General features: G+C 39.2%; 5 protein-coding genes and 1 long non-coding RNA gene across 7 annotated transcripts; 3 read left to right on the top strand and 3 right to left on the bottom strand.

Moving 5' to 3' along the window:
• Nucleotides 1-26,786: 26,786 nt before the first annotated feature.
• On the bottom strand, nucleotides 26,787-29,517 carry LOC149006907 (U-box domain-containing protein 40-like). The gene has a single exon (XM_089167387.1). It carries the CDS (start codon nucleotides 29,286-29,288, stop codon nucleotides 27,687-27,689), a length of 1,602 nt encoding a protein of 533 aa, XP_089023513.1. The 5' UTR covers nucleotides 29,289-29,517; the 3' UTR covers nucleotides 26,787-27,686.
• A 3,413-nt stretch (nucleotides 29,518-32,930) lies between these two features.
• PMZ (zinc finger (AN1-like) family protein) lies at nucleotides 32,931-33,853 on the top strand. Its single transcript, XM_089166710.1, has 2 exons — nucleotides 32,931-33,101; nucleotides 33,217-33,853. The coding sequence occupies exons 1-2, from the start codon at nucleotides 32,997-32,999 to the stop codon at nucleotides 33,670-33,672; spliced, it is 561 nt and encodes a 186-aa protein (XP_089022836.1). The 5' UTR covers nucleotides 32,931-32,996; the 3' UTR covers nucleotides 33,673-33,853.
• Nucleotides 33,854-34,660: 807 nt separating this feature from the next.
• On the bottom strand, nucleotides 34,661-49,951 carry LOC149006905 (uncharacterized). The gene is made up of 7 exons (XM_089165066.1): nucleotides 49,509-49,951; nucleotides 49,179-49,321; nucleotides 48,991-49,040; nucleotides 48,340-48,875; nucleotides 39,498-39,578; nucleotides 38,065-38,127; nucleotides 34,661-35,466 (listed from the first exon to the last, which is right to left on the bottom strand). The coding sequence occupies exons 1-7, from the start codon at nucleotides 49,551-49,553 to the stop codon at nucleotides 35,410-35,412; spliced, it is 975 nt and encodes a 324-aa protein (XP_089021192.1). The 5' UTR covers nucleotides 49,554-49,951; the 3' UTR covers nucleotides 34,661-35,409.
• Nucleotides 49,952-67,196: 17,245 nt separating this feature from the next.
• On the bottom strand, nucleotides 67,197-91,453 carry LOC149006904 (CRM-domain containing factor CFM2, chloroplastic-like). Of its 2 annotated transcripts, XM_089167378.1 has the most exons (12): nucleotides 90,601-91,453; nucleotides 89,665-90,196; nucleotides 89,453-89,583; nucleotides 82,455-82,790; nucleotides 81,957-82,113; nucleotides 81,191-81,483; nucleotides 79,670-79,729; nucleotides 72,293-72,511; nucleotides 71,972-72,206; nucleotides 68,706-68,836; nucleotides 68,383-68,618; nucleotides 67,197-68,265 (listed from the first exon to the last, which is right to left on the bottom strand). In XM_089167378.1, exons 1-11 carry the CDS (start codon nucleotides 91,270-91,272, stop codon nucleotides 68,412-68,414), a joined length of 2,973 nt encoding a protein of 990 aa, XP_089023504.1. In that variant the 5' UTR covers nucleotides 91,273-91,453; the 3' UTR covers nucleotides 67,197-68,265; nucleotides 68,383-68,411. The 2 variants fall into 2 exon arrangements, with proteins under 2 accessions (XP_089023504.1, XP_089023503.1); XM_089167377.1 differs by having other exon boundaries at nucleotides 67,197-68,618.
• A 2,094-nt stretch (nucleotides 91,454-93,547) lies between these two features.
• On the top strand, nucleotides 93,548-102,762 carry LOC149006903 (uncharacterized). The gene is made up of 3 exons (XR_016175138.1): nucleotides 93,548-93,892; nucleotides 99,374-99,583; nucleotides 99,681-102,762. It is a non-coding gene; the product is annotated as an uncharacterized LOC149006903 (long non-coding RNA).
• Nucleotides 102,763-103,738: 976 nt separating this feature from the next.
• LOC149006902 (uncharacterized) lies at nucleotides 103,739-142,939 on the top strand. The gene is made up of 6 exons (XM_089166306.1): nucleotides 103,739-103,827; nucleotides 106,090-107,425; nucleotides 130,618-130,887; nucleotides 131,690-131,845; nucleotides 140,442-140,846; nucleotides 140,944-142,939. The coding sequence occupies exons 1-5, from the start codon at nucleotides 103,820-103,822 to the stop codon at nucleotides 140,559-140,561; spliced, it is 1,890 nt and encodes a 629-aa protein (XP_089022432.1). The 5' UTR covers nucleotides 103,739-103,819; the 3' UTR covers nucleotides 140,562-140,846; nucleotides 140,944-142,939.
• Nucleotides 142,940-144,179: the final 1,240 nt, after the last annotated feature.

Below are 144,179 nucleotides of genomic sequence, written 5' to 3'. Positions count from 1 at the left end.
TGGTGAAGACCGGAATATCGATCAGAATTTCCGTGAAGGAGACCGAGGACTTAGGAGGATCGATGATCAACCGAGGCGAGACGATCGGTTCGACGGACCGCAAGAGAGTACAACTGATTCAAACACAAGGTTGGATACGGGGGTAAGAACTCACTCACCCACTGTCGGAAGAACCGTTCGTGATGATCGAAGCGATTCGCGACGAGAGGAATGCTCGGGAAGGACGGGTTGTTCGTGATGATCGAGTAGCACGGGATGATCGTGTTAATCGAGGTCGTGATCATATTCTTGAAGATCACCCGACCCAGATTGGTCGGGGAATTGGCCAACATCAATGAGAAATTAGGGCGGTTGGCTAAGGGAAGAATAACGAGGATATTTACTCGGTCATTCGGAAGACTCCCTTTGCCAAGCCAATTGCGGGATATCGGTTTCCCCGTAACTTCCGTTTGCCTACCTTTTCAACATTCGATGGCTCCGGAGATCCAACAGCTCACATCGGCTATTACCAACGGACCATGGCGGTTTCGGGTAATTCGATGAAATTTTATGCGGGGTTTTTGGTTCATCACTTACCGGAGCAGCACAAAAGTGGTTTTCGAACCTCCCCTCCGGAAGGATCGTAAACTTTGACCAATTGGCGCGCCAATTCATAGGGCGATTCAGAGTGGAATACGAGTCAAGAAAACGGAAGAAACCTTGTTTCTTGTCAAACAAGGAAAGAGCGAATCAATCGAGAGAGTTTACGAAAAGATTCAACAAAGTGACGATGGAGATAGAAAATTTGGATGAACAAGTAGCCAAAACTGCTCTATTCACGGGACTCACTAATCGGAAACTCCTGGAGTTATTACTACGGGATATGCCTGCGACTTATCTTTGAGTTGGTACGAGAGATGCCGGAGCGGGCTGAAGTCATGGAGATTCTAGATGCGCGCCAAGGAGATAATAAAGTCTCCAATAAGGAACAGAAGGCTCTGACGAAGACGAAGCCAAAGAAAAATGTTCGTGATCGGGTTGGAAAATCTCGGCCTTGGCGCCAAAGGTCCCCCGGTAAAAGTGAGTACACTCCATTGAATGCTCCTCGGGCTGATATTTTAAATATCCTCAAAAGAAAAAATATTTTAAAGTGGCCGCCTAAAATTCTTTTGAAACCCGGAGAAGCGGCGGGATCGAGAAAAGTATTGCCGATTCCACAAGGACTATGGTCATTATACTAATGACTCGTCATCATCGAAGCGAGATATTGAGAGATTAATATCTCGGGGACATCTGTCCAATTTTCGTTAGCGAGAAGAAGGGAGGAGCCACGTGAGCCACGTGCGGCTGCTCCGAAAAGGGATCGTTCGGTTAGTTCGGAACGATCAAGGAGAGCCCCGAAATCTAAGAAGGGCAAGGAGGTGATTGAAGCTACTCGGTCACCAATCCTTACCATCTTCGGGGGACCAGAGCCCGAATCACTCCGAGGTCTGAAAACAAAATCCAAATTTGTTGGAACCGGAGAGACGCGAAGCGGAAGAAGGCTGAATGGTGAAGATTCTATCACCTTTAACGAGGAAGTCGAAAGAGATGTTTGTTTACCTCGTGATGATGCTATAGTCATCAAGGTAGAGATTGCACGACGGGAAGTGCATAGAGTTTTGATTGATACGGGGTCTGCAGTGACCTAATTTCCTACGAAGTGTATCAAAAATTGAAGGTGGATCGGGACTTGATGAAACCTTCATCCACACATCTATATGGTTTTGCGGGGTCATCTGCGGTGGCGGAAGGATCGGTCCGAGTTGGATTTATCCATTGGAAGTTTTCCTAAGGAAACAACTGTCCGAATCAATTTTTTGGTGGTTCGGGAACTGCCGGCTTATAATATGATCCTCGGGCGACCATCTTTATCCAAGATAGGTGCTATTGTTTCGACAAAGCACTGAAGATAAAATTCCCGACTGATATGGGAATTGGTCAAGTCTCCTCGACCGAGAAGATCTCTCGGCGGTGTTATGTTGCCTATTTAAAAGACAAGGAGGGCCCGAGGAAGGTAACTGCCCTCCCCATAGAAGTTCGAGATGATCGGGAAGAGACAGAGATGCAAAGACCCGAACCAGTGGAGAAGCTGGAACAAATCCAGCTGTGTACCGAGGATGAGAAAAAGATTACTTATATCGGGTCTGAACAGCTGGAAGAATTTAAAGATGAGTTGAAGTTTTTTCTTCAACGAGAATAAAGATGTATTTGCATGGTCTGCAGAGGACATGCCGGAATCGATCGGGCCATTGCGAGCACAAACTACGGATAGACCCTAAGGCGAAACCAGTGATACAGAAAAGAAGAAATTTCTCCATTGAAAAGTATGAAGCCGTTCGAAGCGAAGTTGAAAAACTTAAGAATTCTGGTTTCATAGAACCAATTGAGTGCCCAACTTGGTTGGCCAACGTGGTAATGGTAAAAAAGGCGAATGGGAAGTGGAGGATGTGTACGGACTACACGAGATCTTAACAAAGCTTGCCCAAAAGATTGCTACCCGTTGCCTCGGATTGACCTCTTGATAGATGCGGCTTGCAGGATATGAAACTTTAAGTTTCATGGATGCCTACTCGGGGTATAATCGGATCCTTATGAATAAGGAGGATGAGAAGTATACGGCTTTCATGACTGATCGTGAGAGCTATTATTACAAGGTCATGCCTTTTGGCACGAAGAATGCGGGAGCAACATATCGAGAGGGCCGTCAACAAGATTTTCAAAGAGCTGATAGGAAAGAATGTTGAAGCTTATGTTGACGACATGCTAGTGAAAAGCTTTACAAAAGCAAATCATATTGCAGATTTGACTGAGGTATTCTCAGTACTGCGGAAACATCAAATGAAGCTAAACCCGAGAAAAATGTGCCTTTGGAGTCTCCTCGGGCAAATTTTTGGGCTTCATGGTATCACGAGAGGGGAATTGAGGCTAATCCTGCCAAAATACAAGCTCGATTGATATGGAGGCTCCCAAAACTGTTCGGGATGTACGAGTGTTTAACGGGGAGAGTTCTTTGCTTTAAATCGATTCATCTCCAAGTCCGGAGAAAAATGTTTGCCTTTCTTGAAGGCACTTAAAGACCTCGAAGGGCGATAAGGAAGCAAAGTGGACTGAAGAGTGCCGAGAAAGCTTTCGAGGAATTAAAAGAAGCACTTGGACAACCACCGATCCTGTCCGGACCCGAGAAGGGGGAAATATTACAGCTATATCTAGCGACGTCCCTTTCGGCGGTCGGTGCGGTACTTGTTCGTGAAAAAAGATAAAAAACGGTGGCCGATTTACTATGTAAGCCACGTGTTGCTAGATGCGGAGACAAGATATTCACAGATTGAGAAGCGAGGCTCTGGCTCTCATGATGGCCGCCGGGAAGCTAAGGCCATATTTTCGGGCTCATCCAATTGAGGTATTTACAACTTTTCCTCTTAGTAAAGTTCTTAACAAACCTGATTTGTCCGGAAGGATGGTGTCCTGGTCGGTTGAACTCGGCGAGTTCCAAGTAAGTTTTAAGCCCGAAGCTGCAATCAAGGCTCGGGCATTGGCCGACTTTGTAGTAGAAACTACTTGCACCGGTGGAACCCACCATTGAGGATCCCATTATACCAACCACTTGGGAGGTATATGTGGATGGTTCGAGTAATAAAGATGGAGCAGGAGCTGGAATTCTATTAAAAAGTCCAGCAGGATTTATTATTCGATATGCTTTGAGATTCGCATTTGACGCAAGTAATAACGAAGCGAGAATATGAGGCTACGATAGCGGGACTTCGGTTGTCAAAAGCATTATCTATTGCAGATGTTACTATTTATAGTGACTCTCAACTTATAGTCAACCAAGTCCGGGGGAGTATGGTATTAAAGAACCACGCTTGCGGAAATATCAAGAGATAGTGCGGGCATTTCAAAACCAATTTCGAATTTGAAGATATCTCGGATTTCGAGGAATGAAAATTCGGTGGCGAGATGAGCTATCCCGACTAGCCAATGCCAAGGAAAAGAATCTAGACCCTTCGGTCTACATTGAAGAGATAACTTTTCCAAGTTATCATGAGAAAAAATTTCTTATATTGAAGCGAAACGTTGCTTTGGATGGATCCAATAATCGAGTATCTAAGGGATGACAAATTACCCGAGGATCCGGTAGAGGCAAGGTTGATCAAGATTCGATCAGCTAGATTTGTCATTCGAGAATGGGAGACTATACAAAAGATCTTATGCTGGACCCCTTATGAGATGTATAGGCCCCGAAGGAGCAAAATCAGCTTTGGTGAGGTTCATGAAGGAATTTGTGGAGCTCACATGGGTGGACGAGCCCCGGCTCACAAAATTCGAGACTTGGGTTATATTGGCCTAAGGTCCAAGAGGCTGCTATGGAATACGTTTGTCGATGTGGTAACTGTCAAATTCATGCTACAGATGTCGAAGCGCCCGGCGGAAACTATGACTTCAATTCTAAATCCCATTCCCTTTGCAATGTGGGGAATTGATATCATGGGCAAATTCACCAAGGCATCGGCGGACGGGAATATCCGATAGTAGCAATTGATTACTTCACAAAATGGGTAGAAGCCGATTGCACTGCGGCAATTCTTGAGAAAAAAAAGTGGAGAAATTTGTGCTTGAATCAATCATATATCGCTTTGGGATTCCAAAGATTATTATCACGACCATGGTACTCGGTTCGATTGTCCACAATTTGAGCAATTACGTGGAACATATATGATCGAGCATCGTATGTCCTCGGTGGCATACCCCCAAAGCAATGGACAGGTAGAGGTTACTAACCGAACGCTCTTCGGAAGGAATAAAGAGAAGACTCGAAGCTGACAAAGCTTCTTGGGTCGAAGAACTTCATAATGTATTGTGGGCTTATAGAACTACGGTTCGAACACCCACAGGAGAAACTCCATTCAGGTTGGCATATGGATCCGAAGCATTGGCACCAGTGGAGATAATGGCGGGGACATTACGGGATCGTGAGTTTGAGGAAAAAGCAAATGAACAAGGGCTGCTTGATAGTCTTGATTTGTTGGACGAAGTTCGGGCAAAGGCAATAGCACGAACTCAACATTATCAAAGAAGGATAGAGTCTCATTATAATACTCGAGTGAAGAATCGTCGGTACTTAGCCGGAGATTTGGTGTTGAGAAACACCCTAGCTTCCGACCCGCGTCACCAAAGAAAATTAGACCCTTCTGGGAAGGACCTTATATGGTTGTGAAACCGGTCGGTTCAGGAGCTTACAGGCTGAAGAACATCAACACCCAGAAAGAGTTGGATCGTTCGTGGAATGCTAGGCATCTCAAAAAGTTTTATCCTTGAGGATGATTTCAATTTTGTTCGCGATGTAATCATTTTCAACCCAATCAATGCAATTTTTGTCTTTCAACAAACTATCTTTTGATTGGGGGGCATCATACACCACATTCAAGAACAAGATCCAACTATAAGGCATCGGATGAAAATTCGTGTGGGTCCTCCAACACTTATGGAAATTTTTGGACTTTCTTAAGTCGAGGCATCGGATGAAAATCCGAGTGAGTTCCTTTTGCAAGGCGTCGGTTTAAAACCCGAGTAAGTTCCTTCAAGACTTATTGAATTTTTGAATTATCCTTAAGTAAAGGCATTGGTTTAAAACCCGAGTGAGTTCCTTCTCAGACTTATTGTATTTCTCCGGAAATCCTTAAGTAAAGGCATCGGTTTAAAACCCGAGTGAGTTCCTTCTCAGACTTATTGTATTTCTCTAGAAATCCTTAAGTAAAGGCATCGGTTTAAAACCCGAGTGAGTTCCTTCTCAGACTTACTGTATTTCTCCCGAAATCCTTAAGTAAAGGCATTGTTTCAAACAACTAAGACCTAATGCAACAGCGATTCAAGTGGCTAGCAAAGTTCAAGATAAAGTTAATTTCTTATTTCTTCAAAAGATCCAAAGAGGCCGGTATCAAAACAATTACAAGAGCTGGATACAATCTTCGGTCAAAAAAGAAAGTCATCATAGGTGACTGTCGAGAAGTTATACAAGATCAACGCGACTTTGCTAGAATAAACATATGAGTCAACCATTAGTGGGGATTCAAGGAAAAGAAGAGAAGAAATGAGGATTACAAAAATATTTCGGTATGCATAAAATCCTCCGCAATTTCATACTCTTTGTCCAGGAGAAGCATGGTCCTCGACCAAACTCGCATTCGGGACAAGCTCGTCATAATTGACTTCTTCCAGGGGAGAATAAACAAGAGAATCTTCCGAGATAATGCATAATATCCGGATCGGAAGGTGGAGGATCAATCTTATCCTTGGTCCAGTCGGGAGGAGGAATACCCGGTCGGTAAATACTTCGGGATGGCAAACAAGACCTTGTAGGGAGTCGTATCAAAATGAGGATCCTTCCTTAATATTGATTCCCATACTTCGTTCTCACCATCCCGATGCGCTGCAAGTTATAAGCATTCAGCATATCAACAAAAGGCTTATTGTGCAAATACTTGAAGACGCAGAGCTCTGCGAACATCGATTGGAAGGGATTCGGGCAAAGGAACGACAGCTTGCCTTTCAAGTAACGTTTCAGATCCTTTGCTCCGACTTTCCAACTGTTCGCTCCGATCACCGGATCTTCTCCCTGGCATCATCCAAGTCCGACCGAAGACGACCAATCATCGAATTTTTTTCTCCCGCCACCTCCCAAGCTAGATTCCGAAGGCGAGCAATCTCAACATCTTTAGCTTCGGAGATTTCCCGAAGCCTAGAAACTTCATTGCTCAATCTCTCGAGCCTAGTAATTGCTTCCACTTGGTTGTGGAAGTTACCAAGAAGACTCCTGCAAACAACTTCCGAGTTAACGAGGAGCAGAAAAGTAATTTTTCAGAATCAAAGGATAATAAAGAAAGACTTACATCACCAGTGACTTCGTAAAGACTTCATCTGGAAGTTTGGAAAGAACTGCGCTCTCAGAAGTCATTCGAGCAGCAAGTACACCATTCCAACGCTCTGTCAAACTCGTTTGACACTAATTCAGGCGAAGGATGAGAAGGATGAGCTACACCAAGAGAAGGATGAGCTGCATCACTTGTCACCCGACGGCGCTTCCTAGTGGCAAAATCCTCCAACTCGGAAGGAGAGGAGGAGGATGCCAAACAAACACTGGAGTTGGAAATAGGAGCAGCACCTGCTGGGACCACACCTTCATCATTTGCCAACATAGTTGCCTCAGATGCCCGAAGAGTCTCTTTCGGGGGTGCACCAGATCTCACCAGCGGGGCGTCGGCAGCACCATCGGCAACGGAGTGATCAAGATCTTCCTGGGAAAGACGAGCGATCACTTCGGGCAAAGGAGGCGCAGGGACGACATCAATAGAAACTGTGGGAATCTGACTTGAAGATTCACCGACGCAGCGATCGCCTTACGCTTGGAGGATTCACTAGCTGAAACCACCGCACTGCCCCAACCACCACCGACGGAACGATTTTCTTGCAAGATTTTGCTCGATAAAGTTCGGGTTGATCTTGGGAGCCACTATGCAAACAAACAAGCCGTATCGATGCAGAAATAAACGACAACAACAAGAGGGAAAACCCTAGTTTTTTATTACTTCCAACAAACCCAAATAACTAAACCCCAAGTATAACTACGTGCGGTTTACTCGGGGGGGAAGTGGGGAAAGAGATGAGTAATCAAGAAACTCACTTGTTCGAGAAGTTGATAGAGCTATTGTTGGAGTACGAGGAATATAGAAGCAAGCCGAAGGACGAAAGGTCGCTTTAACACTTTAGCAAATCTAACTTGCGAGAAGACAAGATAGATGGAGAGTACCCACGAAGGCTTTAAATAGCCTCAGGTATTAAAACGACGGTTGAAGGCTAAGGACAACCGACGACCTAAATCAAAATGACGCTTCGAAATCCATGAGAAAGCAAAATCAACGGTCGGAGGGATGCCACATGGAAACATGTGGAAGCGAGCACCGATGCGAGAGATACCTCCAATCGTCGCACCGCCATTAAAATAATGGATGTATTTCCGATTCATTGGAAACAGTGAATGGTATACAAAAGCAAGAAAACGTTTGAATTTCACAGAAGGGAAAGGTGCGGACTTTGCAATAAATGAAGTAGTGGAGAAGATTAATGCATCTTCCCAAAACGCATCTTCACAATATTTCTACAAGATTATTATTCGGCGAGGAATGTAAAGTTAAGTGATGAGTTTTATCATTAATACTTTGATATTCAAGGCAAGATTTCGGCGAGGAGACGGGGAAATATAAAGGCCAACATGAGAAAGAAATGTCTATTCATTAAATAGAGGGTAAATCTGTACAAAAAGATAACTCCCTAAGCCTTTTCTTCATTGTTGCCCGAGGGACCCTGGTCGGGAGGACTTTTCTCAGGATCATGAGAAGAGCCTTCCTCAAGAATGGCATCGGCTGAGTCCTCTACAGCAGCAACTTGAGACTCGGCTTGTGATTTCTCCTCTGGAAGTGCCGGCTCGTCGACCCGGGTATGCCTCATATTGAGGGTCAGCTGGAAAAGGATCATCTTCTTCCTGAGCCCAGTCCGGGAGATCCATACCAACTTTCCCGAAGACCTCTTTGTGGCACACCTCACGAAAAGGAGCAGTGTCGAAGGCAAGGATTGATCCGAGGATTCGCTCCCAAACGTCGTTCTGCCCCAAGCGATAAGCTTGAAGGTTGTAGATACCTAGCAGCTTGGAGAAAGGTACGCTGTTCAGGTATTTCCGAACACACTCCTTCCGAAGCTCTGGCTTTATATGCTCGGGCTTGCTAGGGATCGCCAACTTCGGATGTTCTTCGAGCTCCCTACTTTTGAATTCAAGCCTCGTCACCAAACAACGTGGCAGCTGCTTTTTGCTTCCTCGGCCTCGCGCTCGGCAGCAGCGGCACGAATCTTCGACGCTTCGAGGGCCTCCTTGAGGGAGATCACTTCTTCCTCATGCTTTTCTGCAGCTCCACGGCAGGTGCGGTCGGCTGGTCTATTTCAGAATTGGCTTTCGCCAAATTCTCTTCACGGAGTTTGCAGACAAGGAGCTGGTGCGACCAACCCGGCTCAATGCTTCCATGTGTTGATAAAAGCTCAACACAACATTCCCGGGAAGGCGGAAAATATCGAAGAAGTCATAAGGAATTATGAAAAAATAACTAAGCAAGAAGACCGGTACCTTGTAGATTGACTAACAAGGGAGGTGTCATCCGGGGCTTCAAATTCTCGGCGATCGAAGGAGCAAGGGGGAGGCTCCATTCCCGGCTCCGGGACCCGGCCCGTCGGCCCGGGTCCAGGGGGTGAAGACCTCCTCACCATCCGTTGAAGCTTTGGATTTTTTATTAGAGGGAGCATCAATTGTGTCATGCCTCCTCTTGGTTCGGGCGGAGGAAGAGACATTAGACCTCTCCACCATCGGTTTCTTCCCTTTACCCGAAGCATCAGCCACGGACCTGATATTCCTGATACCCCTATAAGAGGGGTCGGGAGAGGGAATAGAAGCCTCTTGATCTACAGTCAAGGCTCTGGGCGATCGTTGCTCGGCTGTCACAACGGCCCTAGCGGCCTTCACCCGCAGGCTTTCAGGGTTCATTCTTGGAGGCACTGCAAAGAAGAAGGACAAGAGTCAGAATTAAAAACATACCACTTCAGTCAAATTAAAGGATGGTGGTTAGAAGCTCACAATGAGCCAAGCCCCAAGATCTTGAAGGATGGAGTTATACTCCACTTCAAGTCCATGTATCTCTTGATACCACGGAATGGATTTGATCTTCCTGATGGCCGCCTCGTCTTCTTTGGATAAGGGAAGGCCTCGATTATTCTCGGAAGAAGAAGTACACCTCCTCCAGGTGGTTAGGAAGTTAAGATCTAATGGAGGCGCTCAACAAAAAAAGTATCGTTCGCGCCATCTTTTGTGGTTAGAAGGGCAAGTTCCTTTGACAAGGATGCTGCCCCTCCAATCAAGTTCAGCCTTATTGCGTTTGGATAGAAAAACCCATCCGGGAGGATGGGAGATAGAAAGAACATGAAAATGTACAAAGAGAGAAAGAGATGGCGTAATGCCAAGTTCAAAACACAAACCCAAGAAGCCGACGATAAGACGCCAGCTATTGGGGAGGAGCATTCCGGGACAAATGTTCCAATGATTCGAAACTGCGGAGAACAAAGGATTAAAAAAGGGAAAGCGAACCCCGCTTTCCGGTGCATCTATATACAGAGAAAATTCACCCGAAATGGATGAATCAACCCTCTCATCAGGGTGGGGAGCCCTAACCTGATATGAGGAAGGAAAATCAAAATCTTGGACAGCTGAAAGAAGGGTTTCCTCATCGTAAATGGAGGGAACAGAGCCAAGTCCACCATCGGACCCGGAAGTTTGAGGCTGCCTAGAAGACTCGACAATCTTGGAAGATCCAGACTCGAGAAGGACAGGAGAAGTTTCGGTTTTTCTTTCAAAACCTTTTTGAGAAACTTCAGCGAACTCGCGCCAGAGGATAGTTAGGGTTTTGTTATCACTATCCGACTGTTCGGGAGCAGGAGAAGCAAAAGCCTCACTGCTATTACCAACACTGGGTACCAGAGAAGCCCTATCGTCCGCCATTACTTGTTTCAGTAAACTACAAAAAATAAAAAGACCAGTAAACTTACTGATTCAGTGAGGCGGAAGCTTGAGAGCGGGAAGGCGCGAAAGCGGACAACAAAGGTTCAAATTCCAGACGGGAAGAATGAAACCTACGAAGACAACGAACCGCTTTTAAAACTCCCGCACGAGTGTTCGGGAATCGAACGATCGAGATTGATTCAAAATCAGCGATCAAGATTGAAAGACGTTTTGAAAGTTTGAACTCACGAATCCGAAATAAGGCGTTCGGAAACCGTCGCTTGGATGACGTGAGCCACGACAGATCAACTGCAAGGAGATATGTGGCCTTACACTCACAACGCTCGAGGAAAAGTGACCACCGCATTAAATGTGATATGACATTTAATGAAGCACGCAGAGATTATCACCTGACGACGAACCCGATTTAAAAACCAAGCCCTCGGGATCGACCGAACGCTTGTGCGGGGGGCTCGTGATATGGAGAGATTATGATCGACCGGGTTCATACCTGGTCCGACCTTCGACCCCGATCGAGACGTAGAGAACCGACTCGCTCCCGAGCGAACCGGATCCAGAAGATGGCTTGCTGAAGAAGAAAGCTTATTCGGCTGCAAGCGTGCCCTAATCCTACTTATGGATTAGGGTAATCACCCTAATGATGGCGGACTCGAATTGACGGCTGCGGATAATCATTATCGAAGGGATAATCATCGCATAACCTAAAGGTTATCTCAGGAGTCCTCTACTAGCCCAAACTAGTAGAAGTCTATTGCTCAACGGATCTAACTGATAAGATCCAACTACTACCCGAAGAAGGCTCAAGTGCATCCAACGAAGGAGATTCGAAGGTACACTCTATATAAACCTCACTACCATACAAGGTGAGGGGGAGATCGAAAAAAAGAGTACTATCTGAGACTCAGGTTCAGATACATACTGATAGACCTAAACTATCAGCGATCTGCTATCTAGATCACCTTTCCCAGTTCTTCATTCCTTAAGCTCTGCGCTTCTAGCAAAGCCGTTTGTGATTGAGTTCATCAACTGACTTAGCCATCGGAGGTGGACTCCCGACCCCAGCGGTCGGGCCACATCTGACGCTTTCGTTTTGCAGACATCACGAGGAGATCTAAGGGCTGAGCAGATTTGGGACGCATCACACCTCATACCCCAAAAGAAGAAAAAAAAATATACAGAGACTATTCTATGACTCCTACTAGGAATTGGGAGCTAGGAGAACCCCCACTTCCCAGATGAACAGCCCTACTGCAATAATAACCCAATTTCCATGACAATTTTATCATATAGGATTTTCATCATAGAAAGGTGTTGGTAATACTCAAAGTATATCAATTCAATTAATTGTCAAGGGAAAGATCCTTACCTAGATTCGCTTTCCCTTTTATGAAGTATTCGCAACGAAAGTAAATCTGGATCCACGTTCTCATTCCACCACCAAAGCTCTACCGGGGTGATTCCACAATCACTAGGAAAGGGAAGTATTTCCACAGCCCAAATGCCGTGTGGAAAGAAGATGGAAGAGTGATTTAAAGCAAAGGAAGGAAACCTCCAATGGGTTTCTCCTTCCTGCGTTTCTTGGAGAGAGGGAGAGAGAGATGGGAGCCGCCGTTTTCAGGAAAAACTCTCGTACGAATGAATCACTTACTCAATTATGCGGTGGTTACCAAAATATATAACCCTATTTTGTAACCGCCCTAATAGTGAGTTTCCAATATTGCCCTTGGGCATCTAATTTATTAATTATATTAATAAATTCCAACATCTCCCACTTGCACAAGGGCAAGTGTTAATCTCTCAATGTGTCCCAGACACACATGTATATACACACATGCATATCCCAGATATACACATTCAATCTCTCTGCTATGTATCCCAGATACATAAACCTCTTGTGTCCCAGACACACATGTATATTCCAGATATACATATATATTGATCTCTTCGCTATGTATCCCAGATACATAGATCACCTGTGCCCTTGGCAAAATGGGTTGTGCAACCGATGATATACCTGCACGCGTGAGCCTCAAACTAGAAACCTTCCCAGAAGGCCAGAATGGCACATCACTCAAAGAAACATATCAAATAAGTATTAGTATACATAAGTGTCCTAGGTTTATTCAAACTCACCAGACTAAAGGTATCTTGATCCCTTTAAGAGATCACCTTCTTGTCCTTAAAATGTTCACTACTGTAACACATACAGTTGGCGCCAGCAAACACTTTTTAGGGTGCAGTTGAATCAAACCTTTCCCTTCGCCCCGAGCACCATCACTACACTTAGGATTGACTCCTTTCCCGGTAGTGCCCCTTTAGGTCGAATCTATCATGACCATAGGTAACACCTCAAAGTAGCCACATCAACCCTTCGTTTCATGATGTCGTCGAAAGTCACTAAGAACACTAACGGACCATAAAGTCCAGGACTCACACAATGAGAGGAGCAGGGATCCATCCTCTCATTTCCAATGATCGTTAAGCACACATAGTATGATATATGTGCTATGGTGGAGCATTCTATATACAATAGAACATATGTCCATCTCAACACCAAACAGGTCTTAGTCTAGTCGCAACCTCTTGCACCTAACCCGAGTTTCTTTATTGTCACCACCCTAGCGCCACATAAAGTACTCGCACCTGGCTCCTATAAGCAACATGAATAGTGGGAACATTCATGTCGATTCTCTTCACAATAAAGAAACTCATCTTGATTCCAAATCAAGGCGACATCATGATTATGCATTGACCTACACAAAGTCATTCACAATCCGACTCATCTCTGCTCGCCTCCTAGGCGCCAGAGGCGAATGCTCGTGTGAGTGAGCCATTCTTTTGCCTACTGACATATTTTGTTTTATGCTAGAAGTAACACAATCACACAGAAAGTGAATAAAATAAATGCTGGAATGAACTCATATTACTCGATAATAAGAAAGTCTCAGTACAAAAGTAAGTCACAATTTACGCAAGCCCAAGGATTTTACATGAGAAATAGAAACATCCTTGGCTATAGGTTTGGTAAGAGGGTCAGCTACCATCTGACTAGTAGATATGTGCTTAAGTACAACTTTCTTCCTTGATATAATGCCTCTAATAAAGTGATATCTCAACTGTATATGTTTGGTCTTCCCATGATACTTGGGGTCCTTGACATAGCTAAGAGCTGCCGTACTATCACAGTAGACAAGGCCAGCCTCTTTGGATGTCATCACAATCCCAGTATGTCGAAGGAATCTCCTCAACCAAACAGCCTCTTGAACCGCAGCTGAGCATACCACATACTTTGCTTCCATGGTCGAAAGAGATATACAAGCCTACTTCTTGCTACACCACGAAATGGCCTTCCATTCAGCAAGAAAGCATATCCAGAGGTTGATTTGCTCTCATCGATGTCTCCAGCCCAGTCGGCATCGCTATAGCCAACTAACCGCAAATCCGATCCTTAGTAACATAACATGTAGTTACTCGTTCCTCTGAGATATTTCAATATCCTCTTGACTGCTTTCTAGTGCTCTATGCCTGGGTTTGATTGGTACCGACTAACCAAACCCACTGCATAACAAATATCCGGCCTAGTACACATCATAGCCTACATAAGGCTACCCACTGCACTGGAATATGGAACTTTTTCCATCTTGGTTTTCTCCTATGGAGTCTTAGGACCTATATCAAGGCTCAAATGCAAACCCTTCTCCACTGGAGTATCAATTGGTTTGCAGTTGTGCATTTGGTATCTTGTCAAGACATTGTCAATATAGGTCTCCTAAGATAAACCCAGTAATCTCTTTTGCCTATTTCTGACAATCTTGACACCAAGCACATAGCTTGCTTCACCCATGTCCTTTATATCAAATACGGAGGACAACCATTTCTTAATGGTTTCCAATAGCTCCTTGCTATTGCTAGCCATAGGTATGTCATCTACGTAAAGTGTCAGAATGACATAATTACCATCAGATCTCTTAGTGTAAACACAGTGGTCTTCCTCAAACATGGAAAAACCATTTTCCATCATAACTTGGTGGAAGCGCACATTCCACTGTCTAGATGCTTGCTTTAAGCCATATATGGACTTTTTAAGCTTGCACACTTTGCGCTCAAGTATTAGCTTCAAAGCCTTGAGGTAGATCCATATAGATCTCTTCCTCAAGTTCTCCATTGAGAAAAGCAATTTTTACATCCATCTAATAAAGCTCCAAGTCCAACTGAGCAACAATGGCTAGTATAAGGCGGATTGAGGCAAACCTAACCACAGGGGAAAAAGTTTCCTCATAATCAACGCCCTCTCGTTGGGTGTAGCCCTTAGCTACTAAACGAGCCTTAAATCTCTCAATGGATCCATTCGCCTTTCTCTTGATCTTGAGAACCCACTTGTTCCCAATTGCCTTTCGGCCTAACGGCAAGTCAACCAAGTCCCAGACATCATTAACTTTCATCGACTCCAACTCTTCCTCTATTGCTTTCAACCATTCCTTTGAGCTTGACCCCGCAAGAGCTTCCTGCACGCTATTTGGTTCATGCTCATCGACTGAAGTCATCTCACAGTCGATCTCTTCAGGATTTACCATGTAGGCTTCATCCTCTATGTCGAAACGTCAACGAGGAACTAGCCCGCGCCCACTACGGCGCAAGTGCATGTCAGATTGCTCACCCTCTGAGGTAGCTATCACATTTGCACTCCCACTCCAACTATGATCTTCTGGATGAACCCCAGGTTCATTATCCAGAATCTGAATCCCTGGAGTGACAAGACCACTATCTTGTATCTCAAAGAATTCCAATGATTCTTTGTTAACTCCTGAAAGTGATGGAAAACCATTCTCCAATAATGTTGCATCCCTAGACTCAAGTTCCGTTCTCCTCTCACTCTCATCTAGTCCAATGAAGACATGGCCCTTTGAGGGTTCAGAATATCTCACAAAGATACACTTTCTTCCTCTGGGTCCAAGCTTTCCATATTGGTGAGAAGTAGAGTGAACATATGCTGCACATCCCCATGCGCGCAAGTAACTCAAATCTAGCTTCCTTCCGGTCCACAACTTATATGGTGTGGAAGGAACCGATTTGGTTGGAACTCTGTTGAGGATATAGGCCGCAATCAGCAAAGCATCTTCCCAATAAGAGATGGGTAGATTTGCTTGTGCCATCATGGATCTCACCATGTCTAGCAAGGTTCTATTCCTTCTCTTAGCAACCCCATTTTGATGTGGAGTCCCTATAATAGTAAGTTGTCGAGATATCCTCTTTTCATCACACAACCCTTTGAACATATCGGAGAGATACCCTTTACCTCTATCCGTTCTAAGAGTTTTAATCTTTTTATCTAACTGATTCTCAACTAAGCTCATGAATTTCTTAAAACATCCTAGAGCTTCTGACTTATGAGAAATTAGATAAATGTGACCATACCGTGTATAGTCATCTATGAATGTGATGAAATAAGCCTGTCCTTTTCTAGTATGCACATTCATGGGTCCACACATATCTAAATGGATAAGTTCTAAAGGAAGAGAGGCTCTCAAAGCCTTTTCAAATGGTTTTCTAGTTGCTTTTCTTGCTAAACATGACTCACAGGTTGGCAAATCAGATAGTGAACCTTGGCCTAAAAGACTTTATCTTGCCAACCTGTTCATCCTATCTAAGCCAATATGTCCTAGTCTAGCATGCCACAAATTAGAATCAATACACACGTATTTTGGCAAACAAAAGCACTACTAAAATTAAATGAATAATCAATTGTATCCAATACAATGAAACCATTTTGAAGAAAACCATAACCATAAACTGTATCACCTAGATACAAAACCAAAGAATTGTTTTCAAATACAACTCTAAAACCATGTCTCATAAACCACTTTTGTTTATGTTCCCACCTCTGTTACTTTGCATAGACCGCTGAGGTTGAGCTCTCTCCTTTTTGCGCTCGAAGCCTGCACCCTTACTAGTGCTTGCTTCAACAGCAAGTACTTCAGTGTGAGGAGCATCGGCCAACATCCGATCCTCCTATAGCTCAAGGTGCTTGGCAGCTTGATCAAAAGTGTTGACATCATCAGTATGAGTCAAGAAGATCTTCATATGCTCCCAAGTCTTCGGCAGTGACCTGATAACTGCAGAGACTTGCTCCTCATCAGTCTTTTGGCACCCACATGCGCTCAACTCACTAATCATGTTAGACATGATGGTTATATGTTGCCTCATGGTGTGACCCTGGCGCATTTTATAACCATCAAAGGTGAGTCCGAGCTGGCGACCTCTTGTGGTGGAAGTCCCTCCGTACTGGAACTTCACAGCCTCCCATAAAGACTTTGCAGTCCTATGCTTCTCAAACCGAAGCATTAAGTCATCCCTTATGGAGCTTAGGATACTAATCCTAGCTACCCGCTCCTTCCTCTTCCAAGCATTGTAAAGCTCAAGGTCCCTGCAATACTGTGCAGTTGTACCTTCCTCAGGTGGGGACATGGTCTAGTTTATGGTTTCCAGCATGTTCTGTTCTTTTAGGAGATACTGCACATTTCGGTGCCAGAGGTCATAATTCCTCTCATTCAGTTTATCTCCTTTCACGAAGTCAGCAACAATGCTCTTGGTAGCAGTCATTTTTCCTAGAGACATATACTAGGATGAGTTCAACTATTCTAGCATAAAACACAACACAAGCAACAACAAATCACATAAGCATAGTCAACCTATGGGGTAAGCATTTAAACCAAAAGAGATGCTAACAAACATTCAATCAAATTCTTATGCAAACCCACATAGACTTATACACTAGTTTCATTCTGTGCAAGAAACATGATTGATAGACCCATAATTAAAAACAATTTTAATAAAATAAAACATGCAATCATGTTAATGCTATGAGGTGGTTCACACAGAACACTTCTACCTCATTAGCTCCCACTAAGCCCCATTAGGCCCTCAATACTCAAACATCACATAGATTGTGAGCCATTGATGTTAAAAAAAAAAAAAAAAAAAAAAAAAAAAAAAAAAAAAAAACCAAACCCACCCCCCCCCCCCCCCGCCCCCCCCCCGGTTTTTTTTCCCCCCCCCAGCCCCGTTGAAAGTATATCAATTCAATTTGTTGAAATACAATGTTTGGCAGAATGGCTTATTGATCCATGATCTCAAGCCCTCTATTTATAATTAAGTGGAAAGTAGACTATTACAAGGAATAGAAGTTTACATGAATGCAAACTCTAATTTAACTCCTATACAAACTCTTATTAGACTCCTAATAGAATCCAACACTCCCCCTCAAGTTGAGGCATAGATATTAGTCATGCCCAACTTGCCTACAATAGGAAGGAAATCTTTTTCTTTCAAACCCTTAGTAAAAACATCTGCTACTTGGTCTCCAGATCTTACAAAAGGCATGCAGATAAGCCCTTGTTCCAACTTTCCTTTGGCAAAAAACTCATCAATTTCAATGTGCTTAGTTCGATCATGTTGCACTGGATTATTAGCAATACTAATAGCAAACTTGTTGTCACAATATAACATCATAGGGTTTGGAACTTGGACTCCAATATCTTGCAGCAAGCCTTTTAACCATAGTAGCTCACAAACTCCACGAACCATAGCTCTATATTCAGCTTCGGTACTAGATAAAGCTACCACATTCTGTTTCTTACTTCTCCAAGTAACTAGATTACCTCCAACAAAGGTACAGTAACCTGAAATTGACTTCCTGTCTGGAGATCCAGCCCGATCTGCATCGGTGTATGCTTCTACTTTTAGATTATCGGTGGGTGATAGAAGTATTCCTTTTCCAGGAGTTCCCTTCAAATACAGGTAGTATTCGCGAGTAACGACCTTCATATGAGCTAAATATGGATCATGCATGAATTGGCTCACTATCCCTACAAAGCATAAGCGATGTACCGGCCTGGTGTGGGACAAGTAAATAAGCTTCCCTACCAGCCTTTGGTATCTTCCTTTGTCCACTGGTTCTCCCTCTTTTTCTTTAAGTTTAGCTCCAGCTTCAATAGGGGTATCAACTGGTTTACACCCCAACATTCCCACTTCTGATAATAGATCTAGGACATACTTTCTTTGGGATAGGAATATACCTTTATTTGATCGAGCCACCTCAATCCCTAAGAAATACTGTAACTTCCCTAGATCTTTAATTTCAAACTCTTTGCCAAGAAAGTCTTTTAACTTTTGAATTTCTTCACCATCATTCCCTGTGATGACAATATCGTCTACATAAACAATGAGAAGTGTGATGTTAGTACCTGACTTCTTGACAAATAGTGTATGATCAGCATTGCTTTGCTTGTACCCAATAGAAGTCATTGCCTTCTAAAGGCGTCCAAACCAGCATCTAGGAGACTGTTTTAACCCATATATTGACCTCTTCAACCGACAGACTTTCCCCTGCAGATTGTCATCGGAAAAACCATGTGGGATTTCCATATAGACCTCTTCTGCTAACTCCCCATGTAAGAAGGCATTCTTTACGTCTAGTTGGTGCAAGTTCCAGTGTTTGTTCACAGCTACAGACAACAGAACTCTGACAGTATTTAGTTTCGCAACAGGGGCAAAGGTCTCCTGATAATCAATCCCATAGGTCTGGGTAAACCCCTTTGCAACTAGTCTAGCTTTCAACTTGTTGATTGATCCATCCATATTTTGTTTAACCACAAATACCCATTTGCAGCCCACTGGTTTTTTTCCTGGAGGAAGTGTAATCAGCTCCCAAGTGTCATTTTTCTTCATTGCCTGCATTTCCTCTACCATAGCTTCCTTCCATTTCTTATCAAGATAGGCTTCCCCGCCAACTTTTAGGAACAGATACGATGATGAGAGAGATATAAAAGCATGGTAGGAGTCGGACAAAGAGTTATAAGAAACATATTTAGCTATGGGATGTTGAGTACAAGATCCGACCCCTTTTCTAACAAGCAATAGGAAGATTGGAAGAAGATACCTCAGTAGAATCTGATTCTGGAGCAGGAGACTGAAGTGGTAACGTATCACCTTTCTCCACTTGCTTTAGCCGGTTGTATTTCTTCCTCTGATAAGTCTTCACCTCCTTATTCTGGTCAATTTGGTTTTGAAAGACCCCAACAGTGTGTCTCACAGGAGTGGTCTCCCCCTGGCTAGGTTCTTCACATGGTTCAGAAAACGAAGGGGGTGGATTAGAGTCCTCAATTATACTGGCCGAAGTCTCCCCCTGGTCAGGAAACTCTTCTGGGACTCTAAAGTTGTGTTGGTCTATGATAGGAAGATCTAGAGTCGGAAAGAACACCTCTCCTCTAGGACTCTCCCCCTGGAGAGGTGTATAGTAAGGGCAAAACTCATGAAAAATTACATCCATGGATACAATGGTTTTCCTAGAGGGAGGATGATAACATTTGTACCCTTTTTGAGTAGCGAGAATCACCCCAAAAATATGCAACGTAAGCCGCCGGGAGCCGCCTTACTCCTGGTGGGCTGATTATTCGGCATAGCACACGCATCCAAAAACCTTTGGGGGAATAACAAAAGAAGAGGCTCCCCGAAGAATCTCATTAGGACATTTAAAACCAAGTATCCTACTGGGCATCCTATTCGAAAGGTAAGAAGCGATGAGTATAGCATCACTCCAAGATCGGTCGGTACATTCATAGCAATCATAATGGAACGGGCTATCTCTAAGAGATGCCGATTCTTCCTTTCGGCCACCCCATTTTGGGCAGCCGTATCAACGCAACTGGTCTGATGTATTATGCCAGAGTCAGAGAGATATCTTTGAAATTCACCATCAATATACTCGGTGCCATTGTCACTGCGAAGGATCTTTACAGTGGCATTGAACTGAGTTTTAATCATATTATGAAAATCACGAAAACATCGGAAAACCTCATTTTTTTGTTTTAAAAGATAAATCCATGTAGAACGAGAGTGGCAATCAATAAAAGTAACAAAGTACCTATGGCCAGTAATAGATACACGTCGGCAGGGACCCCACACATCAGTATGAATTAGCATAAAAGGAATAGGTCTTCATATGAAGAGAAGGTAAATAAGTAGAACGAGTCTGCTTTGCAAAAATGCGGAGCTTCACAAAAAAAATTATCCTCATTATAAGAAGAAACCAAATCAGGAAATATTTTCTTAAGAGTTCCTAGAGGGGGGTGACCTAGCCTACGGTGCCACTGATGAAGGTCTAATTTTACCGAATGGACTGGATTAGAAGATGTAGTCAAAGCAGACGCAGATTCTCCAATCGGCTCAAGCAAATAAAGTCCATTGTCTAGTTTACCACGTCCAATCTCCTTCCCTGTGACCAGATCCTGAAGGACACAATAAGATGGGAAAAAGTCACTTTACAATTCAAGTCATGTGTAAGACTACTGATAGAGAGCAAGTTACTAGAGAAAGAGGGAACATGTAAAACTTTAGACAAAGAAAGTGATGGAGAATGCTGAATGGTTCCTTTTCCAGCAATAGAAGAATATGAGCCATCAGCGATTCGAACTTTATCCTTTCCAGAAGTTGGAGAATATTGTAAGAAAGAAGAGGATAAACCTGTCATATGATCTGTGGCTCCTGTATCAATGATCCAAGGAGTAGAAACGGAAGAAGCTTGAAAGCTTGTAAAAGTTTTACCTGATATAGCAAGGTAAGAGTTGGTATGGGTAGTAGAGGAAGCAGTGGTCGAGGTTGTACCGTCAATAGTTGTCATGTTGACAAAATTATCTGCAGTTCTTCAGTCTTCAACCTTTTGAAGTAACTGAAATGTCGCAGAATGCAATAGCCAAACAACCCAAACAGATCTACCTCTTTTATGACAAATATGTCCTTGAAAAAACGGAATTTGCAAATAAATCTCAGAACTTATACAAATTTACATATAAGTCCCTGTAAAGCAAATTTACCAAAATAACTCAAAACTTGAATTCAAAACTTAAATTCAAAAACTTGAATTCCCCTGTAAAGCAAATTTACCAAAATAACCCTCAAAACTTGAATTCAAAACTTAAATTCAAAAATTGAATTCAAAAACTTGAATTCAAAAATCAAATTCAAACCATAACAAATCCGTTATGGTCTTTCACAGGCTTAAGGAGAACAGCCCCAGTCGAAGAACCGTAATAGCAGAACCCCAATCGAAGGTTTCAGATGACTAACCAAGCTTCAGAATCGCAGGCTTCAGATGAAGAATCAGACAGAAAAAATTGCAGGAGCTGAAGCCGAAGTTGTTGCAGAAGCAGCAGAAGTTGCTGATTTCTTCTTCTCTTCTTCTCTTCTTCTTTTTTCTTTTTTTTTTTTTCTGTTTCAGTTGGCGACCAAGATGGTACTGAAAAACTGCCTAGAACTGAAGATTGGCGATGGGTTTGAAAAAATCAAAAGAAGAAGAAGGTAGGTCGCTTCCCAAATCGAATTTAGGCTCTGATACCATGTTGAAATACAATGTTTGGCAGAATGGCTTATTGATCCATCATCTCAAGCCCTCTATTTATAATTAAGTGGAAAGTAGACTATTACAAGGAATAGAAGTTTACATGAATGCAAACTCTAATTTAACTCCTATACAAACTCTTATTAGACTCCTAATAGAATCCAACACAATTAATTGACAAGGGAAAGATCCTTACCTGGATTCGCTTTCCCTTTTATAAAGTATTCGCAGCGGAAGTAAATCTGGATCCACATTCTCATTCCACCACCAAAGCTCTATCGGGGTGATTCTACAATCACTAGGAAAGGGAAGTATTTCCACAACCCAAATGCCGTGTGGAAAGAAGATGGAAGAGTGGTCTAAAGCAAAGGAAGGAAACCTCCAATGGGTTTCCCCTTCCTGTGTTTCTTGGAGAAAGGGAGAGAGAGATGGGAGCCGCCGTTTTCTAGAAAAACTCTCGTACGAATGAATCACTTACTCAATTATGCGGTGGTTACCAAAATATATAATACCAAAATATATAACCCTATTTTGTAACCGCTCTAATAGTGAGTTTCCAATATTGCCCTTAGGCATCTAATTTATTAATTATATTAATAAATTCCAACAAAAGGTACCCAGATGAAATTCCTATTCCTTAAGGCTGCATTTGTTTGCTGGAATAAAGGTGGGGTAGGAAAATTCTTGAAAATTTTTTTTCTTACTTTTCCTTTAAATCCTAAAAGTGTAGTTTGTTTAGTTGCTTGGGGTGGGAAAGTTAGAGACAAGTTTCCTTAATTTATGAAAACTTGTTTGGTGAGGTGGCAAACCAATTTTCCCACTCCAAGCATTTTCAAAACCCCACAAAATGTGTGGGACTTTGTGGAAATGTGGAAAAGTAAAAAGTGAGACCCACAATTAACACTTTTCCACAAAATTCCTTCATTTCCTTTCCTTCTCCCTCACCCCACAACACATGGGGCCCATATGTTTTTTTTTCCCACCCCACCTTTGCAAACAAACGTAGTCTAAAGGACCGTTTGTTTGCTGGAATAAAGGTGGGGGGAAAATTTGGAAAGCAAATTTTTCCATAAAATCCCAAAGTGTGGCTAGTGTGCTTCACTGGGGTGAAAAAGTTGGCAGACAAGTTTTCTTAAATTATGGAATATTATCTACTAAGGTGGCATGCTAACTTTCTAACCCCATGCCTTTTCAAAATCCACAATATAGGTGATTTGTGAAAAAAGTGTGAAAAACAGCAAAGTGGGACCCATATTTAACATTTTCCCACAAAATGTCTTTCTTTCCTTTCCTTCTCCCCCACCCCATTACAAATGGAGCCCACATTTTTATTTTTTTGTTTGGTAATTGTATTACTAATTGCAATACAATTGAAAATTGAAGATCCTTAGCTAATCTGGAGTACTTGATGTTGTAATCGAATGAACCACCAACGAAAGGGGTTGAATCACACCTTGAGTGCTAACTTTAAGATAATTGATGCACCATATTACCAAGGGTTCTTCGCACCACCACCTCCATGATAAGTCAACCTCCAACTAGAAGATGAGGTAGTTTTTCTAGTCTCTTCAAGAGGCCAAAAGGTACAACACAACACTAAGACAAACTCAAAAAAAAAAAAAAAATTTTTGGACGAATAAATAATTATATTAAAGGAAACAACAGAAACAAGGAACAAGGCCTTCAAGAAGGAGACCGAAACGAAGAACTAAGACCCCAGGAGACAACAATAAGCATGTTCCTTGGGGTATCATCAACCGAGGGATGGGAAATAACTAACAATCTAGATGAAACATCAAAATAGATGGCATTTCAAATCCTATCTATAGAGCGAGATTTGGAAGTCTATCTCCGAAGGTTGCCCTCCCACCAAAGGTGATGAATGGATGCACAGTAAACTAGCTTACCGATCCGATCACAGATAAAAGTACCTGAAAAGATTCTCAGAATCCAAGACCAATCACGGGTAAATCCGAAAGAACACCTTGAACGGGGCCAAATGGAAGCTAAGGCTATTCTCCAGATAGATCTAGAGAAAGGGCAAGAAAAGAATAGGTGCTCTAGGTCCTCCAAACCATTCCAACAGATGATGCAGTTGGGGTTTGTAGGGATGTGGCAGCTCATAAGGAAGGATTGGGTAGGGAGGGCATGGTTAACGGCCCTCCAAAGGGTAAGGGAATTACGAGGAATGAAGCCTTTGAACCAAACCAATGGGGGCTAGGGGGTTTTGGGTTGTGGGCTCTAAGGATATTCCAGATTGAGGATGTGGAGAAGGTTTTAGTGGGGGAGGGAAGCCAAATGGGAATGTCACTAGTGGAGAAAGAGAGAGAGGGGAGAGTTTCCTAAACCTGTGTGAGAATGGGGAGAGGGGCGGGATTCCAAGATCCATTTGTGATGAAAGCGGACAAGGGGGTGAATTTGGGGATGCGGGAGTTGTAGACAGCACGGGGGCCAAAGTGGTTAAAGAGAATGCCCATCAGATGCCATGGGTCAAGTCAAAAGGAAGTGGAAGAGCCAGAGGAGAAAAACTTTGTAAAATAATAAACGCCCAATAATGCAAGTGTGATGAGTCTATCAATTGCACCCATATCCAAGGAAGGAGTTGAGTTTATATAGGCTCAAACCACACCTTACACCCTTTGAGATTCTCAAGGTAATGAATTAGGTCATTGAATTGTAATGCTTTATCTCTGTCACAAAGGGAAGAATCAATTCCCTACTAATGGAGAGTCAATGGTCTTGTCCCTTCTACACTAACGGAAAATAAATCACCTTGACCCAAACTCCCCACTAAATGGAGAATCAATTCTTATATTCACCTCTTTTGCATGAATTGGATTTAATTCATCCAATAGCCTTAACCCCAACGATGGTAATGGCCATGAATGGTCATGAAGGTGTAATAAGAATTTATGAAGGCCTTCCCTGTGACCTACCTTGGTCTTCCCCTCATCCCTGGTAGGCTCACCCGCCACCACTACTCCCCCATGCTCGACCATATAAGGAAAAAGCTCCAACTCTGGAAAGGCAAACTTTTGTCCTTTGCGGGTCGAGTCATACTTATTCAATCTATCCTCCAATCTTTTAACTGTACTGGAGTGGCATTTTCTCCATCCCCAAATCCGTTATTCAGTCCATAGAATCCCTTTTCTGTGCCTTCCTTTGGAAAGGCCATGAATCCTCTCGATTCCTCCATCCCATCCCTTGGGACTCTGTTTGTCGTCCCAAAGCCGAGGGAGGTCTTGGGATCCGCCGAATCCTTGATGTCAATATTGCTTGTCTTTTGAAGCTCATTTGGAAGATTGTTTCTAAACATGACTCGATTTGGGTTTCGTGGGTCTACTCTTTTCTTCTCAAGCAAGACTCCTTTTGGACGGTTTCTTGTCCCCCTAAACCGTCCTGGGTTTGGAGGAAAACCCTTCTCCTCCGTCCTCGAGCTCTCTCTGCTATCTCCACCCAAATCTCTCTTGGATCTTCAATTCTCTATTGGCTTGACCCCTGGCATCCGTTGGGCATTCTCTACTCCCTTTTTGGCCCCCGCGTTGTCTACGAGACTCGCATCCCCAAGACTACCACCCTTGATGTCTTCATCTCCAATGGTTCGTGGTCCCCGCTCCCCCACCCTAGTCTCTCTCAGGTTTGGAGTGCCCTTCTCCCTATTCTCAACCAGCCGCATGACCTCACTATTTGGGCCCCTTCTCCCACCAAATCCTTCACCACAGCCTCCGCTTGGAACCTTCTTCGATCCCATCACCCCCATGTTCCTTGGTCCCGGTTGGTTTGGTTTAAAGGTCACATTCCCCACCATACTCTCACAATTTGGAGGGCCCTCAATCTTGCCCTCCCTACCCAATCATTCCTCATTAGCCGCCATATACTCGCCAACCCTAACTATTCCCTTTGTTGGAAGGCCTCTGAGGACATTGAGCACCTTTTTTTCTCTTGCCCCCTTTCCCGATCTCTTTGGGACAGAGCCCTTGCCTCCATTTGGCCTCGTTCGGGACGATCTCATGGTTTTGCTAAGTATTGGTCTTGGATCTTGAGAAACTTTGCTGGACACTCTATTTGTGATTGCCTTGGCAAGCTAGTCTTCGGTGCCACCATCCACCATCTTTGGTGAGAGCGTAACCTTTGAAGATGGAACTCCAAATCTCGATCTCTTGATATGATTTGGAGTGCCATCTACTTTGATGTTTTCTCTAGATTGCTATCTATTCCCCATCCCCCTATTGCAGACTCCCCAAGAAATAGGTTAATTGTTAGTTTCTGGGGTCTCCACTCATCTTTTATTTCCCCTACTTAAGCTCTTTGAGCTATCTTTGTTGTGTCTCTGTATTGCTTGTTGGTTTAATATTATTATTTATTCATCCAAAAAAAAAATTTATGAAGGTGCAATAAGAATTTAAGGTCAATAGCTTGAATTTGAGTAAATTCCACCCTACAAGTATGTACACTTCATCACCATAATCATGGCCTTTAAGATTCCCACATCCATTACAATTGATATTCATTACTACCTCACACCCTATGATCAATGTCATGAAGAGCCTCATAATCCAGGTTATGAAGGGCCTTCTTTACTCAAGGGTGCGTCATTATCATCCTTAACTCATGGGTCCCACACACTAACAAAACAATAAAATAAAAGAAATGCAAAAACTAATTTTGAAACTTAATATAAAATAGATTTTAATAAAAATCTAACATTTTTTCCACCCCTTTTTTCCCACCCCACCTTTGCAAACAAACAGTGCCTAAAGTAAAATATGCATTTATGAATATCGAATTTGAGAATCTAATTTACAGAATTGATGTTAGTCGTTCGCACTAAAGGGCACTGGAAGATCAAAAACAGAGCTCCTAATCATGTTGATAACACAAGCATTCACATTCTTTGTTAAACAGCACTGAAGTTTGAAAAGTTTCATCCATATGTACCCCATTGAGCAGAGACATAAGACTGAAGAACAAGAGAACCATTGATATCTGAATGAAAAGAGACCAGCAGAAGTCGAAGAAATATAATTACCATTCTTAAGAATATTAATCCAAGCATAGTTTTCCATTCTTCTAGAGCAGGGCCCTTGGTAAGCTCTTAATGCAGGAAGCTTTCGTCCCAGATAACCACCTCATTCTGTGATTACCCTCTGTACATTTTGATTCAGAAGCATTAACCTTCAAGGTAAGAACAAAAAAACTCCCAGAAATGTTAGAAAAAACCCAGTAAAATAAAGCAGTCTACATTACAAAATGAATGAATATGTGAGCATTTAAGAGTGTCACATACAGCTGAAGAGAAGGCCATACCTTCCCAGGTGGGGAAAGCGCATCTAAGTCTATTAATTAACATTTTCTTTTCTTGTTAACATACATTGAAAATTAATGCTACTCGATCGCAACTGGTTCCTAATTTTTCTCAGTTCCAAACAAGAAGAAAAAATGATTTAATCATTTGATTTAATTAGAAAAGCAAAAACTAAGAAATCTTTTTTTCCAAAAAAAAACTATGAATTGACATTCTTCACAAATCACAAACACCAGTAAGTACCAATAAGTACACAAAAATAGGAAAATAATCTAGTTACATATCGAAATCCAAACGTGTAGGAATACCATAAGAGCCAAAACCCATTTCCCTTGTGACGCGTGATTAGGGGATCAAACTGAAAACGTAAACTCAGACGAGTTGGCAAACGATCGACGACGAGTCCGACTCAGTTTCTCCAAGTCTAACTCACCCTCCCAGTCCACTTCCTCGTCGTCTTCGTCTTCGTCTCCTGCTCTACTTCTGAGTTTCTCTAGTATCCTTTTAGCCTTCTCTTTAGCTCGTTCGCTTCCTCTCACTTCCACATCTCTCAACACCTCCACTGCTCTAGCCTCCTTCGCCAACCCTTTAAATCTCAAACTCCCTTGACTCAACGAATACAACGCTGCAACGCAGTTCTCCCTAGTTGATTCTGAGTTCAACTCGTTCTTCCTCAACATACCCACGAAGCACTCCACTGCATTCGCATCGAGCAATGCAATGCGCCCTTCCCCACAAGCCGCTAAGTTGCAGAGTATTAGCAAACACCTGCTTGCTAAGTCCCCTTCCTTCGCCATGGCTAGCAGTGTCGGCACAGAACCAAGCTTCACAATCTTTGAACGATTGCTCTGAACCAGCGAGAGATGGTACAGAGCAAGTGCCGAGTCATGCCGAGCCCGCTCGCTCTCCGACCGTAGCATACGTAGCAGCGGCGGCAACGCACCTAATACGCCTATCGCCATCTTGTTCTCGTCTTCTAAGGCAAGGCTGAAAAGGGCACCTGCCGCGTGTTCTTGCCCTTCAGAGAACCCACCTTTCAACACATCGATCAGAGGTGGAACGATTCCAGCTCTTACGATCTTCACCTTGTTGATTTTCTCCAACGATAGATTCACTAACGCTGCCACCAAATTTATCTGGATTGAGGAGTAGCGTGTGTTCATGAGAGATTTTAGAACAGAAAGCAGCCGGCGAGTACAGAGCGAAACCCTCATATCTTCGTTGGTTCGGGTGAGCTTTCTCAGTGAGATCACAGCTTCCTCCTGCTCGAACACCTGTAAACTCTTGAGCTTGACAAGGATCTCCTCCTCTTCGGGCGACATTGGGTTCAGAGTCTCATCTACAACATTGTCGAGCGATGACGAGGAAGATGAGTAACAAGAGGGCCGAGTTGAAAATGGCAGAGGCGTGCCGGGAATCGTCGTACTCACTGATTCCTCGGAGCTGGTATAGAAGTGGGTCGGTCTCCGATTTAAATCCGTCGTTGCGTATGATAATTTCATCGGAGGCTTCTCGGTTACTCCTTTGAGCAGCTCTTCATTTTCTTTCTCTTCTTCTTGCTCTGTTTTGTCTTGGGTGGGACATTTCTCTTCCTGGGGAGGAATTAACGCAAGAACAAGCTTCTCCACAGAGCTGAGCTCTGGAGGTGACGGCTGTTCAACGCCATTGGCACTACACCAGTTGAGAATGGTCAATTTAATGGCAACATTTGGGATTACAGTAGAGAAATCGGGTTTTGAGCCACAGGGGAGTACCGGAGAAAAATCCAAGCTTTTACAAACCTGAACGCAGATGCGCTCAAGAGTATGACCAGAAGCAACAATAACTGGATCCGCCATTAATGACCCAGAAATCGGACAGACAAATTCGTTAGGGGGTTGTTTCCTTTCCAGTTTCGAAGCAGTGGGCGAAGAACGGTGGAAGGAGATCTTCCACCTGTGCTTGCCACTACCCATCTCAGGAACTATAACTAAAGTCTTGTATACTCTTGGAGATTCTCAGAATGGATGAGTTTCTGGTGTTGTTCTTCATGGAATCCATAAAATGTAACTCCCACCTTAACCAGGACGCGTTATTCTGGAACGGGTTCTTAGTTCCCGTGATTACAAATTTGCAGAGACTGCAATAGCAGAAGAAGAAGCACAGGTTTGCAATTCTGGTTCGTGAGACTTTTTCTTAGTTCCAGTATTACCCTTCATATGCTACAATAATAACGAAGATGACCTCAGAAAGCTGCTTATTATTCAAGCACCATCATGCAGGGGTAAGTGGCGTTCTGTCTTTTGTGGAGCCCACACAGACACAGCTCAGGTATAGGCCTTGGGACTTGGGAGTAGGTACCTGTGTCTGGATTTAGGTCAGATTCGTAAGAGCATTTATCTAGTGCCGGTATTACCCTTCGTATTCAACAATAATAACGAAGATGACCTTGGAAAACTGTGTATTACGGATCGCGCACGGCGCACCATCATGCAGGTATACTGGGCCTAGTGGCATTCTGTTTTTTGTGGGGCCCAGACAGTTCAGGTATGGGCCTGGGCCTTGGACCCAGGGAGTAGGTATTTCGTGCCTGTGTCCGGATTTAGGTTTAAATTCTAATAATATAATAAAATGTTTTTCTGAGATTCATCTAGTCACTAGTTAGGAGATATCAAAAATCTAAATATTTCAAATCTATGGAGTCATGATTCATAAATTAATTGTTTAGTTAACGTGAATATGTGGAATGAAAACTTTAGAGAGCTCTTCGTTTTCGTTTGAACGTTGAAGTTCAGAGAGTTCTATCGAGTTTAGTTCTTTTATAGTCGGGATGAAATCTCTGGCTTTCACCACATACCTATAAATCTACATGTTGATACGGAATCTCGCTCGTCCTTCCCTGTCATGAACCTGCAAGATACGAGCTATACCTTGGGGGGTCGAAGTACGTCTCCGACGAACAAGTCAGTACCAATAATATGATCTCAACTACTCAATGGAGAACTTAAGTAATTGATCACACAAAGTATGAATACCTACCTCGTAGTGTTTACCTGAGGTGTTTATATAGAGTATGGTAATGGAGTTATATTCGGAATATGACTCTAATGAGAGTTACCATAGGAGAGTAACTCTTTGGGAGAGTTCTTTTACCTAACTGGAACTCCTCTATGGTTGTTAGTCGGTAGGACTCTAACCTTATGAGGTTTCTCATCCTGTTAGGTGAATGCCGTTGGTCGGTCCTACCATGAGCCGATTGGTCGAACTTTATTAAGTATTGAACCTGGTCGGATCGTGCAACTGCCGGTTCAGACTAGGGGATATAGAATGACCATTTTAGTCATTAACACTACAAATTCATATTTTTAGTGTAAAAAGATAAATCTCTAAATTTCATGAATCTAAGGATTTTCACCAACTAAACGGGTATAAATCTTGAATTCATGAATCCATAGATTTGAAATGAATCCAAATCTCTGGATTCATGTAACCAAAAAGACCCTTATATGCCTAATTGGGAAGGTGGTGGTTGAAATGTAGTGTAAATTGTTTGGCTGAACAATTTAAAAAATTTTACCATTAAATTGAATAGGATTCAATCTGGATCCTACAGTTTAGATTTAATGGTAGGATTTATTTACACAGACTGTTCAGCTATATTTATGCCTAATTAATATAGGCAGAGCCGCCCCTAGTCTCAATGGAATTTGAGCTCTAAACTCCTAGGTCTTTTGCCAACAACCACCTCTCTCTTCTTAAAAAAAAAAACACAACCACCTCTCAAAATTGATGTATTTGTAATTTGGTTCACGTTCCTTTGAGGCTAAGTGTTGAACCATTGATGTTATTTTATCCATTCTTGTTTTCTTTCTGGAAAGTTATTCGGTTTCTAACCAATCATAGTTGCCCATCCACATGGTCTTCCCTTTTTCTGATGTATATGATCTGTTTCCCATGCTGGAGGATATGGAAATGATTACTTAGTCATCTTAGGATTCTCTATGATGTCGATAGCAACTTGTGAGTTGTGATTCTTATTTTTTCTATGAGAAAAATAAATTATTAATTATTAATTAGATGTACAAAGGTCAGCCATATACACATTTTTTTTCATAGTTTACCTAAAAAATTTTGTTTTTCAAATGGTAGGTGCTTTAAAAAGGGGAAAACCTAGTATTTCCTATTCAAAATCTCTATAAAAAAATAGGTTAGTAAACTGCTTTCTTAAAATACATAGCAAAGAGAATATTTATGTGGGGTATCGTTTTCCTTACCAAAAAAACATATGACCATCCAATAAATTTAGGTGATTTAGAGAGTAGATTGAAGCAACCAAAGAAAGAAAAAAAGTGATCATTTAACAGTTGATATTGACTTTGTATTCTCCTTATATCCAAAACAATCTGGTTAAATGAACATAGGATTAATGTTATTTCTATAGGAATGTTTGAGGAAGATTAAATGCTATTTGAATAGGAATCAGTCTTCATTTCACACAAAGACGATCAAATTATTGACATGCATGATTAGTCTCAATCCAGCAATACATAATGACCATCCAATAAATTTAGAGTGATTTAGAGAGATAGATGTGCTAACCAACCATTGCCGACCATGAATAAAAAAAAGTGATCATTTAACAGTTGGTATTGACTTTGTATTCTCCTTATATTCCAAAACAATCTGGTTTAATGAATCATAGGATTAAATGTTATTTCTAATTTGGGTTTTTAAAAAAATGTGATCTTTTTAAATAAAATTTCTTTTTGAGTGTTAAGTTAAAAGTTAGATTGGCCTCTTCTTTATTTTCATTTTTTGGCCAAAATTTTGGAGGATAACTCACTCATAAATACTAACAAGATGAAACTCTCCTCCTATACATGTGAAGGAGGAAGAGTGTTAAAGGAGTTTTCCACCCTCACAAGTGAGATCCCAACTCTGGTTTGATTCTAGATGCAGTTCTCTATCCACGCTTCGGGTCATGGTTTCTATATATGAAATTTTCTTTATGCATCCAAATTTTTTTGCTGTTCCGGAGGTGTAGAAGTCATTTGATAAGACAAATTTTTAAAATTATTATTTTTATTATTATTTGGGAGAGGGGAGCCCAGTCAGGAGATGATCCGAATTCAAATTTTCAGCACCTCGACTCAATCCAACGGATGTAATGGTATTACTTAAATGAGGACTAGCTTTTTCATCATGGAAGTTTTACTGCATTTGGGTTTTAAAAAAATGTGATCTTTTTACTAGAAGCCCATTTATTCAAGCACAGGCCCAAGGCCTCTAATTCAGGCCTTAAAACTTCAGGCCCAACTTGCAATATAGTGGGCCAAGGTCCACTTGTGAATGGCCAATGCTTTTACAAACCGTTGGATTGGAATTACTAAATTTAATCTCTACATATCACCGTCAAGCGAGAAGGTTCCAGATGTTATCTGATCCAAATCCAACAGCTAACGCGTTTTCAGTTTCGTTAGGTCTTGAGTCTCTTGACACACAAGAAACAGAAACCTATAAAAACCAGAGTAGCCCTCGCGAGAATCGTCAAGCAACACCGAAAGAAGATTTTATCAATTTCTTTCTACACAACACCGGGGGGGGTTTTTTCTTTTCTTTCTTCTCAAGGTTCTCAAATTTCAACTTCTACCTCGATATCCACTGCGATTCATATAATCCTCATCATGGCTGGAGGAACAGAAGCGTTTCCAGATTTGGGAAAACACTGCCAACATGCAGAGTGTCATCAACTCGATTTCCTCCCCTTCAAGTGTGACGGATGTGGAAAGGTAGGTAATTCAACTTCAAAGTTGAAACTCATACAATAGATTGATTCGTTTCTGAATCATCTCTTTGAAATTCTATAGTTAATTTGCTACTGGGACATGAATTGTGTGTATACAGGTATTCTGTTTGGAGCACAGATCGTTCAAGTCACACGAATGTCCGAAATCTGATGAAAAGAGCAGGAAAGTTGTGGTGTGCGAGAATTGCTCTGTTTCGATAGAGACGACGGGAAGCAACGAGGAAGATGAGAAGATGGTCTTGGAGAGACACGAGAGGTCTGGAGACTGCGACCCATCAAAGAAGAAGAAACCTAAATGCCCTGTAAAACGATGCAAGGAGATACTGACCTTCTCCAACACGAATTCCTGTAAAATTTGCCAGCAAAAGGTGTGTCTCAGGCATCGATTCCCCACCGACCATGTTTGTAGAAAGGGGGTTCCTGCGGCTGCCGCTCCTGGCACTGGTTACAAGTTCTTAGTAGCCATGGCTGCTAGAAAGGTTGCCAACTGTGGGACAAGCTCTGGTTCGTCTAGTGCTGCTTCTGCTTCTTCTCCCTCTGTAAAAGCCTACTAGGGTGCAATTGGATGAATTAAACCATGTATATCTTTGATTTATTTTCAATATCTGTGCTTGGATTTGGTTTTTGTTGGAAATTCTTAGTTCAATATCGATTAGCCTAGAAAGATACATACGTGAGGAAGGATCTTGAAAGTAAAGGGTGAGAGGAAGCTGATCACATCTTTGCACTTGGGGTCAAGGTTTAAAGTATCCCACTATACTCGCGGATACGTATCCATATTTGACCCAACCGATATGATACATCTCGATACGTCTCTCCATTGAATTACACTAAAACACATTAGTTAGAGCGATACAATACACAATATAGGACGATACGTCTCTTAAAATCATCTAACCGATACGATACTCGATACCGATACTTTAAACCTTGCTTGGGGCAATACTGTTAACTCGGTTGTACCCAAAATCTTCTAGTTGTAATATTCAGTTTTCTATGGTAGAAATTTGTAACATTTGTAACCAATTCGTAGGGCAAGAGGCCTAAAATACTAAGGGGGCGTTTGGTTCTGCAATTCCCTTGAATCAGATTCTAGGGAATCATGACTCCAATAAAATAAATTGTTTGGTTCACACGTTGAGTCGGAATTTAGATTCTTCAAGAATCACCAAGAATCCACAATTTACACTAAAAAACTGAATCTACTGAGGTGGTTTCCAAACAGACTCACATAATTCAACCCAAATATAAATATGGATGATTCCCATAGAATCACCATTATCGTGAAAGATTCAGACATATTCACTTTCCAGAATCAGGGTAACCAAACAATTTTTTTTTACAAATATGATTCTACAGAACCTAATTCCACAGACTCATGATTCCCTATAGAAGCGTATTCCAAGGAATTGCGGAACCAAACGCCCCCTAAGGGTTCGTGGCTTGGATCAGATGGTGTTTGACAAAATAAGTCGTTCTATCATTCTTTTTTTTTTTTTTTTTTTTGGGTAAACAGTCGTTCTATCATTCTTATTTCTTAGGAAAGGCATAGATTCAAAATTAAAAATGGGTGCAAACTCGTTACTCGTTCTGTCATTATTCAAAACAAAAGGCAGCGGTAAAATTGAAGACAGGAGAAAACATTTAATGCAAATTTCTTTCACAGACAACTTTAAATTCCACCAATGGTTGTGGTGGCCTAGCAGTCCCAAACATTAAAAGGGACGTCAGCAGGTTGTTATATCATGGATATACAAACTCCAGGATGTCAACCATGTCCTTTTTGGCACTACTAAAACCTGTGATTTCTTGAGAAGCGAATTTATTATGCAGTTTAGACGGCAAAGCAGAAGAGGATATGTTGTTGATGAAAGGAAAACAAATGAGGCAACCATATCTACAACTCTGTTACAAAGCTACAAATTCTAAAGTCATCCCAGAAAGCAACTAGAATCTAAAATCTAATTTCTTTTCAATCTAAGTTTCAAAGCAAAGAGGGAAAAACTTAGTGCAACAAGGTACAACAACACTGCTGATTGTACACCTTCACATAAATTTGCTTCACAAAATTCTCATCAGATCAATTAGAATGAACTCGTGACTCTTTAGCTCTTTAGGCCTGCCAGAGCTGGGAGGGTTCAATGCTTTGTTCCTCGGTTGACTCATTGGCACCCCCATCAATCATTAGTCTGAAGAAAAGTTGATGTTTAGTTACCTATACTGATAGGGAAGGCTCTTACACTGGTCACCGATCATAGAAAGAATGTAGGTTACATCTGATGTTTTACTAGTCAAGGCTGTCGTTTGGAAGGAGGCATGACAGCGAGAAGAATCTTCTTTCTTGGACCCTGCAATAACAACAATCCTAAGGTAACAACTGTAGGAAGACTGGATACAAATTTATCTAATGGAAGTTACTGTCAAATACTAGAGGCCAGTAACATATTTTTTTCCTGAATACTTGCAAAGAAGCATAAGTTAATCAAACATTGCCACCACCGAGTTGATTAATGAAAGAAGAAATGAATACCAATGGGTTACTCATGCTCCACTTTATTTTTAGGGGGAGGGGGAGGGGTAGGGTTTCAGGTTTGGAATCTCCCAAGCCAAACTGACTGCCGCGGTGAAACTGTTTCATCAACAGGGACCCACGTGGACAGAATGCGAGTGCATGGGAATGTATTCCCCACACTGCCTCATGGAGTGTTTACCAACCAAAAACATGAAGTAATACACGGGTGGTTCAAGCCATAAACTGCATCCCATCATTTTATTCATCATACATTTATACTATGAAAGAAAACGGGTGGCATGAGAAACTTTGGTTGCGGGGGTGGGGGGAGTGTGTTCAAACTATGACTGGCATCCATCATTTTGTTTATCATACTAAGGAAATGGGTGGTAAAAACCATCTATAGCATCCACAATTTAGCTTATCATACTTCTCCTTCCACCACCTTCCTCCCGTCCGCAACCTACATCCTCATCGGTGAAAACCTAAAAAGGAAGGGGGAGCTGCTGTTTTGCATGGAACTATCTTAAAGAAAGGTGAATCGGCAAAAAGTTTGTACTCTGCCTTTACACAAGATCATGAGTGAAAAAGATTACCCTGGTCATGATCTGAATGGCTCAACATGATGAAATACTGACTTATTACAGCCTACTGTGGCATAAATTCCAACAAGGAGCAAGCTTCTCTTGGTTCATCAATGATCAGATTTCTGCCCCAATATACCATTCCCAAGCTTCAAGGGAAACTTTCATTTATTTCAACTATTACGAACCAGTAGAAATAAAATACAATATTATGATCTTCAAGATGTCATTGGCATTTCCACACACGCAAAAGAGGAGAAAGATGTCATTGGCATGATGGTGGCCATAAGAGAGTGATAACATGGGTGTCACTGACGCAGATGCATGGCTGAAGCGGCCTGACCCATTTGGGAAACACAGGCCAAAAAGAAACAGGTCCCAACATGGGTAACGGTGAGCCTGTAGGGAGAGAGGAAACCCTGAAGAATCCTGAGTTGCAGGGGAGGGAGAAGAGTGAACATGAATAGACACAGCCCCACAGGCCCTCAAACCATAATTTGTTCAATTGAATATCTCTAATGATGGGAGATTACATAATATAAAAACAATTGGAAGACTCATAAGCAGTAAGACCATCTACCTACTAGTAGTCTAATTCACAAAAGGAAGCTAAAAGGGATAGGAATCAAATATCCTACTCAGCTCATTTCTTAAATAACTAGAACACAATAAAGAGAGGACATCAATTCCCCAAATAACATAACTCCTAAAACTCTACTAGAGAATCAAACTGGATCTGGTTCATCTCTATCTGAAACCCAATTGGGTTTGGGTTGGTCCAAGGCAACCTATCTGCATCACTGGGTAAAGGCCTATTAGGACATTTGGGGTATTATTTTTATTAGACTAGTAATCTGAGTAACTATTGGCTTGTTATTATTTACATGCATGTAATTGTTATTAACCAGACTGATGGAGTAGAAACTTCAAGTTTTGAGAAGGTGTTGCACAATTACCTACAGCCAACTGATGCCTTCCTACACCATTGCTTTTCTCGCAACACCCTGTCCTCTGCATTTCCTTTCATGGTTCTTCCTTTTTCTGTTATCTTCCTCCTGTTCCGACTTGCACATCTGTTTCTAGGTGGTATTTATTGGGCCCAAGGTGACAGCATGTCTTATTAACAATTCAGAAGTTAATGTCGATATATGTTTATTGTTTTGTTTTCTGAGACCCATGCCTATATTATTCTAAGTTTGTTTTTTATATGTTGGCTTTCTCACATTAGGACATTACAAACATAATTATATCAAATTGCATTAAAAAACGACTTATATGTTTCGTATAAGGCTATAAGCATTAATCTGTTTTGAGGTCTCATCTAGACTTCTCTTTGTTCCCCATCCCCCCCGGTGACTGACTCCCCCAAGAATAGGCTAATTGTTAGTGCCTGGAATCTCACCTCCTCCTTTAGGCCTTGTACCCCCCCCCTTTTTCTCCCTTTGTATTCTTGGCGTTGCTGTCTTTAATATATTTCTTTATTCATCCAAAAAAAAGCATTACCTGTTTAAAAAAAATGTATATATTTCTGAATTACGTATGGTCATCAATTACATGCAGAGGTGGCTGCCTTGCCGCCATGAAAAGTATTGATAAATATGGTTCTGAGAGGATTCTCAAGATGGTCAGTGAAATGGAGTCTTCTCCAAATGATAGTTGTCTATATAAAATTGAAATCAACATTTAAAGTTCAAAAACAAATGAAATAGAAAATTCCAAAAACATCATCCAAGCAGAACATATGCTATATAATGTAACCAAACACAAAAGGATAACATCCAGTATAAAAATACAGTAGTTAGAACACTAAAATTACTGTTAGCAAAGACGAGGAAATGAGAACGCAATACCATGGGTATTCCGAGTTCTTTGAGGTCATTGTCCCCCATCTGCCTCAATGCAGTCATGTCCACCTGCAGATTAACATATTTAATGGCAGCACTGAAAAGGACAAACATAAAGAAGCTTGCATGCTGCAACATCATTAGACAATGTAAATATTCCATATTTTGGTTTATCTAAACCAACATATGGTTCAGGGGCTAAAGAAAACCAAACAGCACAGTGTTCCAGGCCCTAGTAACTAACCATATGTTTCAGATGATAAATCAGGATCATCATCAGATTGGCACCTTTCAAGTAACCAATTATATAAAAATCAAGCTGTAAGGCTTACCCATCCGAAAAGAAGGGAAAGGAAAAAAGCAGGACATAATTCATCTGAGTCCGATACAAGAAAAGAATTAACTCCACAAGATGGGTACCACTAAGTGTAGGACAGCCAAGGGTAAGCAAAGCCTTTAGTCAAACAGCTAATTAGCAGAAGGGGGCAATCAAATTGAAGATGAGGAGGATAAGGGAAGCCAGAAAACACTAGGATTTCTGTTAAGCACATTCACACACACAAAAAAAAAAGAGGCCGACCCCGGTGACAAAGGCTTCTGCACAAGCACAATTTTGTGGGTTTTTTTTTTTTTTTTTTTTTTGGGGGGGGGGGGGGGGGGGGGGAGGGGCAGTTTTCCCATGCAGTCTTACCCCCAACAATTTCTGATAGGAGGCTGCTTCGATGCCTCAACCTAGGGTAACAACTGCAGTCCAGAAACCGTTGTGCCGAGGCCTGCCCCTTGTTAGCACATTCAAATTGAGAATAATTCCCCAAGTCAACATGGGTGTATTTGATTATGGACTTGAATATCATTAGAATCGTAGTGCATACTAATTTTAATATCAATGTACTAGAAATTCTATGAATTAAAATCTCTGCAACCTGGATGATATGGAAGAATTCATCACAACACACTACCTCTGCAAAATGAACACATTATTTGTATAACAAAGCAGAGTCTGGTCATTTATGAGAATACAGTGGTCCCCATGATTAAGTAGAAGTACAACGGAGGACATGCAAACTTGATCATACTGCAATGCATCTTGTAGAGATACAAACCCACCATATCCCAAAATAGAAATTCACCAGCCCCCAATGTGGCCTTAAAAAAATCTACCCATTAACCAATCAAACACAAGACTACTTAATTAATTTACCCATAGAACCACTTAGACACTCAAAATTAAGCCTTTTAAGGCCCAAAGAGGTTGGTCTGCTCCAAGAATGAGGCTCTTCACTTTGCTCTCCCCAAACAGAAAATATTTTGATCTTTATGGTTCTCAACAAATAAGCAAAGCATGACTCCAGGCCCTCCTCGCTAACAAGCAATAACAAACTTGTCTCCAGAGGTACAAGTAGGAAATATCTCAGAAAGGTATAGTCTATGACACTTACTTCCTCAGCCTGAAAAAGGATAGCATATTTCCCCAGACCCAGTGAATGTAAAAGGCTGCCGACAGTATGAGGTTCATCACCCTACACAAGAATCAATAAGAAGTCAACCACATTAAACTAGTTCAAATGATGGACAGGATACTAGCTCCAGAATTTATCAACAAAACAATGAAATTGTAACACACTAGTATTCGATTTCATTGAATTAGACCATCTATAGCTCAAATGCAATAACATAATTCTATTCATGAAAAGGCCAAATGGAACCGAGTGGCAGACTCAAGAGGTAGGAAGATTGATGATCCATTGACATGTACACAACTTGGAACCAGAATGCACAAGACTAATCATAGCACCAACATTTACCCAATTCACAATTATTTATATGTTTAGTGTTGGTAAAATACATAGAAGCAAAACCCTAAACTAGGAATGTTAAATAAAATAAACAAGTCTTTTATTGTAAACAAACCATGCAAATCTTCTCAACCAGATATCAGAGCACACATACCTTTTGGATATTTATTCCTCTAGCTAAGAGAAGTTCAATCCAAGCAGTCAAGGCTTCAGCCTCCCAAGGTCGAGCATGGACAACTAAAACGTACTGCCTTCAATGACCTGCTGACCCACAATAGCATTACAACCCATTGCCAATCACCACAGGCCTCCGCTCTCTCCTTGCTCTCTTTAGGGCTTTGGGCCCATCTCTGGTTGCTCCAGAAACCCTAGCTAGGTGCGCCAAACGATCACCGTCACCTGAGCTTCTCAGCCCTCTGCCTGCTTATGTCGAGTGCCTTCATGGCTCACTTCCACCTTGTGGGGCCTCTAGGCCCCTTCCACCTTTATATAGGAAACTTTCTACCATCGAGCACAGCCACAAAGCCCTCTCTGCCTTCATGCAGGGCCTCCCACTGCCTCTCCCTCTCCACCTTCGTAAAGTGCCTCTTGAGTCTTGACTACCTTCAACAAGGCCCCTCAGGCCCTGCTGCACTGCATTGGGCTTTCCAGGCCTAGGCCCTTCTTGTCTCTTGCATAGCCCTCCATAGCCTTTGCCAACTTCGCCAATGTCCCAAGCCATCAGTCATCAAGAGTGAGCCTCCTAAGCTCTCTAATGACTTCACTACGGCATTAAAGGCATTCTGCTACATCTGCCAAGCCTTCCAGGCATGCTGTTACCTGCTCAATGCATGCTCCTCTCTGCCCGCTAGTGGTTCATCCGCTTGAATTGTTGATATTACGTATGTCCATGGCAGTAGTGTAACTGGTGTGAACCAGCAGGACCTCCAAATCGAGGCCTCAAGAAGACCTAGGGCAGCAGCCCTTCTTCCCACGACCCTACTGAAGAACCGAACCAGCAAGGGCAATTTTGTCATTTTCCAGGTGCCCTACATCATCCAACCTAGTCTTTAAACAACAGAAACTCACCAGGACTCCAGATGTATTCTTGCTTCGCTGTTTGGATAAATCCGTGATAAGATATGACAGTCCTAGTGACGTAACCTAGGAGTACTGGGCCAGCCTTCAGGATCTTAGGTTAGGTTACTGCAGCATTTAGGACTCTTAGAATTCTGCAATTGGGGTTTCAGATTGAGATTTAACAAGGCAGCAGCTGATTTAGGGTTTTAGAGGTCTGCGGCAAAGGAAGCATGGCTCTGAGACACTGTGGTTGGGTAATTTAGGTCTTGGGGATGAATTAGGGTTTCTGTAGGGTTCTAACAGGTTCTGCCAATGCTGAATTTGAATAATCCCAATGCTGCTTTCACTGTTTTCCAATGGCAGGCTGAATTCTAGGTTTAGTGCTTGTAATTTTAGGAGAAGATTAAAACTATGTTAGACCTTTAGGGTTAGGGCTCTACTTGAGGTCAAAGGTGAGCAGGAGGGTTTGAGGGAAACTTCCAGCTGCCTGAGTCCTATTAGGAGTTCCTTTATTTTAGTTTATTTATCTTGCAGCACCTGGAGTTCATTTATCCTATTAGGGCTCTAGCATTTCCTCCTCTTGGGAACCCTTCACAGCCCACAGCCCACTTTCACCTTCCAAGGATTGTAAACAAACCAGTTTTGGTTGACAGATAAAATATGCGCAGAGATTTTAGCCAAGGTGCAAGTGTGCCGTGAAGGGTTCCCAGGAGAAGGAAACGCTGCAGCAGCCTTCTTCTTCTTCTTCTCTGGCAATCTTCATACTTTATAGCAACTGCAGCAAGTGAATTTCATTCTCTCCATAAACCACAGCAACAATTCCCAACCTAGAGCCTTCCCAGACGCTCTCCGTCTTCTCTTTTTCTTGCGGCAGCCTCGAAGAATTCTCCAAATCGTAAAGACCTAAACCCTTTAATCCCTACCTCAAACCTCTTCCTCTTATGGAAATAACCTCCCCCTACCCACATTAACCTTCGACCTAAGCAGTAGCCAAGTCCTACCCCCCAAACCCTAACTGACATCCCCTTGACCATTCGAAATCCACAACCCTACATCTGAAATTGCAGGAACTCAAGTTCAGACCTAAGTAACAATCAACTGACTCTATAACCATATTGGCCAAACCTGGACAGCAACCTTTTCAACCCTAGAGTGACCCCAAAAACCCTAGAAACCCTAGCTGCAAGGTTTTAACCTAACTTACCCCGCCACAAGGTCTTGAAACCACAACTGGGTCTGCTATTCATCAAATAATCAGCAAAAGTCGCCCTCCCTCCTTGGTTCACATCAGTAAGCTGCACCATAGGAATTGAGAGTATGATGGGCCATCTTGGTTCCTATGGCCAGAATCCTGCTCTCCAGATAGGTCCTAGAAAACTCGATAGGACTGATCACCATACAAGTCTAGAGCGCTATTCAATGACAATTTTTTGGGGCATTTAAACAATGACAACCCTAAGCCTACAGCAGCCACTACTTGGCGGGATATTGATGTTCACCTTATTGGCTATACCTGCTGAACTCAACAGAGCCACAACTAAACCCATTTTTGTTCTTCTGTACAGTGCCAAGGAACTATGGGATGCCAAACAAACACGAACACAACCAAATAATAATGCACAAATATATGAATTTTGTCATCAACTCTGTGAAACCACCCAAAAAGAGTTCTCCCTTGACTACTTTTGGCAACAGTGGCTTCTTATTACCCTATTTCCATGACTTATACTAATGCTCAGGAGTGTGAGATTTAAGTTTCATGGTATTTAGGGGTTTAGTCCGACGTATGCCCAGATCAGCGTACAAGTTCTTAGCAGAGACTTCTGCCACATTACCCAGGCTCTAAATTTGGTAGAGCATGAGGAATGGCGCAGGCCTGTTATGATGACCTCTACCCACAGCATCTTCTTTTGACAAAAAACCAGCCACTGCCACAGATGAAAGGGCTAAGTGCGGTTATAGTGGTTAGGGTTTACTCAAATCACGATGCTAGAGAGACTGGTTGGATGCTTCATGGTTGCCTAGGGGAGGGCATGGTGGGAATCAAGGGGTCCTCTCACCTCAGGCTCACCTGTCTTAAGCCACTATGGTTCTGCCTCTACTACAACCTCATTTCTTTGGACCAACTGATGTAGATTGTAGACCACAAGCCCATATGAACCAACAGAAACAAGCCCCAAAACCAGGATAGCAAGGCTGTGGGATGTGACAGCTGTGAGAGGCAGTCTGATCTGAGCATGCGGCACGTTATTGTTGGTTTGGTGAAGCATTACATAAGACAGCTCCACTATACAAAGAAGCATGAATGATGAAGACCAAAACACCATTCAAGTCATTGTTCACGGGAACAGTCTCAAATCCAAAATAATGATTTCAGAAGATTATGTAGTGGAGAAAGGTATTATCATAATGCTGCCATACTCTAGATTCTATTTTCAGTTGTAGAAAGAAAATTTAACTTCACTTTATTTCCAGTTTTACTTCGCTACTATTTTAGAAGTTTCTATTTGATGCGTATAGCAAGCTTTTATTTTAGTTGCTTAGCATTAATTTAGTAGTTTCTACTTCCTTAAGTTTCCATTTTCAGACATTCCATCTTGTAAAGCTTTATGCCAAGCTATAAATACACCCTTTTATCGCAATAGAAAATTAAACATTACAGAAATCAAATATGCGACCTAATAGCATCTGTTATGGAGTAAAATCCATGTTCAATATCTGAGTAGCTGCAGATGGAAGGAAAAAGAAAGAAAGAAAGAAAGAAAGAAAGAAAGAAAGAAGAAGATAAAGACACTATAAAAGTTTCAATTATATTCAGTTTGTTCATCATTATTGTGTTGATCCTGGCTGCGATAGATCTTCTATTGGTCTCCTGATCAGGGTTAAGTTTTGCATTACCAAACAGTACACAGATACATTCCCTTGGGCAGACCACAACCCAACTGGCTTTCTAGAAAGAGATGAACCAGGTCCAATTTAAGTCACAGTAGAATTTGGGAAATGTGTTACTTGTGGAAATAATGTTCTAGGTCATTTTATTCTATTTATTTGAGAAGTTCAATTGCTAGGATATGTGGTTTCAAATAACTTTTAGTTTCCTAATTTGAGTTAGTGTCCTAGTTAAGAGAGTAAGCCTTAGTTTAGGAGTTCTAAAATTTCCTTTATATATGATGTAATCCCCATCATGGGAAGCACATTAGAAATATGAACGGGTTTAAGGCTTTGACAACCTGCATGCCTTTCTTCCCATTCATCTACCCTATTCTAGCAGACTATTCCTGGTCTGCACCAAATGACTCCTTTCCAGAGACACATACCTTCAATGTTACCCATTCAGGTACAGTTCCTGTTTCTCCATCTCGTTCTACTTGGTTTCTCAATTCTACAGCCTTAAACCTATGACCAGCTCCTCGGCATTCCTCATACCTATACCCATTGTTTGAAAAGGACGCAATCAAGGCCAGGTTGCTAATAGGTTCCCTAAATTTTGGTAATGGTAATGTTTCACAGCTCCTAAAATATCTATAACTTCCATTCTACATAATATCTGAATCTTTTGTTAGAAAAATTGGGTCAAAGACTGAGCAGCATCCACAGCACCACAAACCACTGCTTTTGAATGGTGATAAAATTAAGTTACTGAGAGGTGTCTGGTACCCCCAACAGCTCCACTTTTATTCAGAGTACATCTGGTGTAATGTTACTTCCATGAGGCTTAGAAATGTGTTGTCGGGATGACCTTGGGTATATGACAATGATGTAAGTATTGGGGGAAGAAAGAACTAGTGTACCTTTATGCACGAAGAACATAATGTTGTACTTCATCACCTAACCTGCCAGCTAAGATACAAGAGAAGCACTCAATGCATGCCAACTACCAATCAAGAAGGGACAAGTTTTTTAGAGCTATTAGCTCTTTCACATGGTAGTCAAAGCAACAAGGTGACCAAAGCGATTGGGGATTTGCCTATGCGATTAGGCAACAAAGCGGCGCCAAGGCGGCAATAACGCGACCAAAGCGGTTAGGTCAAATTTTCTCAATACAACTACTTTAACTAATAAATTTCTATTATAAGCTAAACAAATATTCAAGAATCACATTCAAAAAATAAAATTTCAAGCATCAAGCATAAGTTCATCTCATCAAGCAACATAAACTATGACTATGAACTATATCAAATCATGAGTATGAAAATGAAAGTAGTAATTTTATATTTTACATGCCTCTATAATAGTGTGATGCCAAATAAGTGTGTTATTTACTTAATGATTCATTGATTGCTGATTTCGAAATAACTAACTACTAAATTCGTATACAGCTTTGTACAATAAAATTTGGTTTAAAAAAAATAAGAAAATATCCTTTTTGATTTCTGCCTACCTCTTCCTCAAGCTCTGTCCCCCTCCTTCCATCTTTCAGGATTGATTTGAGTATAGGGCCTAAGCTAGGAAGGAATCGTCCCACCGCCTTGAGGTTTTGAATGAGGGGCCTTGGAATGGATCCACATCGTATATTATTATGTACAAAATGTAAAAAAAACAACTGCTTTGGTATCTAGGCGGCAATAAGGCGCACAATGAGACAAAGCGGTAGCAATTAGGCAAAATAACGGCTGAAAAACTGCATGTCTTTGTTGGCAAATAAAGCGGTTCTTCAACTGCCTTACCATGGACGCTTCGAAAACCATGTTCTTTCCCAAAGTCAAGTTGATAATACCAACATAGAATCAAGCCTGGTTTTCAACCCAAACACAAGGGAAGAAGTGGCTCCTCCACTTCAAGACAAGAGCCCATGGAAGAGTTGCTGCCACTAACTTTGAAGCAACCCAATGGTGCTGCCTAAAGTACTTGTCCCATCTGACACTCAGCATGCCCTTGATTTAGAAGACACCAAAAGGCTGAGGATGGTTTTGCAGAGAGAGACTACGGAAGACAACAAATGGACACAACTGCGGCAATAGAAGTTGAGCATATGGATTTTGTCATGCCCTTCAGTTTTTTGACGAAAGAGTTTTATGCCAAGAAGACTCCATTCCTCGTGTTTAAAAACAACCAGAGATCTGTTCAGGATCAGTCTAAGCTGTATAGACTTGTTACTTCCCAGTCAGCCTCCCAAAAAAATCCTAACACTAATAGGACTTGACTTAGGAAGGGGGGGGGAGAGAGAGAGAGAGAGAGTTAGCATGATGACACATTTATACCCATCATGGGAGAAAGAGAGACTAGAGATTATCATAATTTCCCTTGTCAAAGGCCTGCTACTGCTGTTGCCTCCTCCATCATGAGGATAGGACTGGTGTATCAATCCAGCCTGTGAGTGGTGAGTCATGTCCAAGTGCCAACTTCTCGGTGAGTTATGTCCAACTTCTCAAGCGATCCTTGGTGCTTAATATCCAGGACCTGCTTTGACTGAGGATTCAGTCTTCGCTATTATCATCCTAGCTTTCCCATTGAAAAACAGGATAAACAGAGACTGGTTGCAGATCAAGCTCTTTCCCTCCCCCTTCTTTCTCCTTTTCCCCCTTTTTTGAACCCTAACAGCCCCACCAAGTGCCCAAATCCTAGTTTTCCAAGGACCCATGTTCTATAAGTTCTTGACCAGCTTCCATACACATCATCCCACAATCACCCTTGACCTCTGATCCTAGCTGCAGCTCACTCCCCCCATCTTAAACCTTAAAATTAGAGTTTTTTTTCGCCAAACCCTAACATCAAGAACTTGATTCCCATCAGTCTACACATCCATAACCTACCAAACTACAAGGACTACACCTACACCTACGCCTACCCACCTGAGTTCAGTCCCAGTTACAACACTGTCCCATCAGTCTCTTTCCACATTTCAAGGATTTCATGCTATTTGCCCCATCTCGAATCTCTAATCAAATAACCTTACTTTTATAAAAGAATCCATACTTGAAACCCCATCCCAATCCACTGCAATCCTATCCAAGTTATCTTAGTCCCCATTTGAATCTTCACACACCCTACCTAAAGATCCTAAGGAACCCTAGTCCCCCCCCCCCCATAAGTCTGTTGTAATTTAGAGATCTTGGCACAGGTCCTAACTCAACTGAGACCACATAACGAAGATTGTCATACAAAGAAGACTGCTTAAGGTAGGCACCAGTACTCAGAAGTACACATCTAACTAACAATAACAACAACAACAACAACAACAAGCCTTGTCCCAACTAAATGGGGTCGGCTACATGGATTCTTGCCCTCCAATCAGTTCTACTTGAGGCCATGCTAGATACAAGGCCTAAGCCATGCATATCATTTCTCACCACTTCTCCTAAGGTTATCTTAGGTCTACCCCTAGCTCTTCTAGTTCATTCATTTTGGATTATATCACTTCTCCATACAACGACATTTATAGGCCTCTGTTGAACTTGATTGTGCCACTTCAAACGACATCTCGTAGCTTATCACTTATGGGAGCAACTCCCAGACCAACTCTAATATGATCATTCTTTGTCCTATCCTTCCAAGTTTAGCCACTCATTCGTCTTATCATCCTTATTTCCACTACACTGAGTTTATCTATATGATTCTTTTTAACAGCCCAACACTCTACATCGTACGTCATAGTTGATCAAACGACGATCCTATAGAATTTTCTTCTAAGTAATGGAACACGTTGATCACACAAAACCTAAAGGCACCTCTCCACTTCATCAACCCTATTATGATTCCTTGGAAAACATTATCCTTTATATCACCTCTTCTATTTATGATTGAACTAATGTACCTAAAACAATCACTCTGAGGAATCTCCTAATCGTCAAGTTTCACCACCTTATCGTCTGCCCGATCATGATTAAAGATACAAACTAAATATTTTGTTTGTCTTAATTTAAAGCCTCTTGATTCTAAAGTTGATCTCCATGATTCTAACTTGGTATAAATCCCTACTTGAGTCATCTATCAAGAAAATATCATCAACAAAAAGCATACACCAAGGAACCTCATCTTGAATGTCTTTGGTTAATTCATCCATTATAAGTGCAAATAGATATGAGCCCACAAATGATTCACAAATTTGGCACATTGTTCCATTTACAAATGGAATAGAACTGTACACTTATCCCTCTTTTACAACAACGCTGATTGAATGGTTGAAACAAAACTACTATTTCAAGGAACTTAAATGGTTTGAAATGGTATTAAGCCTTCTTGACGAGATTTTGGGAGGGGGACCATGTATATAAAGTGACCTTTGCACGAAAAAAATTCAGTAAGAGTTATATAATACATTCAAATTTCTAACAGATAAAAAAAGTGTATTACCATGAAACTGGTAACAATATCAAAAGATACTCTTCTAAGAAAGATAATGCAGCCACGTAGGATGCATCTCATCTAAATTAACAATTATACTGTTGATACACGTAAATCTGAGGGAAACAGAATAAAGTTCTACCGTATATGAAGCCTTCTGCATGATACCACTTGGAGGAGGGAGCCGTGCAACAGATTTTGCAGGATCAAGAGCTACACCAGGTTTTGTCATATAGGGCATATGAACGGTAGATCTGGAACTATCGATATCTTTGCCCATATAAGATGGTCTAGATGCATTGACAGGTCTCATTGGCGGGCCCTGCCGGATGTCACCCATGCTCCGTGGAGGTGAGAGACCCCTAGAAGTCCCAATTATTCTTTCAGGGGACCTACGTCTTAATCCTTCCGAAGTCCATGACGAGTAGGATTTTCTCAATGGGTCCATATGGAGTAAATCATCTGCACTCCTTGTTGGGGGAATGCGCCTCACAAGGCCATTGGCCTTTGGGTCAGGCATACGCTGATATGAATGATTAGCAGCCATTGCTGAGCGTTCTGCTCTAGGCAACTTTTGACGGAGGTCCATGTTAGGATATCCACTCTCACTCCTGCTACCCTTAGACATGTTTTTCCTCATCAACTTAAAACGCAAATCATCTCTGCCGATCGGACCGCCTTCAATCATTGACAAAAAGAGAAAGTCAGCATGAAAAACAAGAGTTGGGACACAATATAATGATATTGCGAGCCTGCGACACTAACAAAAACTAAGATTCAGTTGTCTTTTTACCATCCGAATCATCATCACTTGGGCTCCACATTTTGCCATCTCTCCTTTGTCTACAAGTCACAATTAGCTCATTAATTTTGATAAAAGTTGATTGAGCTAAAAACAAAAGTAAATACTTATGAACGCCAGTTCAACTAACAACGGAGACCACAAACGGAAGAAAAGGCAAACCAGAAAGTCAAACCCACCGTTTACTGTTGGATTGGCTCCCATACAGCGGTGGTTTCTCCACATTACTCCCCAGTCTCTCCCTTATCGATCGCTTACCCCCCGACGTTCGAACTTGATCAGAACGAACACCATCCAATCCTTGTCCCGGTCTCTTTACAACCTTACAAACATCAATGACACCTTTTGTTAGAGGAGAGGAAAAGAAAAGTTCCGATAATCAAACATGAGCTGAAACAACTGATAAAAATTCAACATATAGAGTAATGAACGGAACCTAATCGAGCCTTGAACAGAAATAAATAAATAAAAACTTAGTTTCAGCAAGAAGGGTAATGGAAATGAAGTACCTGACCACTACGCCCGAGGGTTATCGTAACCTGTGGTCTCGACATTTCTCCCTGAGCTAAATAAAATTGGCGGAGTTTCAGGAGCTGAAACCTACGTAAGTAAACTAGCTTAACGAACAAAGAGTGAAATCAGGAATGAGATCCATCATCTCCAAATCGAACAAGTCTGAAACCCTAACCAACGCCTCATCATCTTCAAAGTTCAAATCGAAGAAGACTGAAACCCTAACCGAAGCCGCATCATAGAAGAGACGAAAACAATCACAGAGGAAATGGCCTAGCTATTCCTATTTCATTTACAAATTGAGCTATCACACAACTATTTTCAGGCTTTCTTCAATAAAAAATCGTCGAAACGATGAAGAAAAAGAGATCGCACAAAGATGCCCAGCTTTTCCAGCAGGGACCTTTTGGCGAAGGGAACACCTTGCTCCGCTGTGTAACTCTCTTCGGTAAAAGACCAAACTACCCGCAACATCAATGTCTTATATATAAAGTTTGTAAGGATATCTTCGTCATTTACCCAAAAGGTTAAAAAATCATCCGTTGTGCATAGTTCTCTGCTTTGCATAGCAATCCACTTAGATGCCAAACAATATAGGTTGAAATTTTAGCATGATTTCAAATTTAAAAAGTTCAAAATAGACTTGTAATTTTTTGCTTTTTCAGCCTATTGTTTGGTATCTAAGTGCATTGTTGTACAGAGCAGAAAGTTATGCACAGCAAAGGATGTTTTCTAAAAAAAATAAAGGTGGAATATCATCAACAAACATGAGGGAAATATATAGAAATGAATATCTTTTCTTTTCTTTTCTTTTCTTTTTTTTTTTTTTTTTTTTTTTTTTAATAAAGACGCTTTTATATTGAAATTGGGGATGGGGTCACGACGATATTACATATGCCATCGAGCAAGGTTTAAAGTATCCCACGATACTATACGATACTAGCCGATACGTATCTATATTTGACCCAACTGATACAATACATCTCGATACGTCTCTCCATTGAATTACACTAAAATGCATTAGCCAGAGCGATACAATACACAATACAGGACAATACGTCTCTTAAAATCACTTGACCGATACGATACTCGATACCGATACTTTAAACCTTGCCATCAGGCAAGGGTTGAATCCAATACCTCTCTAAGAAATCAGGTTCTCAACTATTCTACTAATCCTCCATCTTTTTTTGGTCCAATTGAGATTTTATTGGAAGCACTCAAGGTAACCCCCTTAGAAGGAGAAAAAAAAAAAAAAAAAAAAGAATCCAACATAAATAAGGGAGGGCAGTTCCACCACTTTCTAGAAAGGTTTAGAGTCTAGCCCCTCTAACAGCAAAGTTTGCAAATACATTTTGAGATTTGTTAATAAAATTAAATACAAGAGAGTCAAAGATATCTCTAAGTTTAAGGATTTCAACAAAAATACAAAATGCAGTCCAATCTATTGAACTCACGAGGCCATTCAAAGCAGCGACCGCATTTTTGCAATCCGAGTTAACCATCAACTTGGTCATACCTAAAGAAAAGCATCAACCTCACGACCTCCCAACTCGTGTCCATCTCCATTGACACAGCTAAACAAACTCTATTTTATGAAGCTTTAGCAGCTAGGAAAACACCATGAAAATCCCACAAAATACATCCTCGATCGTCTCCCCTTCCCCCATTTTATTTTGATTATTCCATGCACCTTGTGAGTTAGGGACAAGTGAAGGAACTTGAGGAATATGTTGCTCATCAGCAAAGAGGTGAGTAGAAAATAGATTGTTATATCATTATACAATGTACCAAAGGCTTTTATCAATTCCTCCGAAGATAATTGCTTCCAATCAAAAAGGAAAAGCATTGCGGGCTTTCCAAATAACCTAACAAAGAGTACTCCAAATTAAATCCACTAGTTGCAATTCATTTGTATATGCGAACTTGGAATGGATAAATTTGAGCCAATCATGTATAGAGAGACCCACAAACTCTGCACAATCAATCATTAACTTCTTTGTAATCTAAATGCAACGATGATCTATGACAATTCAAGTTTGGTAGGCTTTGGTTCATGTAGGGTTCATTCCACTTAAGTGGGTTTATTAAATTTACTGAGATCGCCAAAGGTGGTATGTTAAAACGGTTAAAGACCCGACTTCCCTAGGGGAGGTCTTGGGTTCGCACCCACTCGGCGGCACTAATATAAAGCTCCCCACTGAGGAAGTAAGTCGTGGTACATGCAAGCTGGCCCGGATGAACCTCAGTACCAACAAATAAAATTTAATGAGATCAATGTCTCTTATTTAATTTGGATGGGCAGCACAAGAAGAACAAGCCACACAACTCTGACCACTGGCCCGGATGAACCTCAGTTCCAACAAAAAAATTTAATGAGATCAATGTCTCTTATTTAATTTGGATGGACAGACAAGAAGAACAAGCCACACAACTCGACCAAATAGAAATTTAGGGGTGTAAATGAATAATCGAAATTTGCTCCCGAATTCGTATCTACATCCATTTAGCGGTATTTAAATCCATTTAATTCCTAATAGGATGCGGATATGGTGATCCATCCGATTAAGTTACTTATTTATTTATTTTTCTTGATTTTATAATTTTTTTACTTGATGTATATGACTATTTTTATAGACTTTCGAATTAAGTTACTTGTAAATGAATAATCGAAATTTGCTCCCGAATTCGTATCTACATCCATTTAGCGGTATTTGAATCCATTTAATTCCTAATAGGATGCGGATATGGTAATACCCTTTCTAACCAATTATGATCCATCCGATTAAGTTACTTATTTATTTATTTTTCTTGATTTTATAATTTTTTTACTTGATGTATATGACTATTTTTATAGACTTTCGATAAAATTATCCGATTAAGTTACTTCTTTATTTATTTTTCTTGATTTTATAATTTTTTTACTTGATGTATATGACTATTTTTATAGACTTTCAATAAAATTATCCGATTAAGTTACTTCTTTATTTATTTTTCTTGATTTTATAATTTTTTTACTTGATGTATATGACTATTTTTATAGACTTTCGATAAAATTATCCGATTAAGTTACTTCTTTATTTATTTTTCTTGATTTTATAATTTTTTTACTTGATGTATATGACTATTTTTATAGACTTTCGATAAAATTATCAGATTAAGTTACTTCTTTATTTATTTTTCTTGATTTTATAATTTTTTTACTTGATGTATATGACTATTTTTATAGACTTTCGAATAAAATAACCCATAAGTTGTTAAATTCTTAAATTCCAAGCCTAGCCTCACAAATAAAATGGTAAAGATGTTAACAGGTAGTCGAAAACCTATATTCAATTTGTATACATGGCCATTTAAAAAAATCTACCTATGAAAATAATTATCCGATTATCATCAGAATCTGACTGAATCCATTTGAAAACCTTCGAATCCGTCCGAATAAAATAGGATGCGGATATGGTATTACCACTATCCGATCCAAATCCGATCCGTTTACACCCCTAGATAGAATTATGATCCCTTGACTATTGTGTCTTTTTTCAACATTAACTAAAGACAACATTCATTAGAACCGACTAGAATCATACTCAATCCGATTTCTATCATTAAAAGCCTACTCTGATCCCAATGGGTTTGGCATGATTTGTGAATTGATATTGTTACGTCAAGAAATTCCCTATGTACCCAAACCGGAACTCTAAACCAATTGGACCAAAAGCAAGTCAAGGCATACGGTTCAATAGGATTGATTGAACCAAGGAGGGACGCACCAGAGTATACTCATCAATTGGTGGGGATAAACTCTACCTAAATCTCCAGAGCCCTTGTGGGCATCTACTTCGCTGATGTGACATGACAAGTCTTAATCTATATCCAAGAAGAACACGTGTGCCTAGGCATTAAATGTGGCATTTAATGCACTGTACTAATATATTAAATGAGCAATACTTATTAGAGGATATAAATAGTACATAAGATCCTCGAAAATAACTTTTTGTCATTTACCATAAGGAAATAGGTCACATCCAACGGCGACACCTGGTAAAGCCCTTCCCACCCTCGTAAACAAAGCCATCAAGTACCAGGCTTCTTGAAGAAGATTACGAAAAGAGAGGAGGGGGTTGGATCTTCTACATCCAGCTTCTTCTATATACTAGTAAAGGAAGAACACAAGAAGGGCATTAACTTCAACTCCTATAAAAGAAGAACTATTTTCAAGTTCATTAAATTTCCCCTTCTCTGGAAGGGTTTATGTCGTCTGGAATCTGACTTACTTTTCAAAGGTGGCTTCCCGCCCCTTGAGGCGGCCCACTCTCACTTGTTTGCTTGTCTGTAGGCAATTGGTCTAGCGACTAAGTGGTTGAACCGGAAAGTGAAAATTCTACAACAACAGATATCATAACTAGAACTTTAGAAAATTAAAAGAAACTAAATGGCATACGAATATTGAACAGCTTTAAAGTAAATTAAAAGTAGTTTGTTTGTCTTCGATAAAATGAGCATCATTCATTAAAACCTAGAATGAAATACAAAGATAATCATTATATGTTAACACAAGTGTGAACGTATACATCCAACAAACAGGAATAGAATTTGACCAATCTGTCATACATGTGAATAATGTCTTCCAAGCTAAGGTGTGGACAAACCCAAAAGCCACAGAAAGAGTGTCGCACATACAAGGGTCGACCAAATTCCCACTCAGAAATTTACAAGCACAAAGTGAAATAGCTAAGCTATGTCCAACAAAAGCAGTAATCAATTCAAATCAAATGCACCAACTTGTAGATGGTGCAAATCATAATTGGATCATTAAGACATCAGAATTTGTGTTTAGAAGGACTCCAAAATAGACTTCGTTGCAACTAAATAGGTCTCATAGTTGACCTTTAGAAGGACTAGTGAACCCAAATGGTGGGCTCCTTGTTGAACTAAAATTCAGTGTTAAGAAAATAAGCAAAAGAACTAAACTGACCTTATGGTTACCAAACTGCTTCTGCCCAGTTAAAAAATGAAAAAAACTGATTTCAAAAACTATGGAATGCAACCCATTTATTGGTGTGGAGCTAGGCAAAATCCTAGGGCTTCACTTAGGCTTTTAAGGGCTGGGTAGCAAGTCTGAGGCCTCTAATTAGGAGTTGGATTTATATTGTGGTGTTCATCTTTAAGACTATTGTGCAGAATCACAATTAACTACCAAGCATGTTTTGGCCTAGATAAGGAGCCTTCACAAGGTCTGGGACTTATTTGTGTAGTGCTAATAACTGCTAGGCACTTTTCCTTGATTCACCATGCTGCCAATACCTAAGGAATCACCATTCTCTTATTTTTCAGTTTCCAGTTTTGGAAGAGAACCCCATAAAACTTGTGCTTCCTTTATCCCAAGTGCAGCTAGTATTGTTCCCCATTGAGATAAGAGTAGTGTACATTTGAAGGTAACTTTCTCTTGACATCCCCTAACTTCCAGTCAAGTTAGGTCACAGAGGATGACAATGTCTGCTAAAGTTGCAAAAAAGTTCTACTGGATTAAGGGAATAAGTGAGGTGAACAAGACAATGAAGCTCTAGATAATGATTAGTGTTATGTCGTAATGACACAATGATCAGTAAGATAATGCTTGACAAACCGAGTTGGACAGGCAATTGGGAGGTAATTCTATTTTTTTTAATGATAAAAAGAAAAGCATTGTTTAAAAGCATTGACATATGGAGTTTGTAGTTCCATACATACGGGACTATTGTTAGATGCTACATGAGCTAGGCTATCATAATTCTCCTGGAGCATGGTGGACTGAAACATAGAGTAGTTAACATGTTTTGTTGTCTCCGCAAGCACAACCAAAATATTAGGAAGTCTAATAAGTCAAGGTTTCTCTAGTTTAGGCAAAAAGGTCAAAATATTTGACTTATTACACCAAATTTCCTTGATTTCTAATCCCAGTTGTCTTGCTTTGTCCATTCCTTTTTGAATTAATTACCGCCAGATTCACCTTAGCTTTCATTTGTTGTCGCTAGTCTTCAATAACTAAGACATTGGATATGTCCATGCTCCATTCCGCATTGCCTTGCTGTTTGTTATATATCTAGGCCTGTAAACGGACCGGATTCGGCTCGGATACACCAGTATCCGAATCCGAATCCGATTAGCAAATCCGCTATTCGAATCCGGCAAAAATTTAGAGAAGGCATCCGAATCCGAATCCGAAACTTTATCGGATATCCGATAATAATCCGATCCGATAAAATATCCGATTATTGATTGATAATTATCACTTTTTTACATTTTTTACTATAAATTTCTAATTTCCGATTACCGAATACCGCTATCCGAATCCGATTACCGGTATCCGAATCCGATTATCATCTATTTTTAAAGAAAAAATGTTAAATATTTTACTCTATCCGGATAAAAATTTATCCGGATGTTATCCGATCCGATAAGCAATTATCCGAATCCGGTTGCTTAACGGACGGATACGGATATTTTCCGGTAAGAGAATTTTCGGATACGGATACCCTTAAACGAATACGAATGCGAATTCGGATGCGGATTTCGGTTATCCATTTACAGGTCTAAATATATCCCGGCACAAAACAACATTAAATAATTAGTATAAGATATGCAAAGGTTAAGTTTGTATCTTATATGGTTTTCAATCAATTCCTCATAAGGCCCAAGGGTTCATTTACTGACGGTAGGAGTTTTTAATCCAGTATACACTTTGAAACTTGCCTTTAGACATTAGCAGGTTTTGGGTGGGCTTTTTTGAAAAGTATGAGATTTCGCTCCTTCCATATAAAGTAATAGGTTATTGTAAATACAGATAAAAACTAATTTTTAGTCTACTTATCCAATTGGGGAGATAAATGCATTGCAAAGATGTAATAGTGAGTGATGATACCAATGTTCTGTTCGCAATTCTAGTGGCCCAATTGCATGAATTATGTTTGTAACAAATTCTAATTGTCAGTGCGATTTAAATGCAAAAATTATATGAAACATAAGACCCACGGTAGGTACAAATATTTTCTCGATTTTAAAAATAGCAAAACTATTATCTTTTTAAGAAATGTGATGTCGATGTACCATATATTTTTTGTGGTAAAAAGAACGGGGTCATGTAGGATCCAATAGAAAACAAAATAAAGAAAAAACTAATTTGGCCTAGCCAACATGTGAACTTGAAGAAATTCCTCTAATTCAGGAGGTGGCTTTCGTATGATTTTCAGGATTTCTATTTCATCCCAGAACATCCTTGAACACCAATATGCTACTTGGTTTCCCTCCCGTCTAATGTGGGTGAAACGGACATGTCCATTTGATATGAATCTTTAAAGGATGTTATTAATAATGTTTCCAAACTTTCTTTGGATCTTAGAATAAGGATGAAGAAGCATGATAGCTTGGCGGGAGTCAGATTCCATTTCAATAGGTCATGCCCACATATTGATAGCAATGCCCAATCCTTCCTTCAATGCCAAAAATTCAGCTTCTAAAACTTCATTACATTGTACATTTTTTGTGAATTCGACTCAAAAAGCTCCATATGGTCTCTAATAACTCCTCTCACTTGAGCAGTTTGACCTTTTTTGATAATGGAGGCGTCAACAAACATTTAAACCAACCATTTGGTGGTTTAGACTAATTACACTTCTTTGTAATACTTGGTGGTTTCTGTACTTTCGCATTGCATAAGGCTGTTGTGTACGAATCAGGAGCTGGAAACGGAAAGCATGTGGCCGCTAGGATTCGAGCCCAGGTCTCCATGACCACAACGTAGAATTCTTACCACTAAACTACAGCCCCGAGATAACATATATATTTTTTTAAATGGATTTTTTCGTCTTAGCCATTTATATAACAATTTTGCTCCAAATAGTCTCAATGTATCTATTTTATTAAGTATATGAATTTTTATAGTGTTATGTAATATTCTTTATATCTTAATTAATTTGCTCATCAAGTTAATTTTCTGTTAACTAATAACGTCTAGCCAATGATGGGTTAGTCAAGCGGTTAAAAACCCGCCCTCCCTAGGTCCTGGCCTCGCACCCACTCGGCGGCGTATATTAATAATTTAGTTCCCACCCTATAGTAACAAGCTACCTTTCCACAAAAAAAAACCAGCTTATATAAACAGAGATGAAATAGAATAATACATGTTAGACAACTTTGTGGCGTGCCTACTCTTTTCCTTATAATAATTAGAGGCGATTTTTTTTAGGTTCACTGGTTAACATATGTATTAATATTAATTAATCATATAACATTTAAGAAATATGATATTAAAGACCTTAATAAAATACAAACAAAAATTATTTGAAGTTGTAATACGTATTAAAATTGACCAGTATGATAACAATAATTTATGTGCCATTGATTTCATACTTAGGTGAGTGTACTTTACTTCACTCATTATGCATGAAAATGTTTTCATGATAATTCGTTAGCTTTCTACAGAAATATGATTATATATATCTATTTGTTCCTCAAATTAAAATGACATGTTTTATGACAACTTTATGATATTTATGTACCCATTAATGTTTTTTTTTTCCATAATTGTATATGTTTTTCAGTATAGTATGAAAACATATTTCATATACTCAATATTCAATTGCATATGGGCAATGCAACTATCACTTTCCAGTTTTTAAATATTTTATGCTACAGCTTTTTTTATTTTCTTATATCTTATATTTTATAGTGAATAAAAAGTGTCAATTTGGGATTTCAATCTCTTCCCGTTATGTTAAAACCTAAAATCAATCTTTCACATTATTAAACTTTGTTGGCTCAAGAAATTTATTTAAAGACACCTTCTAAGTTCTAAGTGGAATAGAATGAGTTGGGAAATGTTTCTCAAATAGTCCAACACAAGGAAATGACTAGAACCATAATATTTGATCATCATAATTAATTCAGATCAAACCTAAGCTGGGCCAGCCCATGAATGCCAATTAAAATAAGCCCACTTACAAAAAGGAAGATCTAGCAGCCCTCCATTGAAGAACATTGGTGAATGAGAGAGCTTAGGAAGGTCAAACAACATTGACCATAAAAGACATTAAGAGTTCTTCCAAGTGTGAATATGGATGTTTTAGGTGATGAAATCTGTGATATATACAATAACCAGAAGGAAGGCATTTCAATAGAAACAGAAAACATGAAATCAATAGACTACAGTTGATGCTTTGAGTTCTCTTTAACTGTTAATCAAAAGAATTAATGCTCAAAAACTCAATACAGAACATAATTCTAGATCCATCCCTATAAATCCTTAGAGATGCAAACATTATGAACTAGCTAGCTAGGTATCCTAAGTGCATTGGTTTAACTGTGGACCCAAAAGCTTCATGATTCTAGATCCATCTGTTTATGGACACCTGCACTTACTGTATTATGTCATCTTTCAACACCCCAAAACCCCAATCCATTACAATGGGATATTATATAGTAGATGGTCCCTCTGCTTTAATCTACAAAAGGAATCATTACATGAGTTTTCAAGGGAACATGAGTGCCCTAGGCTCTGCAACTAGTGTGGAATGTGTAATAATAAGGCGACCCTGTGTGTTTGCCATAGAATGGTGTTCCAGTAGAAAGCCCTTGTGTAAAAGAACAGGCTTTGAGGTTCTATTCTTTTAACTCTCTTTTACCTAACATTTAATATTTCTATAAAGACAAACAAAAAGTTAAATAATGGTCTATCTCAAAGAAGATGGAATTGGTATGATCTAGTCACAAATTATCATTGTTGCAATTCAGTTTGGAACAGAAGTAAACAAATATAATTAGAGTTGAACTTGGTGAATTCGAATCTAGAGCAGATTTCAGTTTTACTTTCTCAGTTTTTCTTTCTGAGAAGAGAATACTGAGCAAAACTAATTGGACTGATATAAGATATACTTAACCTTCACTTTCTGTGGACTGTCAAGAGAGAGATTTTCATATTTACTCAGATACGCATGCACAAAGATAGGATATAGGCGATAACCAGACATGTGATGTGCATATATACATGAAAAGATCAAAGTTAATCTTCTGAATTTGTGCAAAGAATTATCATTCTTTCTGTATATGCATGTCCATCATCTCATGTGCTCTATGTGCAAATGAAGAACCAAGCAAAGAAAGCATCAAACTTACAGCGTAAACATAGATCTTATGATATCAGACCTTACATGAAAGTCTCAAATAATCTGTAGAGAACCTGTCTTCTTCTTGAGACATAAGAACCTCAAACCCTAATCCAAGAGACCTTACCTTACCTTGTGAAGACATATATGATGGCAAGAGAAATGAAGTTTCTCAGCTTCTCTTCATGGGATGTCAAAGTACAGACTTTTTTTCTTTTCTCCAAGATACTATTCAGAAACTTTGCACCAACACAAAAAGAGTTTCCAAGCAAAAAGCTAACAAAAACCAAACTAACCATGCTGAAACAGTAATCTTAAACACAGAAAGAGAGCTTATGATCATCATAAAACATGCACCCACCTACATATGAATAAACCATAAGATACCGTACAAAAATACATGTCTTCTTGTGTTCTTCAGTGACCTAACAGAGATCCAGATACCCTAGTCCATGAAAGCTTTTCATCTAAAACAAAATTCTTGACAGTTTACAAGAGCAAAAACTAAAGAAACCCAAAACTAATACTGCTTCAAATTTTACTTGTGCAATTTGCTTTGATCTAGCAAATTATCGGACCGACACGCTTGATTCCCCAAGAAAGAAAAGAAGAGAAGTAGGTGAACCCTATCTTCATTCAGAAGAAGCTAATAAATAGCTGCAGCAAACCCATCTTCTTCGTCTTCAGATCTTGATCTCTTCCTTACAGCCTCTGTTGTTATCAGTTGTGTGTGGATGATGATGCCTTTGATCGATAGTGGATGATAAAAGAGGAGGAATAAGTAATGATGGCGAGTCACGAGGAGAGATTGATGAGATGAGAAGAAGCAGGTGAGAGGAGGAGGTGAAGGAGGAGGACATGATGATTGCTGTTGGGTTTTGGCGTTGAAAGAAGGGAGAAAATCCAAAGTATTGCGTGCCATCATCGCTGAGTCTCTGAGAAGAATTGATAGCTCTCTCCAGTGCCCATGTGGAGAGAATTATCATGAAACCCATGTAGCTTTCTCTTTCGTGCTCTACTTCCCAAAAAGAAAACCTCTCCTTACTCTTATTCTATTTACATTTTTAATATTTCAGAAAGGCTGTTTGTGACTGTTTATATCCGTATATTCTAATTATATTAGAGACAGGTATGAAAAGCATTCTTGGGTTTGGTAAAAGACATGGGTGTGCACTGGTCCGGCAGGCAGGCAGGCTAGTTACTGTGTTTGGTACTCTCAGAGCGAGCGAGAGAGAGAGAGAGAGAGAGAGGGGTATATATATATTATTGGGGTTTGGGGAGAAACACAAGAAAGGGTTATTTCTAATATTAGCTTTATGAAAAGCTATTGCAAAAATAGAAAACAGAAGGACAGAATCATGTTTGTTGTTAATTCCCAAGAGGGTTTTCACAATCTCCTTATATTCTTTGTATTAGAGAGGGTAGTGTCCAAGCAGAAACAGACACTCTTGTTCATGAATGATCATCAGAATATCCATTAAACTAGCTAGCTCACTACATGGTGGATCTCACTTTAAACTCATCTTCTGGTTGCAGCCATCAGTTCCCCATCTAATCATTCTCTTATGGGTCACAGAATGCAGATGGTGATAAGAGTTAACACACACACGCACACACGTAGAGAGAGAGAGAGAGAGAGAGAGAGAGAGAGAGAGAGAGAGAGAGAGAGAGAGAGAGAGAGACTTAGATAGATGTGTTTGGACTTTCCCTAGGGCAGGGTTTGGGTATTGGGAAAAGGCTGGATTAGGGTTTTTCTTTTTTCCTTTTGATGAAGCTAAAAGCCGGATTAGGGTTTTGTTTTGTTAATAAAAAGAACAAGATCTTATGCTTAGTTGTCCATCTTTAAGTTTCGATAATCACCCACTTAGCCTTGCCCGATGCCTTTCTATTTGACCTTGAGAAAGTTAACTAGGAATAAAAGCAGCTTTCTCTTCTACTTTCTCCTTTGATTTAAAAAGAAAAAGCTAATAAGGGTGAGACTTCCTACACCATTAAAGTTTCTCAGAGAGAAATCCAGTTCTGCCCCAGTTATCCAAAGATCAAAAGCTTCCAATAAGCTTCCAATATCTACCTTTCTCTTTGTCACACTCACACTTCCTCATGAACAAATGCTTACCACCTTGTCATCCACCACCTTATCACCGTTAAATGCCAATCTAAAGTCTGTCAAGGCATGAGGACCCACAAGTTAAACTTTTTCCGGGCACCAGTTGTGGTGGTGGTGGTGGTGGACCGGTGGTGTTGGGTGCCTCGATCTCAGTGGTTTAAATTCCTGAATAAGGACCAGAAGATTCTTCTAAGGGGTCCTACACTACCATAACAACTTGTTTGCTCTTCAAAGTTCTCTGGTGATCATCATTATGTTGAAGCGGCTGTCAGCTACTTGAATAGGAATGGAAACTAAAAGTAATACTTGATTTTTAATCTTCCAAATCAACTTGTCTCGCCACAAAAAGCTACAGTTTAAAGCCTGAATCATTAAAATCTTGACAATAATCTCTTTTTACACTTCAGCTTTTTTAGTCTTTCGGAACAGAAGCAATCATAATATAAGGGCGTATTCTTTCTTTTCTTTTTCCTGTAGAAACACAAGGAAGTATGAGCTATGGTTTTAGTGTATAGGATTCTTATTTCATTGCATTTTTCTTGACATAATCTGAATTTTTGACTCATGAAAGTGTAAGATTATAGAACCTTCAGTTATGTGATTTCATGGGTTTCAAATCTTTAAGATAATTATTATATAATAATTTAAATATACTATAGGGAGAATTGAGCTTTGATTGTTATAAAAAAGCTGAGTTCTCATTGGGTTTGGATTCCATGGATTTGAAATCCAGATAGATAAAATTAAATAGTTGAATGCACCATTTAAGAAATTGGCTTCAATGCTGATCAGACCAACAATTTTAGATGGACAGCTCACAGGCAGCATGATCATGATCATGATCAGGTCAAGTCTTTTTTTTTTTTTTTTTTTTGGTAATATGATCAGGTCAAGTCAAAAGCCTTGAGATGTTTACTTGATGCTTCAATGCAATAATGTTTTCCCTCACTTTAGATGACGTTTTTGTCCTTCAATTTAATTGATTTGCCCTAGTTGTCCCTGTTTCTGATGTCTAATTTAACCCCTTTCTCTAATCCAAAATTTTAGGAAGAGTGTCTTCTGTCATGGGAGAAACGCTTCAATGTTGCTGCAGTACTATGCAGCCTGCGGCCCAGATTGAAATTTGTCGTCGAGACGAAATCTCAATCACTCATTTCGCCCCATTTTACATCAATGAATTTCATTTTGATAGAGTTTAATTGTAAAACGACTGGTCGAGATTTCGTCTCGACCACCACAATTTTCGACCTAAACTGTATGTTGCACGATTATTGCGCAGCATCCAAGCAAAATCTTATATTATAGGGGACCCATATAATTGGTGGGCAAACAGAGAAATCAAAGACATTCATGAAGAGAGTTAGAGAAATTAAAGGCATTTATTAAGGAAGGGGAGAGAGACTAATCTATTGTCACATTGTATTTGTAAAATATGTAGATTTTTTTTTTTTTTACTAAGGTTTTTCCGGAGCAATTTAAGCACATAGGGGACATCTTTATATCTATTTACAAGTATGGTAAAGTCTTGCCCTCAGCCCAAAACGAAGTCCTAACCTCATGTTATGAAGTATTGACTTTTGTGAACTAAACCAATCCCTTAGGGTTGAATATGTAGAATTATGAAGTGATCCATTGACATTATTTAGTTGATTAAATATCGATAATTACGGAGATGATAGTGCCATTATCATCATATCACGGAAGAAGAAAGTTACTTAATGTTGTGTTTAAATATAGGAAAACATAATCAAACAATATGAAACTGATGTTCATCTAAACCAGCAACTTAAGTGTATCTTGAACATATATAGTAATAGTTTGGATACAAATATGGACGACAACTAATCAATATATACGGTAGATACTATGTGTCCAATAATCTAGTTCAATAAGTCGTGTACAACAATCATACTTTACGTGTATAATATGTGTTAATACGACTTAATTGAATAATAAAAATATGGGGAGGAGGGGGTTTTGTCTTTGTAAAAATAAATAAAAATTTGATTTTCTACAATTAATTCAACGTTTTTTTTTTATATATAACAAAAAGAAATTACAGGGAGCATTTACAAAATTCAACATTTTATGTCTCGATAAACAAAAACAACCTTCCATACAAAAAACCAATAGACATAAACTTAATTTGAAACCATTTTTCATTCTTTTGGATATCTACATCTAAAATAAACAAGGAAAATATATAAATTTGTCACATAATTCATCAAAAGCCAAAAACATTGTTTAAAGCAATAAAACACAAAAATCATTTGTCAAATGATGATAACTTTTTTAATTAATATTGTCTTTTCCAATAAAAAAGGAAGAAAAAAAATCCAGCTATCGATGTCAAATGGAGTTTGTGTCTCAGAATCATATGTAAAACAGTGAAAGGAGTATTGGAGATAATGAATAGCTAATTCAAGTACCATTAATTTAAACTAGAGTATCAATATCATGAGAATAAATATATCCGATTTCTACATCTAAGACATATATTGTGTGGCTGTTTTATGCTATTTAGGAGTTAAATTTGATCTCCACGTCTAAATCCATTCTATTTTATCTTGAAGTGTTGAATTCTTTTTGTTGGATTGATTATTATGAAGTAAATACTAAAAAAATGTTATGAAGAAAATGTTTATGATAGATGATAAAAATCCAAGAAATTATCTAAAAATATCTGAAAAGGAAAGTAAGTTACTTATCGACAAAGGCGACGATTTATGATGAGCAAGTTGTGGGTCATGACTCTTGAATGTTATGAATTATTAGCGAAGAAAAAAACAAAAGAGATAGAGGAACACAATGGACATAAGTCGAATGATTGAATAAAGGTTCCATGAATATTTGTATATATAGGGAATGGGAATTAGGGATCTTTATAATCATCTTGGGTTTCTATTTTTTATTTTTATTTATTTTCTAAAATTAAAAAAAAATCAGTATGCCAATTACTACGTCAATTAAAATTAAAATGGCAATTAATAAAGAAATAAACACAACTAAATTTAGAAGTTTGGTACAACATTAAATGCATGTTTAATGTATGGAAAAATGTCATTTTTTTAAATATACATTCGAATACATGTATTAATACGATGATTAATACACATAGTTACTAACTATGATCTCAACTATAGTTTCAGAATACCTTTATATCTATTTAAGTCTCCATTTTATCACTATATCATAGAAAAATAATGCTTTCCAGGTACTCACATGTGCATCGGAGATAAGCATGCAAAGATAGTCTTCAACCTTAGGTAAAAATGAAAAATTGAATGCCTTAAAAAAGATACCTTTGCATGTAGTCTCATAAATCTTTTTAGGTGTCATCAATGTATTGCTTTTTTTTCTTTTTCCTCCAGTAAACAAAGTTGGGATGCAGTAGCGGTGACCTTGCGCCCCTCACTATGCAATGTTTGGACTTTCGAGTTCGACCTATACAAGCATCAGTCCTGTGAACTATTAGTACAAGCACTGGCCCTGTCAAGATACTAGATAGCCTCACCAGAAGCCTAGTATAGTCCACATAAGCCAATACTAATCCTATGCACGAATCCAGAGCACACCTGCCACCCCTAGTGATCCATCAATATACTACTTCGCACCTTAAGAAAAAATAATAAAGCATATATAGGTTAGGCTTGCAATAGGATTGAGTTTGGTTGAGTTTTTCAAAATCTTGACACTAATCTTAAATACCTCAAACACAACTATGACCTTGAACTAGATCTTATAGGACGAAGCCAAATTGTGCTAAATTGCAATTTATAATATTTCTTTCCATTAACATCATTCTAGATTAAGATGGACAAAAGCGAGGGAAGAGACAGGGGTAAAACTGAATTTGTAGTTAAAAAATTATATTAGTAACTAAGATGAATATCATCCACCTTTCTTCTTATTTTATAGATTGTAGTTTTCACTTTGTTCTTAGGGGATGCAACAGTGTTGCTCATTCTCTAGCTGGGAAGGCAATTACCTCGACAAGGAGGACTAACTGGCCAAATTCCACTACTTGGTTGTTGGATCTTTGTAACTCCGACACCTTGTCATTTTCCTATTCTTTGAAATGAATTTTGATTTTTAAAAAAAAAAAGAAAAAAAAATGAATTTATAGATAAAAACTTATACTAGTAAATGAATGAAAAATATAAAAAACCTGGCAACATCTATTCAATTTTAGCATGTCCTTAGAGAATCAAACTTTGTAGCGGATACTTTTTTTATTTTTTTTAGAAAGGTAGCTTGAAACTATGGAATGAGAATTAAATTGCTAATATACGCCACCGAGTGGGTGCAAACTCAGAACCTCCTCGTGAGAGGGCGGATCTTTAACCGCTTGACTAACCCATTATTGGCAAATGTCTTACATTTCTTCCCCTTTTGTGATGTATTGGTCTCTACTGATAGATTCCTTACTAAGTTGTAATATTCCTCGAAGCTTCTCCCTCTTTTAATGTAACAAAAAAGAAAAAAAAGAAAAGAAGAAGAGGGATGAAAATATGTAAGATGAAATCATGGAAAGCAGCTTCAAAATATGATATTTAAGAGGAGACAAAATGTCATTCACCGTTGTATCTTAACTTCAACATTCTCTTTTTCTCAGTGACATATCACCATCACTGGGCCTCCTCCCATGTGAAAATGAGATTCCCTCTCATAATTTTCCAGATTCAAAACCCTTCCCCCTCCTCCTTCACCCAATCCCCTCTTTGTCAAACGGCAAACGCATGCTAAGCTGCATGATGTGTTACACGCTACGCGGCCCAATCCCATCATGGCGGGTTGACCTCTTGGTAGAACCGACACCCATGTGGGTCACGGTACCACTGTGACCCGAAGTTTCCAGGGTTTGTTTAATCATTTTATTAGTCTCTCTTTTCACCCGGGTTTTTCTCCCGACTCTTGACTCTGAAGTGAAACAGAGAAAGCGAGTGAGGTGGCCAGGTGGGTCTCAGAATTCAATTCACGGGTTCTTTCAAGGCAGCTTCCATAATTGGGTACCAGAGATTAAAAATGACTGAAATTAAACGTTTAAATTGTTTTTAGTAGTAGAACTGTCAGGTTGAACTCCAGTACTTACTGTGCTGCCGACGGTCGAGATCAAATCTTAACTAAGATTAAATCTCGACCATCCATTTCGATCCATCAGCAGCGGCGTTCAAGTTCGCAAACTTGAACTGTAGAAGGTGGATGGTTAAGATTCTAAAATCAGATTAGACTTTGCATTAGGATTTATTCTAGAACCCACTATGAGAGAGTCCGGATCAACGACCCCGAAAGTGCTCCCCGACGCTTCCTGATCTCAAAGATCAGTGGGGCTCACGGTGAAAAACACCTTTTGGAAAAAATAAAATAAAAAACTTTTTTTTTCCGCCAGTGGGACCCACTGGTTTTTGTGGTCAAGAAGCCATCGGGGAGCGACGGGGATGATTCGGATTCGCCATGGGGAGCCTTGTCTTTTGGTCATCTGAAAAGCTGATTGTCTGGGTCAGTTACTGGAGTTGAGTAAGAATCAATCGATTTCACATGCTGATTGATCCAAGCCACATCCTAAATGTACAATGGCAGATTCCCTAGTACTGAAATTAGCTGTAAGAACATAACATACCTACTTCGATCCCCACCTGCTTATGAAATTATAGTCCATAACGCTAGAAGCCAAAATCAGGGCACATCCTGTACATGAGAAATTGGAACCAAAAGAGAGAAGGGACAAATCAGAATGTATAAATTGAATCAAATAGATTTGGTCCAGATACAGCTATAGATTGATAAGGGACATGGTCAAAAAGTCAAATATGAATATTTTTGAAAGCCTTCCACGCAGCTGCAATGCTTACCCGATGGTTTTTCCTTTCTATAATATTTTCTTATTGTTGTTCCTCTGTCCCGGAAAATAGCTTCAGTAAAAAAGAAACGAACCAACAAGGGCCAGAATACAATTGAATTTGCCAAGCATGAGAACAGAAAAGAGAATATGGGACAACCATGTTAAACCAGAGCTGTCTTAGAGTCTTCTGAGTCTAATAAGTTCAATAAACAGTGCCAATAAAAGTGGAAAGTCACATCAGATGATTGTAACAATCAAGGCCACTCTATTTTTGTCCAGAAACCTGTGGACTGAGTTCCAACCCTGATGAAAGCGAAACACTTGAAACATCCCTTCTGTTGAGTACGGGTTACCTTCATGGTCCATATACACAGGCCAGCAACAAAAACATCCCCTCTGTTGTGTATGACCTACCTTCATGGTCCATGCACGCAGGCCAGCAACTAAAACATTTGATAAATGTCTGATGCCGTAGGATGCATAAAGCTGCAAAGCCGTCGAACATGCGGACATGACGCAATCATAGGATCCCAAATAGTGCAATGAAATGGAAGTATTGCATCACAACAGACCTCTCTCCTTCATAGCAGATCTGAAGTCCAGAGTTAGCTCATGATTCACCCAACCTGAAACCAAGTTATTGAAGTAGTCCAGGCCTTCAACCCCTACAGTCAAATTATTTCATATGTGGAAGTCCACTCGAGCGCTTTTGAGGCTGAGTATGTAGTAAACTTGAAACCTTGTGAGCATTAGAAGCTTAGCAGGTGTGGTTGTCTACTTACCATTTCAAAAACTATACCACCGTACAATGTTATTCTCCCAGGCTACTCTGCAATCCACATTCAGTTCTAATTGCTGCCATTAGCTGGGGAGGAACCTCCTCGGTGGTCCTTCTGTTGCATGCTGGGGTGGTACTTGAGGATTGTTTATCAACACCAGGCTGTTCCCTATCATCCCAACCCCTGTAAAGTATCACTTTGCTGGGCTCCTGAGAGACTAAAACTGCACCAGTTGCTTGCTGCAAAAAACAGAATTGGAGAGCGTGCCTTAAATCTTTCCTATGAGATGGGAGGCACCAGAAAGAGGCAATTGAAACAGGACAAACCTCAAGCATGAAGATCACCTCCTGGGTTGAAGTTCCCTTGGCCCTGTTTTTGATGTTGACTATTGCAAGGCGATTCTTTCGGAAATGTGTCTTCAATGTTTTTGCAACACCCGTAACGACATTGTTCCTCCCTGATTTAAAGCAATAAAATGTATTAGTACCATGATTTAGAATTCAAGAGATCTATAGACAAGTAAGGAGCATCTCTATCAAGAAGACAACTTTGCACTCCTTTATTTTTTTGGTCATATGACAAATTTGGCACTCCACCACACCAATCTTGTAGCTTGGGATTCAGAAAGATTTCCTGCCACATACTTGTGAAAGCTGTGGCACTACCAAAACATATTCATGCATGCAAAAGACCAGCTCCATTTCACAATGGTGATAACTAACACCAGTTCCAATTTAAACGTATCACTCTGAACAACAGTCTGAAGCCCAACTGTAGGAAGGGTGACAAATTCAGTAATGCTACCACAGTGTGATCAATTATCAGTATTTTAATTACAAAAGCTATTTTTTGGTACTTATCAGATTCTTCATTTGGTTTCTCGGAAGCATATGAGTTACATTTTTACTGAACCTCACAAAACAGATGAAAAAAGCTAAAGCACAAGCAGACAAGCCTCCATAGATTGCACTGGATACAGAAAGGAGGGGTAGAGGAAGTCCAAACCCAAAGGGAAACTAGACCCACAAAATAACCCCACCTTGAACTCTCTCAATATTAGAGTTCGGTGCTAATTCCGAGATGGCTCTGTTGCATGGGAAACTTAAGGTTGGGCAAGCTGCTGGCTCAAGACATAGGAAATAAGAAGGCTATGCATGAATTTACATCAGCCTGGCCCAAACAGAAGCAGATTGAAATGGTGCAACAACAGTGTAACCTAACGAATATTCATTGTTTCAATCCACTCGCATCTTTGGAGTATGAAAAACACCCCACCAGTAGTGAGTGGATAAAGAAAAAATGGGTCACAGAAGCTGACCATAAAGATGATAACAACAATACGCATCAGCAGAATGTATATGAGGAGTGCACCCGTACTTCTGTAGGGTGTAATACCCATGTATGGATATGGAAAGCTGATGCAGCAGTTCCTAAGTCCTAACCATAAGGGATGATCTCAATTAGCCCCCTTGTCAAATTTGAGCTCATATTTAATCATCTACTCTCCCATCTAACATCACACCCTTCCACGTATGTCCTTAAAACCTTACAATCCTACAACTTTTAATGTTTTGTTTTGCCACATGACCAACTTTGCTTAAGCTAAAAACTGAGACGTGAACTAGGGACCTTCGGGTCTGTTTGACCACGAAATTTCAATGCCGTTAAATGTGCCACGTGGCAAAACTAGGTGGTCACCTGGTATTTTGAATGGTGACTGTTATATTGAGGTAGAAGTTGTGTATAAAAATCATATGGTCTCAGGTAGTGCTAGAATTTTGAGTCTGCAAATTTGCGGTCTTGAAGATCGGCTAAGCTAATCAATGGAGGTCGTTCAACTTCAAACAAAGTAGAATGTTAGAAAACCTGAAAATTTTAGAATCACAGAGAAAAAGGAACCACGACCAGATTTACCAAATATCAGAAAAACTCAAAATAGAAATTCCCTCGTGGACCCAAAACTTAAGTCAAGGTCTAGTTCAACAAGATGATCAAGCCCACCAAGTTTGATGCAATTCTGAACACCAGAGTTAAAGATATGAATGAATCCTACTGAAAGTAGGAAATCTCAGACTCGTTGAATTGAAGGAAAACCTTAAAAGGATTAAACAGAAATCAATTAAGAATTTAACTTAGTGATTAAACAGCAAGGTGAAATCACAAACAGAATAGCAAACCAGAAGCTGAAGGAAACAGAATTGCCTGTAGAACATGGAATTCTAGAACAGAAACTGATGAATAAAACTTACATGGAAGTCTCTTACTCAGTAAATCCATTATCAAGCAGAAATCAGTTAAAGCTAGCCCAGAACCCATCAGTCCTATGCAACCAAATCCAAAGAACGAGAGCAGCAAGATAGCTTCTTCATTCATTAAATTCCTGAGTCATACTGAGCATGTGAAAGACTCGGTCAACCCTGGAGAGGATAGGAAAGATGAAACTAAAGCCATCTCTAGAAACTCCTCTGGTTAACCAGCAGTGCTGGATAGTCCTAAAAGAATTAGGATCATGAGAAAACAAAGAAAACATTCCAAAGCATGACTGGAATTGCTTGTCCTGTTTCATCCAGAACTAAACCACTTAACAATTAAAACAGGAAAACAAGAGCCAGACAGAGGCCAAAACAATGGACCGTGCATGAGAGACAAAGAAACTTGGAAATTCGAGAACCATAAACTCTAGAAGGCTCTTCCAGCCAGCTGGTACTTGAATTCTCCATTACTAGTTATAGCTTACTGCTGCTGCCTTCTGTCTGTTTCCCCCAATAACAGATAATACTTCTTCTGTTTCTGACTCCCCTCTCCCCCCTTGTTTTCTCAAACCCAGTGAGCTTATTTGATTCTCATGAGAAATCTCTCATATGCTTGATCTGCTCTGTACACTGAGAAGATTTTCTGTCAGCTGTAGGAGCATTCATAAGTAAGGTTAAAGCCTTTTACAAAGTTCCCAACCTACTCAACTTAAAGCATCTTTTGATTAAGTTAATTAATCTTATAAGGATCCCAATCCTTAATCGATTCATTATACCAAATCAGATCTCATTGAGGCTTCAATGAAATTATTGGATGGTTCATAAATATGTCTGATTGTGGATTGATTTTCTCCTATAACACAACCGTCTCCAGAAAACCACCACCAAGCTTGGGCAGAAATAATCACCACATAAGCTGGTGTTTGTGTGTTTGTGGCAGTTGCAGCACTTCAAATCTCACTCTATTTGGTCACCCTTTATTTATATTATTTGCTTTTTCCTTCCAATCCTAATGCCTGCTACCGTAGATCTCACAACTAGTGTTTGTTTTATTGTTTTTTATTTATTTACATTGTATTTTTATAGTTCCATTCATCTCCCTTCAGCCCCATTGGAACTAACTTCATTATCTAGAGGATTTTACTTTTCTCGGCTCATTGATCTCATGGCTGCATAGATTGCCAAATGTGTCCATTATACCATTTCAATTAATGGAAGAAACAGATGAGACCTGATAACATGCATTCTCAATACAAATCTATAGCCAAGCAAACAATTGCTCAATTAACTATTCTATTTGCCAAAGCTGTAAACTGTTTTGAGGGAGGATAAGAGATTACCAATAGCAAGCACAGGACGTCTTTTCATTTTGAGTGCTTCTTTTCGTAAAAGAAGTCTATCTCTGTTGGAAAGAGGTGTGACTCTGAAGAAAACCTCACGATCAAGTTTCTCTTCTCCTCTCTGAGAGGATAACCTGATATTGTTTCTCGCACATTCTACTGATTTCTTCATCGCATTGCCAGGGACATGAATGGTAACATTATCATCGGCAGCATATGTCATTATACCTTTTGACTGGAAACAGCAAAGGAGATTGCCATATTAAAAATGACAAGAAACATAAAGATAACACAGAAATTTGGAAGGTTGTTGGATGTCACCTTTGAATTCTCAGGACAAGAGGTGGGTTCAGTGTACAATGAAGGTTCATTGTTTACTCCCTCTACTCCCTCAGCCAAAAAGTTATGTGTGAGCGTTTCATCAATGGAAACTGCTTCAGATGAAGACATCCTTTTCGACTTAACAATGCTATTGCTTGGAGCATCCATCAAGTCATTCGTGCGCATTGAAGTTGAATCAGCTACATGTTCTTCTTTTGGCTTCAGTTATTATACCAGAAAACAACCAAATCAGCTTAAACGGTTGGAAATTCATTGTAAATCATAAAGAAAGATATGTACACACTAGCACCGACAATCTTTTGCCTTCTTCACAAACTTTTCCCTCTTTTCCATAGCTAAGGTGGTTCAGCAGTATTTTGTAGCCAAGCGATTAACTTTGGATCCTAGACCATTCTTTTAAAATTCAATTTCTAGCATGGCAAGTATTCTACCATATTTTCACCAGTATGTATTGCATCCATGGAATAAATTTCATCGAAACAATTGAAATTTCAATCGAAATGCCTGCATTTTCAGAAAACGAGACGAAACTGCTAAGATTTTGTCAAATTTCGGTCAATACGACACGAAATTCTGGTACGAGCAGAAACAATACTTGCGCAGTTGTAAAAGTTAACCTTTTCGAGTAGAGCCTGCAAAATTTCATAGTTTCCACTCGTTGCCCCATTGGAGTTTCAACCCCTTCCACCATTTTCTCTGATCTCTTTGGTTTCTATCTTCATTTGAGTTGATTTTAACAACTCCTTTGCATTCCAACTCGACTCTTGCTCCTCCATGGTTGGGTTTTTGAGAATCAAACAAGATGAGTTAACAAAGTTCCCATTTTTTATTTTTGTTTTGTCTATGCCTCAAATCAACTTAGATTGCTTTCAAATTAAAATATGTTTAGTCTTGAGTATTGAACTATGATTACGTGAAGTTAAAATTAATTTTTGGATATTATTACTAATTTTTTTCTCTTTTTAAAATTTATTTTCTAAGATACGTATATTCCTAAAATACACATGTTTACACTCATGTATGAACTTCAAATTGATGAATGTGAGACACCATCACTTGATTTATGGTGTGATGGTATTGAATCAGACTTTTTTGTTGTTAATTATTAATTTTAATTGTTTGAAAAATATTAAAATATTTTATATTTTCAGAAATTATTTTAAAATATTAAAAAAATACTAATTAATTTATGTTATATGTTTAAAAATAGGAGATTATTCATAAAAGCATGTATATAATTTTTTGAGCTTATTGTAATGCTTTTTAAGATACTTAGTGTGTATTTCTTGTATCAAACACTCTCTTTGAAAGATGTCAAACATAGCCAAGCAACAAGGGAGGCCACTAACAGCCAATAAGAAGAAGAGTGAGTGCAATTATTGCAAGAAACATATAGGAGGAGGTGGGGCCACTATATTGAAGGTGCATCTAGCTGGGGCAAGTAAGGATGTAATAGGATGCCAAAAGGTGCTCTTAGAGATCAAGAAGACAATGGCCTCATATGTGGCTGGGGGAAAGCAAAAGAGGAAAGAGAAGAGTCTAGGATGCATGCCTAGATGACCTTCCAGAGCTAGAAGAGCAGGATTTTAATCCAGAAGAGCCAGGAGAGTACATATGCGAGCCTGGCTCGGATTCTGCACAAATAAGAAGGCAATGATGATGAAGGGAGCAAACGAGGATTGATGAGATGAGAAGGCAGCAGAGGGCTATGGGTTGTGGGTCCTCTAGAGAACCAGTAGGTATGGGAGGCACAAGCAACTCGCCATCTCTGTGAGGAGGAGTCAAGAGTGTGAGGGAGGAGATTCCTATCCCATGGGTCCTAACACAGGGCCAAACTTCATCATCACATGCTACAAATCTAGATCTTAAGATTCTTCATAATGATCCAGCCCTATGAAAGTTGAAGCACTTGTGGGGGAGTGTGAATGAGAAAATGGGGATGCTTTCTCCAAATGGGCTATATACCATAGTATTCCAGCACATACAACCCAAGGGCCCTATTATAAGGATATGATTGTGGACATAGCCAGGGTTGGGAGTGGCATACAGGGGCCCACCCCACATGAGATATATAAAGTGTATTTACTAAAGCATAAACAATATGTGTATTTACCTAAGCATAAACAAGTCTCGAATGAATACATTGATGGATTGAAGCCCATGTGGGCTCATTATGAAGTGACTATGATGGTTGATGGTTAGACTGATCCCACTAGACAGTCCATCATCAATTTCATGTTGAATTGTGATGGGAGGACACTGTTCCTCAAATCAGTAGATGCATCAAGTGAAAAGAAGAATGCAAAATACATCTACAGATTGTTGAAGCTAGTGGTGAAGGACGCTGGAGTGGAGAATTTGGTCCAAATTGCAACTTGTAGCGGCTCCAACAATCCAACTACAAGAAACCTGGGTTGAAATGATGGAGAACCTAAGGTATCAAAACATACTTGCACTTCTAGTACTAATTTTAATTTTTAAATACATATTACATATACAATTTATGACTTTATGTTGATGACTTGATGGTTCAATGATCATTACTAATTTGGACATTCTTATCTGACAAATATAGGCTCTTTTAGACTCCATGTGCTGTTCACTACATTGACCTAGTGCTAAAGGACAAGGGGAAGGTCAAAATTATGAAGAAGACCATAGAGCAAGCCCAACAAGTTAGCACCTTCATCTACAACAACACCTATGCACTAAAATGATGAGGGACAAGTGCCAGGGTGACTTAGTGAGGCCATGCATATCTAGATTTGCTACTAACTGGATTGCATTGCATTGCAGAGCTTTGAGATTAGGAAGACTGGCCTTAGGACCATGTTTGCATTAGAGCAGTGGTTTAACAGGGAGGGTTCTTCATCCATAGGAGGAAGGAGAGCAAAATTGATCATACTCAATGAGAGCTTCTAGAATAATGTTGGGATAGTGGTGAAGATGCTTAAGCTTGTATGGTAAATCAGCAGAGAAGACCTACTCTACCATACATATGGGCTACAGTAGATAAGATGAAGTAACAAGTTACTCAGGTCTCCCCACAAGGCAACAAAAAATCCTCGACATCATCCAAAATAGATGGGAGAAGCAGCTACAACATCCAGTGCATATGGCTGGTGAGTTGTTAAGTCTAGTAATCAATTTAATATTCATTATATTATCACACTATTGACTATTCCCTTTTTCTTGCTTTTTGTTACATAGCATACTATCTAAATCCCAAGTACCATTACAAAGACATGCTCGGGATGAGGTAAGATTTGATATATGCCGTCCAAACTATAGTGGAGAGGTTGGAACCAGATCCATCTAAACAGACAATCATCCTTATGGAGGTGAGATTGTGATTTGATATTCACAATTCATAATTTTATACTAAGTTATTCAATATTAACATAGTTATTGTTTTTTACTTTATATATTAGATGAAAGTATTTAGGGATGCCAGTGGGAGTTTCAGTCGTTTTGTAGCCATATCAGGACAATAATCCACCACCAGCAGTACGTGAAAATGAAGGATGGGGAGGACGACCACCGAGATACACGGGTGAGAGTCAATTCAGTTATGCGATACATGATTCAAATCATGCTACATCTCGAGGCCGTAATGTTTCATCGACATATTTGAGGAAGGGGAAGGGGAGGACACGCCATCATATGGGTTTTACCGTACGGTCAATGCGGAGGGCTTGGTGGGTTCTATACTTCTATGAGATCGATAAACATAATTGATTCCAAAGGCTCCACCTCTAGAGGATTCGATGGCATAGGCCCACAAAGTCCCAGTCATATGATATTGTTATGAAGAGTGTTGGTTCCACTAGTGGGTCGACTTACGGACCTTATGGTTATGGACCTTAGGTGTCCCTCCTGTCTATCAGACTTGAAGTCAACAACTAGTGGAACCTTATGGATATGGAGCTTATGGAGTCCCTCCCACTCTCAGCTATTGAAGTCAGCCATTAGGACCTTATTATGATTATGGAGCTTATGTTGTCCCTGCCGATGACCAGGGTGCTTCTTTGTTTGTTGAGTAGATCTTCCACACCATATCTATACCACATCTACCACCAACCCTTCCATCAGCAGTTGAATTAATTGATTATCCGGAGATCTCGAACTTCCCACCATTAGGACATCTTAGGCGTCTGAATGAGGCCATATATGGACCATACATCATAGGACATGTATTGTGCTTCATATGACATGCAGAGGGAGGAGGGAGACATGTATTTCAACCCCCCCCCCAATTTTTTTATGTTTTTATTCCCCAAATTTCAAGTTCTTTGTCATAGTATTCCTTGCTATACGTTTAGTGCAATGTATGATTTCTCTCTAAATTTACAAGTGTGGTGGTTTTTCTTTACTCTTTTTTTTCTTTTCTTTTTTTTTTGTGGTGGGGGGGGGGGGAGGGTGGGGGAGTAGGCGGGGTTTCAGAAGAAAAAGAAACTAAAAGACATCATAAGAAAATCAGAAAAACAGAAAAGGACAATGATACATGTTTAATCCCGAGATTCACCATTAAGGAGCACTACCACAATAGGAAGTCCCCGACTAAAAATAGCAAATACATTCAGTTCGGTTTTTGCTGGTTTCCACAACCTTATTGAATTCTGCCCATGACAAGATTCCTTTATGTGATTCAGAATTGGAATTTGAGATTGTTGAACGATAACGAATTTTTACTTTTACCCTTTTATTTTTTGTTGCTTGGATAGTTGGATGTCAAAGCTAGATTTGCTACTGATTTATTTCCAGATTTCCTATGCAATTAGTTTAGGAAGCTTAGATTTTGATCTGACTTGAACTGAACTGTAGAAGTTACTATTTTTCAGTCTTTCTAATTTTTGGAAAGTGAACAGAGTATATGTCTAGATGTATGTAATCTTCTTATAAATAAAGGGCCTGTCATTCTAGGATTCAAGTCCAGAATTGCAGGGAGCTTCTCCCCAAGCTGGTTCGATCTTCCCTTCTCCCTATTCTCCACCTCTTCTTCTCCTCCACTACTTCCTCTTCATCGTCTCTGTTCTGACTTTCTAAATTACAGGTTTTCTTACATGTTATCAGAGCATTAATCTGATCCCTGGGCAGCTATTTTTCCTCTGCAATTTTGGGAGTCATACATATATTATTGTGCCTTCTTTCTTAACTAATTCTGATTAGACAATCATGGAGATAAAGGATTAAACCTTCCAAGACTGATCTGTCTTGCTGTTGATCTGCGATGAGAGTCTTCACCTAATATATATTCTCTGGGTTTTTTCCTGACCGCTACCAATCCATGTACTGCTACTTGAAAGTGCTTCTCCACCCTCCGCAAGCGCTGCTCTATCTCATGGAATGATCTTCTTATTACCCGCGGCTGCTCTGTTTTACAGAAACTTGGTAACCAGCAAGCCCCTTATCTTATTGTCATCTTAATCTGCTCCTTTGAATCTTGTCCCACCACCGAGGTACCTATTCTTATCCCTATTACCATGCTGGTCGGACATGAACCATACTTTGTTCTGCTGGTTTTGCCTTTCGTATACGTCTGGGTTTGGAATATACTGCTAGTATAGCTGAGTATGCCTCTGTTCTTCTGTTTTTACCTTTTTGTATGCCTCTGGATTTGAAATATACTGCTACAACAGCCTTGTGTTTGACACACACTGCTGATCCAGTCTTGGTTTTACAATATATTGCTGGGTCTTGAATTGTGTGAGTACTACCTCTTCTGCTTAAAGATACATTGCTGGGACAGCCTATGGGTAGAATTACATTGATAAGATCTACTGCAGATACAGCTCCCAGTTTGAGTTATAATCTATGGGTGAATCAAAGTCCACAGCTGATATTTGCTCTATTTTTAATGATTCTGTGATCATCTATGGTGCTGGAGATCACCTTGAAGATCAATTTTGATCCACCAGTTAGATAAGAACTGCTGGCTGGATTACCTAATATCTGCTACATTTTATTTTGGTTTGTATATTTAATTTTGACTAGCTTATGAGGTTGAATTGCTGGCATCCTCCAATCAAGTTAGTAACTAAATTGCCATTATCTTAACTTGGTAGACCATAGACCACAATGGTTTGGGACTTCTTTGTCATTGTGTGGGGATGGTTGAATATATAACAAGTTTTATTTGCGGTTCTAGTGAGATTTGGTAATCAATTGTTCACCTCTAATGCTACACGTGAAGGGTAGATTTTAGACTTATTCTTTATCTACTCAAAGCTTTATCCTAGGATGATGTTCTACAAGAAAAATTACTACCTACTTGATCCATAGTGACCTAATACTACCTATATGGCTACATCAACAGCTACCTACTTGATTTGCAGTTAACTTCGCCTACCTACTTGGCTTGCAAACCCATACTGCCTTTTACCTTCCTCCTCGGTCCACAGTATTCAGTAACACATATGGTCTTTTACCTATCTACTTGGTCTATAGTAACCCATATTGCTCTTTATCTACCTATTTGGTTCCAAGAAACCGTAACTGTTTTTTTCCTACCTACTTGGTTCGCATAAACCTATTTTTGACCTGTAGAGACTTTTGTTTGAGGCTCTATTTCTACCTTTGGTTGAGTAGAATTTCTATCTACTGCCTCCTACCTGCCTCTTGTGTTGTAGTCATTGGAGACGCTACACTTTTGAGACAATTGCTACTTCATACTATTGGCATTATTTGGATAATGCTTATGAAATTATTATTACTGCTAGCCTTGTGGATCCATGTTCACTATCGCCAATCATCCATATTGCTGGACGGATTCAACATTTAAGATTATTTATTGAAATTGTCGATTATCTCCAAGGTGAAGTTCTCTCAATGTTTATCGGTGTCTGGCTGTCTGCTATTGCTACTTGTGCTCAAGACGAATGAAGTTTCTAGCTACTTGGGTGTTAAGCTAGGTGTCGCAAGTTAGATTTGGCACTAATTTATTTCCAAATTTCCTATGTAATTAGTTTAGGAAACATAGATTTAGATCTGATTTGAAGTAAGTCCTAAAAATTACTATTTTTCAGTCTTTCTATTTCTTGGAAAGTGGACAGAATATTCTGTCAAGATCTATGTAATCTCTTTATATAAATAAAGGGCCTGCGATTCTAGAACTTAAGTCCAGAATTGCAGGGAGCTTATTCCAAAGCTGGTTTGATCTCCCCTTCTCCACCTTTTCTTCTCCTCCACTACTTCTCTTCATTGTCTCTGCTCTGACTTTCTAAACAGCAACTTTTGTTACAGAGATCTTATAATCAATTGAGTGCACCATGTTACTTTACATGTCTTCTCAAAGAATTGCTATAAAAATGAGGTAGAAGAGAAAAAATGTCACTGCCAAAAGAGAGGAGATCTCACCAACTTAAGTTGCAATTGCTCAATGTTTCTGGTAAGCTTCAAGACGTGGAGCTTCAAAGACTACATCAATCATATGGGAAAAGAAATAAGACAATTAAACCAAATAAATTTACAATTAAAGTTAGAGAGGTAAATATAAAAAGATAAGAGTTTGCAAGCAATAATCAAACCAAACATTTAACAAATAATTCCCCTTTGTGGAAGTAGGGGTGTGAGTCTGGACAGTCTCTTTGTGAAAGTAGTTTTAATGCTACATAAATTATGATTTTGTACCAGCTCGAGACCCACAATGGTGGTAGCCTCCTGCACTGGGTATCCCTTCTCCCCCCCCCTCCTTTTTTTTTCTCATTCATGTGTATGATACTATGATTCCAGGGTGTATGTAATTCGTTATGATATCTTTTCAATGGAAGAGACAAAAAAGATATTATCACTAAATAGCAGTTATGGAGATCAGCCTTGGAATCAAAATATTTGAAGTCAAGAATGAAGATAGACCAAATGGTGTGCAAATTTGGACACACAAAAATAGATAATAAAGTGATGAAAAATAAGAAGAGATTTGACAAAGTAATCATCTTAGGAAACTGGGCTCAGTCACAAATAAATAGAGAGGATGATACGATATATAGGATGGAAGAACCAGAGTGGCATGTCTGGAGTGTTGCATAATCGGCTTATTCCTTCAAAAATTAAAAGGAAAACTTTACAGAACAACCATGTGGCTGCCTATGATGTTGCATAAAGCTGAGCAATTAGTAAGCAACATATGGATAACCCAATGCAGTAGAGATGGGGATCACGATGGATGAGTGACAAAAATAGGAAGAATAAAGTGAGGAACGATCATATTAAAACTGACTTAGGAGTAGCTTTGCAGTGGCATAAGCATGTCTGAAGAAGGAATTGGACACCCCAATACAAAGGAGTGATTTGATTCAGGTTGAAGGAACTGAAAAAGCTAGGGCAGACCTAGAATGGCCTGGATAGAAATTGTAAGGAAAGACGTGATAGCTTAGGCCTTACATCAAGAATAATTTCAAATAGAGTTGACTAGAGGGCAAGGATCTGTTTAGCCAACCCCATTTAGACAGGCTGAGGATAAGTTGTTGCTTTGTTGTATTTACATGTATGAATATGATTCCAGAATCACATGTGATAGATATGATTTAAAGGGCAAATTTGTTAACCATCCATGGCACCCCCTAAATCTTCAAGCCCAAAATCAAACATATTATATATCCTTGATTATCGATATAAGATCTGGGAGACAATCTGTCCCTTCATTTCACGGTCCAAGAGACTGTGGGTCCTGTGCTATCCAAAAGAAACGCAAATCACTCAGTTAGGGTCATCAAATGGTTTCTTTGGTTCTGAGGAGATCCGAATAAGGGATCTTGACTCTATATACTTTCTGTAATTGCACCACAACTATAACAGATACGGACCAGGATGAGTTGAAGACTTTCTAGGTCCTAATCACATTAACCTTCAAATATTTTAGAAGTTGAAGAACTTCACCTCACGACTTTGTGCCTCCAATGATCTCTTCATTGCTTCTCGCTTATTTAAGAGGGTTCGAGGTCTCAATTCAATAGGGCGTACATAATTCTTCCCACGATAAACAATGATCGCGTAGCCCTTACTCACTCTCTCCACTGCAACCAGTATCCCCCCACTTTCGGCCTCTAAAGTCCTGGCTACAGCACCAGCATCTTCTATACTCCGGTGATTAGAAATTATTTTCACAAGTTCCCTGTACTTCCAATGAAGATGCATATTCTCTATAGTCCCATCAAAAACTCCACGTCTACCTGCACATGCATAAAGAAGAAGCTTGTCAGTAATCAAGGCTCAGGGGGGCTGCTTGAATGGCAACTTTTCTGAATCGTCAGTAAAGCAACGAGATAATAGGGTGGCAACTCATAATGCACAGCCAACCAAGAATCTTAAAAACTGATCTTACTTAATCCAGTGAGGGTAGAAGGGCTAATAAATAAAGAGGTAACTTATAATGCACAGGCAATCAAGAATTTAAAAACTGATCTTATTTAATCCAGTAAAGGTAGATGCGCTTGGGTGGATCAAGATGACTAGAAGAAAAAATAAACAGATTACAAAATCTAACACCATAGAGTTTAAGGTCCATTTGCAAAAGAGAATGGGTCCATTTTTATGGAAGACTCACCCGAATGGTTTTGAGGGGTCCTCACATGAAATTGGCAGAGCATTAATTCTTAACAGCTGCTTTGAGTTCAACAGTACTTCAATAAATTGCATAACTCACCCAACAATAAGAAAGGCTTCATTTTCAGGCCAACCTTCCTCAGCATGTATCTTTCTTCTTCAGTGATACCTTCTCTGTCTATTTCTGGTTTCTGGTGCTCAGCTTCTTTCTCTAGGTCCTCTAGAAGCTTCTCTGCCTTTGCTTTCTTTTCTAACGCCTTTTAGAGAAACAAGCAAGTCAAAAGAAGATAAACAAGGGAAAATCTTATTGAACATAGTGGTTGCCTAAGAAGTTGTAACCTCACTTACCCTTTAAAGATTACACTTTTTCTCTCAACAAGGATAAGTCTTTTCATTTAAGATAAATATTGAAATAAATAACTCTTAACCTTTTGAAACACCTTGGCTACCCTTGCACTAAATAATACAGTGCGGGCAATAATAGAAGGTTACAACTTCTTATTTCATCACTCTGGTGACACCTAGTTGCACCTTACAAATAAGCTTTACTAGGAAGTAGGAAATAAGCACATAGTGTAGCATCTCAAGAGATTAATACCACGGAGAGCTTCTTGTTAATGACTTCAATAGCTGACTTTGTTGACCTGCCTTTGTGTTCTCTAGAGAGAACCTCCCTTTCTCGTTTGTAGAGAACCTCCCTTTCTCGTTTGTCATTTGTTTCTTTAATTCCATCAACAGAAGTAAACTCCTTAGTCCTTTCAACAGTTTCAGACATAGTGCCAATTGATGAACTAATATCCATATTCTCTTTGCCTGTTCTTTGCTTCCTCCTCTCATTTAGTGCAGAAGAAACTCCTACTGGCAAGAAATCCTTTCCTCTGTAAAAGACAATATATTCCCTATCCCTTGAAAGAAGCACTCCTCCAGTCAACCGCTGCAAAATGCATTTCAACATGATTATATGTTTGTATAATCAGCCTCTAAAAATGTTCTCCAAATGATTGTTTTCCTTAAAAATTATATATATAACATTCCAAAAGTTAAATAAGATGAACAATAAGCATTAACTCCTTGGCTACACACTATATGAAGATTTTTATATACTAAAAAAAAAGAGAGATGGAACAGACAGACAATTTATTAACGGAAGTTAATGATTAAGTGATTCAGGAAACAACCTCTCCGTGAACTGAGGGTAAGACTGCATGCATTATGATCCCCCTCCCTCCCCCCCCCCCCCCCAAAAAAAAAAAAAGTGGGGGGGAGGAAGATCCATCAATGGAGGAAGACTCATGCAATAGGAAGCAAATATTTTACTCAACAGAAAGCAATAATCCACTTCTGAGAAATAGGAGACAGTTAATTTACTGAACCGAAAGTAAACTTTTTTCCATTTAATAGAAGGAACTACCTTTATTTGCTTTCCCCAAGAAACTGATAGGATGAAGCAAGGTTGTCAAAAGGAGATTTTCAGTACCCTCAACATTTTTTTTAGTTTTTTCCCCCGCTTTCTTCTCTTTCTCTTTTTTTTTTTTTCTTTATCTTTTTGGCGTCGAGTGGGGAAGGGGATTGGAAGGGGGAGTGTTAAGGGGGCATAAGCCTAAGATTGGCACGTTTCTGTTTGGAACAGTCTTTGTTCTGTACTAATTCTTCCAAAAGGGGTTGACACAAGACAATACAGTCAGTGACATGATTGGACATTGGGTTAGCATCTGTCTGAAGGAAGTTGTCTGTCGATCCCAGTAAGTGAGATAGGGGATCCAAGTGATCCCCTTGGTAACCAGGCAACCAGCCTTATTTCTTCCTGTTATTTTTTGACCTTTGGTTCATCACTAAGGTACTATCGTTATAACCCTATTCGTAACCTATCCCTATGCTGATCTGCTGTACATTGAGCCCTGGTATTTTGAGTTTGTCCTCTTTGTACCCTTGAGTTTGGAAGCTGCCGCTGAAAAGGCCCTTCATATGCATTTGTTCTGCTGCTTTTTTACCTCTTGAATGCTCCGATTACAAGTATAATGCCGGTACAATACTACAGTTGACATATTCTACTGATTGCTATCCTCTAGTCCCTTGATTGTGTGATAACCCCTAGGATCCTATTCTGAATCCCTACTTGCAAGTCCGAGAACCCAAGGATCTAGTAGAAAGAAACTTTGAGACATCGAATTAGAGACCATTGGATTAGCATCAGAACCCATAGATATGGATGGTGAAGATTGTGGTCTTGCCGCTTTGTTGGAAACAGGAAGAAGATCCAACATGGAACCGGATGGTTTGGGCAGGTGGATTTCCAGTTCGCAAGTGTTCAAGTTGGGAGACACCCTTGTCCAGGTATGAGCCTGTAGAATGATTCTAGCACTGTAAAAGCATTTGGGTCCAACTAGACTGAAAAACCACCTAAGTACTGAAAAGTACTAGGGGCAGTTGGTCAAGGCAGTTGACTGACCAACCTGCCGCCCCCCTAGGCGGTTGGTCAGACAGTATAGGCAAATTTGGGATATTTTCTCCCGACACCCCTATTTAAGTTCTTTAAACCCTGACTTCGTCATTAATCCTAGACGGCCGTGAGACCCAAGAGGAAGTTAGAAAGCACGTGTGGGAGCAAAGGAAGGCGATTCTTGCAGAAGGAATCACACATCTTTGACGTCTTCTCAATCTTGAAGGTAAGTAACTGACTCTCCCATTACCTATTATTTAAATAATCCTTTGTTTTGGGGGAGTTAGGTTTGGGAAACCTTTGTTGGAATTCTGATTTGATTGGGAAACCTTGGTTTTCCATCAATCCTAATTAGATCATACATGAGGAATAAGAATAGCATCTAATCCGACTATGAAATTCTTCAAGTAAAGGATTCTAAAATTTTATATCTGAGAGATCTCTAGGGTTTGTCTTAGTTTCGTGTTTGGGTGTTTAGAATAGTGGTTCAGAGATGAAGTGCATTCCCTGGATCAACCCAGAACCCGTCAAGGATCAGGGATTGAAGATGTGCAATTCAGATTTGAGTTCTATTCGAGGCACCAGGAGGCTGGTCAGGGCAGTCGACCGCCCACTGGCTGGTTTGACCAACCACCCCCTTTGCAGTCTTGGTTTGCATGTTTTTGGCTATTTTGACTCTAAAACCTAATTGTAAATGCATGAACATGTTACTAGAGCTTATTGTGATCTGCTAGAACCTTTGGTTGAGTAATCCTAAGGCTTTAAAAGGGTTTTGGATGTTGTTCAGGTGAGGGAAAACAACACACTTATGCTTGGATGGTCTGTTATGTTTTTCTTTAATATGTAATGCATACTCTTGATGTACTGATATGCTGGAATATACTGTTAGAGCATTCTTAACATTTGGAGTGCACTAGGAATGATTATTTATTGTTGTTCATTGCTGTACTTTAATGATATAATGAGATGGAATGCTTGTTTGAGTTAGGAACTCATATACCTTGTATGCTTATCATCATACATCAGGGGTAGTAGTTTAGGCCATTGCCCTTGGTGCCTTTAGTGATGATATGGTGTTGTGACTGTTGTCAATGCATATTATGGATGTCTAAAAGGATGGTTAGGTCACCCAATTGCATGCTACTACCCATTCGGCATGGGTATAGAAGCCGAGTAACCCATGATAGCAGTAGGGGCTGGTGGCGTCCAACAATCGGTAGCCATCTCTTGAGGAGACAAACTTGCTGGTGTATCATTAGTGGTAGGGTTGCATATGATGAGGGTTGGGCTCGTGAGCATCCAACAATCGGTAGGCATCCCGTGAGGAGACACAAGAGGGATTTGCTCTATCATATGTAGATGACCATAAGGTTATGGGTATTAATCCAGCAGTCGGTAGGGATCCCATAAGGATTGGTATTCCTAGATGGATAAGGATACTAGACAAAAAGGGTACTACGCATAAGGGAAGGTGTCTGGATCATAGCGTACATAGGGCTACCCACTACACTGGAATATGGAACTCTTTCCATCTTGGTTTTCTCCTCTGGAGTCTTAGGACCCATATCAAGGCTCAAATGCAAACCCTTCTCCACCAGAGTATCTATTGGTTTGCAATTACGCATCGGATTTGCGATTGGTTGGCTATAGCGATGTCGACTGGGCTGGAGACATTGATTAGCGCAAATCAACCTCTGAATATGCTTTCTTGTTGAATGACGGGGCTATTTCGTAGTGTAGCAAGAAGCAGACTTGTATATCACTCTCGACCATAGAAGCAGAGTATATGGCATGCTCAGCTGCGGTTCAAGAGGCTATTTGGTTAAGGAGATTCCTACAACATACTAAATTTGTGTTGACACTCAAAGAGTCTGCCCTTGTCTTCTGTGATAGTACGGCAGCTCTTAGCTATGTCAAGGACCCCAAGTATCATGGGAAGACCAAACATATACAATTTAGATTATTTTGTTAGAGACATTATAGTAAGGAAGAAAGTTGTACTTAAGCACATATCTACTAGTCAGATGGTAGTTGACCCCCTTACCAAACCAATAGCCAAAGATGTTTTTATTTCTTATGTAAAATCCTTGGGTTTGCGTAGATTGTGACTTAATTTTTTGTAGTAAAACTTTCTTATTATTGAGTAACATGAGTTCATTCCAGCATTTATTTTTCCACTTTCTGTGTGATTGTGTTCTTCTAGCATAAAACAAGATATGTCAATAGGCAAAAGAATGGCTCACTCACACGAGCATTCGCCTCTGGCGCCTTAGAGGCGAGCAGAGATGAGACAGATTGTGAATGACCTTGTGTAGGTCAATTCATAATCATGTTGTCGCCTTGATTTGGAATCAAGATGAGTTGCTCTATTATAAAGAGAATCGACATGACCCACTATTCATGTTGCCTATAGAAGCCAAGTGCGAGTACTTTATGTGGCACTAGGGTGGTGACAATAAATAAACTCAGGTTAAGCGCAAGAGGTTGCAACTAAACTAAGACCTGTATGGTGTTGAGAGGGACATACGTTCTATTGTGTATGGAATGCCCCACCATAACACGTATATCATACTCTGTGTGCTTAACACTCATTGGAAATGAGAGGATAGATCCATGCTCCTTTCATTGTGTGAGTCTTGGACCTTATAGTCCATTAGTGTTCTTATTGACTTTCGACGACATCATAAAACAAAGGGTTGATGTGGCTATTTTGGGATGTTACCTATGGTCATGATTGATTTGACCTAAAGGGGCATTATTAGTAAAGGAGTCAATCCCAAGCGTAGTGATGGTCTGGGGCGAAAGGAAAGGTTTGATTCAACTACACCCTAAAAGTGTTTGTTGGCGCCAATTGTATGTGTTACAGTAGTGAACATTTTAAGGACAAGAAGGTGATCTCTCAGAGGGATCGAGATACCTTTAGTCTGATGAATTTGAATAAACCTAGGACACTGTGATATGTTAATGCTTATTTGATGTGTTTCTTTGAGTGATGTGTCATTCTGGCCTTCTAGGAAGGTTTCTAGTTTGCTCACGCGTGCAGGTATATCACCGGTCGCACAACCATTTTGTCAGTATGACTTGTGGATGATGGTGTCTGGGACACAAGAGGTCTATGTATCTGGGATACATAGCAGAGAGATCAAAATATGTATATCTGGGATATACATGTGTCTGGGACACACTGTGATAGAGAGATTGAATATGTAATGTGTATATCTGGGATATACAAATGTGTCTGGGACACTGTGACAGAGAGATTAACACTTGCCCTTGTGCAAAGGGGAGATGTTGGGTTTTATTAATTATAATATGCCTAAGGGCAAAATTGAAAACTCACTTTTAGGCGGTTACAAAATATAGGATTAGATATTTTGGTAACCACTGCATCACTTGGGTGATTACATTACGGATACGTGAGTTTTTCCTGAAAGGCGGCTCCCTCTCTCCAAGAAAACGCAGAAAGGAGATACTTCGTGGATCTCCTTCTCCACATTCTTGGTCCCTACTTTCTTCCATCCACAAAGAATTTGGGTTGTGGACTACATTCCCTCTCCTCGTGATTGTGAAATCAAACCGGTGACGAGTTTGTGGAGAAACAAAGACGTGGATCCAAATTAACTTCCGCTATGATAATTTTATATTGGGAAAAAGCGAATCCAGGTAAGAACTCCCTTCTATTTCGAGTATAGATATATCAAGAGATTTACCCTACAATTATATTTTGATAGGAGGAGGAATCAAGTATCTTGTGGACTCTGCTACAGCAATGTTATTATCTTCTTCTAATTTTATTACTAGCTACCAAGTAAACTAACTCCAACAATACCAACCAAAAACAATGAAATTCCAGAAGTCAATAGTCCCTCACATGTGAACATCAAGATCCCATAGTCCTTGCACATGGAGCTCATGCAGCATTTCCTTTACATAGCACCAAGGGAGAAGAAACGTCAAGAAAATTATTCCAATGTACTTTCAAAAGTTGAACACCTGACCTTCTTGCTCCATACCATGTTCACTATCGTAGCATCTAAAATTTCTAACCATTAGCCCTGTCAAGGTATTCATCAATACTCCCTTGCATATGCAGGCCTAAATCTCATGGTCCATCTCACACGGAATTTCCTTCTAGAAACACTAAGGTTGTGTTTGTTTGCAAAGGTGGGGTGGGAAAAAAGGGGTGGGAGAAAAAACATGTGGACCCCATGTGTAGTGGGGTGAGGGAGAAGGAAAGGAAAGGGTTTTGTGAAAAAGTGATAGTGGTGGGTCCCACTTTTTAATTTTCTAAACTTTTTCAAAATCCCACCAAATTTGTGGGGTTTTAAAATGGCTTAGGGTGGGAAAGTTGGGCTGCCACATCACCAGACAAGTTTCCTTGATTCAAGGAAGCTTGTCTCTCACTTTCCCACCCCAAGCAACCAAACAATCTACAATTTTGGGATTTAAGGGAAAAGTAAGAAATCTACACTTTTTTCAAGAATTTTCCCACCCCACTTTTATTCCATCAAACAAACGCAGCCTAAGGCAGAAGAGATTTAGAAATTCCAATGCGCTACCCTGAATACTTGAAATCCCTACTTTGTTTCACCTAAAAGCTCTAACTATTAGGGTAAGGCAACGTTAATACACCCCCCACACATACAGCCCAATGTTCCACATGCCACCCACCTTATTTTCGCGCTTTCCCATGGTCAACCAATTGACTTCTCTGCTCCAATATCATATTTGCTGCTGCTTCACCTAAAAGCTCAAAGTGTAATGGACAGGTTGAGTAAATATACACATCAACACCCTGTCTCCCTCACAATACCAACCATCCATGACTTTGTATCTTACAGTCAACTATCTTAAAGAGCAACTTACTACAAACTAAACAAATTCTGTTGCTATCTACTGAACTTCCATCGCATGGACATCATCGAGACAGCAGGACAGGTTTTTTCCAATCTTAATACTCCATCTTGCTGCATTTCATGCATTTTTCACTGTGGTCGTAATCCATAGCTCAAAGACACCACAAATTGGTTAAAGAGCCAAGCAAATTGACAAATACCAACAAAGAAAGGCATTAAGCAGCACAAAATTGTTCATAAAGCATCAATAGTCTTTTCACACACAGTACATACAAGAAAGACCATGTAGATATTACCAACCTTTAACTCTTCAGCCATCATTTCACTGTTAGTATTTTGAACTCCTCTCTTAACTGCAATTTTTGCAATCTCACATTTTTCCCAGAGGTTAATCATGGACTCTGCCAATCCTTGCAGGTTCCTGTTTCTCCCTGAGAATCAGTGAACGCAAGTAGCAGTGTGGTCAAACAAGTGGACATGGTAACAGATAGAACCAAAAACGTCATTCTTACCTAGTGCAAAATGGCACGGCAAGGGCCGACTGAGTCTCCTTAAGATGGTCATTTCATCACTGGTTAGTAAAGGCTTTATTCCATATGGGAGAAGACGGAATGGTTTCCGGAATGCAGGAACAATTGCTGGTAAACAATCAGCATCCACCGGCATGGGATCGCATCCCCACCAATCAGTAAAACGTGGACCTAACCCATCCAATAGACGGTCAGCTTCTTCTGCAAGTTCGATCTCACCAGGCAGCTGGAATCGTACTTTAGCTGGAGAACCAACTCCACGTACCAATGGTGAAGGATGAATCCCATTGCAAGGGGCTGGTTGGTTAGACTCTGCACCAACTGTGTATAATGATCTGGTAGGTTTTGTACCATCAGCATGAGAATTCAAGCTTGATTCTGCTGATACCTTATTTTGAGGAGATTCACTTGTTGAATTGGAGTCAGACAAGAAGTATGGATATACATAGTCAGCTCCTCTGTACAAAATAATGGAACTTCCAGACCTCCATATAACCGTCCCTCCTGATTTTCTCTGGGAACAATAGAGCAAATCAGATTAGAACCAATTTAAACTCTCTCTTACCAGATAGAGTTCCATGCCAGAGAAGTATGAAAACATTAAAGTCAGAAAATTTAAGCTTATATACATACAGCGAAGAAGAGATTTGTATATTGAACTGATCCTCATCCACGAGGATCAACCTAAGTCCTGGACCATAAAAAATATAAATAATAAGGAACTAGATTTCAATTTATCCTTTAATTACTAAATGATTGCAGTGATTACATCAATCTCAACATATGTCGATTTCAATTTATTCTTTAATTACTAAATGATTGCAGTGATTACATCAATGTCTGAACCGAGTATCGGTGTTAATGTTTCGATATTTGGCGTATAAAACATATTAATAAATATTTAAATAGGAAACTAACCTCCAGGATTTCATGAGTCCTCAACATGTTCATCTTGCATATATCCTCGCATTTGATCTTGACGAGTTCAGACTGCCTCCATCGCTCGTGAATTCCATTAACAATCCTCTCCGTGATTCCAGCCTTACCGACCTTCAACTTCTTCTTCAAAGCAATCCCAAGGGTTCGAAGCCTTTTGAGCTCCTGCTCTGGGATGGTAAGTTCTGCTAAAGTAGGCCGTCTCTCCTCTTTGAGAACCGACTTCTTTTGCTTCCGTAATTCACTTTTCAATTCGTGAAATCTCGATATTGCTGTTCCTGAGCCCGGCTTCGGAACTGGATTCCCTGGAGTGCTCCAGCTTGGATCGAGCGTGTGACCAGCTCTGTATTTGGACAGCTGGTGAGTTGAAGGGATGAAGATCTCACCAGCAGAGCCATGACCAGTATTGGCCTGTTCGACTTCTTTCGAATTCTCGTCCAAGTAACCAAGACCACGGAGCTTCTCTGAAATTCTTTGGATTGCAGACTTGCTTACGGTTTCGGCATCGACTGTAGAACACCGAATGATCCACTGCGGGGTTTTAGTGTTTCGGAATAATAATGTTTTACAAGATGGAGAAGACAAGAATAGAGGTGCTGAGTCTAGGGTTCTTGGGGTGAATGAAGAGTGGTGGTGACATTGAGGAAGCAACATTACTGATAAAACGCTAAAATGAAAAACAAGTTTTCGTCGAACTGCCTCTGCTTCAGTATCTTCTTGACTCTCCGGCTACTCCACATTGGAAGTTTGGATAACCGTTGAAGGCGACCAAAATCGTATAACGGAGATAAGATTTCGTCCATCGGCCCGCCATCTTGCTCAAGGAGGAGCCGTAGAAGTGTAGAACTGGGTAGGCCACGGGCCCACCGTGGGTGGGGGAAAGGGCAAAATGCCACGTCACTTGGCCTTTCTGACGGAAAAAGGGAGAACTAAAGCTTCTTCTTGCTTGCTTTTTTTTTTTTTTTTTTTTTTTTTTTGGTAAAATGCTTGTTATTATTTTCAATACACATTGTCACATTCTTTTGTAAAATCCATTTTCCCTCTTTTCTCAATATTATTATTTTCTAATAATAAAAAAAATTACACTAAATTTATTTTTTATTTCATAATTTATTTTCAATAAAATTCACCAAACCATTTTTCATTATTGACCAATAATGAATTATTGTACTTATTTCTTTTAAATAGATAAATATAAATAAGTACATTGTTAGGTCTATGTTCTAGCTGTAGGCAACTTCTAAAGGTTTTACATTGCATGATGCTTTATTTTCATCCAAAGGCAATATAAATTGTTCACTATTTTAATGATAATGGTGTTCAACCCTCAAAAGAATTAAATCTTTATTTTCATCCAAAGGGCAATATAAATTGTTTATTGTTTTAATGACAATGGTGTTCAACCCTCCAATTTTTTATTTTTTATTTTTTTTTTTTTATTCTTTATTTTTTATTTTTTATTTTTTATTTTTTATTTTTTATTTTTTATTTTTTATTTTTTTGGAACTGAGGTTCATCTGGGCCAGTTTGTGGCACCATGATTTACTTCCTCAAGGGGGAGCTTTATATTAATGCCTACAAAAAACACCCAAAAGTAATCAATACTCATAGATTTTAGAGCAAATTACACGGCACCCGTTATATTGGGGTCAAAACTCTTGACCACCCACTATTGCTTTGTAAATTACATAGCACCCATATGTAAATTACAAGTTACCTACAGTTAATATTTTATGTTAAGTAATGAGTAGAATGACCTACAAGCCTTTATCCCATTTAACTTATTTAAAGGTTAAAGTGTAAATTACCTAAATGTTCTTTGGCAATAAAAGAGCTTTGGAACTTACAACCAAAAAAAAAAAAAAAAAAAAAAAAAAAAACCTAGTAGCAACCAAATTTACAAAATGAAATTCAAAAATTTGACCAAGTTTTTGTGAATTACAAAATCGTAGCCAACTGTTCTTGACTTCGGTGAGCCCACCGGCGACCACATTTTCCACTACGAACATCGTATCATCATAACCCATCACCAACCACCTCACATCCTTCATCCAAAACTTGTCATCTCTGAACCACCGTTGAAGTCCTTATTGCAGAGCCTTGCTAGATCGTGTAGAGAAAGTTGGAAGTGTTGCCTAAGATTTGGATCTTTGGCAGCCCTTCATTATGGCGAGTCTTGACAGGCTTGTCCATCCACACCACACTTCTTGTTACTCTAGGCCTCCACCATTTTTTGATCTATTGGTTCCTTTGCCCCTACCGATTAAACGATGTTGCAATGCCGTACACGATGTGTTTGGGTTTCGTATCAAATTGATGTGAGGATTGCAACACAATAACACTATGTTTCTCCCTTTTTTATGATCACGGATTTTGGTGTAGAGGTGGAGCTTGAATTGAAATTGGGGAGGAATTGATGAGAAGAATAAAGTTTGTTTGTCCGATCATACCGAAGTCATTTATACAATCATACATAAACGATATGGTTTCCCGTGAAAAATATAACAAAAAAGAAAACCAATATGAAATATATGTCCGTTTCACCCACATTAGACGGGAAGGAAACCAAGTAACCGATTGGTGTTCAAAAATGTTTTGTGATGAAATGAAAATCCTGAAAATTATACAAAAGCCACCTCCATAATTGGAGGAATTTTTTTAGGTTGATAGGTTAGTTGGGCCAAATTAGTTTTTTATTTGTTTTGGTTTTTGCTGGTCAATGTGTGACCCCGTTATTTATAAAAAAAAAAAAAAAAAAATTAGAAAAAGAATAAACATACGTTTTAAATGTGTAATTGTTGGGTAGAAATTGATGAAAATAAAATTGTTTTTAGTGGCGAAATGAAAAATAAATTGGACCATACCTTAACAGAGAATAGAGATGTTTACCAAAAAAAAAACAGAGAATAGAGATACGTGTAAATTCAAACATTTGCAACGGTAGAAACGAAAAGGCAAATGGTTCGTCGTGGATGTAGGGTTTGACCCGCTCCGTCTCATTTTACACTCTAATGACCATGTTTAACATGCAGGGGCTCCCTCAAAGAGAATCCTTTTGTCAGCGTTGCTTTTCTACAGCGGCAATTCGTGGGAGCCAAGGAAAGGTTAATTTCAGACTGTATTCAAATGTACTTGACCTTGATTTAATATGTCTACAACCAGCTTCTTTCCCTAGTGTTTCGAATCAAGCTAGATTGGAAAGAGGTCTGTACTTTCGGATATAAAGGAGGGGAAAATCAGATTAAAGATTCCTTTATTTGATACTCAGCCGAGGGTTTGTTGAGTTTCATTTTGTAACTGTCGTTGTTTCAGTCATTCATATTGTTACATCCTTTTCTTGGCTTTAAGAGGGTTTATTTATTTGTCTCCTTTTGTTTCCTTGAAGTTTCTGGATGCAAACGACTTGAGTTGATCTATTTTTTCCAATGGGTTTGTAACTCTGTATGGTTTTAAAATCAATTTGCTTTTTTGTTTGTTTGTTTGTTTGTTTGTTTTGGGGGGGGGGGAGTTTTCTGTCGTTGGGAAGCTCTCCATGATCATTCTCATCAATGGAAAAATTTCTTATGCAATAGAAGATGTAAGGTGACATTCAGCCATTCTCAATGATTTAACAAATTGTATGGAATGTGCTGTGCATCTCTGATATGACTACTAGGATGGATTATATTAGTGAATGAATCACAAATGCCGAACTTGTTTTTTCTTTTTGAAATTTCGATATTTGGTCAAGAATTCTCACAAATTGATACAGTATTGAGTAATTCTCCCACATAAAACTCCACCGGTGCTTCAAATTTTGATTAGAGATGAGGATGTAGTTCGGTATAATAAGTTTGCAATAAACTACTACTTATTCTGTGAATGCTGTTCTGGCTTTGTTGGTTAGGTCTGTTTGCATTAATTTTGATGCTAGTTCAACTGTTTCCACATGACGTTCTTCTGGAGTGTTTATGTGTTTTTTGTTTCTTAGGAACAAATATTAGAACAGTAAAACTGATTGGTTACCTCTGGATACAAAATCCCCTCCACGTAACCTGAGACATTTCTAACTAGCAGACAATTAAGAGGCCGTCACTGACACAGTGGAATCAGAGTAATAAGGAGAGCGAAGAAGGCTTCGCCATCTTTTCTTGCTGGTGGTCAGAAGTTAGAATTTCCACTCTAACTCTCTGATTACCAGTTGCTGATGTAGTCCTTTGCTGCTTTGGCGTGAAACCCGTCGAACAGTTGTGTACCACTCCCTATTTCTGGCTTTTGTGCATGCTTTCACAAATCACACATAGCTATACAAGTAAAGTGAAACCATTTGGCAACTTAAACATTTCAAAGATGTACAAATACAATTCCAAGAATGGTAGAGATGGAATTCAAGGGTTTTGCAGAATGAATTACTTAAAGAGTATGGATGAATTTTGGTTTGTCTTGATGCGCGTGAACCTGAGTTTGCTTTGTCTTGGTCCGTTTGAGATTTTATTGATGAGTCTTCATTATGAGCCGAAGGGTGTGTTTGTAAAGCGACACAACAAAAATGAGAAAGAGAATTGTGTAACACAAGAATTTACATGGTTCACACAAGCGCTACCTCTACAGCCAAGCAGCGATGTTTGTTTTCATCAAGAGGAAGATGAAAAGATCAAATACATCCCTAAATTCATTTTAACTTATCAAAAGGAGATTACATTTATTTATAACACAATACAAAACCCTGAATCTATTTGACCAAAATGCTATTGACAAAACCATCCCTACCACTTCCTAATAGTGGGGGGCTCACAACGTATTTTTTGAAGATCTCAACAATTTGAACTTGACCCATGGTCATCTATGATGATGTTCACCTTGTTTATGCAATATGGCTGTGCTAGATTTGAAATAGGTACAAGAACATTCTAGTTTAGGAAAATTTGTCTTCACCAATAATAACATGGCCTTGGTGAAATTGTAAAGGTTGCACCATTTTGAGCAAGTGGTCAAGGGTTCGAATCTGGAAACAATCTTTAGGTAAAAGCAGGGGTAAGGTTGCATACATTATGAACATCCTTAGACCTCTTTGGGGTGGGAATCATGTGTGTGGGGTACACCTTTTAGCAAGTATTGGGTTGGATGCACTACTAGCCTTTAATGGGAGGAGAGGATATTTGGCGAGGGTGTTTAAGTCATTTTGGGGAAAAAAAAAAAAAAGAAAAAAGAAAAGAAAAAAGAAAAGAAAAAAGAAAAGGAAAGGGGGCACTATACAAGTGTACGAGGCTTTGTCTTTGGCTGTCTTTGGGGAGGATCAAAGATGTAGAGCTGAAGACATGCAAGAAAGAAGAGAAAGAAGAAGTTCAATGGGTCGGTGACCCAAATCAGCTGAGACCATTTTGGTGGACTAAAGTCATTCCTCATGCTATAATATTCATGAGCTAGACCTAAGCCCATGTCTAGTGTAATATGAATGGAATCTGAGAAATTTACGAAGTCAATAAAATGTGTTGTAGTGAGAAAATAAGTGACTTATGTTAAAAGGAGATTTCCTTTGTCAAAGAGTTAGGTAGTGGTTGAGTCAACCTTAGGTGTAGCTAGTGGTTGGTTGATGTGTTTAATGTATATGTCTTTAGATGGTTATTTAAAGGATCTTATAAGAGGGTGGATCACCTTATTTATTAATTGAAATCAATTGTTGCTTTGCAAGCCATTCTTCTCTGTGGAGAGACTTTGTGTTTGATCAAGGTAGGTTGGTATTCGGTCCAACCGATAGACCTTGCGGTGTGAAGCCCGGGTGTTATTATTACTCTTTCATTTTTGTCATATTGTTCCCTTCTCCATCTAATAAAAAGTCTAAGAAGTTATTGATCTTCTGTATCGGTTACTAATCAGATCAGCCCCTCAACTTGTTCTCAGATTTTCTGCATATCTTTCTCATTTATTTTGCTTAGCTATACTGCAGCCTAGCTCAATTCTGATTAATAGTTCTACCCCTACTTTGAAGTACAATTCTCCTATTGTTCTAATTTTATTCTAGGGATATCATTGTGATATCACTCCAGGTTTCAGTTTTATTTCACGTTTGATTTTTTTGGGGGGTCTTTTACTTAATCTATCAAATATGGAATTCATTCTCTGTGAAAATATCTTGATTTTTTTGGGTCTTTTACTTAATCTATCAAACATGGAATTCATTCTCTGTGTAAATATCTTGATTGGCTGCTACTTTGATCATTCTAATATAGTACTCCATTATTCAAAATGTATCCTTCCTTATCCTTGTTTCCGTAGAGGCTCTTTCCAAAACTTAAAAGTTAAATCCATGAACAAATGTCCAACAAATGAGTACTTGCCAATGCACCAAGCAGGACTGTCTTTGTAGTTTATAGCTTAAATGCTGATGAAATAGAGGAAAGGAGGTGTGAAAAATGTTTCCATGGTCCCAAACAAAATTCTAGCTTGCAGAATACTTCCATGAAATAGAAACGGAAGTATTGTCTTAGGAATACTTAAATGGGATAAAAACGTTATGTTAGTTTATTCACCCTAAAAATAAGTTTTGTTTGAAGCTATAAATACTTGGTTTTAATAGGGGTTACAATGGTTGTTACTGCACCCCCCCCCAAACAAAAAAAAAAAAAAAAAAAAAAGAAAAGTAAAAGAGCTTATTTGAATTCAGCTAGAACTACTAAAACCAAAACTTCTTTCATCTATGTTGCCCACGTCCTTCCAATGTTTCACTAGCTACCTTGGCACTTAGCAGTAATCTTTAGTTTTTAAGAACAGCTGATGAAGATTTAAAGACTCAAATCTTCTCTGTTAAAGTTGAGGATGGAGGAGTTAGGATATATGGATGATTCTATAAGTTGTTTAATAGATTGTACGTGTAGTTATCCACAACCGTGTTGGATTCAAGGAGGCTGCATACATTTGTTGTAACCCATGTTAGAGATATGCTAAGAGAATATTTTGATCCACTCATGTTTCTAGGTTTTAGGCCAGAAGCAGAATTCAGACTGGGTTGGGGGGGGGGGGGTAAAGAAGTGGTATATCTGGATTCTGGGTGCTGATGGCATCTCAGTCCTGGATTTTAGTAGCAGTGGTGGAAGCACCAACAATCCAGGAACATTGTTCAGGGTGAAGGGTATATTTGGCTTCTAGCTCTGTTCAAAGGTATAACATCCAAGAATATGTTGGGAAGCTTTTTGTTCACTTTAACATTATTATCAGGTTCTGCTTCTCCAACCTTAGATGTAGGATTCTAGAATCGCATCAAAATCTGGTAACCTGAGAGACAGGAGCTTACGCAGATGGAGGTCTAGCTTTAGGCCATCAATCATCCTCTGTAGGGATTGTGCTGCTGAGTAGTGGGTCCAAACAGATTCATAGACATTAAAGAGTGCAGCCCATGTGACAGGGGGTTCCATTTCAGGCTTGGGGCTTATTCATCTGTGTTCAGATCTCCATGAAATAGCTTTTTGTTACTGGCCAATCGTGAACTGACTTAATTATGAGCCTTTGCTTCTCCCAGTCAATAGGTTCATAATATTCTGGGTTTGGGTTAGTGCCTGTCTTTGAGTTTATTTGACACTTGTTTACGGATTTCTTGGTCTGGTCTTTTGCTATTTGGGTTGTTGATATTCATAGAGATGTTGGTTTTAGGTAACCTGTCTTTCTCTCCTCTCTGTTTGTTCTGCTAGTGCTCTACAATCCTTTTTGCATTCAAGAATTTTTTAGCTGGAAAGCCTGGTTTATAATCAAGGTGCTTAGACCTTTTAGTTGCTGCTTTTGTCTTGAGCTGATGTGTGACATTTTGCATTTACTTCTAGATCTTTTGGATGGTCACTTGAATATAAGCTTTCTTTAATTTATTAGACTAGTCGTGTTATTAATTATATACATGGACAATGACATTTACAATTTTTTTATTTGTTATTTACTCAGTTAAAGGAATAAATATTAAGGTTCAAACATACTCCCTGGTTTTAGATTTACTTCACAACTTCTATTTGTTAAAATAAGCGTGAGTTGCCACATCAGTGGTAACCACACCGTGGGATCCACCCTAGATTTGATTTTATTCTACAAGAATTTTATTTTATTTCCTTAGCTTCTAGTCATTAGATTAGGAGATTACTTCCTATTTTGGCTTATGTTTCTATTTTTGGTTGCTTGTGGACAAGCAATTCGTTATAGACTGAATATTCTTTACTGATTTAATTGTATTTCTTTCCATATAGTCTATAATATGGTTTAGGAAACTTTTCTTGAACCCTGTCTTATTAATAAAGCATTTCGTGAAGGAGAGGTTGCATCTTGTGCAACTCTCCTTCTCCTTCATTTACTTAATTCTCTTCTTGACTCTTCCTCTCATCTTGTTCTTTAATTTATCTCTGGTTTATTTGTTTACTATTTTGTCACATGGTATCAGTCATCAGAGCAATAAAACCGGAGATCGATCTGACCAATTCTGTTGTTTTGAGAGCCTTGTTGAAGGAAAATCGATTATGCTTGCGGCAACAGTGTGCTGCGTATCTGCTACTGTGTGCCTAGTTATTTGTGTTATAAGTATGAACTAGACCTTCTTCTAAACAGTCATGGAAGTTTGAAAATTCTGAAGTCTGATTACATGAAAAACATGTTTGCTGTTCCATGTACCTGAATATCTTGCCTACAATTTGTTCTCTAGGCAACACTCTTGACTCTCCATAATTTCTTGAAGTTTAAGTCTTGCCTCATTGATCCAGTTCATTTTCCTGATATTTTAGGGGCTTTTTTTCTGCCGAACCAGGTTGAAGATGTTAGTTGTATAGCCATTCAACTTTGCTACGAGGAAGTCTATTACGGCTAGGCATGGCTGCTAATTTGTTACTTGAAGCCAGAACTCGATCTCAACTCTACCATTTGGGTTCTTCATTAGTTGCTGAATATTAAATCATCCACTAGCTCTTGAACTGCTGCAAAGAGTTTGATCTTTTCCTCTTGCTGCCATTATTATGGAGTATGGAAGCTATCTGCTATCAATTTATCGTCCACAGCTGTTGGTTTATTGATATTTTGTACCTATTATTGAAACTCTTTGATATTCCTGTTTGCAGGGTTTGGCTTTTCTGCTGGATGCGTGAGACTCATTCCACATCCTTTTCTTCTTCTTTCTTATTCTTGGTTACCTTGTGGAGGTGGTAGACAAATGCGGCTAGGTTACTATTTTACCAACTTTTATTAAGTTTCTATCATGTACCTCCTTCCTTCTTGTTACCCTAAGCCACTGACATAGTTATCCCCCTCGGCTTGTTATTTACCTTTTGTTCTTCGGTTTCCATATTTATTTTCTGATTTTTCTTTATCCCTTACTTTATTTTATTTTGAAAATTACCTCATTCACTCGTATAGTTGTATGTTGCCTTTACTTTTTTTTTTTTTTTGGGTTCTAGCTTTATGCTTCTGCTAATTACAAATCTACCATCTCTACATTAATTTTTATTTATTCGCAGATTTGCTATTCTTTTTCTTTATTTACCAATGGCCCCCTTTTTAAAAGGACAAAGAAAGAAAATGTGGCTCATTATAATATTTTTTGCTGATTTAGTATGCCCATGGCTGATCAAAATGGTTTTGGAAGCTAGAATTATATTATCTGGTATATTTACTTGGATTCAAGTCATTCAACCATGGATTGTGTTGGCTTTGGTGGATTAATTACTAAATTGTAATCATTTTACTTTGTTGGAACTTGGGCTACATCAACCTCGGATTCTATTTGTCGTTATGTGGGGATCATTGATCGTTATTTGTCCACGTGAAAATGCAAGACGTGAGGGTGAGATTGAAAACTTCTCTCTATCTGCTCTTGACTTTTGCCCTAAGATGGTACTCGACAACAATGATAACCATCTTTGGTTTGTAGTTACCTACTTGGCCTGCTCACAATCACCTATACTACCTACTACTTGCCTTCTTGCAAAGAGCTTATGTGTGGACGTTAGAGCTGCACTTTTATCTAATTGTGTTAACATTAGAGCTGCACTTTTTATCTTCTCTTGTGGAGATTCCTACCCACTACTTGCCTCTCGTGAGGTAGCCATTAAAGATGCTACACTTTTGAGACAATTGCTACTAGCATTACTTGGATAGAGTCCCTATGATATTATTGTTGTTACCATGCTTGCGGATGTTGTTCATGTCATGGTTCAACATCTCACTCTTGACGCCCATCTTGCCCCCTCAAAAAGGGAGATCTCATTCGAGTTGGTGAGATCTTGCTCAAGATCTAGTATTTTTTCCTAGCCAACTCGAGTGAACTCGAGGGCCCATCTTAGGGGGTTTTAAGGGTCAAGTTGGCTTAAAGTTGGTATTTAGCCTATTTTAGGCCTTAATTTGTGAGAAGACAATCCTAAGTATGAGTTCTAACTCGACCTTAAGTTAGAAGCCGAAATGCTGCAAGAATGAACATGCAAGGTTATAAAATATGAAATATAGGACTATTAAGATATATAAATGAAAAACAAGTGATAAGATACATCAAATAACTTAAATGGAAATGGAATTCCATCAATATGTGTATGATACAACATCACATTCTCAACTCTCAAGAGTACAACAATGCAACCATCATAAGTTCAATATAAACCATAAATTAATAATAGAAATGTTGGGTATGTCTCATGCTTCACATGTTGTTGTCGACGACCTTCCCCTGGATGCAGATTGGGGTATGGCTCATGCTTCACAATTGGGGGGCAGGGGCAGTGCCCCTGGGCATGTAGAGGCTTTATATGATTTTGGGCCTAGGGAATTCCTTTGCAGCTTGGGCTTACGCCCATGAATAGCTGTTGTGGCCTTGGATGAAGAACTTCTTGAAATGGCCTTATTTGATCTTCCTTTCTTGATGTAGATGTGCTAAACCTTGCTGCTAGTCAAGATCCGGTGTCAATCTGACAGAAAATAGGCAAAAATGGAGGTTGGAAGGTCTTAGTGGGTTGGGAGGCGAGAGAGAGCGAGACAGGTCGAGAGATGGCATCTAAAGTGGCTGAGTGGATCGAGATCTCGGTCGAGATTTACTACAAAGGAGATCTTGCATGAGATCTCAACTCGCTATCTTAAAATAGCGAGATCTCAAACCGTGGTTCATGTTCACTATCGCTTATTATTGTTCTCATTGTTGGATGGCTCATTTGACATGAATATTATTTATTGAAGTTGTTGTTGATTATCTACTGAGTGAAGTTCTCTCAGTGTTTATCGATGTTTGCTATTACTAGTTTTGCTCAAGGTTGATGAAGTTTTTGATATATTCTCTTGTTATTCCAAGTAGGAGCCTTTGATTTTGTCAATCTAATGGCAGAAAATAGAAATAGAAAGAGGAAGTGAGAAGGCAAAGAAGAGGAGAAGAAACAACCAAAAGAGAGACAATATTATATCACAATTTGGCAGATATGAGGCAGCCTTATATAGGCTTAAATATATCAAAAGTCAAGTACATAAAAGAGGCAAGGGGAGATTGCAAGGGATCTCAAATCCCTAGGGATAAGGAGAGATCTCAAGGGATTTGGAGTTGGCACTAGCTAGCGCCAGTGCGAACCCAAGCATGGTAGAAGATCTCACTCTCTTGAGAGATCTCGCCACCTTGAAAAAGAGAGATCTCGACCATCTCGGTGAGATCTCGGTCGAGATATACAACTTTTTGGCGTCAACTCGGTGGCCCATCTCGGTGGGTTTTAGGGTCCCAATTGGGTTGAAACTTGGTATTTAGCTTATTTAAGGCCTTTTGAACACGTTGGTGGCCTTGGATTTGTTAGAAACAACCCTATGTATGATTTCTAAGTCTACCCATAGTGTGAAACCGAAATGTAGTAGGATTAGGGAATGCAATGTTATACAACATGTAATATAGAACCTTTAAGGCATATAAATGAAAAGCAAGTATATCAATGCATCAACTAACTTAAATGTTATAAAATTCCATCCATATGAGTATCACAATCTCAAATTTCAAGAATAAAATAATTATACAACCATTAGAAGTTCTATATAAGTCATTAAATCATAAATTCATAAGACATGTAGAGAATGATTGATCTTCCTTGTTGTAGATGTGGTAAGAGTAGTTGCAAGTAAAAATTCAGCCAAAATCCACAAAAAAAAGTAAAAAGTGAGAGTTCCAGCGAGATCCAGGGCGAGATATGGCGAGATATGGCGAGATCTCGAGCGAGATATCCCAACTCGCTGCTCTCGCCCTCCATCTCGTCTCACCAAGCTAAAAAAAGAGATATCTCACGAGATCTCCCACCATGAACCCAAGATCCCTTGGGATTTCATGAGTATTCTCCAACACTCACCCTCAAGCTAGCCAGCGCCAACGCAATCCCGTGATCCCTTCGGGAATATTCTCTAACAGATTTGCATACTCCAGCTTGAGCGGGAGTGTTAAAATATGCGTTATTTACCACTTCAAATCGTAACCACACTATGTGGGGACCACCCTAGATTGGATAAGATCTGATTTTATTTTATTTCCTTAGCTTCTACTTATTATATTAGGAGATTACTCTATAGTTTGTCTTATATTTCCATCTATGGTTGCTTGGTTGTCAAGCAATGCCTTGTAGGCTCAATATTCTTTGATATTCTCTACTGGTTTATTGTATTTCTTTCCATCTAGTCTATAATCTGGTTTAGGAGACTTTTCGTGAACCCAGTCTTATTAGTAAAGCATATCGTGTGGGACAGGGTTGCATCTTGCGCTACTCCCCTTCTTCTTCATTCTTAATTCTCTTCTACATCTCTTATTGTCCTCCTCTCATCTTCTTCTTCAATTTATATCTGGTTTATTTGTTTACTATTTTGTTGCACCATTCAATATATTGCTCTACAACTCTTGCTTCATGTCCTCTGGTTGTATTTTGTGACTTGGTTGTACTGATTTCTCTTGTTTCAGGTGTTATACTTTTACTGGTGATATTTCAAGTGCTGTAGGAAATTCTTCCGGCAGGACTACTGTGCATTACTCAGGTTTATATTGTCATAAAAACTTATATTGCAAGTTTCTTTTTGCGAACCAAGTTCAATCTTTTGGCTTGTTCCTAATACAGTCAGTTCTTACTAAAAGCATCAATGTTCTCTATATCTTTTTCCTTTCTGCAAGTCTTAGTTTTGGCATGAATGTAGAAAATGCCAGCAGGAGCAGCTCTGCTTCTTCATACCTTAGCCAGAACCGCAGAGGTTGAGAGTACACGCCATGTTAAGGTACACAGCTGTTGCTCTTTCACTTCTTCTAGTTCCTTATGTCTTGTTAATGTGATTTCTTTTTTTTCTTCTGTTTCTTTCCCTAGATTATGAATACTGAGTTTTTTGCCGCCTGGTCTTTTAGTTCTATTCAGGGAATTTTAAGCCATGGTATAGACAAAAAATAAATTCTCTGCAGTGATGTATCAATTGTTTTCCTTTTATAACCTTTGCTATGAAAATCTTTTACAAGGTTCAGTCAAAATAAGCTAATGTTATTCTTAACCATCCACCAAAGCAAAAGAAGTGCTCTTCAAAATCAACCAGTGAATGGGTAGTACAACCATGGATTGAGGACATGCCTAATCTTGCGTTGTCTTATTAACCTTATAGCGCACCGTTTAGTGAGCTTTTACCTTTATTTTGACAGTTGAGCTGAAAGCCTGAAATTGCTAACACCAGTCTTCAACTAGTTTTCAAAGCTTAATATTTTGATTGATGGAAAATGACAAGGAGGCTCCCTGAATTTGGTCGTTCACCATTGTCATGTCTCACAGCTTCAACAATACCTTGGTTAATCTTCAATCTCTGTCCTTTTTCTGCTCAGCCTTACGTTCTTATTTATAATAACACATTATACAGCAACAACAACTCCAATCTAATTAAAAAAACTAAAAAGAGTCTGCAAAAAAGGGAAGCTACAAATTCATGTAACCCGTAAATTAGAAACTTCAAAATAAACACTAAGCTCAGAATAGAAACTCTTGACTGTGGTATGGTTTCAAAAAATAGATTGTCGAAAGGAAGCTAACTTGGTCTTCAATCTTCTAGAATCTGTTTCAATGATTCTGAAGTGGCTTGCTTTACAAGCCTTCTAGAATAGAAGCACATGTAATCTAAGTTGGGGTCCACAAAACTGTTCATGTGGACAGTTACTTTGTTTTTGAAACATGTTTTTGTATTGTTTTTCATGGTTGATCTACATCAAAACATTTGCCACTTTTTATTATAGAATGGCAGTACTATATGTGATTCTTCCTTGCTATAGGCTGACGTTCCCACTGTGGTTGTATTCAGATCTAAGCCATTGGTTTTACACAGTTAGACGTCTGTATGCCTTGTGATTTTTTATTGCCAGAAAACACAGTAGAGAAGTTGTTAATCAACGAGTATCTTTGGAAACCATCAGCTTGATTTATGAAGTCTTATGTGATTGAACCGATAAGCCTGAATCTGAAATTTTAAATCATGAACCTATGAATCTTAGCATATTAGACCTAAAGTCATCAACTGTGGTATCTTAATCAATGATCCTTAAACTTTATATTACTAAAAGCACTTGTGAATTGTGAAGGTGAACTCTTTTGTGGATCTGGTTGCTAATGGAAGAAATTGCCAGAAAACACAACCTCATAAAGGAACCATGAGAGAGATCACTGGAGAAAGAAATCGCCAAACAACAAATGGAAACACCTTAGACTGTTCATGGAGATACAGGGTTTGAAGTTGCGAAGGAATCAACACCCAAAATCGTTGTGCATCAAAATGAAAGAGAGAAACACTAGTGGGTTGGTTGTACTGAAGGATGTCAGATTTCCAGTGGGGGATCAAAGTTGCAGTGAGGGATTGCCTGATGATGGAAAATGCAGGTGGAGAGATCAAGGGAATTTGGAAGACTGAATTCTCTCTCTTAATGTTCACATTCCACATTATGTCCTAGGATAGGAATATAAGGTCTTCCTGTTGTTTTGGACCTGCAGTTTGGCTGTTCTGCAGCTCTTCTTTCATTATATGTATTGTAGAGTTATGCAAAAGAACTTTTAAGTGGGGCCATCTTCAGTGTTGAAATGATTTTGCTGCTGCAGACATGAAAAGGGTTTGATTGGACGACTTTATCATCTCCTTTTCATTGTTTTAGTATTTAATTTAATTTCTCATCCATTTTGTATTATTAGATCAGAACAAGAATGTTTTTTTTTGTGTTCATGACTCATTGATAAGGTCTCTTCTGTAAAATGATTTTCCTCTATAAGATGCTTCAGAATTCCTTTTACAGTTTTATCGGATGACAATAGTATTTCTCTGTTGTTCCTTTTGTCAACAATTAACTCATATGATTAGTAGAAAGACAGTGGTGTTTTCTATTAAAATGATTTAGAATACATAGAGATGCCTGGATGTTTTTATTTGTCAAATGATTTTAGAATGCATAGAGATGCTTGGATATATCTGATTGCCTTGTAAATTGGCTTGTTTGTTAATCTCATTCGTTCCAAAGTGCAGGCTTTTGGCATTTGGTAACCTTAGAAAAGTTTCAGAGTGTCTTATTGGAAACCAGAAAGCTACCTACCTACCAAAGAAACATGGGTCACTTGTTATGGTCGGTCCACCTTCCTCTGTATGCAGACTATATTCACAGTACAAAATCTCAAGTAGAGGGAATGCTTCATTTGCGTTCTACAAAGCAACAGATAGTTTATACAAGAATAGTTGTTCCAAGAAGTTACCTGTCATCCCTACAAATAATTCTTTGACTCGACATGCCCATCTTGCTTGGAGAAGGCTTTCACAGATATGTTCTTATAGAAGTGCTGCATTTCCTCCAATTAGTAAGATTGCATGTGCTGTGAGCTTGGCGCTGACAAGATCACATCTGTTAGCTCCTAGTGTTTTTGCCTTTATCCTTGGAGAGGTAGCATGGACACAGAAAGCTTGGGCAGATTTGGAGTACTTTCCGACACGGAATTCTTTGTACATGCATGCACAGGATGGGCATGTATTTCTGGGATATTTTTTCTTCTTAGTTTTTGAATATTTTATGTTATTTTTGCGCTCCATATTTTTGTCAATTTTGTTTTTCCCTAGTGTAGCAATGGCACCATTTTCGGATTCTTTTGGGGTTAAATTCAGGATACTGTGGCTTCATACTGTCCGTCTTACACTTGAAAAAGCTGGTCCAGCTTTTATAAAATGGGGACAATGGGCTGCCACACGGCCTGATCTGTTCCCGGTAGATCTTTGTACTGAGCTTTCAAAGCTTCACACCAAAGCTCCAGCACATAGTTTTGCCTATACAAAAAAATCTATTGAGAAAGCATTTGGTCGCAAGCTTCTAGATATTTTCGAAGATTTTGAAGAGGAACCTGTAGCATCTGGAAGTGTTGCCCAAGTGCATAGAGCTTCACTAAGATTTCGACACCGTGGTCGCCAGATAAAGCCTTCTGTGGTTGCTGTTAAAGTTAGACATCCTGGGGTTGCTGACGCAATCAGGAGGGATTTTGTGATTATAAATTTCTTTGCCAAAATTTCGAGGTTCATACCTACATTAAAGTGGTTGAGGCTGGATGAAAGTGTGCAACAGTTTGCTGTCTTCATGATGTCTCAAGTTGATCTTGCAAGAGAAGCTGCCCATTTGAGTCGTTTTATCTATAATTTTCGAAGATGGAAGGATGTATCCTTCCCAAAACCTTTGTATCCACTAGTGCATCCTGCTGTCTTGGTGGAAACGTATGAGCAAGGGGAATGCGTCTCCCACTATGTTGATGAGCTGGAAGGGAATGGACGAATAAAAAGAGCACTTGCTCACATTGGGACACATGCACTTCTGAAGATGCTTCTGGTATGGTCTGCATCATGCTTTAGCTTTCTTTAGCATGTTTTTCTATCTCCTTTTTCTGTCTCTGGATAGTGGATAGTGACAAAGAGAATTTACATTGTTGTATTCTATCATGTGAAGCTGATATGTCCCTCTAGTCTGGTTGTTGATGGGCCATGTGTCATTTTCATCTCTATAAAATGCCATGTCTAGACTTGGTACCAGGTGCTTAATATCCACCCAAAGTAATATTAGATCCATCAATTCACTTAAGAGTGTCATCAACATATAAATTCTAAATCTTTTTTGTTGGGTACGTATTCTTTTCAGTAATTTTTCTATGAAGCATCTTGCACTGAACGAATGCCATTTTTTTATATCAATAGAATGGGTTAAAATGTACACCAATCCCCATTTCACTGAAACAGGTTTCACATGGTTATGTTGGAGTGCTACTTGAACCTGGAGCAATGGGTGGGAAAGGAAGAAGAGGTTTGAATGACTTAAATGGAGAAAGAATGATGTGAACCAGAATTCAGCCCCTGGCCGAAACCCTGGAGTGGGCCTCATGGCCACTCCAAAGTGGAGCATCTAGGGCTGGCCGAAACCTAAAAGGGGTAATTTGGTCAATTTCAGCCCTAATTATCTGCTGGAATTTAATTTCAGAATTTTGGATTTAATTTTCAGTCCAGTTGATTTGTTAAAAGCCTAACCCTTCCCATACCATCTCATTTAGTTTTGTTGAATCAAATCTTACCTAAAACCCTATCTATAACAAATCTAACCATACTATCCATTCCATCTTGATTTGGCTCAGTTGTTGGAAGATTCTAGGTCAACCCTAAATTTTAGGGAAATCATCCAAGAAACCCTAACCCTAAAATTGGGTTTCACATCAAGGAGACCCTTGATTTTGCAAAAACTCTGAATCATTCTCTTGAAACTCATCCACTTTATGATAAATGATCTGCTTGCCCCAAAATTTCCTGACCCAATAGGGAAATTCCAGTTCATTGGGCCTTTCCATACCATCAAGGCATCAAATAGAATGCTGCTCGGGTGCGATGTTCTAGGAGTCCAGACTAGGTGGTTGAAAAAGTTCTTGTATCTGTTGCGGTAGAGTGATCTTTCCTCTCTTCAAACTATGTGGTTGAAAAAGTTCTTGTATCTGTTGCGGTAGAGTGATCTTTCCTCTCTTCAAACTCTGATTTGTATTTTCATAGAGAAAATCTTGACCACCAATGGTTCAATATCCATTTTTCATCATATCTAAGGGATTCCTGGGTTCGGACTGAAGAAGTGATACATTGACCATTATCATGCTGACAGCAACCTTTTCCGTCCATGAAGTTTCCACCAAAGCACCTTCTGCTTCTTATAGTCAATGATCTAGAGCAGATTCATTCTCAATGGTTCCACAATGAATGATTCAACTTTTTTCGTCTGTTCGAGGTAGAGACTGATGATCTTCAGTGACTGATCTGGCAGAACAATTTAAAAAGCTAAAGCTTTCCTGGCATGGTCCTTTGAATATTCATCCACAAGAGAAAGACTCAAAAGCCCAACCTACGATTGTACACTATGCTTACCATATGGACACATTGAAAAGACGCAAGTCAGTCCTACTGGACAAACTTAAAACCCCAAATGTGGGTGATGGACTGACAGTATGCATGTGCATGATTCCCCACCACCATATCCCTCCCAAAAAAGGCAATGCATTTCTTCAAAAGCCTGCATCACTGAGTCCTTGCCTACTGAAGTATGAATTATGATTAGTCAATCTAGGCAGCTGTCTTGCCTCCTCCGTAACAGTTTTTCTTCAAACAAATTTATAGCAGGGTATAACTAGCTTTATTTTTTAGAAGAGCATCACATGCTTCACTTACAGCAATGTGAATCCTAGTAGCCAACAGAAGCTAACTAGAATGCCTCAGCTCTAGGTCCATTTGCTTTTGTCATGAAAGGTATGGCTTTGTCATTTTTATTGATGAGTGTTTCTGTAATTTTGCAGATCTAGATCTGATGCAGGGCATCCTTTTGATCTAGCAGCGTGCCTGTCAAAGAAGGCCCAGCCCAAATTTAAGCCCCAACCCCAGTACTAGGCCTTAGCCTAAATTCAAGACCATTCCAGATCTGTCTAGCCTGGACTGAATTAATTCCACCTCACTTGTCAATTCCTGGACTTCTAGGACACCAATACGAGTATTGTCTTGGTGTCCTTTCATACTCCTAGGCATTTAAATACTTCTCATTATGTAGTCTTGTTTCGTAGTTTACCTGGGAACAATTTTCTATTTCTTGGGGTTGGTTTTTGGGTCTAGTGCTTAATTTCTTATGTTTTGGTTTTGGTTTTTAGGTGGTGGTAATTCCATATAGCTTTGGAATTTCAACAGTTACTTTCTCCAATGCATGTAGCCTAGAGGCTGTTACCTCCCTTTCCTTCTATCAATTAAAATTCTGGAGCCTATGTTATGGACTACTGCTTTTTCTTGTTTTTCATGCTATACTCAATTAGCTGCCCCTCTAGCTTGGCCTGGCTGTTTGTTGCTTGGTGGCTGCATGCCAGGGAAAAGAATAGAAAAGAAGCATCTGACTGTTCCTGCATGCTGCATGCTTCCACCTTGTGTGGGAGCTGGGAGGTATAGTTCAGTTGGGAGAGAGCTGCTTTTTGTAATAGGGTTATCGATTATGGGTTGGATGGAAGAAAATGGTATATGAGCTGGTCTGGTCTGGCCTGGTCTAGTTGAATATATAAGAAACTATGGGGATTTGGCTTGTGTTGCAAGATGGTATATGCACTGTAACGTGTCATTGCCAACTCTTCATCCCTATCCAGTATAAACCATAAATATACTTGTTGAAGTATACGCACTTTGGGCTATTTTACTGTTCTTGTTACTGTTCACGTGAACAGTAACATGCTAGTGATGCTACTCTACTTTCTATTTCTAATGTAGGAGTCATTGCTACATAAGTTTTGGGAGTTTCTAAAAAACATAGTTTCTAATTTTGTGGTAGTTTATATTTTCAGAATTTTCTATTTTAGGAGCTAGAAAGTTACTAAAGCTGTAATTTTTTGTTTCTTTTTTTCTTTTTCCTAGAGGACAATTATTTGTTTCTCAAGTTGTAATAGATTCATTTGAAGTTATAAATAAAAGGGCTCTGTGGTTCTGCTGATTCTTCATCTCTCTTCTCTTCTTCTTCTTCTCTCTTTTCTTTGTTCAAGTTCAGCTGCTGTTTTGATTATTTAATGCTTGTTTTCTAACATGGTATCAGAGCTTTTTTAATCAAAACAGTGTTGTTCTCAAGTATTCTCTTCTGAAGTTCTCTTTCAGTGTTTCTCTCTTTCGTGCACAACCACCTATTGCTGTACTTATTTTATAGTTAGATCAGATGAATATATAAACTGATCTATTCTATTACTTACCTCTTATTTATCCCATAAGGGCCGTAACTTGATTGATTACTTTGATCTATTATTTTCTGCAGTTTTAAATCTTTTGGCAGATCTGTTTTTCTCTGCAAACACCTATTCGATTCTGTGTTGCAGAATTTTTCTGCTATTCTTCTTCAAGTTTTGGTGCGCAACCACCTGTTGTTGCAAATAATTTGCTACTTAGATCAGTTTTTCGTTCTACCCTATTCTGTTCTGCACTCTGCAGAATTCATTTTATGATTCTTCTTCAAGTTCTGGGCTGCTGGTTCATGAGTTTATACTACAGATTGTGGGATCTTTTGCTGGTTTCTGAAGATTTATTTGGGATGGCTACTGGTTTATATGGTTTGCTTCTTTGGTTGATAAGATCCTTATAATATCTTGGAGAATTAATACAAAATTTGCAAGAATTAACAAGATAGACTTTGGTTTCTATGGTGCCAGTCACCCCCACACCTCACAGCGGGTGTCCCTCACCTACGGCTACCTATGAAAGCTCTCATAAAATATTCGATACCTCTCCACTCAATTGTCCCTCTATTTATTACTTTCAACTAACCCTAATTCTCTCTTTCTCCTCCACTATGGCCTCATCCTAGGGCCCTAACACTACCGGCCCCTCGAAAATCACCTTGTCCTCAAGGTGATAGAAAATTTGAGGTGTGGTCTTCATGCTTCACATCACATGCTTGCCATATAAACATGCTAAGTCATCCTCTTGAATGATAGCCGTCCTTGGCATCCCATATGCCGGATACCCCCACAAATGTAAGCAGCCCATAGGAAGGAAAAAAAAACCTTGAAAATTTAAGCTGATCGAAAGAACACACGAGTAGTCATCCGACAGGTCAAATCCACGAAACAGGGCTTTCGCTCAACTATCAGATGCAGGGGAAATGGACCCAATCTGTCCGTAAGCCATCAGCAAACCCCTGTGAACCACCAAGGTGGCCCCATGAGCGTCGTCTACTGCGATGGTCGGAAGAGTAAAATCTGAAGAGGACGATGAGAGAATACCCTCGATCCCAGATGCCCGAGTGTTTGGTTGAAAAACTCCTACTGGGAAGCTTAGAGAAGTTGCTCGAGAACAGTAGAGGATTGTTCGGTCGAGCATCGCGGTCCTGGTATCCTGTCCTTTTGTGAACGAAATTAACCTTGTGAGAAACATCTGTTCTTTGCGTTTCTGCCACATGAGCAACCTCTCTAATACAGATCTGCAAAAAGATGGGAGAAATAGCATCAAAGCTTGGTGCGATACATTGGGTTTGGAAGATTCAGTTGCTGGCAACAAAACCAACGCCCAACGTGAGGCTGCAACTTCCTTGACGCCGCCTACTGTCTGTTGCGATTTCGAGAGGTTGAAGATGAGGATTTTCCCATTTTGTGGTTCGGTTAGGCCTTGGTTCGGTAAGTGCTTGGTTCAAAGTAATCTTAGATGTGGGCCGTGGTCTAACCGGGTTATTTGGGTCCAAGTGGTAAAGGAGATATATTGGGTATTGTTGGGAGGAACTGGGCCAGGCCCACAGTGGATCTTTGAATTGGTGGGGTTCACACACTTAAACCCATGAGTAAAAAAATATAACCTGGGTACTAGGTTAACAAAATGGGCTGAGCTTAATAGAATGAGTTGGGCCCATAGTGTTGCTTGTAGGTTGGTTAAACTTAACCACTTGAAATCATGGGCTAAGAAATTTGGGTTAATGCAATAGAATGGGCTTGGGTTTAATGGAATAGGTTGGGCCCAAGGGGGTTTCTTGGGGAAATTGACGGCCCAATCTTTGAACTTGGTTTTCTTTGGGCCTAAGTTTGATCCTTTGCATACCTGGGTTGGGCCAAATGGATAAGAATTTTACCTCTTAATATGTGAACCAAATCCATAAACCGGTTTGAGTTGAGTCGAACTAAATCCAAAAACCCTAAAACTCCATCGTCTTCTTCCTATCTTGCAAGACTCATCCACACCAGCTGCAATTTCCAGAATAAGACTTGCGATCAACAGCTTGCAGTGACCTTCCTCTTTTACCGCCGATTGAGATTCTTCCTTCCCTTCTTGAGTTGTTTCCAAAAAATATTTCGCAAGCGCAGCTTTGGAAAGGAGAGAATTTCATAAAGTCACTCTTGGAAACTCTTATTGGACAAGAGAAAGTCAATATGATATTGGCGTAGGTTTTACCAACGAAATGAATCACTTTATGGTCTTTCTCATTCGGAAGGCTCAGTCCCACACTCTGACTTCGATGGTGGGAACAACCTCCGCACTCCGGCGCTCCAATGAACAAGAGTTCTCCGCCTTACTATAAAAAGAATAGTGGTCGATCCCTTGGGAGTTACATTCTTAACAACATGTAATGTTCACGCGGTGATATTCTATCTTTCCAATAGTACTACCCTGTCATAACCCTCAATCCGAATAGGGAAACTGATCCTTGAAGATCTTCCCATATAGGAAACTTGCCCCATAACCGCAACTCTGTCACACACGAATTCTTCAGAAAATCAAGCTATCTCTGCTCCAATGGTGCCGACAATTCTTCTTCTATAGCTGTTGCCATCACCCATGGGGGTTTCGTAGGAGATCGAGCTACCCAATTGTCATTATCTATCGACAGACTGTGTTTCTCCCATGGTGGTTTTGTTAAGAACTCAACTGATACCTCATTGCTGTTGATTCCCAGGGTCTGAATTGCTTTGATGGTGTTTACAATGTCAGTTACTTCAACGTTTTCAGTAAACTTTAAAGGTTCAACAGGCAATCGTAGGTCTCCTTGTGCGTTAACCTTTTTCAATTTCACACGATTAGAAGCCCTTCCAATCTTCTCACCTCCATTGAAACTGAGTTTCAAAGAAGCTTCTTTGAAACTCGCCCAATCCAGTACTGACCACTCCCTCTGGTAGAGCCACTCAAAGGCTTCTCCTTCCAAATGTTGGAGAGCCACACCTAGCCATTGTTCTTCCTTGATCTAGTTCTCCCAGTAGAACAAAAGAACCTCTAAAATCCATCTCTGCACATCTCCTTCACCAGAAAACGAAGGCAGTGCCATCACCTCCCTAGATTGTGAATGCTCGATACCAGGTTGATAAGATCCTTATAATATCTTGGAAAATTAATACAAAATTGCAAGAATTAACAAGATAGACTCTGGTTTCTATGGTGCCAGTCACCCCCACAACTCACAGCGGTGTCCCTCAGCCTACGGCTGCCTAAGAAAGCTCTCATAAAATATTCGATACCTCTCCACTCAATTGTCCCTCTATTTATTACCTGCAACTAACCCTAATTCTCTCTCTCTCCCACATGGCCTCATCCTAGGGCCCTAACAGTGACTTATAAAGGACTCCAATAATATCTATCCATACTACTAACAACCCAGGGAATCCAAATAAAGATTGGCTGTATGTTTCAGTTTGCAATCCTTTATATGATGGGTCCTACACAAGTTTTTTTTTTGGTCTTCTCTAAGATTCGATCTACCTAGTATTTAATCCCTGGGCAGTTGTTTCCTTTTTATATGATAAGGGTTGCGATTTACCTATCTGGCTGTGTTTGCATCTCAACTACTGGTTTATATAGCCTACAATGCTATATAATGTTTCATGCGAATCCTTGGGCAACTGTTTCCCTATTTCGTGGGTGGAATTAATTTTCTGCAAGTTTTTTTTCCATGAAGACTTTTGTCAACTTTGTTTCTTCTAAGATTTTTTCGACATCTCAGACCTGAATTTAGGTTTAGCTAGGTTCTACTCCATTGACTATGTTGAAGTAAATGTAAATTTGGTAGTTTTACTGTTCACGTTACTGTTCACGTGAACAGTATTATGCTATTGTTTTTATTATATTTTCTATTTTTAATGTGGGAGTCTTGCTACATAAGTTTTGGGAGTTTTTAGAAAGTATAGTTTCTATTTTGGTGGTAGTTTCTATTTTCAGAACTTTCTACTTTAGGAGTTAGGAAGTTATTAAAGCTGTAATATTTTGTTTCCTTTTTCTAGAGGACAATTACTTGTCTCTCAAGTTGTATTAGATTCATTAGAAGCTATAAATAAAAGTGCTATGTGATTCTAGACTCTTAAGCAAGAATCACAAGCCTCTTCTACTAGTTCTTCATCTTTCTTCTCTTCTTCTTCTTCTCTCTTTTCTTTGTTCAAGTTCAGCTGCTGTTTTGATTATTTAATGCTTGTTTTCTAACATGGCATCAGAGCAATCAACCTAGGGATTATTTTCTCTCTCTTGGCTGCCCAGTTTTTTTCCCCCTTTTTCTTATCTAAGGTAGCCCCAACTTTCGCTGCAGTAATTGTGAATGGCTGTCCTTCTTCTTTAACTTTTGAAGCTCCAAGTATCTATGTATTAATACTACAAAAAGGCCCTAAGCTTTCTGGGGACATGTCTACCTATTTGATTCAACTGAGGCTGCTACTACATTTTTTTTGTGTGCAAATCTGAAGTTCAATCTGCACTATACTGATGTCTTGGGATTCCTCTTGATTCTTGCAAAGATATGCCCATAATTCGGATTGCAAGACCTAAGTATTGTCTTCCATTGTTTGTGCTATAAGTTTAGTTGCAAGTCTTATACTAGTACCCCTATTTCATTGAATTTCTCTCTTCTGAAAAATTCTGCTGCTACCTTCTTGCTTTACTATTTCTTCCGTTGTTTATTTCAGAATCAAATTTAGCCTTCTTTTTATCTAATACTTCTACAAAGACCTAGAGGACTACTTTTCCTTTATATCGAGATCTGTTAGAGTTTCAAATCTAGTAGAAGTTTGTTGCTATGGTCCGAGATCTGATATTATTTGCTACTGCAGCAACAGTTATTGCACTTCTTTCGAGTGGATTGCTACAACGACTACTGCAATTTTGAGATTCCAAGATGGTTCAATATATTTTTTTTCCTGATCAAATTTGCTCCTACCTAAGGGTTAGCGGTGGTCCAGAAATTTTTTTCCCCCTTGGTGCACAAGACTTTGTCTTGTGAGATGATTTTCTCTGCTTTAATCAACTTTATTGGTGAATATACACTGCTCTTTTGTGGCTGCTACTTTTCTTTCTTGGGTTTCTTTGTGTTCATACTTTAAGATGCTTGTCACTAGTCATCATTAATTGTCCACGTGTAATGCTACACGTGAGGGGGAGAATGTACCTTATTCTATATCTACTCAAGATGTGCTGATAGATATTATTTGTGAAGATCTTTGTCCTCAACTTATGGCATTCTATAACGATATCATTACATGTCTTTACCTATATTGTCCTTTACCTAACTACTTGGTCCGTAGTAACCCATACTACCTTACCTACTTGGTCCGCAGTAACCCATACTGTCTTTTACCTTACCTACTTGGTCCGCAGTAACCCATACTGTCTTTTACCTTATCTATTTGGTCCACAGTAACTCATACTGTCTTTTACCTTACCTACTTGGTCCGCAGTAACCCATACTGTCTTTTACCTTACCTACTTGGTCCGCAATAACCCATATTGTCTTTTACTTTATCTATTTGGTCTATAAAAACCCATACTACCTTACCTACTTGGTCCACAGTAACCTATCCTGTCTTTTACCTTACCTACTTGGTCCGCAGTAACCCATATTGTCTTTTACCTTACCGACTTGGTCCGCAGTAACCCATACTGTCTTTTACTTTATCTATTTGGTCCATAAAAACCCATACTACCTTACCTACTTGGTCCACAATAACATATACTGTCTTTTACCTACCTATTGTCTTTAGGTCTAATACTTCTACAAAGACCTAAAGAATTACTTTTCCTTCATATCAAGATCTGTTAGAGTTTCACATCTAGTAGAAGTTTGTTGCTATGGTCCAAGATCTGATATTATCTGCTACTGTAACTACTGTTATTGCACTTCTTTTGAGTGGATTGCTGCAGCGACTACTGCAATTTTGAGATTCCAAGCTGGTTCAGTAATTTTCTCTTGATCTAATTTGCTCCTACCTTATTAAAGGGTTAGTGGTGGTCTAGAATTTCCCCCCCCCCCCTTGGTGAACAAGACTTTGTCCTGTGAGACGATTTTCTGCTGCTTGATCAGCTTTATTGGTGAATAATACACTGCTCTGTGGCTACTACTTTTCCTTCTTGGGTTTCTTTTGTGCTCATACTTTTAAGATGCTTGTCACTGGTCATCATTAATTGTCCACGTGTAATGCTACACGTGAGGGGGAGAATGGTACCTTATTCTATATCTACTCAAGATGTGCTGATGGATATTATTTGTGAAGATCTTTGCCCTCAACTTATGGCATTCTACAACAATATCATTACCTATCTTTACCTATATTGCCCTTTTACCTACCTACTTGATTCGTAGTAACCCATACTACCTTACCTACTTGGTCCGCAGTAACCCATACTGTCTTTTACCTTACATACTTGGTCTGCAGTATCCCATACTGTTCTTTACCTTACCTACTTGGTCACAGTAACTCATACTGTCCTTTACCTACCTACTTGGTCCGTAGTATCCCATACTACGTTACCAAGTTGGTCCACAGTAATCAATATTGTCTTTTACCTACCCATACTTTACCTGTTACTTGCCTTCTTGTGAAGCATTTATATGGACATTGGAGTTGCAATTTTGAAGATTTAGTGTGGATTTTTCTCCCTGCTACCGGCATTACGTGGATAATGCCTTTTGCCTACCTACTACTTGCTTTCTTTTGAAGCATTTATATGGACTTTGGAGTTACAATTTTGAAGATTTAGTGTGGATATTTCTCCTTACTACCGGCATTATATGGATAATGTCTTTGATCCTGCTATACTTATGGACTTTGTTCGTCTTCAACATTGTCGATTGTTCTCAATATTGGATGGTTCTATTGCAATGAAGAATTAAAGTTTTTTTTTTTAAGTCGGTGTTGAATATCTCCTTGGTGAAGTTTTCTCAGTGTTTATCGACATCTGCCATTGCTACACGATTCAAGATTGGTGCTACTTTTCTAGTTTATTCTTATTGTGCAAGCTGAAGTTTTCTTTGTGTACACTCCAGCTTGAGGGGGAGTGTTGAAGTATATGTAAATTTGGTAGTTTTACTGTTCATGTTACTATTCACGTGAACAGTATTATGCTATTGTTTTTATTATATTTTCTATTTTTAATGTGGGAGTCTTGCTACATAAGTTTTGGGAGTTTTTAGAAAGTATAGTTTCTATTTTGGTAGTAGTTTCTATTTTCAGAACTTTCTATTTTAGGAGTTAGGAAGTTACTAAAGCTGTAATATTTTGTTTCCTTTTTCTAGAGGACAATTACTTGTCTCTCAAGTTGTATTAAATTCATTAGAAGCTATAAATAAAAGTGCTCTGTGATTCTAGACTCTTAAGCAAGAATCACAAGCCTCTTCTACTAGTTCTTCATCTTTCTTCTCTTCTTCTTCTTCTTCTCTTTTCTTTGTTCAAGTTCAGCTGCTGTTTTGATTATTTAATGCTTGTTTTCTAACAGACTACTATTGTTTCCATTTTGTATTGAATTTGGTACTACACTTATTTTGCTTTTTTATTTTTATTGTTTTTGATTATCCATAGTTGAACCTGTGCCTCTCCCTCCTCATCCATATTTTGCTTTTTATTAAATCCCATCTATACCATAACTCTTCGCCATTTGACTATGTTTACCATTGATACTACATATTTACCACATTACAACATTCCCTATCATGAGGAGAACTTGGAAACTATATTTCTTGGGATCTTTTTAAACTGGATATTAGTTATTAGTTGTCTTTAATTGTCCACGTGTAATGCTACATGTGAGGGGGAGAATGGTACCTTATTCTATATCTACTTAAGAGGCGCTGATGGATATTATTTGTGAAGATCTTTGTCCTTAATTTTTTTTTGGATGAATAAATAATATATTAAAAGAACAAACACTCATACATCAAGCCCGAGAATTCGCAAAGCTAAAGAGCAAGGACAAAGCAAAGGGGATAAGACCCAAGGAAAAGGGCTGAACAGTGGCCAAAAGAAACTATTTTGCAGAATTTTTCTTTTTCTTCTTCCTCTTGGAGGACCTGAGGTCAATCAGGAAGTCTTCATTGAACGGGTTGTGCCCTTTAGTAGGAGGATTACTTCTTCTACACTCGCCATGCTCAAGATCATGCATAGGAGGGGAAAGCGGAGAGTCAGGAGCGTGCTCAATAGGGATTAGATCACAAACCAGAGATTTGGTAGCGTGAGTGCTGGCAGAAGGCAGCGAAGAGGGGTTGGAGGGGGAAGGGAGAGAGGCGGTGAGAGGCATTCTACAACAATATCATTATCTGCCTTTACCTATATTGTCCTTTACCTAACTACTTGGTCCGAAGTAACCCAAACTACCTTACCTACTTGGTTTGCAGTAACCTATATTGTCTTTTTACCTTACCTACTTGGTCGCAGTAACCCATATTGTCTTTTACCTTACCACTTGGTCCGCAGTAACCCATACTGTCTTTTACCTACCTAATAGGTCCGTAGTAACCCCATACTACCTTACCTACTTGGTCCACAGTAACCTATATTGTCTTTTACCTACCTACTTGGTCCACAATAATCACTATTGCCTTTTACCTACCCATACTTTGCCTACTACTTGCCTTCTTGTGAAGCATTTATATGGACATTGGAGTTGCAATTTTGAAGATTTAGTGTGGATATTTCTCCCTACTACTAGCATTATGTGGATAGTGCCTTTTGCCTACACATACTTTACCTACTACTTGCTTTTTTGTGAAGCATTTGTATGGACTTTGGAGCTATATTTTGGAAGATTTAGTGTGGATATTTCTCCCTATTAACGGCATTATGTGGATTGTGTCTTTGATTCTGTTATACTTATGGATTTTGTTCGTCTTCAACATTGTTGATTGTTCTCATTATTTGATGGTTCTTTCGACATGAAGAATTAAAGTTTTTTTTAAGTTGGTGTTGATTATCTCCTGGGTGAAGTTTTCTCAGTGTTTATGGATGTCAGGTATTGCTACACGATTCAAGATTGGTGCTACCTTTCAAGTTTATTCTTATTGTGCAAGCTGAAGATTTCTTTGTGTACACTTCAGCTTGAGGGGGAGTGTTGAAGTATATGCACTTTGGGCTATTTTACTATTCATGGTACTGTTCACGTGAACAGTATAATGATAGTGATGCTACTCTACTTTCTATTTCTAATGTAGGAGTCTTGCTACATAAGTTTTGGGGGTTTCTAAAAAGCATAGTTTCTATTTTAGTGGTAGTTTCTATTTTCAGAACTTTCTATTTTAGGAGCTAGAAAGTTATTAAAGCTGTAATTTTTTGTTTCTTTTTTTTCTTCTTTTCTAGAGGACAATTACTTGTCTCTCAAGTTGTATTAGATTCATTAGAAGTTATAAATCGAAGGGCTTTGTGATTCTAGACTCTTAAGCTAGAATCACAGGCCTCTTCTGCTGGTTCTTCATCTCTCTTCTCTTCTTCTTCTTCTCTCTTTTTTCTTTGTTCAAGTTCAGCTGCTGTTTTGATTATTTAATGCTTGTTTTCTAACAATACTGTTTTCTACACTAGCTCCAACCAGTTTTCAGTAGTGAGATAGATCCTGCATACAGGTGCTGTGACAACCTTTCTGAACAATAGTTGACCACTATATCTGCTGGCATTTTAGTCTCGTGAAAGATTAAACACGTGGGCCTTTTTCTGGTGACCCCCGCCTCTCTCTATGGCTTGAGAATTAGTTGAACCTGCAGATCCCTTTACTTCGAGTCTGAAGATGAGTTGTTAGTAGGCTTTGGAGGGACAACTTCCTTGGTTTGGACACATCCTTGGGTCAACAACTCAGGCTAGATGTACTTAACAAGAAAGATTTCATACGAACCATGATGCAACATCAGTTGGTTGTTACACCGGCATACAAGGATTTCAGTGCCTAAACCCAGAAGAACTAGCCCGTGGTTTTTAGTCCAGTAAGGGTTTGAATTAACTTATAATATTCAGTTTTGAATTTTTTTTGGGTTACCTATGCAGGAGTTAAGAGTTAGGATTTAAAGTGCAAGTTATTGTCTTCAATTTCACTTTTTTTATTGGAGTCTTATTAATTCCCTTTATATACTTGCCTGTAACCCAACAATAGGCAGAGTGAGTTGAATAGAAGTTGAGGTTGCTCTTTGACAGGTTTGATTATGTGATTTCATTCTCTTTCTCCTGCAAAATTTCGATTCTCCCTACAGGCATGCCACCAAACCATTAAGGAGAGGAGACTTCATGCTTAGATTTTGGAAAGTATGAGTGGGAATAGAGAGTTTTAGATGTGAACAGGGTTGACCCCCCCCTGGCCGAAACCCCAAGTTGGGCCCAAAACCCACATAGGGGGAAGCCTCCCTAGGCTGGCCGAACCATGTGGGTCAATTTTGTCCTTATTCCCCCCTTAGACTAATTCATCCTCTAATTTCAGCACGTGTCTTTAGTTAATTAGGTTTTAATTCCAGCATGTGAGTCTTTAGTTTTTTAATTTCAGCATGTATCTTTACTTAATTAGGTTTTAATTTCAGCACGTGAATCTTTAGTATTTTTTTTTTAATTCCAGCATTTGTCTGTTAGAGTCTTTAATTAATTAAGATTTTAGTTTCAGCATGTGTCAATTATAGTCCTTATTTAACGGCTGAGATTCACCTTGTAAGGAGATCCCTATCTAATAAGGACTCCCATCTAGATTAGAAGACTTTTTGTAAAGGCTATAAATAGTCCCTCTACCTTATTATAAAGCTCAAGTCTGGGAGAATAAAAATTACTGACAATTGCAGCCAAGAAAGGTGTAGCAGCGTCCTATTGGGGTAGGACCTTGCGGTTGTCTAATTCTCTCAAACCCTCTCTTTTTCCTGCCATCCAGCAAGCAGTCCAGCAACACTACAGCAGCTTCCCTCTTCAAATCAGGTACACACAGTGACACAGCCCTTCCCCACTCCCCTAGCTCCATTGCAACCCTTTCCCTCCCCCTTCCCCTGTTTTGCGCAACATCCCCATCCCCATCCCCTGTCCCTGCACAACCCTAATTCCCCTTCCCACTTGCTGCCATGACCTGGCAGCAATCTTCCCCAGCCCCCACAACACCTCAGCACCTTCCCCTACCCCTTATGACCCCCCTAGCTGCACCCCTACCCTGCGATACCCCCCTTCCCCTCTCCAACCCTGTCGGCCCTCTCTCTGTGTCTCCTTTTCCTTGCAGCAGAACAAGAACAGAAAAACTGAAGAAAGAAAGAAGAAAGAAAAGAAAAGAAAAGGAAGAGCAAGGAAGAGATAGAAAGGTTCTTGTTTTCTTCCAAGACCCAACTCATAAAGAATTTGTTAAAGCCTCAAACTTAATTCCTTCCATCCCATCTAGTTTGTTAAATCCATAACCTACCCTTAACCTCTACAGTTGGATCTCCATCTTTATTTTAACAAAATTATCCATTCCCATTATTTGTTACAACCCGTATTGATACCCTACTGCCAAATAAACCATCCCATCTTAGGTTTTGTTAAAACCCTAACCTTCCCATATTTCCCAATTTATTCAATCTAAATTTAACTATACTATTCATTAGATTGCTGGAAGATTCTGGGAAACCCTTAATTTTACTAACCCTAAAATTGGGTTTCACATCAGTTTTGAGTAGGATGTCATAGTTTCTAATTGCCTGAATGACTCTCCAAACAGGCACTCTGAATTTCGTAAATAGAAAATTCCTTTGTGAGACTTACTTGTGACTTGCGAGAACATCACTTGGCCTAGGTCATTAGGTGAGACTCCTGTAGTGGGGATCGAGGTTTGACTCTATGGTTGGCAACCAGTGGAAATTTGGGTTGCACCTATCACTATCATCATCACCATCATTCATTCTCATTACCATTATGGATATTTTATTTTAGATCTGTAAACTATTCTCTATCGCAATTGATCTTGGCACAGTAGCTTCCCTGGCTGAACTAAATAAATAGCTATGAGTCCTATACCAAATTGTTATGCTGCAGCAGCAAATAGGAGTCAAATGCATGTCTGATGTACCCAGTAGTCAGTACCCACTATTACTTGATGAATAGTGTTAATTTAGAATTCATATATATAAGTTGCACATGCATTTGTTTGTATTTTAGTGGATTTTTGAAACTTTTTAATGCATTTGAGATGTGGGGTTTGAAAAATGTAATGAATAAATTAATAAGAAGCAAAACATAAAAGATGAAAAATGTAGATAATATATAGGTCATCTGGTCATGTCATTTGATTTTCTCTGGTTTGAATCCAAATTTGTCTAATGAATATTGTATCTGAATCTGATTGGATGTATGATGAGCTTTAAAAAATGTGCTCCATATTTGAGTCTGGAAGGTTATCAGGGTATGCAACTCAATCCAAATCTGTCTAAATGAATATTGTATCTGAATCTGATTGGATGTATGATGAACTTTAAAAAATGTGCTCCATATTTGAGTCTGGAAGGTTATCAGGGTATGCAACTCAATCCAAATCTGTCTAATGAATATTGTATCTGAATCTGATTGGATGTATGATGAACTTTAAAAAATGTGTTCCATATTTGAGTCTGGAAGGTTATCAGGGTATGGAACTCAATCCAATTATGTTGTCATAAAAGGATTACCAGCTTCCGTCTCTGATTACAAATTTACAAGTATCATCTCCAATTACCAATTCCATGGTAATTATGCACATGAAGCTCAATGACCGGATTTGATTTTGCCAAAATCTTTGGTTATTCAGAGTTAATTTGTGCACATCTTGATCTTTCTTTCATGAATGTTTGGATGAACTGGCAATTGTTGTTGATGCTTATCAAATTTAAATGTTTAATTCAATTTGCGTAACCCTACAGCTCGCTCTAGAGCTGATGATTTGTTGCTCTGGTTTGATTTTTCCATTGAAAAAAGATTTAAAATATTGGGTAGTTGGTATAATTGTTAGCAACTCCAGGGCAGATACATGTAATTTGCTTCGACATTTATTAGGAAGTGGATTTATCAAAGGGTATATTAATTACAATAATTATTTCAGGGTATTCTCGATGCTTACGACCTCCATGATTTTAATTTATAGAGAAGGAGACTAAACAGCCTCTTAAGTACATACAGTTGACATATAGTGACTCTTGGAACTCAAAGCTAAATGGAATTGTGGATTTTTAGAACCAAACCCAAAACATAGGAAATAAGTCTTTGACCTATAAACTATCTCCAAGAAATAGAAAATTTCCCAAGATTTAGGAACTACAAACAAGATTGAACGACAGAAAAGGTTTGTTATTGCTGGGAAAATGAAAAGACACAAAAGAAATACCAGTCTTATTCCAGCATTTGATTGCTACTGAAATTCCATGAATTGGTTCAGAGGGGTGGATTGTTTCAGCCCAGGCTAGACAGATTTGAATTGAACTTGGGTTGGTCTAGTGCTCCTTTGATGGGCTGGCTGCTGGATCAAAAGGTTGCCCTGCATCAATTCTCCTTAAAAGCATTTGTCTCTGACAAATTTAAAAGAGTCATGTAATGGGCATAGAGGTTCTGGTTGTGTTTCTTGAGATCATCCGCCTTTAGCCATGTGAGTTCCGTCTCCGGACGGCCTTTCCATTTCACAAGGAATTTATAATAAATTTCGCCACTGCGAGTTATGACATACTTGTTATCAACGACATTTTCAATGTCTCCCAAATGCTTGGATGAATTCCCTCGCGATAATGGAGCCTTCCTAGTTGAAGATGAAGGAGCTTCAATGACATCTGAGAAATACTTGATGGTGTCAATGTGATTAGCACCAACTGCGTGCCCGTCTGAATCAAATTCTAGCTTTTGTGCATCTGTTTCCTTTGTGAGCTGGCAATCTTCACAATACCAATCACGGATAGGGATTTTACCCGGCATTATTGACATGCAATAAGTATGTTCAGCACCATTTCTGCAGTTATTACATAAAACAAGCAGTTCTTTCCAACCTTCAACCCCACAGCAGTTACAGACTTGCACTGGAGATATGGTGTTGTCCTTGGATTCAGCAATAACCATAGGTTGGATGACATGTATCTCAGGATCCCTAGCTTCATTGACAGGAACATGGGCCTCTTCATTGATCTTGACAGCTTCTTTGTTCATATCAAAAGGTGATTTCATCGGATGGTTTTCCTTATAATCAGAGTTAGTCACTCTGGTGGTTTGGGGCTGATTGATACTAACTCAGGTGGTTTGGGGCTTGTTGATGATCGATCCTTTAATCATCTTCACCCCCAATAACTTTTCAGCTTCTCTGTTTCAGTATATCCAACACTGCTCAATTCAAGTCAGTTAAGTATTCAGCTGCTTCATGGATTTACATATCTTTGTTCTTGATTGTGGCGTTGTTCCATTACGTCGCTCAATCAGCCAAGAACTTCAATGAGTCTGCAATCCATTGTAAAGTAACATAAGTATTCTGCTTGTAGCCATGCTCTTATATCAATTTGATGGAGAATCCAAAGGGCTGAATGCCCATTCGGACTCAAGTTCTAAATCAAAGCTCCAAACATGTCTGCTTGCACTTTGTCAATTATTTGAAGCATGGAACTTTTATGAAGAATGAACTTCCTTCTTTGCACCCTTATTTATTTCAAGGTTCCGTTTATCCCCCTTCCCAACAAGTAAAGGTTCATAAATACGGAAAAGAAAAGACAGTTGGGCAGTTCGACTAGAAATGCTATGCTTACCCACAAGACTACTCCTCTTCCCGAAAGCTTCGTGGGGACTACTTTATGACAATGGACGACCGCCTGTAGGGGGTTTACTGCACAAGGCCCCTGCAGAGGAAAAGCTTTATCCTGTAAAACAGCCGTACAAAAGGTGGCAATACAAAATCCACTACTAATGACACAAAACATGATGTCCATCATGACAAAACCATTTGTTTCACATCACTAGACAACACCCAATCAAAGTCTAGGACTAGTTAGTCTTTGTATGTATGGTTGTCATGGAGTCACCTAGGCCACACTTAAACATATTGGTGCCTTCGTCTCATTGTTGGTGTTCTCTTGTGTCCCAGCATCCTATGATGCCGATACATTGCCTTGGACCAACCCAAACTAATGGGGGACATAATAGAGTAGAAACAAGGATAAAGAAGATAAGGGGAAGAAGGGAAATCTTGGAAGAATTAGTCTTGAAGAAGAGGAAGAGAGAGAAGAACACTCATAAGAAAAAAGAAGAAGAAGAAAAGAGGAGAGAAGGGGGGGGGGGCTGCAAACGCACAAAGCTCAAGCTTCAATTTATTTTTTCTATTTCCATCCTCAATAAGCTGATTACAAATGTTTAAATAACAAAACAAACATATTTGATACGAAAACAACTATAATAGGACTCTTGGTAATTTAAAACTAACTAAAACTTATCCTAGATATCCTACCCAAATAAAAACTTTGATTACATGATTATCCCAATAATAAATAACAAAATTCTAAATTATCTCTAGAACTCCCACAAAAAACAGTTCCTATTTTATCTCCTTGCAAGCTGGAGTTTGGGCCCACCAAATATGAAGAATGATCTCCTAGGGTACTGTTCACGTTACTGTAGCATGAACAGTAACTTCTGGTTCTGGTTGTGCTGCATCACAAACCATTTGGAAATCTAGAGGGAGATGAACCAGGTCCAGTTTGGGTCTTCTTTAGAGAGTAGGATTTTAGGATCAACATGCAGTAATTTTGTTTTGATTGCTTAAGTTGGAGATGGCTACTAGGATTTATTTCCCAAAAATTTGAGTGTCTTACATACAACAGGTTTCCTTTTTGTATTGCACTTTATTTAAGTATATGTAACTGTGCAAGTAGAGCTCACATTCGAAAGAATAGTAGCCTGTGGTTGTGCATGTGCACTTTTCTTCCTCGCCTTCTCTTTTTGAGATTTCTTCTCTTGCCCCCATCAACTCTGATTTTTCTCAAGTTTCCCCTCTTTTCCTAATTGATCTTCAACTAATTTGGTTTTAGAGCCAAAGGATCCATTGTCCTTCGGTTCTTCCACATCAATCTCTCTCATTCCTTTTCCTATCAGTTTCTTATATCTCATTCTTCTTCATTCCTGTTACCATTCTGCCACACTACCAATAATAGCAAAGTTCATTTTAATTAAATTTGTTTCCCCAAATCTCTCATCCTCTTTCCGGCTTTCCGCCACATTGTGAAACCCTTGCCCACTCCTCCCCCTCTCCCCCCACCCACCACGCACGCGCGGCTGTAACCTTCCCAACACCCCTCTGTTTTCTGCGGACAATTCAGTAGGTTTCTGCTTTGTTTTAGTATTAATTAAAAAAAAAAAAAACCCTACTGCTGCATATTGCCCTCAATTTTCATCTCTTGTCTATGACTCCACTGAAACCCAACCAAAGGCAAAGCCATCTTTTCATCTCCCTTCCTCACTGTAACAGGTGACCTAAAAATAAGAACCTCGTGAATCCCACCTTTTTCTGTCCCCCTTTTTGTGAACCAATTGAAACTCAGGTTGGAAAGAGAGGGACATTAAACACAAAGAAAAAAGAAAACGATTAGGCATTGAACAGAAAAGGAGGGAAAGATCGTACCTGCTTGTGAACTTATCTCCATCCACCATCGCTCCGAAATCAAACTGACTCCCTATTGAAGACAAGAAGATGAGTTGATTACGTCTTTTTCCAAATGGTAAGATGTTCTTTCTCCCCTTATATCCATTTTCCATATTGTCTGCTGGTCTTTTATGTTTCTTTTTTTTAGGTTACCAAATATAACCTTCCCAATCTCTCTAATTTTATTTAGTTCCAAGTTTGTCCCTTCCTTCTACACAACTCCGTTGACGCCTATGTTAGTGTAGTTAAGGGTTATTGCCTTTTTTTGTTGGTTTTGCAAAACTACCCCTTTTTCCACCTTGTCCTTATAGCCTTAATGCCTAGTTTGCCCTTCATCTTTAATTCTGAACCTTCTTTTTTTCCGTCCTTATTTTGATGTCCCAGTAACCCAGTCTGGCTACATTATGGAGGTTGATTGATATGATTTACTCCTTTTGTTTAGCAATGGGTTCCATAAATGGCAGAGAAAACTTTCTAATTTAAGGAGCGGTTTTGGGGAGTTGCTGAAATAATAAACATTCTATTAGATGTTAGGCATGATACAATCTTCAGAAGGTGGATTAGAGATGGGTGAGAAGGTGGACAACAAAAGCAACGATCAGATTCCCATTCATGAGATGTTGTTTGCCGATGACCATCAACAAATAGTGATGGTTGATCATGAAGTGCATTGGATACATCAACCCATCAAAGTTGACATTTGTGAAGGCCAACCATATGATGCTAATTCTCTCATTTTACAGCAGTCTTGGGTGAGGTTTTTCTAAATATTGGACAATTGATGCAAATATGCTACCTTTGAGCAACCCAAACCCATTGGGTATCTAGACTGAGATGAGATGAGTGCTTTTGGTTCTTCAACTAGTAGGATTTTTATTTGTTGTATTTTGGGATTAACATGCAATATTTTATTTTGATAGCTTAAGTAGGAGATAGCTAGTAAATTTATTTTCCTAATTAGTTTGAGCTTTGCTAATTAGACCAGGTTTCCTTTTCATATTGGGTTTCTTTTTATTCAGGTACATGTGACTGCATGTAGAACTCAGATTAGAAAGAATGAATTCAGTATTTATTGTTTGAGTGGCCTGTGTGACTGTATGATTGCATGTGCACCCTTCTCCTACCCTCTCTTCTTTATGTGATTTCTTCTCTATTCTCCCGCAACTCTGATTCTTCTTGTGTTTCTCCTCCTTTCCTAACCTGCCCTTCACCATCCTCCAACACCTTGGGTTGGCCAAATGTTGTGACAACTATGTAGTAGTCTTGAAGGTAATATCTATTAGGTAGTTCCTTTCCACTTTGTTTTCCTTGTCAGTACAATCTGCTAGTTAATGTCTATGTTGCACCTGGTTGAGGAATTGTTTTGTTTTGTTACTTTTGTAAGATTGTTTTAAAAAAGAAAGCTTTTTGTTCAATATTGGAAACTTTAATTTGGTTTGGTAAACTCTTCTACTAATGTACTTCCTCTCTGACTATTTTCGTCCAGTTTCTATCATATGAAGGCTTGTAAACATTTGTAAGAAGATTTAGTTTCTGTTGGAAACGTTGTCAATAACTTTCATTTGGCATTTTAGAAGGTGGTGCCTTGATCATTTAGGGATGGATTTAGCTTTGGAGCAGGGTTCACAATCTTGGTTTTGAGGTTGGTTTTGACCAACCGGCGACCAAGATATGGCCAAGATGGGTTGAAACCAGGGATTTTTGGGGTAAAACACACCATGTGATGAGCTGGTCAAAACTGGTGAAACTATTGGAACTTGTGGACTTGTCAAAACTAGTGGAAACTACTGGAATAGGTTGGTTGAGATTGGCTAAAATTTGTCATAGCTTGTCATATATTGGTCGAAACTATTGAAAATGTTGAAATATTGTTGAAACTTTTTGAAACTAGGAATTTTTTTAGTAGACAAAGCCATCTCATCTTGGTTTCTTGCTGAACCGAGATATTTCCAAAATTTTGGCCCATCTTAGTCAAATATTTTAACCATGCCTTGGAGGCAAGTTGCTTTGGAGATATGGTGATGACTGATGACCAAGACAGTGCCTAATAGGATCATCCAGAGTAAATATAAGAGTAGAAAATCTTGGTTTATTTAGTCAAGAGGTATTTTAGCTGACTTTTGGACTCTAGCTAAGCAACTTTTCCCTTGTTGGATAGCAAAATACAGATGCTTATTGAATTATGAGAAATATATTCAGATATTCTGTATGATAATTTAATCTGTGCACCTCGCACCATATGTGTGGTAACTGCACTTTGCAGTATATAAGCTGCTTATTCATATCATAAGAAAGGCTTAAGAAGTTAAATGAAGGTTAGGGCTCTCTTAATATTAGGCTGACATAAGGGCAGAGAAGCATGTGCAACTTGGGGATAGAAGTTCTCTGAAAGCACTATTTTATGGTGTCCAGTCTTTCATGATATATCATGTTATACCACAAAAATCTCTGACTGTGTTTAGTAACTTCTGCACCTTTTTTCGGGAATACTCCTGTTTCACCTTATCTACATGCAAAAATGATCATCTACTGAAGCAGCTTACCTAATTTAAAGGACACTTCATTCACTGCAGAAAAATATTAGATACTTTGAAGGGCATAACTCTAGCCATGGCATTAGGTGCCATGAAATCATTACTGATGCAGTAGCATGGAAACTTACCTTTAGGGATAACCTAAATATTTGGCTTTTGAAAGGCTAGTCTTGCTGTTTCCTTGGCTACCTCAATGCCATGCCTGTAGATTTTATAGAAAATTAAGATGTTTGGGAAGGGACATTAAAGATTCTTTCTCAACAATATATAATGACCCATCTGATACCTAAAACAGCACAGATGGAAATAGTACAGCATAAAGAGAGTGATTGGTGGCCCTATGTACATTAATGATCTATCTGTTCCCACGCTTTCTCACTCATCTGCTAATAAGTTAGCTGATATGATTCCTCAGTTAGAACAAAATATTTCTAAACGAGATACCTTCTAACCCCTCTCTCTCTCTATCTCTCTCTGTGTGTGTTTCTCACACACGATCTTGCATACTGCCCTCCTCGTTCTAACCCAGAGGAGTATAGGCACTTGATGTTACTTTGTAGCTTTAAATTCTTTTATGATTGTCCAATTGCTTCCTAGAAATTGTTGATAACATACTTCAAGCTACTGCATTGTGTATTACATAATTCTAGGATATGTTTTCCAGGTGGACAATTTTATCCATGCTGACATGCATCCTGGAAATATCCTTGTTCGAGTAACTCAAAGCAAATCTTCCAGTAAAAGACTATTCAAATCCAGGCCTCATGTCGTTTTCCTTGATGTGGGCATGACTGCTGAACTTTCTAAGAGTGATCGAGTAAATTTACTGGAGTTCTTTAAAGCTGTTGCTCTTCGAGACGGCCGCACTGCTGCAGAAAGTACACTGAGACTGTCGAAACAACAGAATTGCCCAAATCCACAAGCCTTCATTGAGGTGAATAGGTTACTTTTAGCATTTTTTTTTTTGTTTCAATGGTTACATTCTTGACAGAAAAAAAAAATGTTACTTTCACCATATGCTGTGGCAAAGTGTTTCACAACATTGTCATTTGTGCAAAAGATCGATCAGCAGTCTACTCAACCTTTTATACTACCTGTATTTATTTCTTTTAATCTTTGGGTGCGACCTTCCATGGCATGTGGTCTATGCATGAGTTTACTTAATCGTTGAACACTATTTGGTTTCATTTGAACCTTTGCATGGTTTGAAGTTTAATAATTGTTTTGGGCTTGATTGATTAACCCTTTGCTTACAGAGATCTAGGGGCTGCTGTGGAATCTTTCATGATATCAAATCCCAATTTCCTCCAATACTTCTTTGGGGCACTAGGACCGGAAAGTAGAACATAATATATTTGACTTACTCCTTGGTTGCTGTAAACTTTTATTTTATGTCAAATCCCAGTCATTTTGAAAATATTTGTTTCGGGTGCAAATCTGGAAGTCTCAACTGGATAATTTAGGCGGACCTCTAGTATGTTGGACTCTGGTCTTGCATGCAGATGTAGGGTAACCTCAATTCAATATCACCCTAAGTTGTTTGTTGATACATCTTTTGTCTTGTTCTGTTGGCTTTTCATCCGAGATGAAGCACTATCCCCACAATCTGGGTCAACTCAAAACTGCCATTACATACCATTCAATCTGGTTAAAGGATGGTGCAGTGCATATTTACAAACATAGTTGTCCCTAGCTATTTATTTGTATTTATTTTCAAATACTGTGCTGTTTTACAGGAAGTGAAAAAGTCATTTGATTTCTGGGGTACCCCAGAAGGTGATCTTGTCCATCCTGCTGACTGTATGCGGAAATTGCTTGAACAAGTTCGGCGTCATAAAGTTAACATTGATGGCAATGTCTGCACTGTGATGGTGACCACTTTGGTTCTTGAGGTACTCTCTTAAATCTTGATAATGTGTAGGGATGCCATTAGAGTTGTTGTTGTGTTAGTGATAATTACTTTTTCTAAAAGTTTGTTGCCGAGTCAAAAGTTTACCAATCAAAACACTAGTTTGAAGTTAATATGACAAAACCCAACTTTCCTTTAACTTTCAATGGCCTTACTGTAACATGTTTCGTGTACTCTCGAACCATTTATTGATTATCAGCAGGAAAAAAATTATTGTTATGAGGAAAAATCTAGTGCGACTGGAAATCTGTCCCTCTCTCTCTCTTAAGTTTTCAAGTTCGATGGTTCCTAGAGTTCAGAGTGGGGGCAATCCTTAGTTCTGTGTATAGGTTTAATGCAGCCTTTTGGGTTAGACGTGCTGCTAACTAATTGGGCTGTAAGAATGCATCCCTAATGTTGTCTTCTTTTACTAGTTGACTGGAATAAAGCTCGACATATTCTTTGTCTTTGAAATAAAACAACAAATTTTTTTTAGTGGGCGCTTGCGAAAAATGAGCCATAGTGTGCACAAGTATCGCAGAATATACATACCCTAGCTAGGCCTGGTCATTGTTAGGAAAACAAGTGTATACTTTTGTTAGTGCTATGTTGGATAAGGTTAGTCTTTCTTTTTATGGAACTATATTCTTTTCACGTGCTAAAATTCAATCAAACCCAACTGGGCCATGAAAAACATTATTTTACCCTTTTTGGTCCATCTTTGGGTGACTTGTGACAAAAGATATTAGGTTTGGGGTCAGATCCTCAGAGAAGAAGATTTTTCCTAATGGAAATTGGGGGCATGTTGGTGATCGGGTAATTAAAAGTGTAGGCATATCCAATAAGACGAGGCTTAATAATTCCAGTGACTGATCTACTTTGTGAGATAGTTCAGACCAGTCCTGTATGACGCTGACAGATTGGATTGCCTGACTAATCCATTATTGATCTTTTAAGCATGCTGTTCAGAGTTCAAAAGACGCTCTCAATTCTGACTAAATCCCTCTCTTATTCCTATTGCAACTATAGTTTTAGTTGTTATTTGGCTAGTTATGTTCCGTTTTCTGTTTTAGATTGTTTTTCCTTCTCATTCTTAGTGTTATTTTTTTTTGGATGAATAATTAATTAAATTAAAATAGAGGCGCAATTACAAGACATCAAGGGATAACTTGAAATGAAGAGCTGAGGTTCCAGGATCTAACTATTAACCTATTTCTGGGAGTGTCAAAAATTTGGGGGGAGGGGGTGGGGGAATAGAAATAAGTCTAGCAGTAATATCAAAACAGATGGCTTTCCAAATCACTTCTATAGATCGAGATTTGAAGGTCCATCTCCGAAGGTTGCGCTCCCACCACAAGTGGTGGATGGTAGCTTCGAAGACTAAATTGCCTACCCGGTAATATAGTATTGTATTTGATTGATCAAACAGTAACCAAATAGGACCTTTCACGGGGAATCAAGTTCAGATTTGATAGACTTAAGATGAAATATAATTTAGATGTGAAAGAGGGCTGAAACTAGAGTGGTATTATAAGGATAATAACATAACAATATGGACTGAATAGATCTTTAAAATAGGGGCAGAACTATGATGAAGAAATTGAAAGGACAATATGAGGGAATTGAAAATAACAATATAACACCCGGGCTTCACACCGCAAGGTGGACCGATTGGATTGAACACCAACCTTCCTTGATCAAACACAAGGAGTCTCCATAGAGAAGGAATGCTAACAAAGCAAATTGATTTCAATACATGAGTTGTGTCTTCACCACTTACATAAGTCCCTTTATATAGCATTCTAAAGAGACATAAACATTAATGGTAACATCCAACCACTAGTTAACACAACCTACTACAAACATTAATGGAAACATCCAACTACTAGCCAACACCACTAGTCAAAACAATAATGGAAACATCCAACTACTATCCAACACCACTAGTCAAAACAATAATGGAAACATCCAACTACTACCTCCTTTTGTTGACTTTTCAAAGCTAGACTTGGGCTTTGTTCAAAATAGTGGGCTGATATTCTCCCACTAAAGTAATCCAAGCCCATGAAACCATGGGCTCATTTTATCCCACTACAATAGTCCTAGCCCATGCAAGTCATGGGCTGTTTTGGATCATATCTTTAGGCTTTGATGGGCTTGACCATTGAGCTTTTCTCTTTTTTGTATATGCTACCAATTCTGCATCACCCGGTCACATGGAAGAGCCAGAGAAATTCCTTAAGATCCAGGCCCACTTGCGAGCAAAACCATGGGTATGCCTTGACCTACGCCAAAGGGAGGTGAGGGCTTTCTCCCAGAGGGTATGGGAAAGGGAACACGAGAAGAAAAGATGCTCAATATCCTCAGGGCTATTCCAACAAAGGATGCAATTTGGGTTGGCGGGGATATGGCGGCTAATGAGGAAAGTTTGGGTGGGGAGGGCAAGGTTAAGGGATCTCTAGAGGGTAAGGGAGTGGTGGGGGGTATGGCCTTTGAACCAGACTAGGGGGGCCCAAGGAACCGGTGGGGAGGGGGTTTAGAGACGGTTCCAAGCAAAGGAGGTGGTAAAGGATTTTGAGGGAGAGGTGGATGGGAGCCAAATAATGGAATCTCGGATGGTGGAAGAGATTGGGGGAATGCACTCTAGACTTGTGTGAGACAGGGGTAGGGGAGGGGGACCAGCTACCATTGGAGATGAAGGCCGAGAGGGGGGTGGACTTGGGGTTACAGGTCTCGTAGACAGTTAGGGGTCCAAGCAAAGTGAAAAGAATACCCATCGGATGCCAGGGGTCAACCAGAAGGAAGTGAGAGATCCAGAGGAGATTTGGGTTGAAGATAAGGCTCGGGGACAGAGGAGCAGGAGCTTCCTCCAAATCCAAGACAGATTGGAAGGCAAATGGGCAGTCCAAAAGGATTCTTAGTGTTATTATTCTTTTTTACTCAGAACAGAATTACCATTGTGAAACTATAAATTCCCCATTGGGGGCTATGAATGTAACATCTTTATAACATGGTATCAGAGCTCTAGACTCTACATTTGTTCCCTCTCGCTGAAAAGCTCTAGAAAACCTATTGCAAGGAGTAAAAGGACCCTGTACAAAACCTATCTCAGTGACTGTTTTTCAATTTTTTTCGCAGCACGACTACTTCCATCAGCTTGTGTTCTTCATACTTTTTCACATTATTGAAGTTCAGATTTATTAAATTTGTAAAATTTTCTCCTTTTTTAGACTAGTTATTGCCCTAAAAACTGCTTGTAATATTGCTCTAGTAAAATTCTTATTTTATATACCACAGGTCTAAAACCCAAAATCTGGTCTAGTAAAATTGTAAGAAAGATGATGACTACATCAGAGTCTACTACAATAGCAGAACCTATAATTTCTACAACTGAAATTCTTGACAAGAATGACTACCAGCCCCTTGGTTCTTCTATTACAATCCTTGATGGGTCAAGCTTCCTAATGTGGTCAAGATTTGCCTACATTTCTATTACTGGCCAAAGACTTCTAGGAAATATTAGTGGCACTACTGTGAGGATATGCTCAGGATTGATGAATTGCACATGACTCTCCGGTGATAGCCTTTTTAATTAGGTTCATGAAACCAAAATTGCATCTATTGCTGCTGAAATTGCCTGAGCGGTTCAATTGCTGGCCAAACCCTCTAGTTAATTGAATTCACCTGGTATCAGATTGGAGTGAATCAAACTGGACTTGGAACCTGCTAAGATTGACAAACACACGTCAGAGCAGGCCATCTCCAATGGTAAAGCCAGGCAAAGAGGAATCGCCCGAAAAGTGTGTAATCGTAGTGAGTTCAGAGAGGTATTTGAGGGTTTGGAGTGCGTACCCTAGCTTAGCGTTAATCTTAGATATGTATACTCATTGTTAGGGTTTAGGGTTTCGGTGAAGTTGCCAAATCATACTTCCTTGGACGTGGCCTAGTCAACGTTGCTCACCACCATTCGATTGCTCTAGTCAAAAAAGGTAGCTTGGGTGATTAAAAGTTAAGCCTAGGTGTTGTACACACCACATGCGTGACCCTTGTTTGATCTGCTGTCTGGTGTCATGGTATACGCATTGGGTACCCCATGGTCTGATCAGCCTCGAACTGGATTGGGTTGCTAATCAAACGGATCGACAATGACTCATCGGCTGGACCAGTGGTTGGGTAATATAACCATAACAGTATCAAACTTCTCTACTATTAGACGCTGCTGCAAGTATTTGGACTGTTGCTTAATGAAGTCCTATGGTAAAGTTGGAACTGGGGCTCAAGTTTATGTACTCCGCAAGCAAGTTTATGAAACAAAATAGGAAAGGGGATGTCACTCTCTCAGTACTACATGTCTATATCACCCTTAGTGCATTGTGGCGGAAGATTGACTGTTACAACAGTTTTCAGTCTAACAACGCTGATGACTTTGTAGCCTACCACAAGCACCTTGATGAGTCCCGGGTGTATGATTTTCTAACAGCACTTAATGTTGAGTATGATCCCATTAGCTTCAAATTCTCAGCTGAGATCGCTTTCCTACTTTACAAGAACCATGTGCCTTTGTACACACAGAAGTTCATAGTTCTGCTGCAATGCTTCCTTCCTTGACAGCTGACAGATCAGCCCTCCAGACTAAGACTAAAAGTAATATAGAAGTACCAAAAGAAGTCATCAGATGTGAACACAATGGTAAATCATGGCATACAAAAGAAAAATGTTGGTAACTGCACTGGAAGCCTGTAGACTTTGAAGCAAAAAGAAAGGTTGGTCGTGGAAAGAATTGAGGGAAGACTTAGGCCAATCAAACTGAAGCTGACTTTGCTCCTTCTATTGCCATGGTCTCCAAGCTCTCCGATGGTTACTAAAAGTTGCCCCCACTACCACTGCTACATCTGTAACTGCTGCTGCTACTTTTGGTAATCATAAGGCCTCATCAGGTATTTTTGCCCAACCTTTTTATGTTATGACCGTATACAACTCCTGGATGATGCAGATTCAGCACCAAATTGGCCTATTTTCCTTTGAAATCAAGCTAGGTTTGATAGATATATGTTTTGGGCCTATGTGTAATAGGTTTATGTGGTAATGGGCCTATTCAATGGGTCAAAAAGTTAAGCATCTAGGTCAATTACGGAACTAGGTTAGTTTATTAGTTTAGTTTGTATAATTATGTAAATTCTGGCCAACTTATGTTATATGGCCAGAGTACTCTTTATTTCTTATTTTAGTTTTAAGAGTCTAAGTTACATTTAGGCTAGTCTATTTTCCTAGTTTAAAATCAGTTTTCAAGTCCTAATTTCAGTAGCACTTCTGATGTAAGGCTATAAATAACCCCCATCTATTAGATTAGAGAACAAATTTGAATACTGAATGGTAAGCTTCCCTTCAAGCACTTTGTGTGTGTTTTAGTTATTGGTTCTATCAATTAGTTTGAAGACCCAAGCATTAGGAGTTCTATCAATTATTTGAAGATCCAAACCTTATGAAGGTTTTGTGGGAAATAAAGTCCACACACCTTGTATATATCAGAATAAATTAAATCAAAAGGACAATGATTCCTTCTATTGCAAGGAGAATAACAAAAAGTGTGTTTGTTTAATAAAAATACAGGCTTCTGTTCTTGTAGATAAATACAAGGCTAGATTGGTTGCTAGAGGATTCACCCAGACTTTCAGAATTGACTGTCAGGAGACTTTTACACCTGTTCCGAAGCTAAACATCGTAAGAATGTTGCTTGCATGTGATTTTAGCTTGGGATGGGATCTTCAATAGTCTAGTTAGCATTTTAATTGTTTTTAATTGTTCCAAGGCACCAATGTCCACTTATATCGTATTTCATGTCCTCTTTGAGTGCTCCCCAGTCCGTGACCCTTGTTGGCTCCCTCTTTTGGTTCTTTTTATATTTTCTTTGTTTTTTTAATATTTTTTTACTTGGTTTTTTCTTTTGGGTTTTTTCTTCTCCTTTTTTTCTCTCCCTTTTCTTTTGCTTTTTGTTGTCTTCTTGTTTTTTGCCTCTTTGTGTCCCTCTTTTTTCTGTTTGTTTTTTTTGTTTTGTTTCGTGCTTTTTTGGGGCTTTTCCTTTGGGCTCTCGGTCCTTTGCCCTTCTTTTGCTGTTGGTGTTCCCTTCGTGGGTCCGTGTTGCTTTTGTGATTTGTGTTGATTGATGAGACCCAGTGGGGATTAATACCAAATTAGAATCATGGAGATTAGCTTTGGAATCAAAGGCTTTAAACTTAGTAGATCAAGACGGAATATTTAGTTTGTAACTTTAGTCATGATCGGGCATATGATGAGGTGGTGATACTTGACGATAAAGAGATTCCTCGAGTGATTGTTTTAGGTACCTAGGTTCAATCATAAGTAAAAGAGGTGATTTAGAAGATGAGGTTTCCCAAAGAATTAAAATAGGGTGGATGAAGTGGAGAGGTCGTCCGGGGTTTTATGTGATCGGCGTATTCCATTAAAGCTTAAAGGAAAATTTTATAGGACTGTTGTTCGACCAGCTATGATGTATGGTGCGGTGTTGGGCTGTTAAAAGAATCATATAGATAAACTCGGTGTAGCAGAAATGAGGATGCTAAGATGGATGAGTGGCAAAACTAGGATGGATAAGATAAGAAACGATCATATTAGAGTTGGTTTAGGAGTTGCTCCCATAAGTGATAAGCTTAGAGAAAGTCGTTTGAGGTGGCACGGCCACGTTCAACGGAGACCTATAAATGCTCCTGTACGGAGAAGTGATATAATCCATATTGAAGGAACTAGAAGAGCTAGGGGTAGACCTAAGATAACCTTAGGAGAAGTGGTGAGAAAGGATATGTATAGCTTAGGCCTTGTATCTAGCTGGCCTCGAGCGAATGATTGGAGGGCAAGAATCCATGTAGCCGACCCCATTTAGTTGGGACAAGGCTTATTGTTGTTGTTGTTGTATATAGTTGTGATAGGCAATTATGGTGAAGAAATATTGAAATTGAAAGATAAGTTCTCAAGTCATGAGTTTGAAATAAAGGATCTAGGAAAACTGGGGTACTATCTGTGGATTGAAGTTACTCATTCGGCTAAAGGCATATTTCTATCTTTCAAAAAGTATACGTCCTGGACTTGTTACCTGAAATAGGCTTACTAGGTTGTCATCCAAGTAATACTGTTGATGTTGCTACTGTTTAAAGAAGGGGAACCTGTTGATAAAGGTTGTTATTAGCAGCTGGTGGGAAAGCTAGCCACCTATCTCATATACTGCTTGATATTGCTGTTGCTGTTAGTATTGTGAGTCAGTTTCATGTATTCCAATCATATTCCTGTCGTCTCCCGAATTCTTCATTATTTGGAAATTAGCTCCAGACAAGGGTGTTCTCCTATCCCCACATGATCATCTCTACATTGAAGCTTACTGATGCAAACTAGGGAGGTTCACATGATCAGGAGTGCACTTCAGAATGTTGTACTTTAGTTGGTGAGAATCTGGCTACTTGGAGAAGTAAGAAGCAAAGTGTTGTTGCAAGATCTAGTGCTGAAGTAGAAATTCGAGTTATGCCTCAAGGGGTATGTGAATTATTATGGTATTATGGTTGTATGTTCTACTAGAAAATCTAGGTGTGCCAGTGCCCCTTCTCATGATGCTATATTGTGACAACAAAGCACCTGTAATTATTGTCAACAATCTAGTGCAACATGACAGGACAACGCATGTGGAGATCGATAGTCTTTTTAATTAAGAAAAATTGGAAAGCAACATACTCTCATGTCATTTGTGAAGTTTGAAGATCAAGTTGTAGATGTCTTCTTCACCAAAGGGTTACTTGGGCATAAGTTTCATCCTATTTTGACCAAGTTAGGCAATGTGTGATATCTACGCCCCAACTTGAGGGTGAGTATTGAGAGGGCCAAAAGGTCCTCTTGATTCTGGTGCTAGCTAGCGCTAGCATTGGAAATTGAGAGGGCTAAATTCCTTTCCTATTCATATTGCATCTTCTAGTTTTTGCTGCTTTTTAGCTAGTTATGTTTCCTAATCTGTTTTAGATTTTTTTTTCCTTTTCATTCTCAAGTGTTATTTTTCTTTCCTACTCAAAAAGGATTACCATTGTAAATCTATGAATTTCCCATTGGGGGATGTGAATGAAACAACTTTCTCTGAGTATTCAGTTCTTATTCTTACAACACATGCTGCTGGCTCCATTGTTTTTGCTTAAAATTTGTTCCATTATCCGCCTATTTTTTCCTGACTGGCAAGCATCTGTCAAACTTTCCAATTGAGGATTTTGAAGTTTTTATTTATTTTTTGAGGTAAACTATGAAACTACTTTTCAATTACCCCCCCCCTTCTGCACCAGCAGAATGGGGGGAGTAATTTTCGTATGCAGCCTTTCCCCAGCAATTTTTGCTGAGAGGTTATTTGGATAATATGTCAACATATTGCATTTAAAAAAAGCTATTGCTGGCCCCAATTGATCAGAATAAGATTTGGCAAAGTAGTTTTTTGCTGTCTTTGTAAAGCATATACTGTTTTATGACTAATGTAAAACACTGAGAGAATAGCTCCAATTTATTGAAATTTCTGTGCTCCTTCTAATTCTCCCCTTTATTTGTCTAATAACTTTTAGGGCTGGCAGCGGAAGCTTGATCCAGAATATGATGTAATGCATACACTTCAGACTTTACTATTCAAAGCAGACTGGGCAGAATCTCTTTCCTACACAATTGAAGGACTGATGGCTCCATAAGAGGAGCACATCTCCTAGTGTTCTTCCCAAGAATTTTGCCTGTTGAAACACATCCAGAGAAATTGTAGTTGAAGTGTATTTGTTCAGTTTGCATATCCAACAGTTAGGTTTTCTCCCCTCTCTTTTTGATTGAAATGAAGAGAATTAGTGAAAATGGAGTATGGAAGATGGGTAAAAGCCATTCAGATAGCTAGACAACAAATTGCTGGAAGAAGATCAACTCCACTTGCTTATCCCGATGAGCTCCACCCTTCTGGGGTTGATTCCCAGCAGTATTTGCTTTTGGTAAGTTCTCAGTGAAAGCTTATTCCTTACTTCCTTTATTTGGTCATTGCTATTCTTTTTATTATATTCTGACCTGTGCTTCTCAATTTAATTGCAGTTGGAAAAGACAGAAAAAGAACTGAATTTCGGCAGACTGTGTTCCTTTTTTCTCTCCCTTATGTACGTTCTAATCCAAAATATACCCCTAAAGGCATGACAGTATGTCTCCTATGGTGAACATTTTATTTTAGTAAAAGATATTGCTTGAGTTAGTGGAGCATTTTCTTGTGTTGGAAAGTTTGGCCACCTGAATCCAATGGAGCTTAAGCTTTACTTGATTATTGTGTTGTGTAGGGCATGGGTTGAAGGCTTGTGCTGTGTAGGGCTTGGGTTGGTGGGACATTTTGGGCAAGTGGATCTGTTTTATGGCAATTTATATTTTACATCTTCTGTGAATAAATGCTATGGTCTTGTGCTAGCAGTGTTTCTGTGCAGGTGGGAATGTGATGACACAAGTTTCATCTTCTTGTTTTCATTCTTAAGCATACTTGTCCTTGTTATCGCAGGTGCCTCAAGCCTCAAGTATATTGTTTACCAGGCTTGTCTTCAATGCTAATGTTTTGACAAATCCCTGAGGTTATTTATTCTGCAGCTTCACAGATGTGGTACAACGTGTGTTTACAAATCTTCTACTATTATTTTGTTCAACAAATTAGTCCGTTGGTTTGGTTGAATTTGTTTCAGTATTAAAAACCATCTAGGGTTGTGAGTAATCCGGCCTATTCTACCCTTGTTTTACCTGTTTAACACTTCTATTTACTAATTGTTCAAGTAGGGTGAACCATATGATATGCCCCCTTTTTTGGCAAGTTTATTTTTGTTATTTTCCCCTTGTGTATGAAGTAGGCAATGGAAGGGGATTCTGGAAGTCATTAATGATGTGGAGAACTTCATGGGTGATTGGTACTGGTTGGTTGACAAAGACTGCTCCTTCGATCCAGATTAGAGCATCAGCGATCACCATAATGAGAATTCATGTTCCCCCAGTTAAGAAAATTGCTTTTGAAGTTATCTGCTTCTGTTTGTCATCTTGTTGCATTAAAAATCAAGAACATGAATTTGTGTCAGTCGTTTCCTGATTTGGGCATGTAAGAAATCGTGTTGTGCCTTCCCAATGTCATTTGCTACTGGAAGGGTGATCCTCATTGGCACCACAAGCACTGTGAGGAAAAAGGTACTTATCCCATGAGGAAGTTCAAAAGATTATAAGTTTGTCAGAGCAACAGCCAAGTGATGGAATTCCCCAGTTGCCTTGCAAGTTGGATCATGAGCATTCTCCAAAGTCATGAATGATGCAAGTCCCAGGTTGTTGCAACAGTATCTTTGTTGTATCTTCTAATATTCAGGATCCAGGATTTCCTTCACCAGTTAATGAAGAATTCCTTCTTCATTGGTGAGGTTACTCCATGAATAAGAAATTCCTCATGGTAACACTAATGGGATTATGATTACTATTTTTAAATACACTGATGGGAGTTGAAACCTTTCAGGTTATGCCGACAGAGTCGTACCGTTGCACTAAATGTTTTCTGTTTATGTTGCTTATTGATACTTTGGAAGGGACAACATCCTTCATTGTGTTGGTTGGGTAACTGATATAATGTTGATTTAGTTACCAAAGAAGAGATATGATGTTGATTTGATGGAGAACTTGAAGGAACATGTTTGACAATTCAGATCTTTGATCCTGAAAGTATTTCTTCTCCAGGGGTCATTAATCTTTTATGAACAATACCTTTTGTGTGAATTAGATCCACTGAAATCTTAAACCAGTCAAACCAGGAGGTTAAGCAGTGGAGACATCCCAACTTTTTACTGGGAGAGATTATTGACCAATCCATCAAGGGATAGTTAATAAACTCTTTCCCTACTAAACCTGTTGGAAAATAAACTCTTTCCCATGAATCAAAAAGTTTGAAAGGGTTCTGTGGTTACTTAGATCATTAATTTTGTGTTGTTTGATATCATCATCATTTCTTTCACTTTTTTTTTTGGGTCAACCGAAAAACTTTATTCAAAGAACTCAGCAGAAATCCTCCTTGCTCAGAATGAGGGAGGAGTCAATCAAGAAACTTTGGAGGGGAATTCCATCAAACCTTGGACAGTTTCAAATGGTATGAACCCACGCAAGATAGATAGCATATACGTTCTTTTAATGTATTTAAACTCAATTGAAAGAAATTCTACCTTGAAAGCTTCGATTTGGGATAAGATTCTCCATCAATGGATTCTATTATTATAAAAAGGAATACATTACATATAGCAAATTGGTTTTGTTTAATTTCTTCTTTGAACTTGCCAAACATAAAACTCATATGTGGAAAACATTTCATATGAGTGAAAGAGAAATTTCCATGATGTCGATATACTATCAGTCTATCACCTTCTCACATGATATATTTATGAATTTTTTTTTTCTTATATTGAACACCAAGCCCATTCAATGCCATTTGTGTGGGTCAGACCTTTGATTGGAACTTTGGTAAGAATAGTGAATATTAGAACGAGTTGCAGTATATATCATTAGAGGTCAATGTCCAGCTAACCTAAGTTTATGACTTGTGTTACTTGTTGATGCAACAGTTTAACCTAATTTTCAAGCTTTTGAATTGGCTTAGTTAGTTTTCACCAAGAAAAATAAAAAAATGAAAAAGAAGAAGAATTGGGTTAGTTAGTTGAGAGATCTGTGTGTGAAAACGTAGTTCCATGAGAATCTTCCATTGGTTTGGGTTCTTTTGACATTCCTCTAATTCAACCACCTTGTAAGGTTTGGTTGCATGTATGTGTTTGAAAAATGTTACATTTTACCTAAAAAAAGGAGAACAATGAGAGAAGTTTGGATGGAATCTAAGTGGGTTTCGTATGGTCTTCTCTTTAATCCTATCATTAGTCTAATTTTGAAAAATAAAATACTATAGGCATCACAAATGGTAGGCTAGGCACTTAGACTCTAGAGCTAGTTTTTATTTATTTTTTATTTTGATAAAGATTCCAGAGCATGTTAATGACTGATTAGATTGTGATGAATTGAAAGTGAACTGAACATTATTTAATCTCCTCATATTTCTATCATAAGACAAATTTTCCTCTAAACTTGCAAATTTTTTTTTCGAAGGGTTGGTTCATTTGGCAAAGACCGTTTCATACTATGAAATCAAGAGTTTGAATCTTCTTGAGGCTAGGAGCAATGCCCCGTCCTACGTATAAATTATATAAAAAATTATTCCTTCTTAAGATGACCTAAAAACATTTCTTTTCCAGCACAACAGTGAAACTCCTAAGGGTTTCTAATGA

Source organism: Hakea prostrata, chromosome 8, assembly GCF_041222555.1.
Source record: "Hakea prostrata isolate BN-2017 chromosome 8, UWA_Hpros_2, whole genome shotgun sequence".
In the NCBI taxonomy this organism is placed as follows: Eukaryota; Viridiplantae; Streptophyta; class Magnoliopsida; order Proteales; family Proteaceae; genus Hakea; species Hakea prostrata.
This window is presented reverse-complemented; position numbering and strand designations above follow the sequence as displayed.

Coding starts and splice junctions, on each gene's coding strand:
- LOC149006907 (XM_089167387.1), bottom strand. CDS start 29,288: ATGGGTAGTGGCAAGCACAGGTGGAAGATCTCCTTCCACCGTTCTTCG.
- PMZ (XM_089166710.1), top strand. CDS start 32,997: ATGGCTGGAGGAACAGAAGCGTTTCCAGATTTGGGAAAACACTGCCAA. Junction 33,102..33,216: donor AGTGTGACGGATGTGGAAAG/GTAGGTAATTCA, acceptor GTGTGTATACAG/GTATTCTGTTTGGAGCACAG.
- LOC149006905 (XM_089165066.1), bottom strand. CDS start 49,553: ATGTCGAGACCACAGGTTACGATAACCCTCGGGCGTAGTGGTCAG. Junction 49,322..49,508: donor CCCTCGGGCGTAGTGGTCAG/GTACTTCATTTC, acceptor GATGTTTGTAAG/GTTGTAAAGAGACCGGGACA. Junction 35,467..38,064: donor AAGAACTCGGAATACCCATG/GTATTGCGTTCT, acceptor TTGTTATTGCAG/GGTCCAAGAAAGAAGATTCT.
- LOC149006904 (XM_089167377.1), bottom strand. CDS start 91,272: ATGTTGCTTCCTCAATGTCACCACCACTCTTCATTCACCCCAAGAACC. Junction 89,584..89,664: donor GCCGTGCCATTTTGCACTAG/GTAAGAATGACG, acceptor ACTGATTCTCAG/GGAGAAACAGGAACCTGCAA. Junction 82,114..82,454: donor TTAACAAGAAGCTCTCCGTG/GTATTAATCTCT, acceptor TTTCTCTAAAAG/GCGTTAGAAAAGAAAGCAAA.
- LOC149006902 (XM_089166306.1), top strand. Junction 107,426..130,617: donor CACTTCTGAAGATGCTTCTG/GTATGGTCTGCA, acceptor TATGTTTTCCAG/GTGGACAATTTTATCCATGC. Junction 130,888..131,689: donor ATCCACAAGCCTTCATTGAG/GTGAATAGGTTA, acceptor GCTGTTTTACAG/GAAGTGAAAAAGTCATTTGA.